At 48.8% G+C, this 122025-nt stretch overlaps 2 protein-coding genes across 3 annotated transcripts; one reads left to right on the top strand and one right to left on the bottom strand.

Annotated features, from left to right (window-relative positions):
- The first annotated feature begins 19150 nt into the window (after positions 1 to 19150).
- Positions 19151 to 90205, top strand: Adamts14 (ADAM metallopeptidase with thrombospondin type 1 motif 14). Of its 2 annotated transcripts, none has more exons than XM_035453196.1 (22): positions 19151 to 19232; positions 20854 to 21254; positions 40466 to 40622; positions 45791 to 45981; positions 61140 to 61223; positions 61748 to 61928; positions 64436 to 64541; positions 65079 to 65222; positions 66184 to 66316; positions 67487 to 67600; positions 68279 to 68427; positions 71067 to 71242; positions 74658 to 74791; positions 75143 to 75266; positions 76399 to 76479; positions 80156 to 80319; positions 82181 to 82349; positions 82746 to 82878; positions 84603 to 84810; positions 86121 to 86250; positions 86978 to 87088; positions 88590 to 90205. In XM_035453196.1, exons 1-22 carry the CDS (start codon positions 19151 to 19153, stop codon positions 89063 to 89065), a joined length of 3648 nt encoding a protein of 1215 aa, XP_035309087.1. In that variant the 3' UTR covers positions 89066 to 90205. The 2 variants fall into 2 exon arrangements, with proteins under 2 accessions (XP_035309087.1, XP_027244094.1); XM_027388293.2 differs by having other exon boundaries at positions 61748 to 61895.
- Positions 90206 to 96870: 6665 nt separating this feature from the next.
- Positions 96871 to 108685, bottom strand: Tbata (thymus, brain and testes associated). The gene is made up of 9 exons (XM_027388232.2): positions 108549 to 108685; positions 107015 to 107250; positions 104353 to 104508; positions 103466 to 103545; positions 101871 to 102050; positions 100069 to 100150; positions 99178 to 99322; positions 97838 to 97890; positions 96871 to 96956 (listed from the first exon to the last, which is right to left on the bottom strand). Exons 1-9 carry the CDS (start codon positions 108593 to 108595, stop codon positions 96871 to 96873), a joined length of 1065 nt encoding a protein of 354 aa, XP_027244033.1. The 5' UTR covers positions 108596 to 108685.
- Between the last annotated feature and the right edge of the window lie 13340 nt (positions 108686 to 122025).

The following is a 122025-nucleotide window of genomic DNA, read 5'->3' on the forward strand; positions in this document are numbered from 1 at the left end:
TCCTCTGCATCTGGATTTCAGCTCAGTTCAAGATTTAGCTGTGGGTGTCTGCTTCACCCACAGCTGCTGGATGAAGGCTCTAGGATGGCATATGAATTAGTCATCAATCTCATTATCAGGAGAGGGCATTTAAGGTAGCCTCTCCTTTGTTACTTAGATTGTTAGTTGCTGTCATGAGAATTATTCTTTCAATGTCTGTGAAGAATTGTGCTGGGATTTTGATGGGCATTGCATTGAATCTGTACATTGCTTTTGGCAAGAGGATCCTACCTATCCAAGAACATGGGAGATCCTTCCATTTTCTGGTGTCTTCTTTAAATTCTTTCTTTCTTTCTTTCTTTCTTTCTTTCTTTCTTTCTTTCTTTTCTTTTTTTTTCCGAGACAGGGTTTCTCTGTGTAGCTTTGGAGCCTATCCTGGCACACGCTCTGGAGAACAGGCTGGCCTTGAACTCACAGAGATCTGCCTGCCTCTGCCTCCCGAGTTCTGGGATTAAAGGCATGTGCCTCCAACGCCCGGCTTTAATTTCTTTCTTTAAAGACTCAAAATTCTTATGAAACAGGTCTTTCACTTTCTTGGTTAGCGTTATCCCAAGGTATTTTATGTTGTTTGTGGCAATTGTAAAGGGTGATGTTTCTCTGATTTCTTTCTCCACCAATGTGTCATTGGTATATAGTAGGGCTACTGATTTTTCTTGAGTTAATCTTGTATCCTGCCACTTTGCTGAAGGTGCTTATCAGCTGTAGGAGTTCTCTGGTAGAGTTTTTCGGGTCACTTATGTAGACTATCATATCATCTGCAAGTAGTGAAAGTTTGATTTCTTCCTTTCCAATTTTTATCCCCTTGATCTCCTTTTGTTGTCTTATTGTTCTAGCTAGAACTTCAAGGACAATATTGAAGAGGTATGGAAAGAGTGCACAGCCTTGTCTTGTACCCGATCTTAGAGGAATAGCCTTAAGTTTCTCTCCATTTAGTTTGATGTTGGCTGTTGGTTTACTGTATATTGCCTTTATTATGTTGAGGTATGTTCCTGTTATCCCTGATCTCTCCAAGGCCTTCATTGTGAATGGGTGTTGGATTTTGTCAAAGGCTTTTTCAGCATCTAGTGAAATAATCATGTGGTTTTTCTTTTTCAGTCTGTTTATGTGGTGGATTACATTGATGGATTTTCATATGTTGAACCATCCTTGCATCCCTGGGATGAAGCCTACTTGATCATGGTGGATGATTTCTCTGATGTGTTCTTGGATTCGATTTGCCAGTTTTGTTTTTTGTTTTTTGGTTTTTTTTTGGTTTTTCGAGACAGAGTTTTGCTTTGGAGCCTATCCTGGCAGTCTCTCTGGAGACCAGGCTGGCCTCAAACTCACAGAGACCCGCCTGCCTCTGCCTCCCGAGTGCTGGGATTAAAGGCGTGCACCACCAATGCCTGGCGATTTGCCAGTATTTTATTGAGTATTTTTGCATCAATGTTCATGAAGGATATTGGTCTGTAGTTCTCTTTCTTAGTGTGTCTTTGTGTGGCTTTGGTACCAAGGTTATTGTAACCTTGTAAAAAGAGTTTGGCAATGACCCTTCTGCTTCTATTGTGTGGAATACTTTGAGGAAAATTGGTATTAGCTGTTCCTTGAATTTCTGGTAGAATTCTGCATTGAAGCCATCTGGCCCTGGGCTTTTTTTGGTTGGAAGACTTTTGATGACTACTTCTATTTCATTAGGGTTATAGGTCTATTTAAATTGCTTATTAGTTCTTGATTTAATTTTGGTAAGTGAAATCTATCCAGAAAATTGTCCATTTCCTTTAGATTTTCAAATTTTGAGGAATACAGGTTTTCAAAGTATGACCTGATGATTCTCTGGATGTCCTCAGTGTCTGTTGTTATGTCCCCCTTTTCATTTCTGATTTTATTAATTTGCATGTTCACTCTCTGCTGTTTGCTAAGTTTGGATAAAGGTTTGTCTATCTTGTTGATTTTCTCGAAGAACAAACTCTTCGTTATATTAATTCTTTGTATTGTTTTCCTAGTTTCTATGTTACTGTTTTCAGCCCTCAATTTGATTATTTCCTGGCATCTACTTCTCTAGGGTGCATTGGCTTCTTTGTGTTCCAGAGCTTTCAGTTGTTCTGTCAATTCTTTGGTGTGACTATTCTCCAGTTTCTTCATGTGAGCATTTAGTGCTATGAACTTTCCTCTTAGCACTGCTTTCCAAGTGTCCCATAAGTTTGGGTATGTTGTGTCCTCATTCTCATTGAATTCTAGGAAATCTTTAATTTCTTTTTTATTTCCTCCTCAACCCAGGAATGGTGCAATTGGGCATTATTCAATTTCCATGAGTTTGTAGGTTTTCTACAATTTGTGTTGTTGAATTCTAACTTTAAAGCATTGTGGTCTAATAAGATACAGGGTGTTATTTTAATTTTTTTTGTACCTGTTGAGGTTTGCAATGTTGCTAAGTATGTGTTCCATTTTAGGGAAGGTTCCACATGGCGCTGAGAAGAAGATCTATTCTTTTGTGTTTGGATGGAATGTTCTATAGATGTCTGTTAAACCCAATTGGGCCATAACTTCTATTAGTTCCTTTGTTTCTTTGTTAAGTTTCTGTCTGGTGTTTCTGTCTAGTGGTGAGAGTAGGGTGTTGAAGTCTCCCACTATAAGTGTGTGAGGTTTTATGTGTGATTTGAGCTTTAGTAGTGTTTTTTTTTTTTTTTAATGAACGTGGATGCCATTGTTTTTGGGCCATAGATGTTCAGAATTGAGACTTTATCTTGATTGATTTCTCCTGTGATGAGTAGGAAGTGACCTCCTTCATCTCTTTTGATTGATTTCAGTTTCAAGTCTATTTTGTTAGATATTAAGATTGCTACCCCTGCTTGTTTCTTGGGTCCACCTGATTGGAAAATCTTTTCCCAACCCTTTACTCTGAGGTACCATCTATCTTTGAAGTTGAGGTGTGTTTCTTGTATGCAACAGAAGGATGGATTCTGTCTTCTTATTCATTCCTGTGTCTTTTTATAGGCGAGTTAAGACTGTTAATATTGAGGGATATTAATGACCATTGATTGTTCATTCTTGTTTGGTGGTGGTGGTGGTGGTTGTGTGTGGATTTCCACCCCATTTTTCTTTTGGCTGTTGGTAAAGTGGGATTATCTATTGCCTATGTTTTTCTGGTTATAGTTAATTTCCTTGGGTTGGAGTTTTCCTTCCAACATTTTCTGTAGGGCTGGACTGGTGGATATGTGTTGTTTAAATCTGGTTTTGTCATGGAATATCTTGTTTTCTCCATCTATATTGATTGAAAGCTTTGCTGGGTATAGTAATCTGGGCTGTCGTCCGTGGTCTCTTAGTGTAAGTATAATATCTATCCAGGACCTTCTGGCTTTCAGAGTTTCCATAGAAAAGTCATGTGTAATTCTGATAGGTTTGCCTTTATATGTTACTTGACCTTTTTCCTTTGCTGCTTTTAATATTCTTTCTTTATTCTGTATGTTTGGGGTTTTGATTATTATGTGGCAAGGAGACCTTTTTTTGTGGTCCACTCTACTTGGTGTTCTGTAGGCTTCTTCTACTTTCATTGGCATGTCTTTCTTTAGGTTGGGAAAGTTTTCTTCTATGATTTTGTTGAATATGTTTTCTGCACCTTTGAGTTGGGTTTCATCACCTTCTTCCATACCTATTATTCTTAGATTTGGTCTTTTCACAATGGGTGTTAGGGATTTGTTGGATTTAAGATTTTCTTTGGTTGATGAGTCTATTTCTCCTTGTGTATCTTCAACTCCCGAGATTCTCCCTTTCATCTCTTGTATTCTGTTGGTTATGCTTACGTCTGTAGTTCCTGATCATTTACCAAGCTTTTCCATTTACAGCATTCACTCAGATTGTGCTTTCTTTATTGTCTCTATTTCAGTTTTCAGGTCTTGAACTGTCTGAATTGTTTCCTTCAACTATTTGATTGTATTTTCTTGGCTTTCCTTAAGAGATTTGTTGATTTCTAGTATTTTTTTTCTTCAATTTCTTTAAGGGGTTTTCTCATATCCTCTTTGAGGCCCTCTATCATTTTCATAAAGATGTTTTTAAGGTCAGTCTCTTCTGTTTTATCTGCGTTGTGATGTTCAGGTCTTGCTGCTGTAGGGTCCCTAGACTCCGGTGGTATCATATTGGTTTTTCTGTTGTTGAATGTGTTTTTATATTGTCTTCTTCCCATTGCTTCTTCTGGTGGATGTAGAGGGAATCTCTTCCTCTCCTGGTGGGTACTGGACCAAGGGTCCCTTCTGGTAGGTGCAAACAGATCCAATACTCAGATGTCTCTCCTCTTCCTAGTCCCGTGGATGGAGGCAGGACTGGTATGGGGCTTTGACAGTTTCTGGATGTGCTGGATCCTGCCAAATGGGATCCGCCGTCATTAGCAATCCCCCAGCCTCCTCTTATCTTTTTTTTCATTCAGTTAAGAGATGTGTGTGTACTTTTGCATGGCTCATGGGATCTATCTATCTACCTATCTATCTATCTATCTATCTATCTATCTATCTATCTATCTATTGGAAAACTGCCTTTCAAATACTCTGCCCAGTTTTGAACTTTATTATTGAGTTGTGAAAACTCTTTATATATTTGGATTCTAGACCCTTCAGAGATACACCATTGGCCAGAACCAGCCGGTCATTCTTCAGTGACAGGTTCCTGAGAGGAAGGACCAGGGGATCAGAAAATAAAGGTAGCAGAGTTGGGGCCAGGAGGTCTTGTCCAAGCTTTGTCTGATGCCAAGCAAGTTTATTAAAAGCACAACATCTTTTATATGGTTTGCAGGAGGAAAATGGGCAGGGTCAGCATAAAGCTATTGTACAATGGGGTGAAGTCAGCAGGAAGCTAACCAAGCAATGTTGCACAAAGGAACACGGGGTATCGAAAGTGCATCACAGTCAGCACACGGTATGTATGGGTGTTTTGCCTGCATGTGTCTGTGGCCATTTGCATGCAATGACTGTGGAGGCCAGAAGATGGTGTCAGGTCCCCTGGGACTGGAGTTACAGACAGTTGGGAGCTGCCATGTGGGTGCTGGGAATTGAACCTGGGCCCTCTGGGAGAGAGGGCTCTTAGTTGCTGAGCCATCTCTCCAGCTCCTAAACTGGCTTTGAATTCATATTATAGCTTAGGCAAGCCTTGACTTTACAATCCTCCTGCCACAGATTAATGATTATCTGGGATTACAGTTCTGCACCCTCAGGACCATTTTCTTTTTGCTTTCTTTCTTTTCTTGTTTGTTTATTTTCCAGGCAGGGTTTCTCTGTGTAACAGTCCTGGCTGTCCTGGAACTCCCTCTGTAGACCAGGCTGGCCTTGAACTCAGAGAGATCAACCTGCCTCTTCCTTCCAAGTGCTGGGATTAAAGGTGTGGGCCACACCTTTAATTGTATGGGTGTTTTGCCTGCATGTATGTATGTGTACCACATATGTGCCTGGTGCCCACGGAGACCCAAAGAGAACATCAGATTCCCTGCAGCAGGCGTTACAGACAGTTGTGAGCTTCTGGGTGCTGGTAAGTTGTGGGTACTGGGACTGAACCCAGATCATTAGAAAAGCAGCTAATGCTATTAGCTGTTGAGCCATCTCTCAAGCCCTGCTATCATAATTCTTAGAAACTGCATCTCTTGAGTTTTTTTTTTTTTAGATTTATTTATTTATTATGTATACAACATTCTGCTTCCATGTATATCTGCACACCAGAAGAGGGCACCAGATCTCATAATGGATGGCTGTGAGCCACCATGTGGTTGCTGGGAATTGAACTCAGGACCTCTGGAAGAGCAGTCGGTGCTCTTAACCTCTGAGCCATCTTTCCAGCCCCTGTCTCTTGAGTTTTTGAGTGTGGGTCTTTTCATTATGGCCTTGATGGCTTTCTGTCTCTGTCTGTCTGTCTGTCTGTCTGTCTGTCTGTCTGTCTGTCTCTCTCTCTCTCACACACACACACACACACACACACACACAAACATAATTTAAAAAGAATATGTAGGAGCAAAGATGGAGCAGAGAATTTACACCACTAAACATGAAGACTTATTATAGTACTGCAGCAACTGGGGTGTCAACATCAGGAGAAAAAACGACCTGTCACCAGAACTCTGTCTAATATGTTGCTGAGATATAATGGCAAACGGAAAGACCATGGATCTTAAATTCACCATACTGGAAAATTTTACTGAAAACATAGAGACAAACATGTTTCCAGAAGATAACATAACACATTCTCTACACACACACACACACACACACACACACACACACACACACACACACAGTGTCTGTGGAGGCCAGAAGAGGTCTCAGAAAACCAAGAAATGTTTTTTGAGACCCCCGAGGGTGACTCAACCAGCCTCTAAACCAGGCTTAAACTGGGAACTAAGACAATAGAAATAGTACCTCGAGGGCAAGTTTAAAATCCCACCATGTACCCGGGTGGTGTTGGTGTACACCTTTAATCCCAGCGCTCATGAGGCTGAGGCAGAGGCAGAGGCAGAGGCAGAGGCAGAGGCAGAGAGGCAGAGGCAGAGGCAGAGGCAGAGGCAGAGGCAGGCAGATCTCTGTGAGTTTAAGGCCAACCTGGTCTACTGAGCTAGCTCCAGGACAGCCTCCAAAGCTAATGAGAAACCCTGTCTCAACAAAAACCAAGAAAAAAAAAAGAAAGAAAGAAAAAAAAGAAAACATCCCACCATGTGAGATCAAACAGTATTAGGTCTCTAGGTTACATCTTGGCTGGCATTGCAGAATACAGGATTACAGGGTCATAGAGGCTTGCACCAGGATTCCAGAAAGCCAGTGAAGCTGGGTGATGTGTATCACGCTCAGATTCCTCGCATGGATCTCATGAGTAGGCTGTGTGTAAAACCGTGAACAGGAAGCCCAAGTTGCAATGGAAATTCCAGGTATCTTAGTTACGGTTTCTATTGCTGTGAAGAGACACCATGACCGTGACAACTCTTATAAAGGAAAACATTTTTGAGAGGGTGGTTTACAGTTTCAGAGGTTTAGTCCATTATCATCATGGTGGGACATGGTGGTGTCCAGGAAGACATGGTGCTGGAGAAGAAGCTGAGAGTTCTACATCTTCCAGGCAACAGGAAGTAGTCTGAGACACTGGGTAGTAAGTATCTTGAGCGTATATGAGACCTCCAATCCTGCCCACACTGTGACACACTTCCTCCAGCAAGATAGCATCTACTCCAATAAGGCCACACCTCCTAATAGTGCCACTCTCTTTGGGGGCCATTTTCTTTCAAACCACCACACCAGTATATTGTAGGAGGTGGTGCATCTGCCAAGGAAAGCCGCAGGTATGGGGTAGAACCAGTCTAAGACAAAGCTTTTGGAGACCAGGGACAGAATGTCATAGATTAAATGTATAATTTCCATAAGCTCATGTGTTTGAATGCTTAGTCCCTAGCTGGTGGCATTGTTGCAAGAGGCTGCTGCATCTCCTGGGCATAGGCCCTAGCTGGCAGACACAGGACTGTAGGATGATGCAACCTCATTCTGCCTGTCACGATGTGAGGTGCTCTATCCACATACCTGCTGCCGTGTAGCCACCCCAGCCATGCCTTCCTGGGCCACATGGACAGTAACCACTCAAACTAGAGCCAAAAGAAATCCTTTCTCCCTTAATACACTGTTCCTGGATCTGCCGTCTGTGTCCTGGGCGGCCCTCCTTTGTCTGCCACAGCCTGTCACACAGCCCCCTGTGTGCTCAGACCCACCCATTAAACACAACCCACCCCTGTTCAGCCACTGCTTGTGATTCCCATTTGTCTTAAGGAAATGGGAGTGAGGAGCAGCAAGACCCAGGCATCTAAAGTCTCCTTGGGGGATGATGGAAAAAAGGAAGCAGAGTTGGCCAGTAGTGAGAAGTTAGGAGTAAGGGTCCCTCACAGCTAATGAAGCAGGAGTTGGGATGGAGATCACCTGCTTAAATGTCACCCCTCCCGGATATTTTTGCAGATGGGGCGCGGGCGGGGGGGGGGGGCTCACTGTGTAGCTCTGGCTAGCTTGGAATTTTCAGAGATCCACCTGTCTCAGCCTCCTGAGTGCTGGGATTAAAGGGGTGCACCACTACACAGAGCCACTTTTTCTGCTCTTTACCTTCTTGCAAGCAGACCCAAGGGCTGTGGAAGTGAACTCGGCAGGCTTACGTCTTAGTGAGTGCAAATCTGAAAAGCCCATTGAGGAGTTAAAAGGATGAGGGCAGGTTTATCACTTGCAGAAAGTGAGGAGTGTCCTGAGTTATTCACAGAGCAATGCCCTCTGGGAGAAAAAGGAAACACCAGAAATTCTATACATATCCACAAAAGAAAGCCAATGCAGGGGCAGGCATACTCCTGAGCATGCTCAGTTTAAAGTCCTAGAAAGCCACATTCCAACAGGAAAGATGGCTGACACATTCCTGAGCATGCTCGGTTGCAAGTCCTAGACCATGTGTTCAAGAAGGAAATATGGCAGATATGAATGCCACTGGGCATGCTCAGTTCAGTATTGTAACCAGCCAAGTTTATTTTGGGTTGTCTAAAAGGAATGAGTCATAGTGACGTAATGACCTTAGATGTTCCTTGTAAGTTTTTCCTAAGAGTTTTTAGCTGAAACGAAAAGGATGACTTTGGAAATAAGTTCACAGTCATTTAAAGAGTAGCAGATTCTCCCCTCAAGTCAGTGTAGGAGTTCGCCTAACTCAGCAGCAAACATCAGAGCTGATGGAGAGCTCAGGACAGTCCAGACTGAGCCCAGGTGGTCAGAGAGCTGCTGGAACCCAAAGCAGGGTGGGACCCCTCCCACAGATAGCCCTCAATCACTGGCATTTCTTCCTGAGACCCTAAACCCAAGCTGGGTCTGTGTGTTTTGAACACTGATAATATGTGCCTTTCACTACAAAAGCCAATGTCCAGGTCCGCTTTCTTTGCCTGGTCAGTTTGCAGGGTGAGGTCATAGGGGGCTCGGCCTGTAGGAAGGACATGTCTCTAGCTGCTCTCTGGACAGTGGGGCTGGATGTCCTACCTATTTATTTTGGAAAACTCAGTTGAGGTCAGCTTCCCTGAGCCAGAGGAAGCTCCCCTTGGCCAGCTGCAGTGGGCTGTAGGACAGCGTAGGTCAGGGGCGCTGGTTTTGCGTCTTGTAACATACAATCTAGAGGTCATTTTTAGCTCCATCCAGATTTGGGTCTTCTCTCTGTGTTTTAATTCACCGTGCACTTACTTTGCTCTCTGGAGACTTCCTCTTTCTGTGGCTCTGTGCAGAGCTCCACCTAAGGCAGAAGCTCAGCTCTCCTGGCCCTAAAGCAGCCAGCTGGTGACTGAGTCAGGGGCCCTGAGAGGAACTTCTGACCCGGTTCCCACCCTACCACCTCCCAGCTTCCCAACTATGACTTGGCTAACTAAGCTGGAGATCTTGCCAAAAACAGCCCTGAGGCCTGGGAGCCAAACACTGGGGCTGCTGGAGGGCCCAGCTGGGTTCAGCTGTTTCTGACTTAAAAAAAAAAAAAAAAAGGCAACAGCATCATGGCCAGTGGGTGACTAATAGTGGCTGCTCCGTGTCATGTCAGCTGTCAGGGAAGATGATGGAGCACTTACCCTGAGTTCTCAAGACTCCTCCCTGGAGGCTGACAGCCTCGCTCACCTTCCACTGCTAACTTTACCATCAGTCCAGGATTTCCCTGAAATCCACCTGCAGTGTGGCCAAGTTCAGGTATGGCGGTAGAACATGCACTCTAAGGATAAACTTCTCTCCCTGCAGGGAGGAGAAGCCACTAGTTTGACAAGAAATGACAGGTTGAATGCTTGCAAACCTGATAAGAGCATGGAGACTGATGTCTTTGGAGTCTGGAGAGTTGCCTCCAAGTCCCAACTAGCTGTGTGCCCTTACATGGGGTATGTAAGCTTCTCCGACCTCAGGTGGCCTTCTTTCTGAAATGAGGACATTATCTTTGCCACCAGGGCTACATGGAAAAGTTAGCAACCTCATTTTTAACCCAACTTCGGACACGTTATCTTTGGCTGACTCACACACAGCATGTCCTGTCTGCTAGATGCTGGTCTGTGTAGAATGGACTTTTGTGAGAAAAATAAACAAATAATAAATAACAAATGATACATTTACTTTCTTTCTTTTCTTTTTTCTTTCTTTTTTTTTGAGATTTCTTTTTTCCTTCCTTCCTTTCGGTTTTTGTTTGTTTGTTTGTTTGTTTTGTTTTGTTTTGAGATAGGCTCTTGTTAGAAGCCCAGGTTAACCTTGAACTCGAAGTCCTCCTGCCTGTTTCTCAAGTGCTGGGACAAAGGCCTGCTAAGAAGCAACTCCCAGGAGGAAGGCTTTATTGGCTCACAGTTGAGGAAGGTGTTCATCATTATAGGGGAAGCAATGGAGGCAGGTGCAGCTCGAGGCTCAGGTAACAGGAATATGAGGTTCCTTGCTCATATCTCTGGGGACCAGGAAGTAGAGACAAGACAGGCAGTGATCAGGGCTATAGACCTCATAGTCTATAGTTCCAGAGAGATCCTTTTTCTGCACCTAGACTCCAAACACGTGGACCTGCAAAGGACGTTTTACATTTCAGTCATAGCCCATTTCTCTCCTAGGGATCTTTTTTCTCAAGGGGGTCACCAGCAGTGACGATGGTGACTTTCTTGGACATACTGTTAGGTAGCCCTGCCACGGGCCTGGCCTGCAGGGCCCCATCCTAGTACACATAGAGATATTTTCTGTCCTAATCTAATTCATTTCCACAGCCATGTAGCAGTGAGTTCCAACTCTCTGGGAATTTCCCAGCCCCCTGGAGAGCCTGCTGAGGGGGCGGGAAGCTTTAATATTATCTGATTGGCTACACATTTATTGAGATCCTTTTGTGTGCCAAGGCCTGATGAAACTAAATGTGAGCAAAGAATAGGCTTTGCCCTTAAGAAATGTATAGGAGATGGGGTGGTGAGATGGCTCAGTGGGCAAAGGAGCTTGCTGCCAAGACTGAGAACCTGAGTTCCATCTCCAGGACCCACACTGTGAAAGGAGGGAACTGACTTCTGTAAACTTGTCCTCTATGTATGAACTGTGGCACCTCTCCCGTACACAAAGAACTGTAAAATAATGAAATAAAAATAATGTGTAGGAGAGGAGGGGGCGGGGGGGAGTGGGGCTGGGGATGGCACAGTGTTTGCCTACTGTTCGCAAAGCTCAGGGTACTTTCTGCCTGGCTAAAGGTAAAAATGGATTAAAGAAGCATATACCAATGAAACCGCAGCCACAAAATAAAACAGAAATGTGTGAGAGGTGGGTGTGGTGTTGCTCTGCTTGCAGTCCCAGCTTCTTGGGAAGCTGAGGCGGGAGTCTGCAAGCCAGCCTAGAAAAGAAGGGAAGAGGAAAGAAAAGCATAAGAAATTCTTTAAACTAGGTGTGTTTTGCAAGCCTGTAATCCCAAGCTGAGCTAGCAAGATCTTAATAAACTCAAGGCCAACCCGGGCTACACAGGAAGAGGAGACTCTGTCTCAAAAACAGACAAACCCAAAAGACTTCAACAAGAAGTGTATGTCTCTCCAGATCATAATAGGAAGCTCCGAACATTCAGTGAGTTTATGAAACAATGTAGCAATCGTCCAGACACATCAAACATTTGGAAAGCCTCTGTAGGGTTCAGCTTTAAAGACAGGGCACAGACGTGAAATGAGACAGCTGGTTTGCATGTATTAAGCTGATGTAGAGTTCAGTACAAGAAGGGGCTGTAGTGACGGCTCAGGTGTTAAAATGCACTGGTTGCTCTTCCAAAGGACTCAGGTTTGAGTGCTAGCACCCTCATGGTGGCTTACAAATGTCTGTAATTCTAGTCCCAGGAGATCCAATGCCCTCTTCTACCCTCACCAGGCATTGCACATATGTGTACAAAACATACAAGCAGGCAAAACACCCATGCGTGTAAGATAAAAAGGAAAAAAAAATTAGTAGTTTGGTACAGGAAGCCCAAGCTAACAGCTTTGAAGGAACATGGAATGACATGCGGTGTGTGTGTGTGGGGGGGTAGTAGGGTGGTCTGTTCCTGGGAGGACTGCCTAGGATATGAACCTGTGAAAGAGGTCCCTAGGCATGGGCAAAGGCATCCTCAGGCTGAAGGAAGGCCCAGAGACTGCATCATGAGTTTAAACTGAGAGGCACTGCAGATGTGACATTACTCACCCACTGGTGTCCCCAATGAAGCTGGGATGCAGAGGCTGGAGAGTCAGCCCAACAGTGCCTAGCTGCCCCATCACTACCTAACTGTTTAGAAGGAGCTTTGACTGGAACTGTAGCATCCTTGTCTAGCAGGACTTTTCCTTGTAGGGAAAATGTTAGGTGTCATAAGGCTATCTGTCTCTTGCTAGGTCCCAAGCAGGTGCCCTTCAAGCCCTTAGAACCACCTTCCTACTATGTAAAGTGGGAAGAACTAATATATACTGGGGACCCTACAGTACTTTACAAGGTGCCAGGCACATAGTAGATGCTCAGTAAACATCTCTGTCCTCTAAAATGGCGGGATGTTGGGTAGAAGTGCTTGCCTCTGAAAGGACACTTGGGTGACAACTTGGGACCGCTAACATTTGAGATGAGGTTTGCGAAAGCTCTGACCAAAGTGAAAGCAAGAATTTCCAGGTATCTGCGTGACTCAGTGTGACAGGGCAGTTTGTCCTGGAAATGACCGAATGTCACCTCCAGCCAGATTGCCCCTGAGTGGTTGCCACAAAGAGGGCTTCTCAGTCATTCAGGGCTTTCAGTTTCTAAAAGGAAGCTGAGACCCCATTGTTATTCCATCTGATGGCTTCTGTTCCTTGTTTCTCACAGAGCTTCTGGACTGACAGCTGGTGGGACTCTGTCCAACCACCCCTGCCCCTAATCTCTCTCTTCTCTTCTTTTAAAAATGTATTTATTTTTTCACAAGATCTTAGTGTGTAGCCCTCACCAGCCTAGTCTATATAGCAAGTTCCTGGCCTTGAACTCACAGAGACCAGCCTTCCTCTGCTCCCCAAGCATTGATATTAAATGTGTATGCTACCACATCTGGCCTCTGTCCTTTCTTTACAGCAGGTGGCATTTCTACTCTCATCTCCACAAAGCTCTGGGTTCCATGCCAAGCACCTCATAAAATGGCCGTGGTGGTACACTCCTATAATCCTGTATTTGAGAGATGGAGGCAGGAGGATCAGAAGTTCAAAGTCATCCTTGGCCAAATAATGAGTTCAATGCTAGCCTGGGCTGTGTGAGACCCTATCTCAAACAAAACCAAAGAAAACAATACTTTAGGTCAAGGTCTGAGGCTATAGCTTCTGATATGAATGCTTACCTAGCATCCATGAGGCCTGGGTTCAAACTCCACACTGCAAAATCAAGACAAGTGGATTTTTCATGCTAACTGGGAAAGTGTGAACAATGACTTTTAAAGAATTGTTTGGGTGCACCAAACTCATGGTGTTTTGTGCTTTGTTTTGCTATTGTGTCTTGAAATTTTTATTTGTGTATATATGTGTTCATGTGTGCCCATGTGGAGGCCAGCAGTCAACCTCCGGTGTTGTTCATGAAGAGCCATTCACCATGTTTTTTGACATAGACTCTTTCACTGGTACCTGGGGCTTGCTGATTCGGCCAGGATGGCCACTCAGGGAACTTCCTGTCTCTGCTTCTTCAACCTCGGAAGTGATTTACAAGTGATCACTACTGTGCCCAGCCTGTTCACATGGGTACTGTTGGTCAAAATCAGGTTCTTATGCTTGTGTGGCAAGCATTTTCCCAGTTGAGCCATTTCCTGGCTCTGATTTCATTTTTTTTTGTTTTTGTTTTTTGTTTGTTTTTTGTTTGTTTGTTTTTTTGAGACAGGGTTTCACTGTGTAGCTTTGGAGCCTATCCTGGCACTCCTTCCAGAGACCAGGCTGGCCTCGAACTCACAGATACCCACCTGCCTCTGCCTCCCGAGTGTTGGGATTAAAGGTGTGGATCACCAACACCCGGCCCTGATTTTATTTTTAAAGGAGCTAGAGGTGTTGTCTGTTAGCTGTGGATGCTGAATGAGAGATGATGTGTGGGTTTGCTTTAAATAACTTGGGTGTGGAGAGAGGGCTAGAACTGATGTAATACTGGCCATGTGCTCATAATGATTAGAGCTGGGTAATGAGAAAATAGAGGGGGTGTCTTCATGCTATTCCACCTTCATTTGCACAACTGAGTAATAATGTAAAGCATCCCCTCTCCCACTGAGCCTGGTCACTACTGCATCTGGTGCAGTGAAGTCATTTTGTGACTAAGAGTGGACAAACCTGTCCACTAAGATGACACTAAGCACCAAGTATGGCAGTGTAGAAGGAGAGCTTAAAAATATAACAAGTAGGGGGCTGGAGACATGGCTCAGCGGTTAAGAGCACTGACTGTTCTTCCAGAGGTCCTGAGTCCAATTCCCAGCAACCACATGGTGGCTCATAACCACCTTGAATGAGATCTGGTGCCCTCTGCTGGCATGTAGGCAGAAGACTGTATAAATAATAAAATCTTTAAAAAATATATAACAAGTAAGTGGTTTAATGCATCTACATGAAATCTAGGATCAACAATTGAGGGGACATTTGGCATTTGTCCTTCTGAGTCCCTTTTTATGGTGATCTCTAGTTCCTTCAGTTTTCCCACAAATGATATAAACACATTCTTCTTCATGGCTGAATGAACCTCCACAGTGTACATGGACTACATTTTTTTTCCCCACTAATCTGCTGATGGACATGAAGGCTAATTCCACAATTCGTGGAATCATTTTTAGGTGGCAAATTCATCAGGTCAAGAACAGGCTTGCTTTTAGATCTTTCTTTTTTTTTAGTTTGTTGATTTGTTTGTTTATGTAGTGCGTGTGTGTGTGTGTGTGTGTGTGTGTGTGTGTGTGTGTGTGCGTGTGTGTTGGTTCATGTGCGGGTACACTGGGGACAACTTTCCACCTTCTGCCATGGGGATTCTGGGATTTGAACTCAGGTTGTCAGGATTGGGGGCAAGTCCCTTCACCTGGCGAGTCATCTTACTACCCTGGGATTCCTTTTTATGAGATGCTATTTAACATAAAAAAAACAACAAAATCGGCTACAGGTACCCTAATTGCTCTAGAAAAAGGAGCAATATGGAGGCCTGACTGTTCTTAGCTGCGGGGTACCACCACGGCATCTGAAAGGGCACCAGGGCTGCAAGAAAAACTTGTGGGAAACAGACAGATTTTCTGAGGTCTCCAGGAAGCACCAGAAGGCTCTGGTTTTTTGCTTTATTGCTGTCCACTGGCCTCCAGGGAGGAGGGTGCCTACATCCCAAGCACAGACCTTACAGTTTCTGAGGCAGAAATCACAGAACCAGAGCTGGGAAGGACAGCTGTCTTTCTGGCCTCCTGCCCACAGGGACAAGGAGACTTCCTTTCTCGGAGCCCCCCAACATGGAGCAATCACGCCATGCAACGGTTACACATAGGGTGCAAACAGCGTTGTTTCTAACTGACCTCATGGACCAGCTGCTCTCGGGGGATGTCCTCCGTTCTGTAATACAAGACAAGTCACTGTGGTTAGCTGAACCCAGCCGGGTCTCCTAGATACGGACATTAGACAGTTGCCAAAAATGTGCGGAGGAAACGCTGGGGAGAACAAGGAGGAGGATGTGGAAAAAGGCCACGAGGCACGGATCTCTCCCTGTCCTCTGGATGCTCACAGCGTTCTTCCTAGGGCTGCTGGGGCTCAGCTGTGCTCCAGGCCAGGCCTTGGAGATTGGGATGGCTGAGGTCCGGTAGCCAGGATGAATGGCAGGTCACAAGACTTCGTTTATTCTTTGTCCTAATTGGCCCCAATTTTTAAGGCCTTATTTAGTAGAGCTGTAACCCTTAAAGTTGATCAAACATCAGAATCTCCCATAGGGCACTAGCTAGGCTGGAGGGCTATGAGACAGGAGGATGGGGAACAAAGGGTTTGGCCTCTATCATAAGCCTGATGAAGGCTTTGGAGGTCTGGCTAGCAGAAAGCCGCACGTTGTGAGGGGCTATCTCTTCTGGATATAGCTGGAGGGATCAGAGAGGAGATCTGTTAGAAACACATTGTGGTACTGTTCAGGAGAAGCGTGTCGTGTTCTGGGTGTTGTGGGTATGAGTGTGTCTTAATAAGAGGATGCTGAATTTGGGAGCTCTTTGGAGTCTGCTCTGAATTCAGAGGTGACCTGGGATAGTGGTGGTTTGCACTGAACTCTGGTGGGACTCTCTTCCTCTATTGAGAACCTCAGAGCCACTGGTTGTATCAAGGGTCCTAAGATGAGAACCCTCTTTCTGTGTTTGGGGGTTTTCACCTCCTCTGAGTGGTAATCAGACATGCCATTGTCTGTAATAGCAGCTGATACTCAACAAACCACAGCCACCGGCTGAACCTATTCTGAGACAACACTGCCTCTAGTCACATATTCTGTGACAACATTTGTCTGAAACTCACACCCTGGGGAGGGGGCATTGAGAACTCCCTAAGGTAAAGACATGTTGTGTCTCAACCTTGAGCCAGCTAATCTTCACCCTGTACCACCAGAAAGAGGGAAGGAAGTGGGCTTGCTCCTTGGAGGCTCTTTTTCCACAGAGGAGGCAGTGGGGGAGGAGGGAATCAATTGGGGGTGTGTCCCCCCAACTGAATGAGTTGTGTGACCTCAGTTGTCTAGCGGTAAAATAAAGGGGAATTATTGAGCTGGAGACTGGCCCCTGTTAGTGTAGATACTAACCTCTGGGATTTGGGGTTCTCAGAAGAGTGGAGGTTGGGCACATCTTCAGTCCCCTCAATGGATCCTCCTCACACTGCCGTCTCTCAGTAGTACACTGCCCCCCCCCTCCCCCCCGCTTCTGGGTGACTGGATCATGGTGTCTAGCTAATACTGCCTTTTCTTCTGTGTGGGACACTCACTCCAGGCAGGCTGGTCCACCTCCTCCCTCCCAGCCAGGCTTCCCTATCTTCTCCAGGCTCCTCCTCCTCCTCGACATCCCCTTGTCCTTGCTAGCCACCCTGCTCCTCTATCCATTGGCATTCCTCCAGTCTTCTTTCACCTGGTGCAAAGCTTATTGGAATATGAGCCTTCTCTGGTCCCTGGTGACAAACGTGACAAATGACACCTTCTAGCATCTTCCTCCCTGGAACCTTGCACTGAGCATTGGATCAGTGTGGGAAGGCTATTGTCCAGAGTGTAGAGTGTGCCACCCACCCTCCCCACCAAACCACTGTCCCCTGCACAAAGTCCCAAGGCATCAGCTTGAGGAACCCAGAACTTGCCTTCCTAGGAGGGTCTCCAGGCTAGAGCAGTGGGTTTCTTCACACGGCCCTGTTCACATCTACAAGCAGGGCTACCCAGCCCCTTCCTTACCTTTGTCCCCATCGCCCTCACCCTAACAAAGCCTTTCTCAGTAGAAAAGGGCCTGGATACATAATCCTTGGCCAACACAAGCAACCATTGTAGCCTTGGGGAAAGGAGGTGGGGGCAGAGAAATAGGATGAGGTTTTGATTTCTCTTTGCCAAGGCTGGCTCCAGGGAAGGCCCCAGCCCACAGCTCATGACTCAGACTCTGGGGCGGCAGCTGTAGTTTGTGCTCCACTGGGGGGCAGGAAGAGGAGGTGGAGTTGGGTCAGGGTGCCTGGGCCTTCTAGAGGGGTCTTCTGAGATGACTTGTGAGCTATCCTTATGTCACTTTGTCACATCTGTTTCCACTTTACAGCTTGGAAGACTGAGGCCCTGGGAAGGCAAGCCATTATCTTAGAATCATATCTTAGATATGCAGAGTTCTGGAGCTGAACCTTTGTACCCTACAGCCTGGTCATCTCCTTGTCCCTTCTTCAACACTGGCCCACTTCCTGCCCCTATCAACTTCACACATAGCCCCCCTGCCTTGTCTTGACCTCACTGGTCTTAACGAGAAAGAAACACTGCACATTCGATTCGTTTGGTGGTTGGTGCCATTTATAACTGAGTGCTTTGATGTCACTTGGGATAGAATGGGTATCAGCTCTCTGAGCTGATTCGGAAATGAGCTGGCCTCCCCAAACCTCAGTGTTATTTCACAGCCATAGCCACAGTTAAACACAACAAGAGAACAATAAAAATAGCAAAGCCAACCCGACCCTCCTTTCTCTAAGTCTCCACCTGTGAGTAGTTTGGGTTATAGTCTAATTTCAAATTATTAAGAACATCCTTGTAAAGTGAAACAAGAACATGGGGTTTTCTGATGGGCTGTGGGCCCTGACAGTGGAACTTGTCTCAAATCGCCAAGCCAGCATCTGTTGTGCCTGTGAGATGCTCTCTCTGTTCTTTTCATTGCAGGCTACAGTGTGCGGTCCTGTGCCAGAGGTGGACATGCTGGGCGTTCATCGTTTATTGTGTGTCTTTTGTGCGCTGTGGTTAACAGCTATGCCACAGATGAGGAAACAGGCTCAGCGCTCGATTTCCATTTGGGCAGTTGGGCTGTATATGGCCCTGCAGGGCTCCTCTCTTTACCTTCCTGTGCCCTGCTTTTGATCAGGACACAGAAGAGTGGAAGTACCCTAAGATCCATGGCGCTGTCATCTACAAAGTGGGCAGATCCTAGGGGTCAAGAGCTAGAATGGCATCCCGGGGAGGGGGGAGATCCCCATCCTCTCCTTCAAAACCTTGCGGGATACCCCTAAGAGCCATGGCTCTGGAGTAGCCACAGAGCCGGCAAAGGGGGCGGAGCGGCCATGGGAAGCCGTTCAGGCCCGTCGCTCTGCTCCGGAAAGCTCTGGCGTCTGAAGGGACGATCGCCCCGTGCTCCAGGAGCCCCCGCGCGAGCTCCGCGTGGCACTTCCGATCCGGGCCGCACGCTGTGGCTCGCCAGGCCCGCCCCCGCCCGGGCGCCCGCGCCCCCGCCCGAGCCGCGCGGCCCGCCCTGCCCGTGTACCCGCCCCGCGCCCCTAGCGGGTCTCGCCGAGTCCGGGCTGCTCGGGACAGCGCGGGCGGGCGGACAGAGTGGCTGCAGCTGGAGCCAGCAGTGCGGGCGCCTTGCCGTGGGGGCCGGGAGCGGGCCGGCAGGAGGCGGAGGCTGCCTGCTGGTCTGCGATCCGGGCAGTCCGGGGACTCGGGCGCCTGCCCGTCCCCGTCCCCGTCCCCGTGCGCGCGGCCACATGGCTCGGCTCTGCGCGCTGCTGCCCTGCCTGCTGCCCTGGTACTGCACGCTCTGCGCCGCCGCGGGCAGTCAGACCCCAGGTGCGTGCGGGCCGGTCGCGCGGGGACGTGGGGTCTCAGGGGTGCTAGCGGTCAGAGTGGCCCCAGGATGCAGGAGCCAGCCTGGCAAGGTTCGAGGGAGGTGGAAGATTGTGTGCCTAGTACAGGCTAAGTTGCTTCATTTTGGCTGCTTTTAGCGATTTCTGCCCCTTTCTGCCACTGGAGAAGTGACCTGCAGGAGGGGATTGGGAGCAGGAGTCTTTTCCTGTGAGAAAAAGTCAGTGAGCCCATCCTCCCCCTTTCTTCCCCTACTTCTCTTGATCTTTTAATGCCTTGTCTCCAACTCGGGTGGCACTTGTGGAATTGGGTGCACGTACATGTCTGAGTGTGCCTGTCTAGTTGTCCCACACGGAATCAGGCTAGCAGGTGATGGCTTCCCATAGCAGAACACCGTGGGCACTGTTGCTTCTGACCAGAAAAGAGGTCCATTCCCAATTTCCCTCCAAGCCCCCCACATGGCATGCTCAGACACCGTAGGTCATCTCCCAGGCATAGACCAGAGACATAACTACATGCATCTTATAGCACCTTCGGGTGCTTTTGGGCATAAGAAAAGGTTCCGTCATTTCTGGGCAGGGTTCATGTGCCCAAGTGGGCCCCATTTTGCACAGTCTTGGGTTCCTTTGCTGTCCCAAGCTAAAAGATAAAGGAATGCCACCCCCCCATTTACAATCACCCCAGGGGGTATTGAAGGCTCATCCTTCTTCTGTGTGTGTTTTTATCAGTGCTGTGAGTTGGGGAGGCGAGGATAGGACTATGGAGAAGTGGAAATTCCTTCCAACTTGTATCCATGAATCACCAGGCCTGGGAGCCAGTGAGCTGTCATCCCTGCCTGGCTGTGCACAGGGAGGGAGAGAGCTGTGTGAGGATGGGGCCCACTGCCTGGCAAATGGCCTACAGTATGGGGCCATGACCTCACACTTCAGTCAGCCCAAGTGGGCAGGTCACCCCCCTGTGTCTCTTTTTATTTTTGAAGCTCTATATTTATCCTGCTTGGGGCTGGGCAGTGCAGAAGTCTCAGCCATTGCATTACTTTAAAAAGTTTCCTGTCTAACCTCGGAAAAATATATAACGGTGCATTCCCTTGCTCTCTTCTCCAGCCCCTCCTTTCTCTGTGCCAAGGGCTAGGGTCCCCTGGGTTTCTAGGTGTGTTTGTTTTGGCAGCTGCATTCTTGGGAGCTTGGCGAGGCCCCTATCCCAGGCTGGTGACCTCAGTACACTGGGGGAGTTGAGGCAGATCTGGAATTTCAGCCCTTTCTAGGCAGTGCTCAAGGTTGGAAGGCTTGTTGCTATGGTGATGGGACTCTGTTTGACATCATTTATTTACTTCTGCTAAATATAAAAGAAAGACTGGACAGCTACAGTGAGAATGTACATTCACAAATTTATGTCTACCTGAATGCCGTTCAACAAAGTACAGGGTGACTATGTAGGCTCAGGAAGTAATGGGGAGAAAAAGAATGAACTTAGGCTAAGGGATCTATGATAATAAGTGATGCTCAGGGCTGCCTGTCCATCTACCCCCCTCCCCACAGGGGTTTTCCAGATTCATCTTACCTTTGTACAGTGTACAGTGAAGTGACTCTGTGTTTACCTCCAACAGACCTGCACCTCTCAGGGAAACTCCGTGACTATGTTGTGACTGTGCCCTGCAGCACGGATTTTCGGGGGCGCTTCTTGTCCCATGTGGTTTCTGCCCCCACAATAGCCTCTTCACATAGCCACCTCCGGGTGGCTCGCAGCCCTTTGAGACTGGAAAAAGAGACTCTGAGGCCTGGTGGTGCAAGGCACCGCTTCCTCTACTTCAATGTGACTGTCTTTGGGAAGCTGCTTCACTTGAGCCTGCAGCCCAACCGGAGGTTGGTGGCACCTGGAGCCCCGGTGGAATGGCAAGAGGACTTCCAGGAACTCTTCCGACAACCCCTGCAGCACGAGTGTGTGTACACTGGAGGTGTCACTGGAATGCCTGGGGCAGCTGTTGCCATCAGCAACTGTGATGGATTGGTAAGGGACAAGACTTCTTCTCCTGTTGAGCATCAAGATCTTTTCATAGCCCTCAGTGCCTCCAGCCCCAGGTTTGAGATTCCCAAGGGCACAGTACACAATGTCACCTTCATGCTCTTACTGGCTTCTAGGCTCTGCCAGGTGTAAGGTGGCCGTAGTGGGATAGTACCTTTCTAAATGCTTTTAATCACCAGGAAAATGCCAATAAGCTACCTACTGGCACTTCTGGGCCCAGACTAAAACAGGGCTGAGGAAGGCATAGTCTAGGATAGCAGTTTTCAACCTGTGGGTCATGACCCTCTTTGGGGATCAAATGATGCTTTCACAGAGGTGGCCTAAAACCATCTGCATATCAGATATTTACTTTATGATTGATAACAGTAGCAAAATCACAATTGTGAAGTAGCAACAAAAATAATTTTATGGCTGGGGGTTACCACAACATGAGGAACTGTATCAAACGGTCACAGCACTAGGAAGGTTGAGAAGCACTGTTGTAGGGTGTGCTAGTGGCAGATTTGGATGAGCTAGTCTTACTATGCTTCCTTCCCTCGGGCTTAAAACGGAGACTTACTCATTTATTTATGTATTGAGACAAGATCTTGCCAGGTAGCCCTCCAACTTGAGATCTCCCTGCCTCTGCCTCTTAGTGCTGAGATTATAGGCTCAGGTCCCTACACCCCAGCAGGATTTGTTTATCCACTCTGCATGTGGTTACTATTCTAGATGCTGGGGATGCAACCCGGCCCCTGTGCCTTACAAAACTGGTGTGATACTAATACCATGTGGCCTAGCTTCCCAGCCAGGGTCACATGATGGTAGTCACACTGTGGCTGTCACAGGTCACATCTTTTTCTCTTCTCCACATCTCCTCTCTAAGCTCTCTGCTTTGCACTGATTGCTCCACCTGGTCCCTCATCCCTCAGATGGTGGGAATACTCTTACTGTTCATCTCTCTCTTTCAAAACACACACATGCACCCATACGTGTGCACAGACATGCAGACACACACACACATGCACACACACATGCACACACCCACATGCACACACACATGAGATATGCATGCAGTGTGTGTGTGGTGAATGCCTGTGTGTGTACATGCACCAGTGTGTGGCAGTCAGAGGTCAGCCTCTCTCCTCTTTTCCTTATTCTCTAGGATAGTCTCTCACTGAAGCTGGAGCTTGCTGGTTTGAGTGCCCTGCCAGAGGTGTAATGTCTCTCTCTCTCTTCAGGGTGGGCCCCAGGATCTGTATTGTCGACCAGACTCTCCAAGTGATCTGGGGCAAGGTTATTCATAGGTAGATATTGAGAAACCCTGATTTTGGGGTCAGTGGGAGACGTAGGAGCTTACCCAGATAACGGTGAGCACTGAGTCTGTTTGTATGCCCACAAACAGGCATGGGAAGATGCTTTGTCTGTGCATCTTGGACCTCAACTAAGGTATGAAGGGGGTGAGCAGCACCACTCAGACCTCCTCAAGAACTGTCCTTGTCATTGAACCGGTTTGTCATTCTCCTGACAAGTGGCTAACTGCTGGATGCTACAGGGACCAGGGCCATATGTGACCCTGAGTAGTACCCAGTGAGTGTACCTTACATGGCCACATAGTGCAGTGTGCTTGATGACACTTACGCCTGGTGGTTGGGGCTGGTGGGTGGTAGAGTTGATGGATGGGCCTGGAGCTGGACATGCCTGGGGTGGTGTTGCTGATTGCTGTGGCCTCTGTGTAAATGTTCCCCTTAGCTACGTCACCTTGGATAACTCATTTCCCATCTCTAGGATTTGCACTTGAATTTTTTATTACATTTATTTATTTGCCGTGTCCATCCCCAATGATACCAGTGTATGATATAGTGTATCCCAGGTGCTCACTGGGCCAGATGGTAGAGTGAGGTAGAGCGAGATGAGGGTCACTGCCTCTGGTGCAGGTCACAGTTCAAATGAGGATGAAGCCCCTGCCTAGTCTTTTCACAAAACAATGAAGTTGGCTGTGGGTCTGTGCACACATGGCTGTTCTTGTAACAAAAGGACTGTTAGATCTGGAGGGTCAAACTTGGGATGGATCTTGCTGTTCTCTGAATAGTCCAGCCCAGGCCTTGCACATTTCTGGTCTTGCGCTCCAATTAAGGGTGAGGAGGGATCTGCTATGGGTTTCCAGAGTCTGGCTTTGAACACCCCAGTCTGGGTCATGAAACAGTAATGCTGAGCTGAACAGGGCTCAGGGGAGGAGGTACCATTGCCTCAGAACTGCCCAAACATCACCAACAGGAGTGCATGTGCTGGGCTCTTGACAGCAGAGTGAAGGACTGACTCAGGAAGGCCTGAGAGTGTTTAGGTAGCAAACAAGGGATGTAGAAGGCTCTCCTTGCTTCTCCCCCTCTCCTGGGAAGTGCATCCTCAGGAACCGATAGCCTGGGACACTTTCAGGCCCAAGGGTCAAAATTGGGAATGCGTCCAGGTGACTGCAAGTAGCCCAATGTGTTGCTCATCATGGCTACCAATGTTCTGTATCTGAAGTAACATGGGGTTTGGGTAGAGGACAATTCTCTATGGGTGCCGGAGGGGCTGCAGGGTTTGGAATGGGGTCTCTGCTTTTTGGTCAGGGCTGTCTCCTCACTGGGTCTGCCCAGAGCACAGACTCTCAGCTGAGTCTATCTCCCTGGGTCCTGGGCCTCAAGGCCATGTGCAGAGCTTATGAGGGGATTGGCTGCACAGTGCTCTCCCTCTGCCTTTGGTGCCTCCGTGAGTCAAGGTCTGGTGCGGAAGTGACGGTTTGTCACATCTGGTTCTGTTTTCCCACTCTGCAAATGCTGCACTTTTAGTGGCTTAGGATGGGGTTGGGGAGGGACCCTAAAGGCAGGATCCAGCCCTCCTTTTTCTCCCACTGCTAGGTTCCAGCAACCTCTGAACTAGAGTCCTTTCACCCTCAAAACGGGGCTGCAGTGGGCTGGGGAGAGGGCTTGGTCTTTGGTTAGGGGTTTTTGCTGGACAAACATTGAGGACCTGAGTTTGGATCCTTAGTCTCCATAAAAAGCTAGGTGTAGAGCACACCTGTAATCCTAGTGCCAGGATGTCGAGACAGGAGACTCTGAAGTGATGAGCAGGCTTAGTGAGTGGAAAGAGGGTGGAGAACAATTAAAAAAGACGCCAGTCTTCATATGTACCTATGACACATGCTACACACACACACATACACACACACACACACACACACACACACACACACACACACACACACACACACTGCTGCAGTGGCAAGCACCTTGGGGAGAAGAAAGGACTGGGAAATGAATGCTGTGGGCACATAACTGTGCCCATGTGCCTATCTGAAGAAGCAGTAAGTCATGAAAGCTGTACCTTTCATGGGGCTCTGCACACGCGTGAACTGTATTTTAATCAAGTCATTATGAAAAGTGCCTGGCCTGGAAAGGACTGGAAAGGTCTTGCTAGTTGTCACCGTGAGATAGGAGGAGTAGTCTTTGCAACTCTGGTGTTGACTGGCTGTGCGACCTGGGCCTTTAGGAAGTTTCTAATGGTCTCTGGATTTAAGGCTCTCATCATGTGAGTTTATGGCCTTGAAAAGTGGGGCCCAGTCCAGTGGTTTATTTTAGTGGCCACCTAGGCCACCTGGCCCCTCAGGCTGGCTAGGCCATCCACTCATCCAGACAATGTTAGCTTCGTGTATGTGTGCACACTTGTGCACTATGGTTGCCCAGATCAAGGGATTATGACACCACTCAGACACTGTCCCAGGCAAGGAAGCATTCCAAGGTGCATCACTCTTAACAGTTTAGGGCCTTGCACAGAGCCAGGCTTTGGCCAGGTTCTGGGGCTGGGCTTCAGAGTTGATGTTAGATCTGCTACACTATTTAAAATAAATTGCGCTCAACCCCAGGAACTGCACTGGGAAGGAGCGGGGTAGTGGTACAGGGGTGCAAGGGGTTGGAACACATTTCAAAGGATGATTTGCAGGCATTGCACAAGGAAAAGAGAGATGGGAAGGAAAGGGGGCTCCATCCTCATGACTTAATATATAACTAAAGGCCCCACCTTTTAGAAAGTCACATTTGTGAGCAGATTTCAATACTCAGGTACTGAAGGGTACATTTGCCCCACACTAGTATGCTGTGCAGTGTGTATTGGGGATAAGGAACTGGTCTTCTTAGGGTGAACTTCCAGCTCTGCCTTGTAAATGCAGTGTGACCCTAGCCAACTCCCTAACCTATCTGTTTCTTGGTTTTCTTATCCTGAAAACAGGTTCTTATTGCCATTAATTCCTAGACTTGTCAGTGTGCAAAGGGCCCTTACAGACCTGTCAGCCATGACCGTCTGCTGATGTATCTTTGTCCTTTGTTGCCTTCGTTTCCTAGTCTGAGATGGTAGCAGGCAGGAGGAGGAAGTCAAGGGCATCTTATTTTGTCTGAAGGCTACCCTGGCCCACTGGGGGTGGGGTGTCTCTGGGCTTCATCTGGTATTCAGAGCCCACGCTGGTCTAGCCTCACCCAGGCCCCCTCCTGGTAGTCCTTATTCTGATTGTCTCCTGGGCCTTCTCTTGAGGCTACTCTCAGTGGCTGGGTGGGCTGGCTGGAAGGTCCCCTCTGGCCTCATCCTCATGCCAGTGTGGTGCTGGCTATGAGTTAGATGGCCTGAGTTCTCCCCCTGTGGCCTCTCTTTCTCCAGCAGACAGCTTGGCTTTTCCCCCACAGTCTCCAGGCAGCATTCCAAGATGGGGAAGGCAGAAGCCATATGGCCTCTTAAGGTCCAGCCTTGGAAGCTTTCAGATGTTCTTTGTACTGGCCAAGCCACACTATAAGGCCAGAGGAGATTTTCCCAGGTAAGGACACCGACTCTGTCTCTCAGGGATGAGTGGCAACGTCTCACTGCAAAGGGATAAGATTGCCATCTTTGCAAACGTTCTCCCTACCGAGGTACTGGACTCTGAGTCCATTTATGTACCCATAAAGTCATGTCCTTACCTATAAAGTGATGTCCTTCCTTCTTATTTTTTTCTTTTCTTTTCGAGGCAGTCTTATGTAGTCCGGGCTAGCTTCAAACTTGCTATATAGCTTAAGATGATCTTGAACTTTGGGTTCTCCTGCCTCTACCTCTTGGGAATTGGGATTACAGGTGTGCACCGCCATGCCCTGTATGTGGTGCTAGAGAAGGAAACCAGGGCTTCACACTTGCCTAGCAAGCATTCTACCAACAGAGTCATGGACATCCCCAACTCCTTTGTAGTTTTGTTGATTGGAAATGATGCACTTGGAGCTTAAAAGCTCTTGCTGCTCCTCCAGGACCTTAGCTGGGTTCCCAGCACCCACATTGTGGCTCTCACCTGCCTGTGACTCCAGCCCCAGGGAATTTGGTGCTCTCTTCTGGCCTCCTTGGGTATCTACACACACACACACACATACACACGCGCACGCACGCACGCACGCATGCACGCACGCACGCACAGGCACATGCACAGGCACACATACATGCACACTCGCAGGTGCACACACACAATTACACACACAATCTTTTTAAATGCTGCAGTTAAGATGTTGTTCAAAGTTGGGGACAATGAATGGGAACTTAAGTGAGCAAGGATAGAGTGGCAGGCTGTGCAGTAGGTTCACTTGTGGACCCTGGACTTCCTGTCTGCTCCAGGTCCTACCCTCTTGCTCCTGGGAGAGCTCCTCCCCTGTTGCTCCTGCCTTTTGTGCTGCCTGGTCTGTGTGAGTGGAGCAGCTTGGCTTCTGGGACTTTCTAAACCTTGAGACAATCAATATCACAGTCTTGCTTCCCTGCCTCCCCACAGCCCTGCCTTGCTGTCAGCCCTGGGTTAATAACCTGTTTATGATATGAAATAAAAGCCAGACATCACCTCACTGCTGCTGTTCTGCAGCAGAGACCTCCCCTTCCAGTGAGGGTTGGTTTGATTTTCCTTCCTCAGCCTCGTCTCCAGGCTGTGGTGGAATGAGGGCGACTGAGGCTTGTGGAAGGCTGGGCTGCCTTTCCATCTACCTCCTGGTCTCCATGGGAGAGACCCGGGTGGGCTCCCAGTGAGTACCCACAGGAGTTCCCCCAGCTCTGCAATGGAAAATTCATAAGTTCCTGCCAGTTCCCTGGCACCGTGTTTCCAGCATGTGGGCATTGCCCTGCCTTCAAAGCCCTAAACCAACCACCAATGTCCACATACCATCTCATTCCTGGTAGGTCAGGAGTGTCAGTGACAACTACCCATGTGTCTGAAGATGGCCCTATTACAAATATTCCTATAGTAGGTCTCAGCTCAGAATAGTCTCTGCCCTCTCTCTGTCCTTGGAGAAGCTTTGTCTGGAAGAGGCTCTGGGGCCTCAATGTCTGTCTTTATTTCCCAGATAAGAAAGCCGAGATCCAGAGTACAAATACTTAAGTGAATGTCCTCTCAGGGTGGGTGGGGGGTACCAAGGTCAGCCTCTGCTGACTCAATGGAAAAGGATAGAGTTCACATGAGTGGTGATTCAAGGCCAGTGATGGCCAGTCAGATGGTAGCCATGGCAACAGCACCAGGATGCTGGATACTGAAAGCCAGAGGGCTGTTCTGAGGACTCCTGGGCTTGGCTTGGCTTGGTGCTAAGTGAGGTGTTTTTAAGGCTCCTGATCCAAGGGATGGACTTGCTGACCTTCTGCATAGCATTGTGTTCCTTAGAAATCGGGAAAATGACACATCAGTGTTGTGAGTGGCCTTTAGCTCCAGTGAAACTTTCTGGTTTCTTAGCCTCAAGTCACGTGGATACTCTTCCATCCATTTTCAGATCTCAGAGTGGGCATGCTCACTGCATGCCACAGAATATGACAAGCCTTGTGGTCTGCTTAGCTTTCAGTGACATGGTGACAGGAGCTGTAGATAGGTTGGTTTGAGAGAGAGAGGTCTGCAGGTGCAAGCATCCATCAGGACACAAACTGCTTCCAGAGGCTATTGGCCTGGAGGTGTGGGGCTACTGAGTCCCCAGTAGTTCCTGCTGGTTCCATACCCATAGCCACTGTTGTGGGATCGATTATTATTATTTGAAATTTAATTTTATGTGTATGAGTGTTCTTTCTTCATGCATGCCTGTGTACCACGTGTGTGCCTGAGGAGGTCAGAAGAGGGTGTCTGATCCTTAGGAACCAGAGTTATAGATGCTTGTGGATCACCATATGGTTCAGTGCTGGGAACTGAACCGGGTCCCTCCACAAGAGCTCTCAACCATGGAGTCATCTCTCCAGCCTCAAAAGCAGACCTCTTATAAGGGCCATAGTCTAACCTCGGTGGGCTTGGTGGCACACGCCTGTAATCTCAGCTACCTGGGAAGTTCAACCAGGAGGATTGCTACAAGTGTGATGCCAGCCTGAATTATATAATGAGTTTCAGGCTACCTGAAGGATATGATAGACTAATTATGTCCCCCAAGAAAATGAATGTTATTTGCACAAATAAAATAAAGTGGCTATCAGACCCTGTTTCAGTTAAAAAGAAACAAATAAAAGCCTGCCCGAGTTCAAGGCCAGCCTAGGTTACTTAGTGAGAACCTGTTCTGAAATTTAAATAAACCACAAAAGAGCTAGAGACATAGCTCAGTGATCTTGCCTAGCGTACACAAGGCTCCAGGTTCAATTTGCAGGGCCACAAATAAGATTCTAGTCTCCAGTGGCCTTAATATTTGCTTCATATCATTTATTACTGTCCCCTTTGGGACACTATAGTTCTATGGGTGTGTTTGTTGTCTGTTTCCATCTCAGTGAAATAGTAGCTCAATGGGAAGATTGTGTGTGTGTGTGTGTGTGTGTGTGTGTGTGTGTGTGTGTGTGTGTGTGTGTGTATGCACAAATGGAGATAGGAGGAGGATGTCAGGTGGCCTCCTCTATCATTTGTTTGAGACACAGCCTCTCACTGAACCTGGAGATTATTGTTTTCAAGTAGGCTGACTGGCTTGCCAGCAAACCTAGCAATCCCCCTGTCTGTCTCCAAAGCACAGCTACTCTTAGCTCTTTATATGGATACTGGGTATCTGACAGTAGGTCCTCATGTGTGTGCAACTGCTCTCACCCACTGGACCATTTACCCAGGTCATAAAGACATTTTTTTAATTGTATTGAGAGTATTTAGGATGGACCCTCTCTGATGAATGATAGTGGATGGATGGATGGATGGATGGATGGATGGATGGATGGATGGGTGGATAAGTAAGTGAGCGAATGAATGGATGATGCTGCAGGTGAAGAGGCCTTGTGGCTGCAGCATGGAAATTTGCTGCTGGTAACTGATAGACACAGGGGTGAGGAGTCAGAAGTCTGGGAATAGGGGACATTCTAGTGGTGCAGTCCCCAAGGAGGATTTATCTGTATTTTGTCTGCTCTTGTACCTCTGTAGAGGAAACTGATGGTTCCCAGGGGGTCAGTGTGTGGGTAGTGCCACTGCAGCTGGAGCCTGTTGACATGGGATTTGGGGGTCTGGTGTGCCCCACTTCCTACTCTCCTGTGCTTCCCTGCCTTGCACAGGAACTTTCTCCTAGGCTGCCACAGAGCTCATCCGTCACTTGCCACAGACTAACTCTGTATCAGAGTCTGAGATAGACATTTACACTTGTGATCTAATGTGAGAGAGATGTGACTCACGGCCAAGGAAGGAACTTCTGGGCGCTCTCTTGGCTGGCTCCCCCATGCTGAGGGGGCTGTCTGTACCCTTTCCCTGGAGCTGCCCCAAGTGTTCTGGTTGGCATCTGAGCCACGGGGTACACACAGCAGGGCCAACGTGCAGGGAGCTGTTCCTCAGTTCAAGGCTTGGCAGCTGAGATGCCTTCTGGCACTCAAGGCCTGCTTCCTGTCTCCTCGTCCTGAAGCCACAGTTGCTGCCAGGACTGGGAGCCAAACAAGGGGCCAGGCAGAGCTCCCAGCCCGATCGTGGTGGGCTGTGGGCAATGGTGGAGAAGGATAGGGGAGCCTTGGAGCCATGTGGCTTCTGGGCATAGGGAAATGGAAACATGGGTGGCTTCAGCCTGACTCAGAACAGATTGCAGGGCATGGTTTGCAGAGGAAGGGGAGGCTCAGGACACCTGTAGGTGTGAGCCCTGCCCTGCCACCTATATCAGGACCCCTCCCTCTGGAGATGGGATGGGGTAGAACTAAAACAGTCACCCCTCCTTTAAGTGTATTTATACCAAGCTGTTATTGATATGAGCCAGCTTCTGGTTGGCAATAGAGGACAATTAATTATCACCACTTATGTCATTGTCATCATTATCATCATCACCATCAAAACCACAGAGGGACTTGGGCTTATCTGCACTGTGGACTTTACCACCTTGGGTAGCCACTGACTTGCCATTGGCTATCTGCAGTTCACAACCCCTCAGCCATTTCCTGGACCTCAAGACCCTCATTGTTTTTTGAGGACAGTTTTACAAGTTTTTTCCTTTTTGGGTTTTCAAGACAGGGTTTCTCTGTGTAGCCTTGGCTGTCCTAGAACTTGCTCTATAGACCAGGCTGGCCTCGAACTCACAGAGATCCTTCTGCCTCTGCCTCCCAAGTGCTGGGATTAAAGGTTTGAGCCACCACTGCCTTGCTTAGCCAGTTATTTTTCACTCAGAGGCATTGTCTTTGTGGGGAGGAGGTAGAGAGGTCCTGAGATGGCATGAGGCACAGATAGAGTGATCTCGAGAATCCTCGGTCACTCCCTACATGGGCGGGGATGCTCCCAATGCCAGAGGCATGCAGAACCACCCTGCCTTGGCTTAACCCCATTCAGGGCATGCACAGATGGTCCACTGGAGTTTCTATTTCCTGTCCATTTTATGCATTTCTTTCTGGTAACCCCCATGTTGACCTGTCCATCTTGTGACAAGGACCTGGAAGTCCTTAATCATCCCTTTGAGTGCCGTTCTGTGGTCCAGAAGCTTTCAGTTCCGGTGTGTGGTTCTTGGCCCTGACTGTATGTAGGAATCACCTGGGTAGCTTTGAGAGCATACCGATGTCCAAGCCCCTCCAATGGAGCTATGATGTCATGGACCTGGGGTGTGGCCTGGGTGGCAATAGATCTGCAAATTCCTCAGATGTTTGAAATGAGCATCCAGGCAGGAGGACAGCTGTCATAGCCATGTATTTGACAGAGAAGTGAGGGGCAGCTCATGGGGGATCAGGAAGGATGGGCCCAGGAAGGAAAGAAAGTGGAAAACCCCACCCTCCCTGGTGTCAGACCCCAGGGAGGCATTCTCCTGCCCCTCCTTTATTTTGCCCTCCCAACCCTTTGGTTTCAGATGTGGGAATTGAGGCTTGGAGAGGACCCGTGCTGACCCATGCCACCTAGCTCTGGTAGGGTCTCAGATGTGTCACTGACCCATGAGTTTTACCACTACTTGGCAGGAAAGTCCCATGGCAGAGAAGGAGGAGTTTGTTTTATTGCTGCTATGGTCAGAATCTAGAATGTTCCTCCAAAGGCTCTTGTGTTAAAGTCTGGTCACCAACTTGTGCTGCTACTGGGAAGTAGAGGATCGTTTGGGAGCTGCAGACTAATGGAAGTTAGGTCATTGAAGGCAACCCCTTGAAGGACATATGGGGACCCCAACTGCTTCCTGGCTACCATGAGATAAGCAACTTTGTTTTGCCATGTGTCCTCTGCCATGCTGCCCTATGCCACCACAGACTCAAAAGTAGAAGCTCCAAACCACCATGGATTGAAACCATGAGCCAAATATACTTCCCTTCTTTTAAACTTGATTTTCTCAGACATTTTGTCATAGTCATGAAAAGCTGATGAACATAGTTTTCCTTTTCAAACTGCTTTAGGGGAAGGGAGTTACAGACTTCTGTGTAGAACAGGGTTGCCTTTTAAGATAAGGAAACCATGGGAAATTCAGACAACACAGCATTTTAAAGAGAGAAATCACACCTGATTAAGGTTACCCTCTGCCAGTCTCCTATTCTTGGTAGGGACTTTTCCTACCCATTGGGATTTTTCCTCCTCTTCTTAGGAATGTCTTCCCGTTTACAGGCAGAGCATCTAGGCAGGTAAAAGCCAGGTTGTGGCAGAGCCAGGAGACAGGGGCAAACCTTTTTGGAGTTTAAGAATTGTGCTCCCATCTCTGGGCCTGCCATCCCTTTTCTGAGACCCAGGCTCTAAAATATTGGTTCTCAACCTATGGCTTGTGACCCTTTGAGGGAGTCAAGGGCTCTTTTACAGGGATCACCTAAGACCATCAGAAAACAGGTATTTATGTTACAGTTTATAATAGTAGCAGATTACAGTTATGAGATAGCAACAAAAATAATTTTAAGGCTGGGGTGATCACAATATGTAGAACTGTATTAAAGGGTCACAGTGTTAGGGTGTTGAAAACCACTGCTCTAAGTTTTTAGTGATGTTAATGACAACAACAGAAAATAAATATCAGACATTTGTCACTGGAAGGCAGAACTGATGTCTGGCACATGTCTTGCCTCTTTAACAGATATATGCACAGAATGTCACCTTAGCCATGATTATCTGAATGAGGTGCAGAGCCAGGATTTGAATTGGGGACTCTGCATTTCCCTACACCACCCACAATATCACTGCAGATGGGCTAGGTTTAGCCCCTCCCAGAGCCTGCAGAGGTCATGGCCCTGGAAACTGCGACTCAGTGGTCATCCCATCCCAGACAATAGCCCCAGCTGGATTCCTGATGTTTCTTCCAGCCTTTGTCCTGTCCTGGGAGTCCTCATGCTGCTGGGTTGGGGGATAGCACAGCACACCCATTGAGGACAAGTCTGGCCTTTTCAGCCCCATCCTGTAAGGGCTCCATGGTTCTGCTTATCGTCAAGGCTGCAGCTCCGTCTCAATCAGCCTGCAGACTTTCCTGGGCTCAGGCCGAGGCCTTGGCTGCCCTTGCCTCTAGCAGATCTCCCGCAGCAGTCAGGCCCTCACATCAGGTTTGAGTTTGTAACATCCCTGGGCTTTCATCTGAGCCATGCTGACTCACACTTCTGAGGAAGTGTGAGTAGGCAGCTTGGGTGCTGTCCTGTGTCTCCTCTTGTGTCTTAGTCTCCCTAGTACTTGGCTGCCTTACTGAGATGTGATTCATGCACCATACAGTTTACCTGTTCAAAGCACACAGTTCAATGGGTTTTCTTTTTCCTTTCTTTCTTTCTTTCTTTCTTTCTTTCTTTCTTTCTTTCTTTCTTTCTTTCTTTCCCTTCCTTCCTTCCTTCCTTCCTTCCTTCCTTCCTCCTCCCTCCTCCTTCCTTCCTTCCTTCCTTCCTTCCTTCCTTTTTCCAAGACAGGGTTTCTCTGTGCAGCCCTAGCTGCCCTGGAGCTCATTCTGTAGATCAGACTTAGAGATTTGTTTGCTCGAGCCTTCTGAGTGCTGGGTCTAAAGTGTGCCACCACACCTGGCTTTCAGTGAGTTTTCTTTAGGCAGGGATGCACAACTGTCTCCATAGCTGACACAAAGTTTTCATCCGCTTGTAGAGAAATGGGTGTCCCTTATTTCTTGCCCCCAATCAAATCTATCCCCCCCCAAGCCACTCATCTACTTTGTCCACACATTTTCCTATTCCCTTTCCTGTAAAGGCACTCATAGAAATCATCATCTTTTGTGTCTGGTTTCTTTCCCTTGGCACAGTGTTTTCAGGCTCATCTGCTCTGTGGCTTGCATTGGGACTTTATTCATTTTTTTATGGGCAGATAATACTGTATTGTGCAGATATGTCATATGTTGATGGTCGGCATCTGGGCTACTTGTGCTTGTTGATGACCATGAACAATGCTTCTATAAGTGCTGGTAGTCAGTGCTTTTCTGGTTGCTATGACAAAATGTCTGACAGGGTTTAAGAAGAGGTACAGTCAGTCCATCATGGTGAGGAGGCGTGGTGGCGGGAGTGTGAGTCGGCTGGCCACACTGCATCTTTGTTCAGGCAGCAGAGGCGAATGCTGCTACTCAGCTTGCATTTTTTACTTTTTTCTTTTTACTGGGGCCATGGGACAATGCTGCTCACATTCAGGGTGGGTCTCCCTTCCTCAGTTAAACCTATCTGGAAATGCCTTCCCAGACCAGTCAAGAAGTATGTCTCCTAGGTGGTTCTGAACCAACCAAGTTGACAATGAAGGTTAACAGTCCATTGACAAGTTTTTTTTTTATGTGGACATATTTTTATTTGTCTTGGGTCTATACCTAGGAGGGGACTTTCTGGACACTGCATTAAAGCTGTTTAATAGTATAAGGCGCTGCCAGACTGCTTTCAAGTGGCTGTACAGTCTACATTCCCACCAGCAGTGTATAACGGCTCCAGTTTCTCCTCATTCTTGCCAACACTTGCTATTATCTTACTTTGATTCTAGCCAGCCTAGTGGGTGTGAGGCTGCATTTCATTGTGGTTTGGATTTGAGTTCCCCCACTGACTAATGACACCGGGCACCTTTTCATTGGCCATTTAAATATATTCCTTGGAGAAATGGCTACTCAGATCCTTTGCCTATTTTTAAATTGGGTTGTTTGTCTTAATTATCAATTTGTAAAAGTTATATCATCCAGATATAAGTTCGTTAAGATTAGTAGAGACTTGTCTGGTTTTTTCCCCCTTCACTGCTCCTGTGCACAGAGGAGCCCTGACAGGAACCCTGTCCTACAGTGGTGGATGGATGACACTTCTCTCATGTCACGTCTCAGAGACAATAGTCCAGCATGGCCACTCAGGATCTGGGCCCTGAAGGACCTTTGCTTGCTTGCATGTAGTTGAATTGGCTGCAGGGTTAGGGTACCAGAAGTTGCAGGTCTGGTCCTGGCCTACCTTGATTTTTTCCCCCAGAAGTGGGTAAAACAAAGAAAGGAAAGCAGATCTGGACACAAGCCTAGAGTTCTCTGAAGTTTGCCTGGCTGGTCTCTATCCAGGGGGTTGTTGGGTAAACATGAAAGGAATATGTATATGTATGAGGAGTTCTGAAAAGGGTAATTGGGAATTATCTGCCAGCATTAGGTCTTTTAAGCCAGGATCAGGAATAAGTTTAGGGAGAACATGTGATTAGAGGAGACCAGGCCCCGCCAAAGAAGTGAGAACCAGCTTTGGCCACAGGGTAGTCACAGGTGAGCAGCACTTTTCAGGAAGTGGTGGTTCCAGAAGCCCATTTGCAGTGGTTAGAGGGAGACAGGGGATGATGGTAAGACACGAGGCAGTGAGTATAGACAGCTCTTTCCCATGAGAAAGGAGCAACAGCTGAGTAGGAAGGGGAGATACTAGAATGTTGAGGGCAATGGTCTAGCAGAGGAGTGTGTGATGAGACCAGAGAAACAGCCATGCTTGCAGGTGCCGAATCTGGCCCATTGCTAAGCTTGGATTTCCATTTCATTTGAGAACACATTTCCCAGGCCTTCCTGTGACCACCCTGGAGGTTTATTTGCTGTCTCAGTAACCCCTGACTTCTAGATCTCCATGCACAAACATGTTTATGCATGCAAAGGCACACTTATGAACAAATTTCAAAATAGTTTGGCTTCTGTTATCTACTAAATATCTGGGAGTTTGTCCTAATGGTAGACATGTAGCAATCATGAACTGGGCTTGCTCAGTTAGATCCATAGCAGGTCACAAGGTGATTTCTTTCTTTCTTCTTTCCTTTCTTTCTTTCTTTCTTTCTTTCTTTCTTTCTTTCTTTCTTTTCTTCTTTCTTTCCTTCCTTCTTTCCTTCCTTCCTTCTCTCTCTCTCTCTTTCTTTCTTTTTTCCTTACCCCCCCTCTCTCTGGTTTCTCAGGACAGGATCTCTCTGTGTATGTAACAGCTCTGGCTGTCCTGAAACTCGCTTTGTCCCAGGCTGGTCTCTCTGCCTCCCCCAGTGAGGGTTTTAAAGGCGTGTGCCACCACCACAGGACTTTACACAGGTGATTTTCTAAGCCTCACTCCCCTCCTCAGTTGTCATGGGACTGATTCTTCAGTTGTCCTGGGATTTCATACTGAAATTGGGAGTTCTTCCCCACCTGGGCAACTGGGAAAAACCTCAGTGTGGCCTGGAGGCCTCTGGGTATACACAAAGAAAAAGCTGTTGCCTTTGCCATTAAGTGATATTACTAAACGGCACATTGGAAAAATCCAACTAGAACCTCTGCCCCCATTAGCTGTATACCTCCCAGGAAGAACACTTCAGAAACAGCCACATTAAAGGGAGATCAGTGCAAGACTAGGGTGACCAGGCCTTCCCCTGAGAGTTTCCATCCCGAGTGACTGGCTGAGGGCCCACCTGGTATCTGGCTTTGGTAGACGTAACCAAGGATTCATTCTTTGTTTTGTTTTTGTTGTGTGAGGAGTCTTTTTAGTGTATATTTCCTACTTATGTACTGTCTGTGAAAGAATAAGCAATGAGTAGAAATAGATAGAGCCGACATTGATTTTCCAACCTTCTACAAATAATTTCCCCCCTTTTCCTTGAAGTTTCATCCAGAAATTTGATTTGATTTTAGTACTTTAAAATTAGCTACCACTTTTCAGAAATATAAACATCTCATAAATTGAGAGACGAAGTGATTTAGTGAGGAGGCAGAGAGCCAGGAGGCTCTGCTTGCCAGGCTGTCTGCCTTGCATGGTGCCTGGCTGCCTGGCCAGGGCAGGCATTCAAGGGAACTTGTGCCAAACCTCTCTGTGTGTAAAGGAGGAGAGCAAAGCTGGTGGGGAAGGGTCAGGGTTTGTGCTGTCATGGTCAGACCTAGAGGTCTCCATGAAGGTTAGGAATAGTTGGAGCTAGGAGTCAGGGCCAGGCTTGTCTTCTCACCCTTTCTCCAAGACAAGGGTCTCTGAGGCCTAGGCCCAGGCCTCAGCATCATGCCCCAGATGGGATAAGAACAGTCTTTGGAGAGGCTTTGCTCTTGGTCTCTGGGAACCAATGGGATCCATAGTCACAAAGTATGCCCCTAGTTGCTGGGTCCAGCTCTTTTGCCATACTTAGTAAATTGTTTTGGGTGATGTTCTTCAACTGTGCCCTGGGGCAAGGACAGGATGCTGAGCAGACAGGACTGAAGAGTCCAAGCTATAGGTGTACAGTGTGGTAGGAAGATTAGTGTGGGCTCTGGATCCTTTCTGGTTGAGAGATGGGAAGTCCCCTGGGGAGTGGGAGGGCACTCTTCCCTTTTGTGCTTTGGGTCTCCTCCGTTGTCACACTCATAGTGGGAGGTGTCCATGGGAACAGCTGGCCAGAGGTGATTAAACATTCTTGTTCTGAACAGCCAGATTTCAACTGAAGCCAATAGAGCTTCAGGTGGGACTAGGAAAGGACCCCAAGGGCAGGTCTCAGCCCAGATGAGCCAAGGTGGCACGGTGTATCAGTTAAGAACCACACAGACCTGGGCTTCTGTTCAATGCTGCCCCTTACTGGGTGATTTGAGCAAGCTGTTTTACTTTTTGAACCACTAAAACTTAATTATGAAATGGGTCTAGTATTAGTGCCTCTCTCATAGGGCTGTGAAGGTGAAATGGTAGAAGACAACATAAGTTGTAGGGACTATTTTTTTTCCCATTTTTTTGTGATGGGGTTTCTCTGTGTCCTAGCTATCCTGGAACTTCCTTTGTAGATGAGGTTGGCCTCAAACTCACAGAGCTCTGCCTGCCTCTGTCTCCCATGTACTGAGATTAAAGGCATGTGTCACCATGCCCAGCTGTCTTAGTTAGAGTTTCTATTGCTGTGAAGAGATGCCATGGCCACGGAAACTCTTATAAAGGAAAACATTTAATGGGTGGCTTATAGTTTCAGAGGTTTAGTCCATTATTGTCATGGTGGGACATGGTGGCATGCAGGCAGGCATGGTGCTGGAGCTAAGAGTCCTTACATCTTGACTTGTAGGCAACAGGAAGTAATCTAAGACACTAGGCTGTATCTTGAGCATAGGAGACCTCAAAGCCCACCCCCACAGTGATGCACTTCCTCCAAAAAGGCCACACCTTCAACAAGACCACACCTCTCATTAGTCCACTCCCTTTGGGGGCCATTCTCTTTCACACCATCACAGCCATTATTTCTTGTCCTTGCTCAACTTCTGCCTCTCTGGACTATGGCAGAGTCTATGCCTCCATATGCTGCCCAAGGTCCCCCTCTGCCTAACATTCATGCCCTTTCCATCTTAGGTGGCTTTCTCTGACTACCCTACCACTTTCTCCCTTCCTCTCCTGCAATCATGCTGTGGGTCTAGCCCAGTCTGTCAGTCTCAAGGTGCCTGTTTGATGCCTGGGTTCACCACAGCTCTCCTCTCCTCAGACTGTACACAGGCATTTGAGGGAGGTCTTGTTGTTGTCTGGTGGCAGAGTGGAGATGTGCTGTCAACATAGGAGAGAGAATGAAGCCATTGCCAGGACATTTGAGCCCCCTGCTTCTAGTCTGTATTCTTGCTAGTATTTCCACGGGGCCAACACAGGCCCCTTTGGGCAGGGGTGTCAGGTTGTTTTTAGCTCTTGTAACTAGTGCTTGGTGCACACCCATCCCTCAGGGCCACACCTGCCCTAGTGCTGGGCATGGTAGGACACTCCTTATCCTTGGCTCCTTCCCAGAGCCAGAGGCTGAGTCTTATACCTATTTTCCAGAGAGCATGGGGTAGGTGCTGAGTTTTTTGAAGGAATGCTAATGCTGACATTGCATGGCGCGCGCGCGCGCGCGCGTGTGTGTGTGTGTGTGTGTGTGTGTGTGTGTGTGTGTGTGTGTGTTGTGTGGTGCAAGCATGTGCATGCAGTCATACATGAGCTTCAGTGTGCATGCAATCAAAGAACAAGCTTGGGTCCAGTCCTCTTCTTCCACCTTGATTTAAACAGGGTCTCTTGTTCATAGTGCTTATGCCAGGCTGGCTGAAGCTTCCCTGCCTCAGCCTCCAGTCCCTACCCAGGCATGCTGAGACTATGGGGGTAGCCTGTGCTACTGTGTCTAGCTTTTATGTGGGTTCTGAGAATCTGAATGGAGGTCGTCAGGCTTCTATAGCAAGTGTTTTGTACTCTGTCTTCCCAGACCATCATATTACCTGACATGGTGTGTGTGTGATGCCACACACCATCACAATGCCACCATTTTTCTCTGGAGCATTTCTTGGCCTCCTGAATGGGTCCATAATGAGGTGTAAAGGTGATCATCTTGGTCCTGACCATCTTGGTTTTCTGCTTCACTAACGAATGAAAAGGGCCCGATGCTGCAGGGGCAGGTGCACTGGGACCTTGGGAGGACTTCTCTGAGACACAATCCCAAACAGGCCGGGCTAGGGAGGTGTGGGGAGTTGAATGGTGTGCTGTGACTGCTTTAAGAAGGGGAGTTCCGGTTCAAATGGAGAAGTCTCGTCAGCTTATAAAAATGTGCCTCTGAGCACGGCTCTGTGTTCACAGCTGGGGCCTGGTGTCTGGGATGCTGAAGGCTTTCAGTGGGTATCTGAGCAAGTGAATGAATTCAACAAATATTTATTTGTTAAACATCTGCTATTTTCCGCGTGCCGTGGTAGGTGGGCTGGCCTTCTGCTTTATAGAGATGACGTGTGTGTGTGTGTGTGTGTGTGTGTGTGTGTGTGTGTGTGTGTGTGTCTATATACATTTGCAAGCATATGCATACCAACACACATCTCTTTATATGCCTTATTGGCCTCTTTCATTATGGTCTTGGTTGGTGGCTAATAACACATTTTCTGGGTTTGGCCAAGGTTAGATTTTCATGTTTTGATTTCCAAGACCAGTTCTTGATTTTATTTTTTTGGGAGGGAATATTTTGACGTGGACAGAATATGAGATTGAAAGCAGAGCCTGCGCCCTTGGTGCACCCTCTTGGCTAGGTTCCTGTGGGGCCCGTAGCCCCTGCTGTACCATGCACGTGTGCTTCAAGTCTGAAACAATAACCCTTTGTACTGCAGCAGGCTCCACACCTATCCCAGGGCTGATTTCCCTTTTTGTTCTGGGGTTTTCCCTCTTGCCTTCAGAGGGAGTAGGATACTGTCAGAATGCTGCTGTGCCTGGCTGTGTGTGTCCCACTTACCTTGAAAAGTAATAATAGAAGTCTTTGTTCATATGAAGCCTCAAATGGCTAGTACAAGCAATGCAGGTCATGCTGTGCTTAAAATGGGGGCCTCCCCCTCCCACAATCAGCCTTCCCAACTTCCCTGTGCTTCCCAGGCACAGGACTCCCTGGCTCTGCAGGAAATGCTCATGCATGTGTCTGCTTTGTGTTCCGCATGGTTCTCACCTCTTCTGTCTCTTGCCTTGCTCCTGCTCTCCCTGGCCCGCAGGCTGGCCTCATCCGCACAGACAGCTCCGACTACTTCATCGAGCCTCTGGAGAGAGGGCAGCAGGAGGAGGAGGCTGGCGGGAGGACACACGTGGTATACCGCCGGGAAGCTGTCCAGCAGGAGTGGGCAGAGCCTCATGGGGACCTTCACAATGAAGGTAGGCTATGGGCAGGGGCCCCAGGAGTGACCTGTGTCCCTATCTCTGGGGTCATTTCCGGTTTAAGCTTTCAGTACACTCCCTCAGTCTTCTCATTTGTGAAATGGGCCTGGGTCATAACTAGTGGCCAAGCCAGGAGAGAAGCCCCAGTGGATTGAAGGGGCTGCTGGAACTGGCCAAAACCTGGTGTTAGAGAGAGCCATTTGGGTCTCAAACAGGGCTCCTCAGGATTCCAGTATCTTTGAGGATGCTCAGTGTTGCTGATGAAGGCTGTGGCTAGGCAGAAGCAGAAGGTTTAATGGCCATTGGTTCTTTCCCCCCTCTAAAAACCAACTCTGCTGTGTGGGAGCCACAAGAAGATCCTTAAGGTCCTTGCTGGTCAGTTCCTGGTGTTAGAGCGGCAGGGACAGCTTTGTGTCCAGTGTGCCTTTTTGGATTCTTGCTCTGTGATTCTAGGCAAGTGATTTAACATCTGGGAGCCTCATTGTCCAAATGAATGAGGCGAAAATGATCAATGCTACCTGCTAAGGCTGTTGTATGTATTGGTGAGTGTATACCAAAGTGTGTACAAAGCCTAAACAGCAGGTCCTTGATGAATGGTGGGTCTCACTGTGATCATTGGAGCAGCCGTCGGCATGCTCAGGTAGGAGCCCCTTAGAAGCAGGCACAACTTGTTCCCTGGTGAACAGTACTTGGGCACCATTGTTGAGAGAAGGATGTAGGGAATGTGATAGGTACTGCTCCAGGCCCTGTGGCCAACTTCACAGTGAGTCTTAGCTTTGTCATGGAGTTCCTTTGACTGAGAAGTAATGATGAGGGCTGGATGGAATCTGGTCTTGAGTGGCCACACCCTCATGCCAGGGTCCCGTGGGGTGGGACCTCGTGTGAAGAAATGCCCAGAGACCAGTTGTTCCATATGGGGTGACTTCTGTGAAGCTCCAGCTGTTGTCCAAGTGTCAGTTGTAAGAGTTGCAGGCCAGCAGGTGGGAACAAGGGGTTGGGTGGACACTCTGACCAGTGTGAGCGAGGCTGGAGATGGGCACAGTACCTCCTTTCTAAGGAGAACACTAAGTCTTACTTGGGATTTTTTTCCCAATTCTGAAGCGAAGGGCCATAGCTCTACCTTTGAAGAGAGACTTGGGGAAGCCTAGCTCCTCTCTATTAGCCTGACCCCAGCCTCCTTAGTAGCCACACAGATGGTGGCCCCAAGGCTTAGCATGCAGAGTTGAGGTATCGGCCCAGGGAACTGTGCCTAGTGTTCTGAACCTCAAGCTACTTGGGTGAAACCCCTGTCTATCAGCCAATGGTCAGGGCCTGGCCACCCAAGGTCTTTTGTCTAAGTGGCAAAGGATGGTTGAGTGCTTTATGGGCAACTGTGACTCTGAAGTACTCTGGTAGGAACACTTTCTGTGAGAAGATCCCGGATGTGCCTGTCCCCTTGTGATGGGCAAGCCGAAGGAAGGTTTCTCTTAGACCTGATTTCTGCCTGGCCTGTGGGGAGCCACCTCTGAGCCTGGCAGAGGAGCCCCAGGTTTGGGCCACTCCATATCTGCCTGTCCTTATTCTGTGAGCATGTCCCTCTCCTAGTCCCTCAGAATCTGCATTGCTTCCCATTGTTCTATCTTCTGCAGACCCTGGGGTTTCTGAGGGAAAGACCCCAAGGGTTCCTCACCTTTGTGTGCCCCCCATGGACTCTTGTCTCTGTGTGTGTTGGGGGTGTCCAGCTGTCCTGGAAGGAGACAGACGGGAGGACTGAGGGACTTTATATGGGGGGTCTGTTACTCAAGCTGCCTCTGGAGAAGACCACCTTCAGGCTTCTTTGTTAAGGGTTACAGTGTTCACCCATGAACTTGGGGTAGAGGGGACTATTCTTCTAAGGCCTCAGGATGTGGCCTTGGCTGCAGCTTCTTGAAGAAGGTATACATGCAGCATTCACATACCTGTGCACCTACACACTGTTACTGTATACATACACAAACATGTACACACACACACACATACACACACACACACACACACACACACACACATGTATTCCCATTCTTACATCTATACACACACACATTCTTGCACACTAGAATACCCACCAGAGTAACATCTCCCCTTATGAACCCCCGAATATTCATATTTACAAATGCAAACACCTCCTCGACTCTCAAGCCATGCACCCACACAAGTGTATGCAATGCACAGATCCCCAAACTTTTGCTCTCTGACACCTGAGACTTGGGCCCCCAAAGAATTGCTAAGCGATGCTCTCTTCTAGGGTGTGGTCAAGCATGCCATGGCCTGACTTCGGTGTTATGGTGTTGAAAACCAACAGCCATCACCGAGATGTTGCAAAGTAAAAAATTTAATAACAGCCGGACCATATTTTCAGTCTCCCACAGTAGGAGAATGGAAATGGCCCATGTTAAAGGCAGAGTGGCCTCTTTACATCAATGAGCAAGTGATTAAAAGTAAAAATTTGAAGTTATGTTATTTTTATTTATTTATTATTTATATTATTATATTATATTAATATTAATTAATATTAATATTATATTATTTCTATATTTATTTATTAAATTTATTTATATTTTATTTTTTATTCATGTTACATACCAACCACAGCTCCCCCTCCCTCTCCTCCTTCTCCTTCCCCACCTCCCCCTAAAATGTTGTAGTTACTTTTATGATCACAGGAAAGGTACATGTTAGGGGTTTATGGTCAGACAGTTATCATACCACGAAACATCTTATGGTCAGTCATTTCTCAGAACAGTGGAAATGGTTTATGATGTGTAATTCACAAGATTATTGAAGAACCAGTCAAAAAAGTTGACTTCTGGCTAGGGACATGGTCAAAGTCTAACATTGTTTGACTAAAAAGAAAATGGAGCCAGCTGTCCCTTGACATTCAGGAGTCTGAACCCCTGGGGCCAGGCTGTTGGGGAATGTCCCTATACTTGGGCTGTCCCTATGCCAAGCTCCCTGTCTGTCACCTCATACTTCCATCTTCTTCAGCCCTGGCCTGCCCTGTGCCTCTTTCCTTCCTCCTACATCCTTCGTGAGAGGCAGCTGAATGTTAACCACCACAGACTCCTATGGCAGAGCCTGGGCCTCGGCCATAAGCATATGTATGTGTGGTGTATGCCCACGTGTGTTCGTGTGCATGCTCTGCTTGTGTGTCCATGAGTGGGTACTTGTGCGAGTGCGTGCATGTGACTGTCATCCTCCAATGTTCTTTACCTTATATATGGAGGCAGGCTCTTTCACTTGGAGCTGGAGCTCAAGGATTTGGGTAGTCTAGCTAGCTAGCTTACTCCGAGGACTCTGCCTCTGCCTCTGCCTCTTGCATGTTAAGACTACAAGCAGGCAGCCACACATCCTCAGCATTTATCTAGGGGGTCAAGGATCCAACTTTGGGCTACACACTTGTGTAGAAGCCCTTTACCGGCTGAGCCATCTCCTTGCCCCCAACCCCAAACTCACCATTTTAAAATACATCATTGTGTGGCTTCACAGTGTGTGCAACCAAGACCCTTGTTTAATTCCAAAACATTCCTGTCACTCTCTTTAAATCCTTCAGTCTTCCCCACAATGAGTGTTGATTCCTGTGAACACAGGCATACCGTCCAAGGCTTGTTTGGTGTCTTCATGTTAGCATTCAAGGCTTCACATTGCAGTGGTCTTAACACATCACTCCTTTTCATGACACAGTGGTTTTCCCCCTTGTGACTGTACTCCTCTGTCCACACACCTTGGGAACTGCTGTGACAGGGCTGGCCCAAACATATGCATGTACTTTTCTGTGAATACAGCTGGCTTTGGGTGTGGTCTGGGAATGGAATCTGTGGGTCCCTCTAGGTTTCAGGGGTTGGAGATTAATGATGGTTTTGGGAAGCTGTACATTTTCCATTTACTTGGGGCTTCTTGGGTGGGCTCCCTCATAGCTCTCAGCTCTGGCTCACTGTGCCTGGAGGGTCATGGAGAAGAGAGTATGACTGAGTACCTATGACACCCCAGTTGACACAAGACTCCCCTTTTCTCATTTGCTGAGAGGGAAATCTGGGTGGTCCTAGCCTATGTGTGGTAATGAGACTCAGGTTTACAGTCTGGGCTCCTGCCACTAATTTGCTGTGTGACCTAGGGTGAGTAAGGTAACCTTTCTGAGCATCCTTTTAGTAGACATGGAGGGAAGGGCACCAGGGTTGCTGAATATCTGAGTGTTGCTCACATGCTGGGTTGGCTGTTGCTCCTCTCTCATGGAGAGAATCCTTGCTCCCCCCCCCCCCGGGGGGGTTCTTCCCTGCTTCCTCCCAATGATCTGTCTGAGCTACTGGAATCATCATTGGGCTGCTGGGAACCTTTATCATTTTGGATTTTGGAGCATTTCCAGTTTGGGAGTTTTGAATCAGGGCTGCTCAGCTGCCCTGGTGTATGTGAGTTCCAAGATCTAAAAGTGCTGAAATATTTTGGAGAAGAATCCCTCATCCTGGATGTTGGCCTCATCCCATTTCTGTCACTCGATCTAAACTGTAGGCTCAAGTGCAGCCCTCTCCCCATTAACACCCAACTGCCATTTGTCCATCTACCCATCTGCTAGCTGCTAGGAATCCAATTGTGGGATCTTTATACCCCCAGCTCAGGGCTCAATCTAGTGGGTAATTTTAGGTAAGTGGATTCTTGAGTGTTTTGAGGAGCAGTTCAAGGGACTGGGGATATATATGGTTCCATTAGGAGAGAGATTGCCTCACGGTCAGGAAGTCCTGGGTTCACTCAACTGCATCTCATGAAATGGGTGTGATGACACATGCTTGTCATCCCAGAACTCAGGAAGTGGAGGTGAGAGAATCAGAAGTTCAAGGTCATCTTCAGCTATATAGTAAGTTCAAGACTAGTCTGGGCTACAGGAGACCCTGTCTGAAAAAGAAAGAAAGGGTCGGATGGTTGAGGTGAAAGCCTTTAATCCCAGCACTCATGAGGCGGAGGTGGAGGCAGGAGGCAGGAGGCAGGAGGCAGAGGCGTCTCTGAAATTGGGACCAGCCTCGTCTATGGAGTGAGTTCCAGGATGGCAAGGGCTACAGATTTAGAGACACCTTGTCTCAAAAAACCCAAAAAGAAAAAAAGAGAAGAATTGATTCAACATGTGTCACAGTCTTCCACTCTTTCTATCCCTGTCCTAGCCTTTGGCCTTGGTGACCTTCCCAACGTGTTGGACCTGGTTGGAGACCAGCTGGGTGACACAGAGCGGAAGCGACGACATGCCAAGCCTGGCAGTTACAGCATCGAGGTGCTCCTGGCAGTGGATGACTCGGTGGTTCGATTCCATGGCAAGGAGCACACACAGAACTATGTCCTCACACTCATGAACATCGTGAGTACCCCTGGGTGGCGTGGGCGGGTGGGTGGCTGAGCAGCCACCAGGACTGATGTCTCTGGCCTGGAACTCCTCAGAGAGGGTTTGGGAGAGTGACAGCTTGTAACAGTGCAGGGAAGTGTGAGTGCTACAAGTCTGGCTGGCCACCTACATGTGGCTTCTTCTAGCCTGGTAGGTAGCTTGGGACACATAAAAGAATTCCAGGAAGAGGAAGTGAGGATGGCCATGGATATGGACACACCTACTTCCTTGGAGTAATGACTGCTCAGCCCAAGAATAGAAATTCAGGTCCAGCTTGGACCACACAGCCGGGTGTAATAGTGTTTCAAGAGGCTGGGGACCAGCTGGAACTTGCTGGTCTCTTGTGGGGTGGGATCTAAGTGCTACTGTGTCCACTCAAAGCCTGGACTCTAATGGTGGCCTTATGCCAGGTGGTGTTCATGACTGGTAACCCAGGTATGTGTGTGTGTGGGAGGGGGCTAGGAATGGGAGAGGATGTCTTCTCTCTCTCCTTATATCCAGTGTCTGAGACAGATTAGCAAGAGGAAGTAGTTTACCAGATCCTCAGGTGTGGGGTATGGGTGTTGTTTGGGTAACTTAGATGAGTTACTCAGAGCAGTGTCCTAAACTGGAAATTTGACTTAGGTCAAACAGATTCTTTTAAAATTATATTGTGCGTGCGTGTGCGTGTGCGTGTGCGTGTGCGTGTGCGTGTGCGTGTGCGTGTGCGTGTGCGTGTGCGTGTGTGTGTGTGTGTGTGTGTGTGTGTGTGTGTGTGTGTTACAGAGTACCAGTGAGGGTCAGAGGACAATCTGTGTGGGGAGTTGGTTTTTCTCCCACCACCACGCAGGTTCCAGGAATCGATCTCAGATCTTCATGCTTGGCAGCAAGCTCCTTTGCCTGCTGAGCCATCCCTCAAACCCTCAAATGGGCTCTTGAAGAAAGGAGAGAGCAAATGGAGAGGAGGAAGTCTGTGGTTGTTGCTTAGTCAGGCCCTAGGGCTCTGTCTTTATGGTGTGAAGCTTTTCAATGGGGATTTTCTGTGTCCTCATTTTCTGGAAATTGCTGCTGTTTCAGTAAGGGAAGTTCTGGAGGTTTCTTGCTGTGTCTGTTCAACTAGAGATATTTTCATCTTAAAGTATTCTGACCACTCTGGGGTTCCAGGTGAGTCCCCATAGTCCAAGAGCTGCCCCAAGAACATGCATGCATGTATGTCGTGGAGGGGCCTTCACCCTCTGCTGGGTCACTGAGTCATTGCTTAGGGTGGTACCCATGTGTGTGGGTTCTTGGATGTGAGAGATGGGCTCAAGTGACCAGGGGTTGGAAACTGGGAGGTTTAGGGTTGATGGGTGATAGGAGGATGAGAGGATGGACAGGAACTTGGCACCAGCCAGATATGGGGCTTCCCTTGGCCACAGGAAGGGGTCATGCCTTTTTGTTGTTGTTTTAAATGTATTTATTTTCTTTTATGTGTCTGGGCATTTTGCCTGCATGTGTGTCTGTGTACCACATGTGTGCCCAATGCCCTAGAAGTTCAGAAGAGGGTACTGGATCCTCTGGAACTGGAGTTATAGATAGTCGTGAGCTACCAACTCAGTGGGTGCTGGGAACTGAACCTGGATCCTCTGTAGGAGAAACAAATATTCTTAACCTCTAAGCCATCCCTCCAGCCCTGTTTGTTTGTTTTGTATTTTGAGACAGGGCTTGTCTTTGTAACAGCCCTGGCTGTCCTGGTGCTCGCTCTGTAGACCAGGCTGCATGCCCAGCTTAGCCCCTATTTTTTTGAGAGCAGACCTTGCTAAATAGCTCCAGCTGGAGTTTCTTTTCTTTCTTTTCCTTTTTGTTGTCCTGGGGAATTGAACCTAGAGCTTGGTACAGAGCTCTGACCCTACCTCCTTGCTTTTTTATTCTTTATTTTGAGACAGGGTCTTGCTAAGTTTCCCAGGCTGCCCTGGAGCTCACTCCTGAGTGCTGGGATTAGAGCCTGGGCCATCACAGCTCATCCAAGGTGAGGAAGAGATCTTTGAATGAATCATGAAGAGACCGCTGCTTTCTAAGGCAGAGCACTTCTGAAGCTAGCTCAGGGAGATGTGGTCTGGCAAACCCCTCAGGTTTCAGAAGGATCTGGGAAGCCCCTCAGATTGGGAGCTGTAAGATAATGTCATCTGAGTGGTTCAGAAGGGCTGAGAAGTTCTTTCTCAGACCTGGTGGTTAGGTGTGTGGAGGTCAATGTCACTCTACTCTCCTTTCCTTCTGCACTTCCCCATATTTTACTGTTGGACAAAGAATGCCTGTGGCCCACCCTGGCTCTCCTGGCACGTCCAATTACTGTGTTCTGATTTTTGACCCCTGACCCCTAACCTATGGCTTATACCCTTGTCCAGGAATCATTGCTAACTTCCCCTAAAGACAAGGCTCTGAGGGACTTCTTTGGCAACTGCTATGTGGATATCCTAGGTTTATTCTTCCTTCCTTCTCTCTCTTTTCTTCCTTCCCCCTTCCTCCTTTTATTCCCCCTCCTATCTTTTTGCTTCTTTATTTTTGAGACGGTGTCTTCCTGTGTATCCTTGAGCTTAGTATGTAGTCCAGGCTGATCTTCAACATTTTAAAAATATAATTTATTTATTTTATGTGCATTGGTGTTTTGCCTACATATATGTCTGTATGAGGGTGCCAGATCCTCCTGAAGTGGAGTTATAAACAATTGTGAGCTGCCATATGGGTGCTGGAAATTAACCTAGGTCCTCTGGAAGAGCGGTCAGCTCTCTGAACCTCTAAGCCTTCTCTCCGGCCTGGCCTTGAACTCTTGATCTTCCTGCCACTCTCTCCCAAATGCTGGGATTACAGGAATGCACCGCTGTGTCCAATTTGGATTCAACACCATAGGTTGGGTTGCTTGCTCACTGCTGCCTTGCCATATGGATAGGAAACACAGGGCCTGGGATGTTGTGGCTGAGGCCATGCTTCGCATGGAACCCAGCTTCCAGAGCACAGATACTCATGGTACACACAGGCTATGGCTTAAGGGATTGCTATACATACCTGCCACTGCCATCAGGCGGCAAGCCATTTATTTGTGTGAGGCTGTGACTTCACTCAACAGAGGATGGCCAGCCAGACTTCCTGCCCCAGGAGGTGAGCATATGGGCAGCAGACAGCCTCATCCTCCCATGGGACTCACAGCTCATCCTCTTCATTGTGTGAAGCTTTTATTTAGTTGGGATGCCGGAAACACAGACACCCCTGGGGAGACTTCATGAATCCAGGTACACAGGTGTCACTTTACTTTTACCTTGAAGCTCTGCCTACCTGAGCAGCTTTGTCTCTGCCAAGGCAGGCCTGGCGGGATCATGGATGATATCTGGTTGCCAGGATGGATTCTCTTATTGTGCTAGTGTGTGGGGGTTGGGATGGGATGGGGAGGAGTCAGAGCAGATTCCAAGGGTGAGGCAGTCACCATCATCCAAGAAAATCCTGTCCCCAGAGTGGTCAGGGCTGCACAGAGAGTGGCAGGGCTTTCATGCCAAGCCTGCTTTTGGGTTCATTCTGCACTCACTTGGGTTGTTAGAAAGATCCATAGCTACAGATGATGGGCAGGGACTCCCTCTTTGTTTTCTTCTCGTCTTTCTCTGTGCCTTAGTTTACCCATTTCCCTGGTTCCTTTCCTTAAGGCTTCTTCAGATCTCAGTGCTAAGGAACCCTTTGATCCACTGAAACATAATGAGTAGTTATTTTCAGGGTGTATCATGAACCTGCTGGGAACCTGACAGCTGACAGACTGTCATTCTCAAAGTTTCAGTGGGGCTGCACGGAAAAGCCTTGGTCCTCTGGGATAATCAGAGACTCATTGAGGACAGTGCAGAAGGGATTTAGAACCAGCAGAGGCCCAAGACACAGGATCACCTGTCCTATGCAGGCAATATTTTACAGCTGGTTTGTCGGGCCCCCTACCCATCCATTGGCTTGTTGACCCCCTACTTATCCCTCCTTAAGAGGCCACATTCATTACCTCCAGGGCCTGGAGGGGTTGAACAACCAGCTCAGAATCTATACAGCAACTAAATGGCAGAGCCAGGCTTTAAACAGAGTTCTGCCTGGTTCCAAAGTTTGTTTCCTATCTACCACTGCTACTGTTGCAGAACTTGCCAGGCAGGTGTGGACAGGGGAGAAGGAAGATCCTGGACTCCCAGCCTGATGTGCAGGGGGTGTGGATCACCACACACACACACACACACACACACACACACACACACACCACTGCCTTGAAATGGGTTTGCTTTTAACTTTTATCAAAAAAAAATCAAAAAAAAATAACAGTGGGCTTTGGGAGAGATAAAGGAAAGTGACCAAGGAGACGGAACAGGCAGCTTCAGGCTGTTATTTCTCTGTTATAACAACTGAGGGAGGTGGGATCTCATGAGTAGAGACCAGGGAGTCCCCTGAGTATTTTACAGTGCACGAGGCAGCTCCTCCACCAATGTCAAATTGTCCACAGTGGCAGGTGAAGCTCCTGCTCTAACGTCTATGTCCCCATAGCCGCACAAAGGTATGGACATTTTCCAAGTCTTCCCACCCTGAGGGGAAACAGCTCTCACTCCAATAGAAAGCACAGAACAGATGCTCTCCCCACCCCCAGCACAAGACTCATGCTAGCAATGAGTGAAGAGGGCGCTACTGTCCCCAGAGTACTTTGACACATAGCATTCCACTTTGTCGACCACAGAGAGTACTCCTGACATTCTGTTTCTGGGGTGATGTAATGGGCTCCCAAAGTAGAAGGTTGTTTTAAACCAACAGATGCCATTGACTAAGCCCAGGCTCCCAAACTGGACATTTGTCCCCCTTCGTGCTCCACACCATAGAGATGCACACTGAGCTCCAAAAGCTGTGTCCAGGAGGCAGGAAGTGTTGCGCTCCAGGCATGCCAGGCCTCCTCGTGCCTCTGTTTATCTGCAGACGGCCTGCGGGAATAAATGCTGAGCGTTGTGGACTGATGAAAAGGACTCTGTTAGGCTGGGTGTGTCTGTCCCTGTGCTCTCGGAGCCACCCTGCACAAACAACCTGGATCTGAGGTGGGCCAAATAAGCCCGATCCCAGGGGAGCTACTCAGGCCAGCCCTTGGGCTCTGGGGAACCTTGGAGACACCACTTCCCTTAGTGTGTGGTGATTGGCAGCTGGGAGACCACTCACTGGGAGCCTACACCCTTTGAAATATAAGGTCATGGCCATGAGGTTGGGCCAGGGGACAAATTAGGAGACTCAGCATCCTCCTTTCACCTCGTTGATGTTGACTGGAGGTAGGGCTTGTTGAGGTGATACCTGAGGAAGATGGCACCTTGGCAAGGTGTGCTCTGAAGGACAAGATTTTGGCTCCAGGCCTGGCAACTGTGTGGGTCAGACTGAGCACCAGGGAGACAGACTGATCCTGGGGAATCCTGTGTTAAAATCTGGCCGGGACTACCTAGTGAAACCCTGTCCCTTCCCTCGTTATACAAAAGTGAAAGAAAAGGGAAAGCTATATCTGGTACACCCAGATTGGTAGATGATCTCTAAAGTGCTTTAGTTCTCCACGAAATCATTGAAGCCACTAAAAGCCAGGAAGGGCTAAGAAACTGTGGTAGATGTGTGACCTGATGGGTTATTGTATCCTAGATGAGGTTCCTCCCAGCAAAAATAGGGTGTTAGGGGGAAACTGGAGGGCCAAACTTAATAATTGCCTGCCAGTGTAGGTTGGCTCACCCTGACAACGTTAACCACGCTTATGCAAGATGCCGGTAAGGGGAACAGTTGGGTACAGGGTGCTTGAGATGTCCCTACTAGCCTACCAAACCTAAAGCTTCTCTATAAGGAGAGGTTCCTTACGAGTTGAGTATCTCCTCTCTGAAACGCTTGGGACCAGAGCGTTTGGAGTTTGGAATGTTTGCATGTCAGAGCCAGCAGCAATCTTGGGGAGAGGACTCAAGTTGGGACATGAAGTCCACATGTGTTTCATGTTCACCTTAGATACACAACCCGAAGGTAATTTTACATGTTATTTTTAGTGCACCTGAATTTTTGACAGTGACCCATCGCCAGCCCAGGTGTGGGATTTTCCACTTGATAGTGCTACTCTGGCACTCAAAAAAAAAAAAATGTCTGGAAATTAGAGCCCATTTTCAGATTTAGGATGTTCAACCTGGAATTCAAAAGAAAATGGGGCTGATGTCACCTGCACAGCTCTTGGCCATGACAGACCTGGGATGCTCTCAACCCTAGTTAGAGAAGATCCTTTTGCCATGTGTGGTGGTCGGTGGGGAGATGCTAACTGGGTCACAGTGCTGACGATATACCACCAAGTGCTCAGCCCTGAACAGGACATCCTTATCAACCCCACGGCCAACATCCCAGAAGGGGAGGCAGAGGGAGATGTCAGATGGAGGATGGGGACGGAGTGCTGTGAAATTCTGTCTTCTGGGCATGACCTACTGCAGCTGTGGTGACTCGCACAAGATCTGTACAAGAACAAGCCAGTCAAAAATCCCTACATAGGTAGGGCGGGCCAGTGATCTTCAGGGTAATGGCAGCGGGTGGTCACAGGGGAATGGAGAATTATTCCTTATTGAAGATGTGTCCACTGGCAAGTTTCCCATGCTCCAGCAGATGGCCCATGCACATGTGGACAGTACTAACATATATATATATATATATATATATATATATATATATATATATATATATATAGAGAGAGAGAGAGAGAGAGAGAGAGAGAGATGAAGTTGGGAGGGGATATGTTTTTGAAGGCATGAAGAGAGTCGAAGGAGGGACATGGGGAATAGATATGGTCATATTTCATTATTGTACGTACATGGATTTCTTAAAAAGCAAGCAAGCAAGGAGGCAAGAAGTGCTTCCTCTTCTGTCTGGGAGGATTGCTGGGACTCAGGAGGGAGGTGGCGCAGGAAGGACCCTCGTAGGCTGAGTCAGCACTTAGTGGCAGTTGGTGCCTTTGCCTCTGTGAACACAGGTGGCTGCAGACTCCAGAGTCTTGGCTCTTGGCACTGTCCCTACTCTGTATCTTGTCCTGAATCCTGCCCGAGCCCTCTGATATAGTGGGGCAGTCTACTCTATGGTTCCTCTTAGCATCGTCCCTCAGGAGACAGGCAGTGCAGATTGCTGGACACTGTGCTCTCTGCTCTAGCTCTGCCAAGGACAGGCTGGTCTGGGTGTGGAACTCGAGGAAAGACTGCCCACAGCCCCATCATGTTCTTCTGGGGACCTGGTTTACCCCTCCAGCCACAGACTGAATGACACTCAGAGTCTGAAAAAGTATAGTTCTCATGCCGCAGGACTGTGGGGGCCTGACACCGCCAGAGTTACAGGGTGATGGGGAGGGGACTCTCTCTGCTACTGCTTGGGTGGCTGTGTTGTTGTCCATTGGGCTGGGAAACCCCCTTTTGCAACCTGGGAAATCTTCTGTGATCTAGAAGTTAGGCTGTGTGTTTTGGGAAGCAGGGGTTGTTTGGGAGAAGGTTCCAGAAAGCTCGGAGGCATAGAGTCTTGACTCAGTGTCCCCTTCCCTACTATACTCTAGTTCATTCCTCCCAGTCACAGAGGATGCTTTTTCTCCATCTCTGTCCCTCTGAAGGCTGCTGTGTTCGGGGCTCAGGTGCACGGCACTTCTGTGGCGTCCCCCTTACATCTCCGTGTGCCCCCCACATCTTCCAGCAGTGCAGCTCCTGTCAGTGGGCCTGTCAATCATTGGGCAACAGGGTTTCCCCATGAACCTACCCTCCCAGGAGCCATATTTCTGAAAGCAGGCCCGAGGAGACAAACTCGAGGTGCGGTGTACTACTGGCACACCTGAAACCTGGCCAGGAGGAGTTCAGCTTTGTCTGTTTCCTCCTGGTGCTACCCTCCACTAGCTCAGGGCTTCAGTGCCAGGAAAAGGCTGACGTTGTCCTCTGAGCTCTCTTCTTTTGTACTGGGCTGTGAGAAGCCTACTCACTGTCACCCAGAAACTGTCTGAACAGCCATGAGTGTAAACGGGGGCCACAGAGTCACAGAGATCTGCTTAAATCCAGCTTCCTACTTCCCAAATGGGGGGCCTTGGGCAGTTAATCAGCCTCACAGAACTTGCATTTCCCCTCCCTCCCTCCCTTCTCCCTCCCTTCCCTTCCCTCTTTTCCCTCCTTCCACAAGATCTTATGACATAGCTAAGGATGACCTTGAACTCCTGATCTTCCTGCCTCTACCTCCTGAGAGCTGGGATCACCAGTGTGCACTCTACACCCTGTTTACTCAGGTCTAGTGCATATTCTGCGAGCACTGTACCACCTAAGCTACATCCCCAGCCTCCAGGAAGCTTCATGGGGTATGGGAAATGGCTCAGTGGGTAAGAATGCTTGCTGTTACAAGTGTCTCAGTTACAGGTTTCTTTTGCTGTGATAAAACACTGACCGAAAGAGGCTCCCAGGTTAAGAGCTGCTCTTCCAGAGGTCCTGAGTTCAAGTCCCAGCAACCACAATCATCTGAAATGAGATCTGGTGCCCTCTTCCAGTGTGCAGGCATATGTGCAGGCAGAACACTGTATACATAATAAATAAATCTTAAAAAAAACAAAAAACATTGACTGAAAGCATCTTACAGAGGATTAGGGTTTATTTCATCTTACACTTACACAACATAGACTGTCTTCAAAGTCAGTCAGGGCCCTAACCTGGAGGCAGGAACTGAAGTAAAAGCCACCGAAGAATACCTTTTACTGGCTTGTTCTCCATTGCTTGCTTAGCCTGTTTATATACCGTAGGACCACTTGCCTAGGGCTGGCACCATGCACAATGGGCTGGGCTCTCCCACATCAATCAATAATTAAGAAAATGTCCTCATAGGTTTGCCTACAGGCCAATCTGGTTGGGGCATTTTCTCAGTTGAGGTTCTCTCTTCCCAAATGACCCTAGCCCATGTCAAGTTGACATAAACAACAGCCATTACAGTTAGCATGAGGACCTAAGTTCAAATCCCTGGTACCCACATAAAAAGCTGGGGCATGACTTTTAACCTCTGCACTATGGGAATCAGAGACAGGAGGATCACTGGGCCTTGCTGGCTGCCAGCCTATGTTCAGGTACAGTGAGAAATCCTGTCTCAAGGGAATAAGGTGGAGAGCGACAGAGCTGGACACCCAGTGTCTTCTTCTGGCGTGAACATGTACATTTGCCCATGGGGCACACATACTGGCACACACACACACACACACACACACACACACACACACACACACACACACAGAGAGAGAGAGAGAGAGAGAGAGAGAGAGAGAGAAGAAAAGAAATAATGAATGAATGAAAGAGAATCTTATTTTCTTGCTTACAAGATCAGAATAGTTCTATTCTCAGAGGTGATGAACAAAGCCTGGCATGGTGCCCAGCACACACTAGTTATTCTGGGGGCAACCGCTCACCCCTCCAGCCCCAGTGCTCACCACCTGTCCTCTCCCTTCTACTGTTTTGTCTCTCTTTGGCCAGCGCCTTGACCTTTGCTTGTTTTTCTGGTACACACCCAGTGGCTCTCCCAGGCCAATAGGTGGTGTCAAACCCTAACCTAGGAGTGGCCACCTTGAACTTGGCTTAGAGGTGAGAAGCAAGGGAGCCGGATGTGTTGTTCTTTCTGCACTGTGGGTGTGTCTTGTGGCCATTCTGTGTCCAACCACCGGCAGCAATTTCTGCCTGTTCCCTGACTACCTTTCCCCACAGCCATGGAGGCTGAGGGTGCTGGGCCAGGCCCTGGGTGTGCAGCCAAGGTGGAGTTTGTCTGTGGGCCCCTGTGAATGTGTCCTAGGGAGGATAGGTTCCTGGGCCTGCCAGGTAGCCACACCCCCCTGGCTGTGGCACCATGTGTAGGGGCAGTTTCTGCCAATATGGTGGCTCTATCCAGTCACTTCTCTGGCCCATCTAAAGCCCTGCGGTAGTTCCAACTCCAGGGCCAGGACTGGCAGGGGTATTTGAAATGAACATGCCAGGGCCCAGAGGACAGCAGCAGGGAGCTTGGGAGGGCAGGGCCAATATAGCCTGCCAATGACCTAGGCTGGATGGCAGTTGGAACAAGGGCCATTGAAAGCATTGATGAGGGAGCTGGAGAGATGGTCCAGAGGTTAAGAGCACTGGCTGTTCTTCTAGAAGACCTGGGTTCAATTCCCGGCACCTACAACTCTGTAATTCCAGTTCCAGGGATTTGACACTTTCATACCAATGCACATAAAGTTAAGTAAATTTTATTTTTAAAAAAGCCTTAATGAGTAGATTTGGTCTGTTGAGCAAGTGACTGAAATGAATATGGTTGTCTCTCTGTCCTAATGGAATCCGTTCTAAGACCCAACCCCGAGTCCCCAAATCTGTAGATGCTCAAATCTCCTTTGTAACTGACTGCCACCCTCCCTCCTTCTGTCTCTTTTGTTCTGACTCTCCCTCTCCCCCTCCCTTCTCTCTCATCTCTCCCCTCTCCTCCTTCTGGATTTTTGGCCTGGTTAAGATTTTATCAACTTTGCTGGGCATCGGTGGCACACGCCTTTAATCCCAGCACTGGGGAGGCAGAGGCAGGCGGATCTCTGTGAATTCGAGACCAGCCTGGTCTCCAGCGAGAGTGCCAGGTCAGGCTCCAAAGCTACACAGAGAAACCCTGTCTTGAAAAAACAAAACAAAAACAAACAAACAAACAAGATTTTATCAACTTAATACAAACTCCAGTTATTTGGGAAGTGTAACCCCAACTGAGAAAATGCCTCCGTCAGATTGACTGTAAGCAAATGTGTAGGACATTTTCTTGATTAATTATTGATGTGGGAGGGCCCAGCCCATGTGGGAGGGGCCGCCCCAGGTGGTCCTGGGTCCTATAAGAAAGCAGGCTAAGGGAATGAGGGGCAAGTGGTAAGCGGTGTCCCTCCAGGGCTTCTACTTCAGTTCCTGTCTTGACTTCCTGTCATGATGACCTGTGGTTGGGCTTGTAACTGGAAATAAATCCTTTCCTCCCAAGTTACTTTAGTTCATGTTTGTTTTTTTTATCACAGCAGTAGAAAGCAAACCAGGACAGGATTGAACCAGGTCCTTCTATGTGCTTGGCAAGCATTCCACCCCTGAGCTGCAGAACACTCATCTGTGTGATTAACAGCATCTCCAGATGACTTTGATTGAATTTTTATTTAAGATTTACTTTTATGTCATGTTTATAGGTGTTTTGCGTACGTGTCTGTGAGCTACATACATGCAGTACCCATGGTGACCGCAAGAGGGAGTCAGATCCCTGGAACTGGAGTTACAGATCGTTGTTTTTTTGTTTTTTGTTTTTGTTTTTGCTTTTTTTTTTTTTTTTTTTCCCGAGCTGCTATGTGGATGCTGGGAATTGAATCCAGGTTCTTTGGATGAGCAGCCACTGAGTCATCTCTTCAGCCCTCTAGATGACTTTGAAAAATGGATGCTATTTAAGCACTGTGCAAATAGCTGCTACTCTGTATTGGTTAGGAGTCATGGCAAAGAAAAACAAAAACATGTGTTTCATATAAACAGTTTTTCCTAAGATTTTCAGTGAACAGTTGGTTAAATATGAAGGTGCAAAGCCTTCCGACACAAAGGGCTGGCTGCCACATGCAGGATTCAGACAGTATTTTCAACAACCCATATACTAGAGGGCACATGGAAGAAGATGGTGACTCAGGAGTTCCTCCAGATGCCCAGAACCAGTACCTATCCCCACTTAAATGTCCCAGTTGCCTCTTTCACCTCTTTGTCCTTGGACAAGGTGTGGAGTGTGTGTCGCTGATATGGTTGAGTAGTTTGTGCCTCTCCTGTCTCCCTTGGGTCATCTTAGACTCCACACACTGTGCTACTCCAGCCCCGTGTAGAAGAGAGGCTATGTCCTGGTGCTGGAGGGGCTGAAAGGTCAGGTTGAGAGTTGCTTCTCATGGGGCTGCAGAGGTGGCTGCTCTTCCGGAGGACCTGGGTTTGATTTCCAGCACCCACATGACAGCTCACAGCTGTCTGTCACCCCAGTCCCGGAGGACACAGTGCTCTCTTTTGCCTTCTGTGTGCAATAGATATGCATTTGGTATGCAGACATACATACATGCAGGCTCATACATACAAAAAAGGTCACTTCCCTGCAGGTGGCTGCCAGGTATCAGTATTGTCCCGAGGTTGGCATTCTGTGTGTGTGTGGGGGGGGTGGGAGGGTCTGGGAGATGCTGCAATCCTCCTAGGATAAGTCTCAGGCATGTGGGTTGAGGAAGCTGCCCTCATTATACATGAAACACACTTTCTTTCAATGAAGTCTTTGCTCTGGAAGATGGGAGGAAACCCTGTGCCCTGTGCCTCTCCATCATGTCTCACGGTGGGGATTGGCAGGGTCTGTTTGTCCACAGCAGGCACTGGGCTTTGGTCTCAGCACTCAGTTGGATCTAGTGCTAGACTTTGGTCTCAGTACTCAGTTGGATTCAGACACAGGCGCCAGGAAAGCCGATGGCGGAAGCCCAGTGTTGGCTGCTGCTGGCTGCTCATGTACACGGGCCACTGCCAGCTCTGGGCACTGGAAGGATGGGCTGGGGCTGGGATCTGTGGTGTAGGCAGCTTCTAATTCATGGCTGTGGGCCCACAGCCCGGTTCCATCCTTTGCTGGCCCACCAGGTCTCCAGTCTCCGTCCTGAGTTTTCCTCCTTGTAGGACTCCCATGTGTGGAATTAGGATGATTCCTCTCTGTTTAGTGGCCACCCACCCCTTCACAGCCCGTAGATTAGTTACTGCCCATATACTTTCCATATGGTGATAAAGGGCACAGGAGACTGAGATGATGAGGCAAGAGCAGCCGTGAAACCATCCAGCTCCCAGGAAGCCATGTGGCAGGAGTCAGAGGTCACCACTGTGTGTCACTGATGGTGCCTCTGGGCTTGTGTCTCACTTGTGGTTTCCAGACATTTATACAGGGCAGCCCTCTGATAGCCATTGCTATTTTCATTTTGCAGAAAAAGAAAAGGGAACTTCAAGCTGTGCCCCAAGCCAGCTAGGGGATTACAACCAAACAGAACTGATGGGGCTGGAGCGATGCTCAGCAGTTAAAAGCACTGAGGGCCAGGGTTCAACTCCCAGCACAGGCATCTTACAACCATTTGTCACTCCAGTTCCAGGGGATCCGACATCGTCTTCTGGCCTCTGTGGGAACTGCATGCCCTTGGTACACAGACATACATGACAGGCAAAACACTCATTATATAAAATTAAAAATTAGAAGAAAAAAACAGAGTCAGGATTTGACCCCCAAGACTCCAAGTAGCTGCTTTATTATTGGCTACACTGACTGGCTGAGGGAGCCATTTCTTCCTAAGACTCTCAACTACTATCTGGGATGTTATCAGTGACATGTTTTTATGCAGACACCAGAAGTCACAGATAAAGATACAGAACATTTTCCATGAAGCCAGCAAAACACCAATGGTATGTTCAGTGTAAACTAGCACACAGGCGTGCACATGTGACAGGAAGTTTGTTAACTGTGGTTATTATATAGTTGGTTGCTAAGTGATTTAATCTTTTCTTTTGTATGTTTGTGTGTATGTGTGTGCTTAGAGTCAAATATTTTGCTTGGTTTTATGCCTTTAAAAAAGCCTTTGTGTGTGAATATGTGGTGTGGTTTGAGTGAGTGAGTGAGTGTGTGTGTGTTTGTGTGTGTGTGCGCGCACGTGTGCTCGGGTGCGGGTGTGCTCGGGCGCGGGTGTGTAGGTGTGTGCATGGCACAGTTTACGTGTGGAGATCAGACAGTAATTTGGGGTGTCGGTTTCTATCTTACTTGAGTCCTTTTCATCATTCATCATTCACTGCTGCAAACACCAGGCTGGCTGGTCCGCAAGCTTGTGGGGATTCTTCTGTCTCCATCTCCCATCTCCCTATAGGAACACCGGGATTACCAAGGTGTGCACTGCTTTTACTCAGGTCTCCAGCCCCTAAAAAGGCCAGGTTCTAACATACAGCACTGGTTCACCCCTCCATGACCTTATCCAGCACCTTAAAGAAAGCAGGTGTGAGCTGGGTGTTGGTGGCACACACCTTTAATCCCAGCACTCGGGAGGCAGAGGCAGGCTGATCTCTGTGAGTTCGAGGCCAGCCTGGTCTACAAGAGCCAGTTCCAGGACAACCTCCAAAGCAATACAGAGAAACCCTGTCTCAAGAAAGAAAGAAAGAAAGAAAGAAAGAAAGAAAGAAAGAAAGAAAGAAAGAAAGGAAAGAAAGAAAGAAAGAAAGAAAGAAAGCAGGCATGTCTAACCCAGTGTCCTGGGTTAACTCCGGAGGTGGACATCCTCAGGAGAGGGTGAATGTCCCATCCTTGGAAGTAGACAAACAGCAGCCGACTCCCTCTCTATCCAGACTTCCTGGCAGGGGAGTGCCTAGGACTGGGTTTCTGGATGCCATCTGTGGGGAACTCCTCAGTGTTCCAGGCCCTGGTAGACAAAGGGATTGTGCTGAGCTAAGCTCCTTCCTTAGTTAGAGTCTAACTAAGCATGTCCAGGCACCTTGTTCACATGCAGATCTGACTGGGGCTCAGGGTAGGAAGACTGTTTCTAACATGCTCCTGGGTGATGCTGTCACTGTCCATCAAGCACTCTTACTTTGGAGATTTACCTTGGAGTAGGGTCCACAGCTGGGACTGCACTGTGCGGGTACCACCTAGTAATGCCATCCCAGCGATAATCAGAAAGTACTTATATATGTTACAACAACAGTGAGCTTCAAAGGGGGACTCTTGTGTCAGGTGACCTCTCTGGAAGAGACACTTCAGAGGGGGACCGTTGAGCATCTTGTTGAGCATCTTGGTCTGTCACTGCGTGAAGCCAACCCTCTCCCCATAGACTTGGGCTCTGTGGAAAGAGCTCAAGGTTGGGAACAGTGTCTGAGATTGGAATTCCAGCCATGTGTCCCTGGGCAAGTCATCACCTCCCTTAGACTCAGTTTCTTTTCTTGGTAAAGTAGGGAGGAAAAGGCCTGCTGGATAAGGTCATGGAGGGGTGAACTGGTGCTGGATAAGGTCATGGAGGGGTGAACCAGTGCTGTATGTTAGAACCTGGCCTGATATGTGACATGAACTAGCCCCTCCCCGCCCCCAGGGAAATGTCCTAGCTTCACTTGGTGCTTTTCTTGTAGGTGGATGAGATTTACCATGATGAATCACTGGGGGCCCACGTGAACATCGCCCTTGTCCGCTTGATCATGGTCGGCTACCGACAGGTGAGCTCCTGCTGACTGGAGGGAGGCAGGGTGGATGACAGGCAAGAGACTTGCCTACCAAACTCGTCTCCTTGAGGAATCTGTAGGACAAAGAGGCTTTCGGGTGGGGCAGTGATCGAGACAAGTCCCGTCATTGTTGAACTTAGGGACCCTGATCTCTGCAGCACTAAACCAGGCTAATGGGGGTGGAAGTCACACTTTCCTCACAAGCTACCATAGAGACCAGATGAGGCAGTAAGTGTTCAGTATGGGGAAATGCTCAACACAGTTGACGCCTTGCAGGTTAAGGAGAATGGAAAGAGTATGCATTGAGTCTCCAGTGGGTATATGTAACAATGCTTAGTAAGCACTAGTGTGTTTGTGTGTGTGTGGCGGGGGACCATGTGCCAGCATCAGCCAGGTGTGGACAGCTGGCGATCTCTAGGAGAGGTGCTGCTGTCCCCTGGGCCTCAGTGTTCTCCCTCTAAGGAGAGCTCCTGTGTTGTCTGAGGTCTTTAACGTTTCCACCCTTCCGGTCCCTGCAGTCCCTAAGCCTGATCGAGCGAGGGAACCCAGCACGCAGCCTGGAGCAAGTATGTCGCTGGGCACACTCCCAGCAGCGCCAGGACCCTAGCCACACTGAACACCATGACCACGTCATCTTCCTCACCCGCCAGAACTTCGGTCCCTCAGGTATGCAAGGGACTGTACTTACCATGGCCAGGTGTGAGCAGCCTGCAGGGCAGAGTGGGAATTCAAGGCTGGACCTGGAGAGCAATGTTCTGCCTGTGGGGCCCACCCCAGGCAAGAAGAGGGGACAGGACCTAGACGGGCAGAGGGGTAGGCCTTGGAACTTAGGGACTGTGGCCAGGGAATGTACCACACTTTGGTGGTCACTGCCTCAGTCCTACCTGGAGCTGCTGTTTGAAGACCCCCAGCTGCTTGAAGACCTCAGAGACCTTAGCCATGCTTCTGCTCACTCCAGACTGTGAGCACCTGGGGAGATTGTATGGCTGTAGGAAAGGAAGCCATGCCCCATGCCACCCCACGATCCAGGAGCTCTTCAGCTTCTGGATTCTTCCAAGTTGCAAATGGGGGAAAGTATAATATTGACTGTCCTCCATCTGCCAGCTGCTCACTGGATAGAGGGTAGAGAGGCTGCACAGAAGCCCACGGCAGTATTGACAACCGTAAGCACCTATATTCATGCAGTGTTGATCACAGTTCCCATATGGGGAAACCGAGGCATAGTGTGGTGAAGAGACACACCGAGGCCACACTGGTTCTCTACATCTCACATTGAGGGCCTTTTAGGTGTTTTACTAGTTTGATGGTGGAAATGAGTCAGCTAGCCTGCCTACCCAAAGGCTGCTCTGTCTGAACCACCGGCTTCCAAATGTATATAAGTGCATATGTGTGCATACACATGCATAGACATGCACACACACAGTGACACTGTACACAGGTGTATGGTTACATTCAGACACCCAGACATATGTACACAAGTGGACAAGACACAGACAGGCACATGTGTGTGGAACTGTATGGTGTGTAGTGCTAACCCCAGAGCCACCAGCTGAGAGGCTCCATGACCTTTTTGCTGCACCATTGCACTGTGTCTCCCAAGCCCTGTCAAGATGGGAAGGTGGAGTCAGTACAACTGTAAGTCACGGAGAGCTCTCTCTAGTTAGTTACTGCAGGCCTGGGTGAGGAGCCCTTCCTGTCCACACCTCCATCTCCAGATTGTCCCAGCCTGCACTCCTGCTGCGTTGTTTTTGCCTGGGGTGGACTGCACGGTGCCTGGCAAGCTCAGCTTAGTCTTAACCCCTGAGCCCCAGCCCTCAGTCCTAGAGGTGTTACTGAAGGCAGACCCTTGGCTCAGTGGTGCCTACTAACAGCATGGCTGCTTGCTCTGTTTCCTGCATCATCTCCTCAAACTCGGGAGAGTTTATCTTGCCTGTTCTCTAGCTTGGCCCTCAGAAGTCACTCCTTTGGCTTCTTCCTCTGGGCCCGTCAAACTTTCCATGGGGACCACTCCATTCCTTTCCTTCACCTCTCCCTAGAACTCTCGATCGTTGAACTGTGGTCCTTAGGCACACCTGTACTCAATTCCCATCCCCCGGCTGAGTTAGACCCTCCTTAATGATGGGATGTGTTGAGTGTAGAAAGGTGTGGTCTTCTTCTCTGTTTCCCCCATGGTAGCTACAGAATTCTTCTTCTTCTTCTTCTTCTTCTTCTTCTTCTTCTTTCCTTTTTTAAATTTTAATTAGAAAGAAAATTATTTTACATGTCAATCCCAGGTCCCTTTCCCTCCCCTCCTCCCCTACCTCCCCACCACTAATGCCCTACCCACCCCATACCCTTTCTGTTCCCAAGTGAGGGTGAGGCCTTCCATGGGGGGGGGGCTTCAGAGTCTGTCTTATTCTTTGGGATAGGGCCTAGGCCAACCCCCTTGTGTCTAGACTCAGGGAGTATCCCTCCATGTGGGGATGGGTTCCCAAAGTCCATCCCTATGCTAGAGGATAAGTACTGATCCACTACAAGAGGTCCCATAGATTTCCAAGGTCTCCTCACTGACACCCACATTCAGGGGGTCTGGATCATTCCCATGCTGTCTTCTTCTCTTTCTCTTCCTCATGCTCTTTCTCCTCATCATCTTCCTCCTTCCTCCTCCTCCCCCTCCTTCCTTCTCTCTCCTCTCTACCCCCTTTCCCAACTCCTCCTCCTCTTCTCCCTCCCCTACTTTGTTGCAGTTGTTAGGTGTGTCTCTCTGTCTTGTCCAGGCTGGTCTGAAACTCCTATACTCATGTGGCCTTCCTTCCTTGGTCTCAAGAACAGCAGGGCCTATGGGCAGGTGCCTCTGAACCTGGCTGCCCACTGTACCCAACACAGGGCCACCCCTGACTTCCATAGAGAAAGTGTTCTGAGCTTGTTTGTTGTGTGACTTACAGAATTAGAGTATGTGGAGCCTTGGGTCTCCCCTGGATGTTCCACTTGTTCAAAGGAGTTGCTTCTAGAACGAGGAAAACTATAGGCCAAGAGCAAGTCCTAATGCTGGGGAGTGGTGGCAACAGGCCCATGTTTGTTCTCTGGGAAGAGATTTTTGAGACCCTTTCTTCTCAGGAACCTCCAGCACCCACCAGGTTGGGATGTCTCTGTGTGGTTCAGGCTGGGCACACAGGTCAGCACACCCCACCTCATCTGCCTAAGATCTCTCTCCTTTTCCCTGACAGGGTATGCCCCTGTCACTGGTATGTGCCACCCCCTAAGAAGCTGCGCCCTCAACCACGAGGATGGCTTCTCTTCAGCTTTTGTGGTGGCGCACGAGACTGGCCATGTGTAAGTAGCTCTGGGAGGGTGGGAGAGTGAGTGGCTCTAAGGTTATGGGCCTAGTATTGAGCTCAGAGGGAGCCTTTACTCCCAGGCTTTTGTCAGGCTGGTGGCAAAATACCTGTCATAGGTGAGACCTGCTGTCTGTATGGCCTCTGTCCTTGCTGTTTCTCCACTCTCTGTCTTTATCCCAGTATCCTTTAGAGACCAGTTCCAGCTCACCCTGGCTTGTGCCCTCTGAGGGCCTGGCCCAAGCCCACCATAAACAGGCACACTTTGAGCCCAGGCCATAAGCCAGTTGGGGCTGGCAGCCGGTTCTGTGGACTCGGACGCTGTTTAGAACACATTCATTCACTCCCTTGCCAGTATTTGGGTCTGAGGGAGGGGTGAGTCTCCAGAGGGGAGGAGAGGAGCAGAGGCATGGGCTGGGAGCTGAGGCTAGTAGGCCCACTCTGAATTCCTGGTCAAGGCAGTGTCTGCTGCTTGGGGTCCATCTGTCTGTTCACAGGGTCAGTACCCACAGCATGACTTTCCCTTGCCCTCTAGGCTTGGCATGGAGCACGATGGCCAGGGAAATGGCTGCGACGATGAGACCAGCCTGGGCAGTGTCATGGCGCCCTTGGTGCAGGCTGCTTTCCACCGTTTCCATTGGTCCCGCTGCAGCAAGTTGGAGCTCAGCCGCTACCTCCCGTAGGTTGCCTCCGCCTCAGGGGAGGGATGGGTGGGCAAGCCCAGGCTATACAGCCTGAACTCTGTCCTGCCCTCACTCCACCTGCCTGGCCTGGTCTTTCTGTGTCTCTTTTGCCCCCATTCCCTCACCTGGCCTGAAATTCCCACATTAGCAGACAGGTGGGTTAGTGAGCCTCTCACCTCAGTGTGACAAAGGGACCAGAGTCGTGGAAGTACTATTACAAGCCAGGGTTCCCTACCTACCCAGGGTCTAACTAACTAACTAGCTTCTCTGTGGGCTACACCTGGGAATCTGTGTTCACTAAGTGTGCAGGAGACACCGTGCTGCAGATGGAGCTAGGGTAGCTTCAGTTCCCCAGGGTCCCAGAGACAAGGATGTAGGAAAGGCATGAGGAGGTGAAGGACAGGTATTCCAAGCAGACAGAGACAGGGACACTGAGCACTGACCTTCCATAGCAGTTGGCTGGCACTGTCTACCCAGCATGCCTCTTGTATGGTGGATACACTTTGACTCAGGCAGTGTGCCTTCAAATTGTCTGTTAGTCCATTCCTAATCTTATCCAGAGTGCATCCTTTTATGTGTGCAAACCAACACCACAAGCCAGCTGTATCTATGAGGCTGTATCTATGAGGCCATAGTCACCAGGAAACATAATCCTGGCCCTACCCTGAAGGACAAGGCAAGGGATGACCCTTGACTCTAGAGGTCAGTTTGATCCACCCTGAGTTCTTTCTCCAGGCCTTGATACCCTTGCCCCTGGAATCCTCCTGCTAGTCAGTCACAGAGGAAGAGAGATTCTGTGACAGCCCATCCTCCTTGTCAGAGACAGCTGGGGCCCAGGACAGTGGGCACAAGTTCCTGTAGACCTTCCTTGCTAGTTAAAGGTCCCAACCTGGAGAGGGAAGGCTTGGGATTTCTAGCCCTCCAGCTGGCTGCTAACTTCCCTTGTTCCCACTGCAGTTCCTATGACTGCCTCCTTGATGACCCCTTTGAGCGCACCTGGCCCCAGCCCCCGGAACTGCCTGGGATCGACTACTCCATGGATGAGCAGTGCCGTTTTGACTTCGGCACTGGGTACCACACCTGTTTGGCTGTGAGTAGGCTGGGTGCCAGGCTAGTATGACCCAGGCTGTTGCTTTACAGGATACTTTCAACCCTGCCAGCAGTGGGCCTAGAGATGGGCTTGCAGCCTTGGTTCCAGCATAGTTGGAAGAGATGAGGGGCAGGGTATATACTCCATCCAGTCCTACCTTCAAGCTGCATGGATAAAGAGGCCTGGGCACAGAGGCAAGGAGGGCCAGCAGCCATTGATGCCCGGGCCGGTCTGGTCCCTTGAGGAGTTTACCTGTGAGGTAGACCAGGTGTCAGGCCAGGGGTTGGGCCTGTGTTAGAAGAGTTACCACCTCTGGACATTGTGGTAGGGCATGGTGGTCTATCTCCTTAGCCCTGTGTCTGCAAGTTACCTCTCCATGGGGTCACACCCATGTCTTCATCCTCCTGCTGGAGGCCATAGGTACCAAAGAGCACAATCCTGCTCCATCTCTCCAGGACAGGGCAAGGGGTGACCCTCAAGTCTGGGGGTCAGCTTGATCTGCCCTGAAGAGATTCACACAAGAGGACATTTCAGCGTAGGGACATCTAAAGAATAGGCTCTGTGGCCCTAGGACTTTGTATCTATACCCTAAGAATGAAGATTCCCTCCCCTCTTTTACCCTCTCCTCTGCAGGGTAGGGTGCTCTGTTTGGTAGCAGGGAACCCTTGTGTGGTTATTTTTCCCACAGTGGGACATGTGCCTTGACACAATACTGCTTTGGGGCTAAAGAACAGTGTAGACTCCAGTACTCAAATGCTGTACTTGTGGGGTGCCTGTCTGCCTTAGGAGAGATGCTAAGAAAGTAATAATGAAATTGGGGGCACCCTTCCAGTCTGGAGCACAAGGTGACTGACCTCTGACCTCACTGGGTGTCCATATTAGAAGAAGATGGAGGAGTCTCTACTTCATGTGAGATCCTTCATATGCCCAAGGATCAGGGCCCAAGTGGCTGTGTAAAGGCTTAGGAGAGGACAGAGTATGAGCCCTGGGAAGAGTCCCTTCTCCAACTGCAGGAGGGGCACAGAGGAGGCCCAGGAGCTGTTGGCATTTAGGGTTGAGTGGAGTTTGGTAGTACACAAGGTTCTGACTACCTTGTAGTGTCTCGGATCCCAGCAACCACCATGCCTTCCCTTCTCTCTGTCACTACTTACCTCATTCCCTGCCTCACAGTTCAGGACCTTTGAGCCCTGCAAGCAGCTGTGGTGCAGCCATCCCGACAACCCATACTTCTGCAAGACCAAGAAGGGGCCTCCGCTGGACGGGACGGAGTGCGCACCAGGCAAGGTACTTGTGTGAGGCTGTGGAGGAAGTGGCCCTCCTAAGGTGTAGACCATCCATCCCTGGCATGGGTGTAGGTGCTAAGGGTCCAGCTTCTATGTGGCATGGATCGTACACATGCTTAGACCCCATACTTCCACAATGCTCTTTGCCCCTCCCTTGGCCTCTATGGTTGGCCTGGTTTAGTGTTTGGCTATAGGCAACAGACTTGGCTCCTACATGTCTATGGTCCCTAGGGAGGCATTTCAGGGTTACAGGTAAGCTTCTGACAGGGTGAGACGATTGTCTTTCCTTTCTTCTCAGCCCTGCCCACACCAGACAGGGCGATGCATGAAATAGTGGTCCATTCATCCTCATCACTAATCTCATTGAGTAATGAATGCTGGCTGTTTCTGGTGAGCCGTGTGTGCTGCTGTTGACTGCGGTGCTGTTACCAGCACTTCACTGGAGAAAGATGGCTACACCGGTGACAGCAAGCCTTTGGTTTGAGGTGGCTCAGCTACCTATATTCCAGTAGGGCTGGCATCCTGTCCAGTTCATTCCCTAGCCTAATTTCTTAATGGCTCTCTCTTTCTGGGTTTGCCATGGTATCCATCAGCTATGCTGTGTGCCCCAAAGAACACCCTTGTTGCAGGCTCCACTATGGTGGCCCAAGGTGACCACATGCCCTCTGCTCTACCCCAGTGGTGCTTCAAAGGTCACTGTATCTGGAAGTCACCGGAGCAAACTTATGGCCAGGATGGAGGCTGGAGTTCCTGGACCAAATTTGGCTCATGTTCTCGGTCATGCGGAGGTGGAGTGCGATCCAGAAGCAGGAGCTGCGACAACCCTCCGTGAGTGTGGTGGCCTGAGTTGAGGTGGGCAGGGCAGAGGACACCACTTACCCAGAAGAGAGACACTCAGAGGGGAAGGCAGTGGACAGGGCACATGAAAGTGACTCCTACAGATAGATAGTCACTTGTTTCCTGGATAAGAACCCAGAGCGTTGGAGCAAGGAAGGTCTCTCCTACCTGCATTTGCTAGTGAGCCATTGGGGCTGGCTTCCAGAAATGTGCCTGAGATAGCATTTCAAGTGCTCATAGCCAGAGGGGTCCCCAGAGAGGCTGGATGGGCCCAGGACTCTGTCAGATATTCAAGACTTCCCACCAACCCAATTTTTGGCCACATAAACTTTCATGTTTTCAAACTTCTGTCTAACGCCAATGCGGAATGGGTAAATGAGGGTGAAGCTCCCACGAGTCCACTGGCCTGGGACTTGCACAGGGTGTGGCCCAGGCCCTCCTTACACCAAGTGGCATAATGAACATTCACAATAACAGGTCACAGGGCCACAGTAGATCCAGACCTTTAGGAACAGTAGTCATTTGGGGCTCAGTGGATAAAGTACTTGTCATGCAAGCTAGACCAGAGTTTAGATTCCCTGGAATCTATGTAGAAGTTGGGCAAGAGTGATGGCTGCTCATAATCCTAGCACTTGAAATATTGGGGATGCAGGATTCCTCAGGGAAAACTGGCTGGGAAGACTAGCCAGAACCAGCAAGCACCAGTTTCAACATGAGATCCTGCTGCCATAAATAAAGTGGAAAATGAGGATAGCCAATGTCAACTTTGGACCACCACACACATGCACACATGTATACATCCATATACATGTAAACATGCATGCACACCACATACTCATGCCCATGCAGAAAGAGAAACAAAAAGAAATAGTGGTTATTGGTGGTGCACTGTTTACCTGCAAGGATTGGTGGCTCACTGCCACCAGAGCAACCGGTGTCTTTGTTAGCCGTGTTATGCAATGACAATCAACATGGACTAACTTGTAGTTTTCCTATGATGGAGCCACCACAGCCAAGGTTGTAGTAAGGCATAGCGGTGCCTACTCTGATAAACCACTTTGCATTTGCCAGCAAGTTATCCCCTGTAGTAATAGCTTTTCATTTTATGTGGCTTAAATGAAAGAATGCGTGTGCTCAGCACTGGAGTGTGGGTTAAATACTCCAGAGGCAATAGCTGCTGTTATTTGGAAGTGTTCTGAACACTGTGTGCAGGATGTTATGTGCTCAAGTGATAAGCCTGGAGTTCTCCTAGTGCTCTGAGGAAGGCATTGCTACCTCCTATACATGCATACTTTATACTGATAGGTTGCCTTTTTTTGTTTTGTTTTGTTTTGTTTTGTTTTGTTTTGTTTGAGGCAGGATCTCACTAGGTAGCTTTGGCTGGCCTAGAGCTCAATGTGTAGACCAGGCTGGCCTCAAACTCATAAGGATTCATCTGCCTCTGTCTCCCAAGTGCTGGGGATTAAAGGTGTGTGCCACCACACCCAGCTTCATAGTCTTTTTAAAGAAGGTTTATTTCTATTTTATGTGTTTTGCCTACATGTATGTATGTGTACTGTGTGTTTGCAGTGCCTGAAGAGGCCAGAAGAGGGCATCAGATATCTGGGAACTGGAGTTACAGACAGCTGTAAGCCACCATGTGGGTGCTGGAAACTGAACCTGCAGGAGTAGCCAGTGTTCTCAACTGTTGAGTCATCTCACCAGTTGCCGTATTGATAGTCTTTTCTAATCCTCTCGACTAATGGGGATGAGTGTCTGGTTGCTCTACCCTATTATATTTTGTCGAAACAGAAGTTGAGTTATGGTGGTTCCATGTTTCAAGGTGGAAATCAAGGTGCAGCAAAGCCAAGTGACTGACCCAAGGCCACATGGTCAGGACTGGGATGTCAGCTCTTTTGGTTCAAAATCCAAGTCTCTTTGGCTGCTCCTTAGTTTATTATGCTATGAAACAGAAGTGGATGTGGAGAACTTCTTGCCCTTGACTGTCTACACACAGTCTTCAGTGAGGACTGGAGGGATTTAAAGAATAAGCAAGACTGATAACCAACTGATGGAGAGGGCTAGCCAGTCCCTGTCTCTGTCTGTCATTCTTTCCTGTCCTCCCCGCTCACACACAGGGTGATAGGAGCTAGTTTTCCTCCTGCAGGTGAAAGTCAGGGAGGAAGAGGGTCTGGAGAGGCTGGGGTTGCATCATATACATTGGGTATGATGGCCAACACCTATAATCCTGATATTCGGGAGGTGGAGGCCAGAAGACCAAAGCCATCCTCAGCTACATAGTCAAAAGTCAACCTGACTCTGTATCGGAAAGAAAAAAGAAATAAAGAAAGAAAGAGAGAAGGAAGGAAAGAAAGAAAAAGAAAAAAGAGAGAGGGAAGGAAAGAAAGAAAAAAAGGAAGGAAGGAAGGAAGGAAGGAAGGAAGGAAGGAAGGAAGGAAGGAAGGAGGAAGTCAGTTCAGAAGGGTCTGAGTTCAGCAGATCCAACACTGTAGGTCACTACTGAGTGGATAAGTCAGTGGAGGTCTCTGGCCGCTACTATAGGACTGAGTCGTCCCAGGTCTCATGTAGGAAGCTCCCCTCTTCCCAGGCTTCCCAGCCAGCCAGGTCACCTGGTCTCTCTGCCACTGCAGTCCAGCCTATGGAGGCCGCCCTTGCACAGGGCCCATGTTTGAGTACCAGATCTGCAACAGCGAGGATTGTCCTGGGCCCTACGAGGACTTCCGGGCCCAGCAGTGTGCCAAGCGCAACTCCTACTACATCCACCAGAATGCCAAGCACAGCTGGCTCCCCTACGAGCCTGACGATGGTGAGTGGCCCTGCTCTGCCCAGCTCTTGAGCATGCGCCCATTTCTGTTCTCCCACCTATCGAGGCACAAGGACCCGAGGGTGCCGCAGGGAGCCGGTGGGCAGACTCACCCAAGTCCTTTGGGTGTGCCTGTGTATCTCGTGTGTACTTCTGGAGCCACCACCACCACTGAGGCCATCCCTGGTCTGCATGCTTATAAGCAGCTTGCAGAGGGGCCTGCTCTCCGGAGATGCTGATAGATGGGTGTCTGTCAGATATTTTCCATTACCTGTATAAAAAGGTGTTGCCCTAGAAAAGTGACTACAGAGAACATTTAAGAAAAAGCTAGTCAGATGTGGTGGTGCACACCTTTAATCCCAGCACTCAGGAGGCAGAGGCTGAGGTAGGCAGATCTCTGTGAGTTGAATGCCAGCCTGGTTTATATAGTGAGTTCTAAGCCAGTCAGAGATACATAGTGAGACACTGTCTCAAAAAACAGGAGAGAGGGAGGGAGGGAAGGAGGGAGGGAGGGAGGGAGGGAGGAGGGAGGGAGGGAAGGAGGGAGGAAGGGAGGAAGAAAGAAGGGAAAAGACATAGTTCACTTCCTGGAGTCTGTCTCAAAGTCCTGGGGAAAGCCCACTGTGCAAACTCTGGGCTTGTAGCACTCCCCAGGAGTATAGTACCCTATCCAGAAGAGCTTCAACCCACTGCAGGCCAGGCTTCTAGGTGTCAATGGGTGACATCAGTTGCTGAAGGTCATTTGAAAGGCAGGAGGGTGGGAACCTCAGGGATCCTCATGTTCCCTCACTCCAGGCTGCCCTAGGATAGACACAGGCCTTAGGACTTGGACGGTCTGATAACCCAGTCTTTTCAAGTATACCCAGTGAGAGCCCCTGCTGCAGCATTAGAGCAGGAATGGCCGGGATGCCTGGCTCTTCAGGCCTGAGGCTGGAAGGGCTTTGCTGGTGTGGTGATTCCCGCCTCTTGGATCCTAGGCAGCTCCTTTGAGAATAGTGGCTTCCCAAGCTGGAGTTGACCTCAGCACCCTGAGCTCACTGGTTCAGGCTTATGGCAGATTCCTCAGGTTGCAAGGGACTTCAGAGCCCCAGACTTCTCAGCTGTGCCCTTGCAGGAGCTGGTAGAAGCTTCCTTCTGCTTGGATTCCTCCCACTCTGGGGAGCTCATCACTCCTTTGCCTCTTTTGTTTTGTCCAAACACCTGCCTGCTGGGTCCACTGGAAGTACCCTGCTCTCATCTGAAGGTAAAGCTGTCAGACTCAGACCCCATCAGAAATCTGACTCTCAAGCAGGTTCTCCAAAGTGGTCTTAGATGTTGTGACTCCATACTGAGTCCTGTGTGAGGGAAGCAAGAAGTGACCTGGTGTTTTGGGATCTTGGAGAGAGGAACAGACATTGACTGGGCTCCTTAGGATGGGCTTTGAATGTCTTGCAGGTCCACTGGGAAGACAACTAAGCAGAGAGGCCTGGGCAGGCAGGGCAAGGAGGTCGAGGGACAGCTGGACCTCAGGCTTTCCCAGGACTTTAGACCAATTCCAGGAAGTGAGCTAAGCCCCCAACCTCACTTTTTCTAAGAAACACAGCAAGTGTTTATATGTTCTCTGCAACTTCCTTTTTAGGACATTATCAGCGGGAGAGAGAAGGGAACATTTCATTTTGGGACATACAGTTCTCCTCCTAGTGTACCCAGCGAGGTTGCAGAGCCAAAGCAAGACCCAAGTGACTTTGCAGTTAGAAGCTTGGCTGAGCCACTCCATGTGTGTGGCCTTAAGCAAATTACTTAGCCTCTGGTCCCCTGTTTCCTCTGTGGTGGTAGAACCTGGCTTGGGGTGTTGCTCAGTGGTGGAGCACTTGCCTAGCATGCATGAGACCCTAGTTTGATTCCCAGTACCACTCAGAGGGGGGAAAAGGATCTGAGAAGGTAGTTTTATTGGTAAAGTGTTTGTCTTGTGAGTATGTGAAGTTGAGTGACTCCACATTAAAAAGATAAGTCTGGGCTGGAGAGATGGCACAGAGGTTAAGAACACCAACTGCTCTTCCAGAGGACTCAGGTTTGATACCCAGCACCACATGGGGACTAACATCAGTCCGTAACTCCAATTCCAAGGGGATCTGATGCCCCCTTTTGGCCTCCATGGGCACTGCACACACATGGTGCACAGACACACATGCAGGCAGAGATTACCCATATACATAAAAATTTAAAAAGATAAATCTAGGCATATGCTTGTTATCCCAACATGAGGGAGATAGAGAAAGTTGAGTTCCTGGAGTTTACTAGCCAGCTAGCCTAGACTGAATGGCACATTCCAGATCCCATGAGAGGCCCTGTCTCAGAAAACAAGGTAGGGACTAGGAAGGGACGTAGTAAATAAAGAGCTCACTACATAATAGGACCCCCAGGACCCACATAAAAGCTGGGCACAGTGGCACACCTCTATTATCCCAGTACTGGTCAGGATGGGCAGGGAGAGACTGGTCCCAGCCAAATCAGGGAACTCTGGATTCAGTGAGAGACTCTGCCTCAAAATATTAGATGGCGAGTGACTGAGGAAGATACCTGATGTCCATCTCTGCCCTCTACATGGCTTATACATGTGTGCATATATATTCAACACACATACATACAAACCCGAAGTGGATGGCTCCTGAGCTAACACTAAGATTGTCTTCTAGTGGGGAGCAGGTGTGGCAACTGTAGGTTACCCCTCACCAATGTTCATGCAAGTGACCTTAATTAAACTCATTGGGTCACTAAAAAAGTAATTGTATGTCCTATAGTGCTAGAACCGTCCTCACTCGGATGTTGAAATTAGATGAACCAAGTCATCATGACAAGCATTTACTATTGTTTCTCAAAGGTACAAAAGGGCTTTGGGAGGATCTGGTATCCAGTGAGCATCTGCTAGGCCGATATATTTTTGTGTGTGCACACACTCGTGAGAGCAAATGTGCTTGCAGGTATCCACAGAGGCCAGAAGATGTCCTGGAACTGGAGTTAGGTTGGTTGTTAGCAGCCCATCCTGGATGCTGAGAATTGAACTCAGGTCTGCTGGAAGAGCAGCAAGCGTTCTGAACCACTGAGCTGTTTCTCCAGCTCTAGGTGTTGGCTTATTGTCGGTAGTTTGTCAATAGATTTTTCTCAGTAAACTGACAATATAGTTTACTGATCGGAGATGATGAAGATAAGGGAACTGAGGCTCAAAAAGTCTCAAGACGTTTGCCTCGGGTCACAAGACCAATCCTTGGATGGCACAGCAAGGCTCTTAAACCCATCTTCAAGACAGAGCTCCTATCGTACCACGGCCCCAGAGCTGGCAGGGGACTTCTTGGCTAGGCCACATTGAGATGGCGTCTTGAATCATCCGTCTGACTTTCTGTCAACCCTGTGGGGCTTAGTCATTTCTCTCTCCTCACAGATGCCCAGAAGTGCGAGCTCATTTGCCAGTCTGCAGACACTGGAGATGTGGTATTTATGAATCAAGTGGTCCATGATGGGACGCGCTGCAGCTATCGAGACCCTTACAGTGTCTGTGCACGCGGCGAGTGTGTGGTGGGTACCCCTGCAAGCTGGTTATACTCTGCTGGCTCACGGGGCCTGGAGGGCTACCCTGCCGCCTTTTGCTTCGATGATAGGCATTGCTCACCTGCCACACCTAAGGACAGCTAGGGCTACTGCGGGGGTGGGGGGGAGGGTCCCTTTCTGCCCTACACCATTAAGAAGAACATCCTTAGCTACCACACTGGGTTAAGACTTCACCTGGGTCACAGGGTGAATTTCCAGGCGTTCTCATGTGCCAGGGTTCCCTATTTGGCCAGGGCCAGGAGTCTGAGGAGGGAGCCAGGGGACTTAAGAGGTGGAGTCAGGGCAGCCTCCTTCTACTAACCTCATCTCTTCCCCCAGCCCTTTGGTTGTGACAAAGAAGTGGGATCCATGAAGGCAGATGACAAGTGCGGTGTCTGCGGTGGGGACAACTCTCACTGCAGGACTGTGAAAGGGACACTGGGGAAGGCCACCAAGCAGGCAGGTAAGCACAGCTGGGGTCTGTGGGGGGATATGTTTCTCCTTGACCAATGCTGGGGTGGGGAGGGTTCTGGAATCTGTCTGCTGACCTTCTCAGGCTGCCTGGGATTGCTCCCTCCTCTTCCTGGCATGCTAGCATAGACCAAGAGCCCAGGAGCTCAACAAGCTTTTTGTTTTGTTTTGTTTTTTGTTTTTGTTTAGGTAACATGGGAGGACATGTGCCCAGCCACCTCTTTGACCTTGGGCCTGTGGTAGGAATGAGGGGTTGGACAGTATTAATGGCATGGCCATGACTAGACTGCTCATTTTTATTCTCATTTTAAAAACAAAGTCTGGACATTTTCTGGGACAATTTCTCGTACCTTGAGTTCTTTAGTTTCCACCTCCATCCTTACCAAACCCTGTATAGATGAGGACCAGTACCCTTTACACTCCTGTGTGGAGTAAGTCTGGTCCTCTTGGAGGACGGTACAGCCGTGCCTCACTCTTTGAAGCAGGGGAAGGTTGGTGATCAAGAAAGGCTTGTTTCTGCGAGGCATTGGTGGCACATGCCTTTAATCCCAGCACTCGAGAGGCAGAGGCAGGTGGATCTCTGTGAGTTCGAGGCCAGCCTGGTCTCCAGAGTGAGTTCCAGGATAAGCTCCAAAGCTACACAGAGAAACCCTGTTTCAAAAACCAAAAACCAAAACCAAAACAAAACAAAAAAGGGCTTGTTTCCAAGTTTTGGATTGGCCCTAGAGAGCCATGTGGGATCTTCATGGCTGATTTCATCTAAATCCCTACAGTAGCTTAGGAAGGAGAGAAGGGGAGGGAAGGTCAGAGGAGTGAAAAAGAAAAGAAAGCAGAAAAGCAGACCAAGGACGGGAAATCAAAGCAACTTATATGTGTGAACATTAGTACACGAGGGAGTGACCCGTAGGGGGCATTCGGAGACTCAGCATCTCATGTGCCCTCCTGTCCTTGTCAGGATGGTCCCAGCCCTGGTTTCCATCCAAGGATGTTTCCTTGTTCTGAAAGGTCCTATGACTGAGAAGTTGTTATGTTCCTGGTGGTGTGGGGTGAGGTGGGTGGGGTGCTGAGCAGGGAGCCACCCTCTCAGGACTCTCTTTGCTTTTCTGAATGCCCCCGGTTGGCAGCTGCTCTCAAACAGGTGCAGATCCCGGCAGGTGCCAGGCACATTCAGATTGAGTTGCTGGAGAAGGCGCCCCACCGCATTGGTGAGTGCTGTGTGGGGGAGGATAGGGTGGATCCCAGAGAGCAGGTGGGACCTCACAGGATTAGGTAATGGCAGACAATCCTTTTTAATTCTTTAATTTATGCTCAATGGGTGCACTGTTCCATAGCTCAAATTTCTGAAGGTCTAATGGGGAATGCAGTAGACACACCCATTCTTTGGGACTGGTCTCTTCCCACTAGGAACAACTACTGTTCGAATTTCTCATGTGAGCTTCCAAAGAAAAGTCATTTTTCCAGAAGAGCTCAGGCAGCTCTTGCTGCATGGCACATCACCCAGAAGATAAGGGTGGGAAGCAACAGTTGTTACAGGATCTCAGTTCTGTGGCCATTGTCATAGCCGGCTCAGCTGGGTGGCTCTTCTAACAGGCAAACACTGGCAGCTAGTGGATTGGTTGGGAGCTACTTGGTCTAGGAAGTGTGGAGATGGTATTGGCATTCGGCCGAGCCATGACAGATCCCAACAAGCAAATCTGGGAATAGTCACTGGGTGTCTGTCCCATGCCATCTGCAGTAGCAAGGGAAGTTGGGGACCCAGAGTGAAAGCACTGGGCAAGCCTCCACATTGTTTCCTAACATTTCATTGACCCAACTCATGTGGCCAAAGTCCTTCAGTGGTTAGAAGCACACTTCTTCGTGTTTCCTCATGGAAGAAGTAGTAAAATCACAGGGCTAGGAGGAGTGGTCAGCCATTTCTACAGTCCACCATATGGACCTTATATCCCTATTACAATGCTACTTAAGCAGTTACTAAATAAGGTGTAATGGTTATGAAGCCAAGACAGAATGAAAATTAGGTCTCCAGAGGCTGGAGCAGAGTGTTTACCATGTAAGCATGAGGCCCTGGGCTTCGCTCCCCAGAACCCATGTAAAAGTCAGCATAGCTGTGTGTGTCTGTAATTGAAGCACTCCAGCAGTGGTTGCAAAAGATCCTCAGAGCTGGGCTGGAGGGATGGCTCAGTGGTTAAGAGCACTGGCCGCTCTTTCAAAGGTCCTGAGTTCAATTCCCAGCAACCACATGGAGGCTCACAGCCATCCATAATGAGTTCTGGTGCCCTTTTCTGGCCTGCAGATATACATGCAGGCAGAACACTGTATACATAATAATAAACAAAAAAAAAAAAAAAAAAGATTCTTGGAGCTGGACCCAGCTGAATTTCTGAGCCTCGTGTTCATCTAGAGTCCCCGTCTCAAAAATAAGTAAATAGATAAATAAGGAAGAGTACTGAGGAAAACTGTGACAAAGATCCCCGACCTCCATATTACACCATACACAAACATGTACATATATGAAAAATGTGTACACACACAAATACATACACACACCACACACATACATAAAATGTACATATATGAAAAATGTGTGTATACACACACACACACACACACACACACACACACACACACACACACACACGCACGCATTAGAACTCCCAAACAGATTAAACTTAAAAAGTCAAGGCCAGATGTAGTGGTTGGTAGTGGGGCACACCTTTTATCCCAAAACCCAGAAGACAGAACAGACGATCTCTGTGAGTTCAAGGCTAGCCTGGTCTACAAAGCAAATTCCAGGCTAGCCAGGGGTACATAGTGAAACCCTATCTCAAAATAAAACATTCAAGTTAAGAGCCATCAAGAGGGCTCCACAGGTAAAGTCTCTTGCCACACAAGCTGGGTGACCACAGTTTGATCACTGAAAACCACAAAGCTAGAAGAAAACTGACCTCACAAAGTTGTCCTTGACCCCCACACATAGGCCATGGCATATGCTCCCTTCACCGATAATAATAAATAAGCATTTTTTTTTCAATTTTAAAAGTTCATGTTAAGACATTAATGCAAAATGAAAGATGTTTTTATTGTTTGGTTTGGTTTTTACTGAAACCAAATTGGCAGTCGAAAAAACAAAAAAGCATGCCCGAAAGAGATTCCTTTAAGAGACACCACATAGATCTGTGGTTGTGGGCCTGATATGTGCTGGGGTTCTCTTAGGGTGGTAAAGTACTCTAGGATTACACAGCGATGGTGATCGAATGTGGTAAAGAATCACTGGGCTGCACACTTTAGTAGGGTGAATTACAAGGTGTGGATTGCATCTCGGTTACAAACTCAAGAGCACAGTTTGGAACCCCTCCTGGCAGCTGTGGGCAGTGGCTGCTTCTGCTATGTCAGTCTGTGCTCAGACCCCCTTGTGAGGGTATGTAGACTACAATATCACGGTGGCATGTCACAGAGGCCTTTCTAGCCTGTTAGGCTACCAAGTCCTGCCACTTCCCATTTATGCATCACAAACACTAACATGAAATGTGGTGTTTCTTGACAAGCACAGTTATCAAGAAAATGTTCCCAATCATCGTTTTAGATTATTATCAGTAACATGAGAAGCTTCCTGGAGCTGTGTCTCTTTCTAAAGCAGCTGCGGCTGTTCCCACTCTTCGGCTTTGAGAGCACCTCAAAAGCCATACTATGTCCACACAGTAGCCATGGGGAAACTGAGGCCTGGGGTCAATCCATGGCCTCCTCTGGGTTCTGAGTCACCCATGGAGGATGAGGCAGAACTATCCTGGGTCCTGGTCTCCCAGCACCAGTGCCATGGCATTGTCAGTTCTATGGCTACAGTGGCAGCAACTGGTGTACATCACAGGTTGCTGAGGCTGTTAACATACATGAGTTCCTTCCATAGCCTGGGAGGGGTGTGTGTGTGTGTGTGTGTGTGTGTGTGTGTGTGTTGGGGGTTAGGGAGGTTATTCTACCTGGGCAAGCAACCCTGTATGCTGGCTACAGCAATCAGTCTCACTTTATAAAAGGTAAAACTGAGGCTGCACAGGGGCAAAGTAACTTCCCGGCGATTAGCATGTTCTCCTGTGTTCTGCGCTTTGCAATAGATCCTACAGGGACTGGGCTTTTAGCAGAAGGTTAAACTGAGTCCTAACTACAGGGGACCATTAGTCAGTGTGGAAGAATAGAGGGAGTGATGCCGGATCACTGGTGTACATCAGGGCCCAGAGGCAGAACAGGTATTTATATGGAGGGCTCCTGGGTAGCCCTGATGGGAGAACTCAGGGGGATAAGTAGGCAAGGAGCCGAGGAGGGGCATCTTGGGAAAGTCGCGAGTGTCAGAGTCACTGGCCTCTGTAGAGGGCAATAGAAAACTCTGCCCCTCGTCCAGACCAGGCTGGTGAAACCCACAGAAACAGCTGACCTGAACATTGGGGAGCTCTTGCTCCCCAGACTGATAGCTGGGATACCAGCATGGGACTGATCCAGACACCAGGAACGTGGGATTTCATTGAGGAAACCTCGGAAATCTACGGGACCTCCTGTAGTAGTTCAGTACTTATCCCTAGCATAGGAGTGGACTTTGGGAGCCCATTCTACATAGAGGGATACTCCCTGGGCCAAGACACACGGGGTGGGCCTAGGCCCTATCCCAAAGGATAGGATAGACTCTGATGACACCCTATGGAAGGCCTCACCACCCAGGGGGAGCAGAAAGGATATGTGATAGGTAGGGTTTTAGTTGGGGGGGGGTGGTAGGAGAGGATGAGAGGGAGAAGGGAACTGGGATTGTCATGTAATCTTGTTTCTAATTCAAATAAAAAAACAACAACAACAAAAAATAAAGAAAGAAAGAAAACTCTGCCCCTCTCCCTTGGCTAGCCGTGAAGAACCAGGTGACTGGAAGCTTCATTCTCAACCCCAAGGGCAAAGAAGCCTCTAGCAGGACCTTCACTGCACTGGGCCTGGAGTGGGAGCATGCAGCAGAGGACACCAAGGACAACCTTAAGACCAGTGGGCCCCTGCCTGAAGCCATCACTGTCCTGGTGAGCATCCTTGCCCACAGTGACCTTTCCTATCTTTTGTGCCCACTTTCTGGTCAGTGCATTTTAAAAATGGCCTTTCCCAGGAGGCCAAATATAGCAGTTATATGCTCCCTGGCATGGCGTGAGAAACTGGAAGGGCAACCCTGTGAAGCTGGGGCTAGTTCCCGTGTCCTCACAGCATCCTCGTGCATTGTGGCAGGGTAAAATGTGTGAGACCTAATGTGGTTTTGGGCCTTTAAGGAAACTGGCCTGAAGAGACCATGGCAGTGCCAGCTTCTGAGAAAGGGACAGGGCCATTATCCTAACTGAGGTCCATTGCCACCTATGCTCCCTTTTCTATTCCTAGGCCAGGGCTCATGGAGCAGGAGTTGGTAATTCAGCAGATTGGCCTATAAGAGTTTTGTCCCCCATGTCACCAGCCTGAGCTGACAACAAGGGGCCTTGGATAGACTTTATTCCTGGTGTTGCCCTCAGTGGTTGGTGTTCTGGAAGGCAAATTCTGAGGCTGTTGGTATAAGACCGCCATCTGACACACACTTTCCATTCACCTTGTGTGTGTGGACACCGTATGTCTCGAGCCAGCTGATGTTTGCTCAGGGTACCATGAGACAAATAGTCTCAACAAAGGATGCTGAGACAATGCACTATTCACATGTAAAAGGCAGAAGTCAGACCTCTACCTCATGCCGAATACAAATAACTCAAAATAGACCAAAGACCTGAATGTAAGAGAGGTAGCCTGTAACTCTTAGAAGGAAATGGGCAAGTTTTCGAGACCTTCTGTTTTTCAGTAATGAGATAAGCCAACAAAAGGAATAGATGTAATACGTTAGACTTCGTCACCCTGGAGACATCTGTGCATTAAAGGACACTGTAAGAAGGGAGGCCATCAAGATGGTTCCTGCTGCAAGGTACTTGGTGCCAATGCCAAACTTGATGGCCTAAACTCAGTGTCCAGAGTTCACATGATGGAGGGAGAGAACCCACTTACTCAGCTTGTTCTCTGACCTCCATACTCAACCATGGCATTCACCCCTTCCCCTGTCCTGACCCAAATAGTAAGTATAATTTAAAAGAAATGGTAAGAGGTAAAAATAGGCGTACACCTATAGGCATACACCTTTGTCTTTAAAAAAAAAAAAGAGAAAAGAGAGAGGAAGATGGGGGTAGTAACTCAGTTGGTAGAATGCTTGCTTAGAGTGCATGAAGCCCAAGGCTCAGTCCCCAGTACGGTATACCAGGCATGGAGGTTCACTCCTGTGATCAGAAGTTCAAAGTCATCCTGGTCTACATAGTGAGTTCAAGGCCAATGTGGGCAATGTGACACCCAAGAAGAAAGAGTAGAGAGAAGGAGTAGGAAAGAGGGAAGGTTAAAAAGGTTGCTCACTGGTTAAGCCTGGTTAAGTCAGACAGTTTGGATGTCAAACACTTGGGCCTCCTTAGGATGTAGGTCTGTAGGAGAGAGAGCAGCTCATGGTCCTGGTCCTGGTCCTGGTCGCTCTTGGGTTTGGTACATAGCAGGTGCTTATTCTGGGGAGTGGGAGTTTGTGACAGTCCCTCCTGCCCCAGCCAGGTACTGAGCAATCACTGGGTTGCACATTTTAATAGGGTGAATCACAAGTCCAAGAGTGTGCTTTGGGACTTGGTGGCTATGGGCCGTGGCTGTTTCTGCTTTAGGTGGTGGCTGTGTTCTCCCAAGTCTGTGATCAGACTCCCTCTGGAGGGTTTGTAGGCTACAATGTCACCATGGCATATCACAGGCGCTCTGCCTAGTCCCCAGTGTAGTTCTGACCCCCCCTGCAACCCATTGGCCCTGCTTCTGTCTCTGGCCTTGTGCTGCCTTCTTCTTGTCTCCCCTCAGGTGCTACCCCCAGCTGAGGGTAAACCCCGAAGAAGCCTGGCCTACAAGTATGTCATCCACGAGGACCTGCTGCCCCTCATCGGGAGCAATAATGTGCTCCTAGAAGAGACAGACACCTATGAGTGGGCTCTCAAGAGCTGGTCTCCTTGCAGCAAGGCCTGTGGAGGAGGTATCAGCTGTTGTGGTCCTATGGTTCCTTGTGGGGAGTAGTGGGGGTAGGATTCTGGGTGGAAATCAGGAAGCAGTGTCTCTATTTGATGTGTCACTGCTCTTGTCTCAGTTTCTCCTTGACGATCTCCCATGCCTGGAAGCCATTCTGAGCAGGGCATTGGGTTGATCTGGGGCTTGCAAGAGCAGCCTGCATTCAGGGCAGGTTGTCTGTTCAGCTGTCCCAAGCCACATCTCCCTCCACCAGGGCTGACAGAGGGAAGTGTCCTACAGGAAGTTACTTGTGTAGGTCAGAGTGTTGGGGCAAGGAGGGAAAGTCCCCCTGAGGACAAGAACAGGGCAGGAGGCCTGGAGCAGAGAGGCCTTGAGCTGGCACACAGCAGCGCAACCTTTGCAGGAATCCAGTTCACCAAATATGGCTGCCGGCGCCGCCGGGACCACCACATGGTGCAGCGGCACCTGTGTGACCACCAAAAGAGGCCCAAGCCTATTCGACGGCGTTGTAACCAGCACCCGTGTCCCCAGCCCACGTGAGTGTTCCAGGGGAGCAAAGTCTGGCCCCTTCTTCTCGCCACCCTGGCCCATAAGGAAGGTAGCTAAAGTTGCTACCCTGGCACTTCCTCATGCAGGAAGCCTGCAGCCAGGTCCTTGGGGGACACACAGCAGCCCACAGCAGGCACTGTGGCCACTCTCCATGGCCAACCATACCTGTTGGGTTTCTTCATTTTCAATCTACAATGCCAGAAAAAGGATGTCACCACCTGGTTTGCCCCAACTAGCATTCTTACACTGATAGGCCCGGGTTTTCTGTTGGTGAGGCAGGACCTTATTTAGATCTCCAAGCAAGAATACTATCTACTGCCTTCTCCCTACTTGGTCACTGGGAGTCCAGCCCCCAGCAATTCTAATCCCTGGTTAAGATTCCCTAGTCTGAGGAACAGGCTGTTTGGAGCCCAAGGTTGTGTTTTTTAGGATTATTCAAGAGTTTGAAGGGAAGTACTTGAACTGGGCTTAAGAACTCCAGGTTGGTCCCCTTAGTTTGTAGCAGTGCTGCCTGGGGATTCCCAGAGGGGTGGGGGTAGCTGCTTGCTAGGAAACTGCTTGGGAATGGCCCTTGGCTGGGGACAAGGGAACCCTGAAGCTTGGGGGATCTCCAGGGCTGGACATGTGATTTGGGGCTGGGGTGGGAATTAATAGTCAGCACTAGTCCACTGTGATTCCCCTAGTGCACAACCAGGCAAGGACATAGTGTCATCCCCTCTGTCTGCCGTCCCCTTCCCCCCTCACCCCATTAGCTTATGCTGACATTCATAGGACTTCCTACAACTGGGATCATGAGGCATGCATGCCGGACTAACTCTAAGATTCTGGGTGGGTTATTCCCCAACCAATCTTAGGGGTTTTGGGGGATTTTCTTTCTTCTCCTTTTCTCCCTCCCCTTCCCCACTCATCCCCGCTTTTCTTCATCTTCTTCCCCTATCTCTGGTGTGTGTGTGTGTGTGTGTGTGTGTGTGTGTGTGTGTGAGAGAGAGAGAGAGAGAGAGAGAGAGAGAGAGAGAGAGAGACTACAACCCTAGGCAAGCTTCCAACTCTCAGCCATCCTCCTGATTCAGCCTCCCAAGTGCTGAGATTACAGGCATATGCCACCTGTCACGATTCGTTCTTTAAAAAAAAAAGGGTTGACTTTGAGAATGTCCCTCCCACTCCAGTCAGCTAAAAGACAAGGAGTTGGGGCCCCTTTCCTCTACCCCTGGAATGCCTAGGCTGTTGCCTGACATCCCTGGCCCTGCTGCTGAGAAGTTTGCAGACCCCCACTAGAGAGCTGCAGGTGCTGAAGTCCTGTGGGTGCTGAGAGCAATCTAATAGCACTCTTGTCCCCACCAGAGGGAACATCCATAAAGAAGTGTGGCTTTGGTGTTTGGGGGCACCCTTGAGTCTCAGTGTCCAGCACAGTTCCTTCCGATGGTAGCTCTGAACTCTTTATGGGGTACTAAAGCAATCCTGATGAAAATGTGGGGAAACTGAGCCTGGTGGAGTTAATAGCTAGTTGCCCAAGAACACTTGAGGGGCCAGGATTTAAATAGGTACCTTTCCCTTACCGAGGGAGACTGCAGGAAAGACTAGCGACTTCTCAGAGGCCACCTAACCAGGCAGCAGCAAGCTGAAGAACATGCCTTTTTTGGTGGGATGCAGCCCCAAGGGGAAGTGTCCCTATGGTCCCACCTCCCTCCATCTCTGTCCTGTCTGTCTCCAGGTGGGTGGCAGAAGAGTGGGGTGCCTGCAGCCGGAGCTGTGGGAAGCTGGGGCTGCAGACCCGGGGGGTGCAGTGCCTACTGCCCCTCTCCAACGGCACCCGCAAGGCCATGCCAGCCAAGGCTTGCCTAGGTAACCGGCCAGAGGCCAAGAGGCCATGCCTCCGTGTACCCTGCCCAGCCCAGTGGCGGACAGGAGCCTGGTCCCAGGTGAGTGGATGGGAAGCTTATAGGGCAGAAATGGGTGTGGCTAGGGGAGGAGTCCTCTGAGTTCTGTGTATGCATGGGCAGAGTTCCTGGACCCATGGTTGATGTGACATTTCTCAGAAGGAAGGAGAGCAGCCCTCAGGCACGCCATGCATGATAGTTCTCCATGGAGACTCCTGCTTCTGTTTTCACCTCCTCTAAGTGTCATGCCCCCATGTCATAGAGGAGCAAATTAAGGCACATTCTTATGTTTCAGAAATATTTACTGAGCAATAACTGTATGCCAGATGTTGTTCAAGGAAGGCTGGGAGCCTAGTGTACTGGTCAGGCAGGCCACTCACCCTCACGGAGCTTTAAGACCAGTGAAGGAACAAGGCAGACAAACAAGCCAGTGGCAGATGTTACACACCACAGCTGGACTTGCTAGGCTTACAGGGGATGTGACAGGCACAAGGGAGGAGGAGACATGCGGTCCCTGACTCCCTTTGGTTCTTCTGTGACATTTGTATCTTGATTGGAGGTCACGTGCCTCAGTACAAGTTCTTCCCCGTCCTGCTAAGAGAGGCTGTAGGTAGGCAGTGCCTAGAAGTGACCCAGTCACGGTGAGTGATAGGGCTTTCCCAGGGACTCTGGCCCGTCACAGCAGTGCCCCCCTCCAGTCCATTTATCACTGTCAGGAGTGTGTCAAATACAAGGAAGGTGTGTGAGTGGCATCAATGGCCTTGTACACAGAGATCAGTTTGCCTTCTGTCCTCGAGTGATGCTTTTCCTGGGAAAAAGACCCTGTGGACACACCCTTGTGAATCAGTGTTGGGTAGAAGGAGCCCCAACATTACTGAAGGTCTGGCCCCCAGCTCTCCTAGTTTACAGAGTTAGAAACAGCCAGTGTGGCAGCAAGTGCCACAGTCCAGGCTCCTGCAAGCCCCAGGTCATGTCATGGGCTAAGGCAGAACAGAGGAGCCTGCCAGAGTGAAACATAAAAGAGTTGAGAATTGGGCATAGCCTGGAGGCTGTGAACACAGGTCGCAGTCGATGGAATGGGGTCCCAGAAGCCCTCTCCTGAGACATGTTCACAGTTTAAATTGTGGAAAGATCTAGGGAGTTCCGCTTGGGTAGCTGTCTTCATACTGGCTCAGGAGAACCTGGCAGTGGCAGGGTCTTGGTGAGGCTATAGGCTTTGCATGCCCATCTGCTCGAGTGAAGGCACAGCAGCCTTCTTGGTACTTTCTGTTGCAGTTAACTGTCCCCTCTTCTCTCTGTCTCATATCCATGTGCCTGGCATTGTGGTTCTTGGCCCTCCTGTTCCTATACAGTGCTCTGCCACCTGTGGAGAAGGCATCCAGCAACGGCAGGTGGTGTGCCGGAACATCTCCAATACCCTTGGGCAGTGTGAGGGGGTCAAGCCAGATACGGTGCAAGTCTGCAGCCTGCCAGCCTGTGGAGGTAAACAGATGGGATGGAGAGGCCCAGCCCAATCCTCTGGCCCTGACCGTGCAGCAGCACGTATCCTGGCCCTTTGAAAGTCCAAAGACAGGTTGAGCATCCTTAATCCAAAATCTAAATTGCTTCCCGACCTAGAACTTTTGGAGTGCAAGCATGCTGTCACGGATGGAAGATTCCATTCCTGACTGCACAGGAGATGGGATCAAAATATAATGCCCAGATAGCCAGCATCCTTGAGGGGAAAAAAAAAGACCTTCCCAGTCCCTTCCACTTTTGATGTACAAACCTCATTTCACTTCCCAAATCATTTAAAACATTGTACAAAATCACCTTCACACTTTATGTGTAAGAAACAAATGGGGTCCTCAAGACGGCTTAGTGGATAAGGGCACTCGCTGCCAAACCTGATGACCTAAGTTCAGTCTCCTTGGAGATTCTATCTTCACACAGTGGAAGTAGAGAACTGACTTCTTTAAGCTCCCCTTTGACCTCTGCACATGCTCCAGGGCACACATACTCATGCTTGTAAACACACAACAAAATAGAAATAAATGACATAAAAAAAGAAACAGATGCACCCATGTTTAGACTTGGGTCTCATTAAGTCTTTGCAAATATTCCAAATTTCAGGAGAAATAATTCAAATTGGAATGCTTCTGGTCCCAGGCACTCTAGATAAGGGGTGCCCATCTGTGTGTGCATACTAAAGCTCCGTCTCTGTTCACAGGAGATCTCCAGAACTCTACAGTGAAGGCCGAGGTCCAGTACCCTGTGACCAAAGTGGGACACTGGGAACCCCAATCCAGGCTCCTGACTCCCACAAACAGGATTTCAACAAGTAAGCCTCTGTCCCCCCCGCAACCTTTCAGGCACCCCAGGGTTTGGAGCATGACAAAGGAATGGACCTAGAGCCTACCTGCTTGGGTGGCCTCAGAGAGTATAAATGATGCCATTCTGGTCCATGTCCTCTTCCATGATTCCCTCTAACCCTGAGAGCTTTGCTTCTAAGTTTGGTGTTATTCCTATGGTGGCCAAATCTGATCTGGTCTAAAAAGAAATCACATAGGCTTCTGCTGCAGAGACATTGCCATGCTTGGTGACAAGGTACTGTCCCACTGTTGTGAGGGTGTCCTGTTTTATAAATCCATAGATCATGCCCCAGAGTTCTGAATTCTGAATCCTGTCTGCTTCTACACTTCTGAGGTCTGCCTTCCCAGGGCAGCTGGGAGAATGAACCATGGGAGAGAGCATCCTCTGCTACTTCAGTGAGCTCTTCACAGGGGTAGCAATTAATTCATCCTGTGGTCTCTCAGTTATGTCTCTATGAACAAAGACTTGCCCGGCACCCGCTATGCTACGCTCCCTTCCTAGGTTACCAGAGTCCCTCTCTACTCCCTGCGACTGGGGTCTGGCAAGATGAGTTGCAGAAAGATCAGGACCCAATTCTAGTTAAGGAATGTGACGTTATGCAACCCTTTGACCTCTCTGCCACCTGCCCCCCAAAAGGCTGGGCAAATCCCTCAAAGCAGAAGCTGCCTTTCTGATTCTGGCTCTGGAGCTTTGGCGCCATCTACTGGTTGCTGGTTTCCATTACTTCGACTCCTGATCCCAGCAGTCCTAAGCACCAATTAGTTACAAAGCTGAGCTCTTGCCATCACATTCTTTCTAAAGAGCTGTGCCTGGACCAATCATAGCAACAATTTAGAACACTTCAACCTCAATGGTTTTGGTTGAGATTTAGTGGTAGAGTGTGAATGCTCCACCTGTACCCCAACAAGCGGCTGGATGCCAATCTGCTGGTTACAGGTGAGCTCACGGGACCTTCCCCTGACCACTGGCTGCAGGGATCATTGGGTGGCTATGAGAGGCAGGGGCTCTGGCTTCCTCCTAGAGCAGTGTTCTCACACTTGAATCTAGACTTTCAGGCCCCAGCTCAGACTCCCCAGACAGAGCTTCCTGATGAAGACCGTGCATAGCCGAATATATGGTTGAACCAGACAGAGCCATAGTCCTTGGGTTTTCCCATGCACTGGGAGATGTTAGAGAATTCATTAAAACAGTGCTGCCCTACCCCAGAGGTTTTGGTGCAGTAGGTCTGCATAGAACCCGACAATTAGCCTCACCGCCAAGGTTCCAGAATGTTGATACTGGGGGGCGGGTGCACTTTAGTGTCTCTTCCCTGTGGAAGGGTTCTATCCTCTTGGGTGGAACTATGGCCTCTCTGAATAGGCTATGTAGTGATTCCCGCTAGGGTAGAAAAAGGAGGAAGGACTGCTGGTGGAACAAGTCATGGTGTCCCCCTTCCTGATGGGCGTCCTTCTGCCTTGGTGTATGTACAGTGGAGCCCTGTGTGGGAGACAGGTCCATCTTCTGCCGGATGAAAGTACTGGACCGCTACTGCACCATCCCTGGCTATCACCGGCTGTGTTGTGAGTCTTGCACCAAGAAGACCTCAGGTCCCAGTGCCAGCCCGGCCTCACTAGCCACCTTCTCCACTCCTGGGAGTCCCTTGCCAGAACCCAAGGCCACCCAGGAGGATATGAAGTCTACAAGGGGGCCGACCAGAGTGGAAGACCGTCGGCAAAGCCATCCCACACAGCTACCAGGGCTGGCGGACAGGATCTCCTCGGGGACTCAGCATCCCTTCACCCCCCAGATGCAAAGCCCTAGCACATTTGAGGGTAATTCTCCTGCCACCCCACCACCTTCAGGCTGGACCCAAACAGCTGTGCCAGACTCTGCGGGCCAAGGACAGTCCAAGGAGGAACCGGGACATGGAGGCACCAGCCTTCCTGCTACCTCCCCAGTGACTTGAACCCATCCCTCTGGTCATGTTTACACTCTGCCTGTGGTCCCAGTGACCCTCGCTCAGAGAACTCAAACGCAGGGGACAGGAAGTAGCACACGTTTCTTTTTAAATTATTTGCCCTCTTGTTCTGTTTGGGGCTGTGACACTTTTGACCCCATGATAGGGTTGGGGGAAGAGAGAGATCAGGGATTGCCCTAACCAGAAATACCTCAGACAGCAGGACTCAGGCTCCACTTCCAAGTGGCTCCTGAGATCCGTTCCTCCAGGCTCAGTAAAGCTCCTTCCTATAGCCAAGCTATGGGGTGGGGGTGTGAAGCTCATGCAGGGGCCTGTCAGAGATGCTTGCTTGTTCCTGACTTCTGACTACCAGGGAGACCTGCACAGCCCCCTCCCCACAAAGGCAAAGCAGAGTGGGGTGCTGGGTGAGATGGGGCTACTCAAAGGCAGACTGGGGAAGGGGGCTGGGATGGAAGCAGTGGTGATGTTTCCCTTATGCAGGGTTGGACAGAGGAGAGGAATCTTCACAGGCCTAGCTCCTGTCAGCTGAGGGCTGCTAATAACTCTGTGACAGAGACCAGTTCACCTTTGCTGGCTGTGGGGTCACTTTTGTGACTCACTCTGTTTTTTGTAGATATCACTGCTGGTGATTTCAAGTTATAGACTGACATCCCAAGATATTTTTTTTAAGACAGGGTTTCACTGTGTAGCCCTATCTGTCCTGGAACTCTGTAGACCAGGCTGGCCTAGAACTCACAGGGATCCATCTGCCTCTATCCACCTGTCTCTGACCTCCCAATCTTGCATCCAAGCCACCAGAAAAGGAAGCCTGGATACATAGTTTCAACATCCAGGAGTTTCCAAGCTGGGGCTTGACCCCTGGTTGGACCTGGAACAGCAACTTTACTAGGCCTTGAAGGAGGCCCATCCTGAAAGGTGACCACCAGGTACCAGAGAGATGTCACTTCCCAGACTGTACCCCTCTGTTGTCACTCTCTGCTGAGGACTGCCTCTGATGGAGTTGGAGGTCTTCCCTTCTGGATCTATCTGGGACAGAATGTGTGATGCTCAGATGGTCAGGCAGATGGGAGTCACAAGGCCAAGGACTAGAGTCCACTCATCTTGACCCTGTGGATGGCCTGGGCAGGATGCCAGCTGCTGCTCCTGGTTAGGGTAAGGAGGATGTGTGGAGCCAAGCTCATCTTCCATGCCCTCTGGCTCTCAGGAAATAGCTTAGATCCTCCTTTTCAGGGTCAGTGGCAGGGGTGCTTATCTGTCTACCTTCCTCAGATGGAGGAAGGAAAGCCTTAGACTTCCGGCCTGTGAGCTCCATGGGGAGAAGGGATGCTGGGGACTCTGCATGCTTTTCCCATTACTGCTCTCCCCTTGGCAGGTGGCTGGAGCTACTCTGAGTCAGTCCTGTGTGGACCAGTCTGAGATTCTGATTTTTAAAATGTTACCTATTTATTAACATTGCCCTGGGTGTTTTGTTTTGGACTCCAAAAGTGGTGCGTTCTCTCTCTCTCTCTCTCTCTCTCTCTCTCTCTCTCTCTCTCTCTCTCTCTCTCTGTGTGTGTGTGTGTGTGTGTGTGTGTGTTTCTTGTTTTGGAGAATGGGGACAATGAAGCTCACCATGCGATTTTAAAGTACCAGCTCATTGGGTTGGATACAGCTCAGTTGGTAGAGTGTTTGCCTGACATGTAAGAGTCCCTGGTTCCCCAGCCCTGCAGAGGTAGGGGAGGGGGAGAGAGAGCCAGTCTGTGCCTCACCTCCTCAACAGGAGTAGGTTGAGTGCTTGTCTTGTATGCCTGAGACCCTGGGTTTAATCCCCAGCACTGCCAAGAGAGAGGGGCTAGGTGGGGCTGGGGGGCCAGGGATGATGGAAGAATCAATCCATGTTTTGCTTTGTGTCTGTCAGACATCAATAATCTATCACTATACTGGCTCTTCCCTGACATTTGTGGGAGCCTGGCCAAGACTACATAGACACCCACCACCCCCCAACCTAGAGCACCTGCCTCTTTTCTTCCCACAGGGCAGGCTTCACAGCCAAGCTCCATCTCTACCACTTGACAGAATGCCTGCTTCTGAGAGCTACCTCTCTGTGAACAGCCACATGGGCCTGGGACTGCATATCTCAGAGGCCCGACCTATGGAGATGGTGTTAGAGCCCCAACTCTGGCGATGGCCTGGCTTATTGAACAGGGCAGAGAGACATGTAGAACACACCGTGTGTCCCCAGCTTGTGCTCACAAAAGACATTACCAGTCCATCACTGCACTTTTACCCTGAATTGCTTTGGGCAGTGGCCAGTGGGTCTGTCTAAATGTTATACAACAGGAGAAACCTTGGCTCCATCAGCATCTAGATTTCAATGTCCCCAGCAAGGAAGAGGGACCCAGAAACCAGCCCAAGGGACCTCTGGGGTGCCACACATCCTTGGGGCCCACAGGGTGCTGGTTAGGTATGAGGCCTTGCCAAGGAGTCCTCAGGTCTAGCATTCCTGGGGTCCCTGAGCCCGTCTGTACACAAGAGCAAGGGAGTGGGTTAGGGGTATAGCTCGGATGGTAGAGAGCTTGCCTAACATGCTGGCAAGGTTCTGTCGACTCGACACAAACCTAGACTTGTCTGGGCAAAGGGAATCTGGGTTGACAAATTGTTGCCATCAGATTGGCCCATAGGCGTGTCTGTGGGGTCACTTTCTTGATTAATGATAGGAGAGGGCCCAGCCCACTGTGGACAGTTCCACCCCAGGGCAGGTGATTCTGGGTGGTGTAAGCAAGCTGAATAAGACAGGAAAATACTTTCCTCCATGGTATTCTCCATGCCTCTGCTTTTACTTGAGTTCTTGCCCTGACTTCTCCCGGATGACTGACTGTGATCAGGGCATGTAAGCCCAATAAACCCTTTCATCCCCAAGTTGCTTTTGGTCAGTGTTTTATAAGAGTAACAGAAAAGCAAACTAATCCATCTAGCATGCAGGAAGCCGTGTGTTCCTTCTCCAACATCACATAATCCAGATGTGGTAGTGCATGCCTGTAATCCCAACACTTTGGGAAGTAGAATCAGGAGGATCCCAAATTTAAAGTCCGATGCTACATAGTTCAAGGCCAGCCTGGGATACTTGAGATCCTGCCTCAGAAAGAGATGGAGTGGGGGTGGGTAGGGGGTGAGGGAGGCACACTTTTATCTTGACTACCTTGAAAACAGCATGACTGAAAAATGGGCCTATGATAAAGGCCTAACAGGGGTGTCACTGAGCTTTCTACTGTGTAACTGTGGGAATAGCTTCCCTTCCTGGGGGCTTGGCTACTACGCAATTGGCTACTACTAGGCAATTGAGCTAAAGACTCACCACTGGGCAATGGTGCAGCCAAAAGACATGGAAAGCACCTGGGAGCTTCTTCCAGCCTGGAAGCTGCTGGTGCATGACACCCCATTGAGCATGGGGTGTCAGAGGGCTGAGTATTCCAGAGTGGGCAGCCAGGGCCTGCAGCAGAGCTGAGTGGGGCTCTCGAACTCCAGGCAAACCATGAAAACAAGCGTGTATTGCCTGAGAGCTTTAGTCAAGAACAAGAACTGGGTGTTCCCATGTGTCCAGAGCAGACTCAGCCCTGGTGTTAAATGTTCAAAACAAGTACTTCAGCCTTCTCTGGACCTTAATTGTTTTTCAATTTGTGTGCGGATTAGAAGCATGGACCACTAATGCCTTTTAAATACAGCATCCTACCCAGCATGTTCTATGGATTATCTCTTTGAGTACTCATGGTGAGGTCACTGCTGTAATTATGCCCATGTACATGGGGTCCAAGACAACCTCAAGTGTCAGGCCTAGCCTTCCACCTTGTTTGAGACAGAGTCCCTTGCTGTCTACCACTTTGTGTAGAAGGATAGCTGGCCCACAAGCTTCCAAAGAATCTCCTGTCTCTCTCACCCATAGAAGTGCTGGGATTAGAGATGTACACTGCCATGTCTAGCTTTTCTGAGTATCCAAACCCAGGTCATTCAGCCATCTCCCAAGCCCACAAATTGTTTCTTTAAGTGCCTTATCTAATTGCAACGAGAGTACCTACCTTCTAAAAGTTCTACGTAGATTAAAGATTTAAGAATTGGAGATGAAACCAGGCTTGGTGGTGCATGCCTGTAGTCCCAGCACATGGGAAGTAGAAGGATCAAGAGTTCAAGGCCATGCTCCCGTACTTACTGAGTTCGAAGCCAGACTATGGGACAGACATGCCTGCCATTGATGAAAATGTTTCTCTGTCCCTTTGAAGTGGAACAGGGAGGGCCTGATTGTTGAGTAAGCAGACTGGGTGTGAGAAGCAGGAACTGGAACATTCCTATGTATGTCCACAGAGCTGTCTTCGTGGTAACACTATTTCACCATCTATTCCAGCCAACACTCTCCAAGGTGTGGCCAGAATGTTCTGTTAGTAGCAGAATAGAAGAACTTAGGTGATGAAGAGAAACATTTATTTAGAGTAAGTAGGACTTTTTAATTTATATTATTCATATTCTTCCCTTCCCCGAAGTCCTTCCAGATCCTCTTCCTCCCCTCCATACCCAATGTATCTTATTGTTTAAAGCTTTTATTACAAGAGAGAGAGAGAGGAGAGAGAGAGAGAGAGAGAGAGAGAGAGAGAGAGAGAGAGAGAGTGTGTGTGTGTTTGGGGACACTTGCTATGACACAGTTGTGGGAGCCAGAGAACTTGGAAGGAGTATGTTTTTCCTTCTACCATGTAGGCCCCGAGGAATCTAACTCAGGTCATTAGACTTAGCAGCAAGTGCCTTTACCCACAGAGCCATCTTGCCAGCCCCAGAATTTATTTTCATGTACAGGAGAAACTTTTACAAACAATACACCAAAACCATGATGTGGAGGACTATTGCTTGGAATGGAATTACATCCAGGAATATAATGGATACATTTAAAAAAAGAATAGGAATTGAATAGGTGATCAGCACTTGTAACAAAATTCGTGGTGGGAAGGTGGGCATAGTTCATATTTAGGAATGAAGGGTTCATCGGGAACTGAGAACAGGCCTCTGATGATAAAGATTCGAATTCTAGAGCCTTCTCTCTAGTGACCTACCTTTAGGTTAATTCTGGGCTCTTTAGTTGGCATGTGATGTAGAAATCTATTGTTATACTTGTGATACTTATCCCCAGAGAACCATAGGCAACAGGCAAAAGTGGGACCCACCAAACACCATGCATCAAAGGAATAGCTACAGCAACAGTATGACCTAGGGTGGGGATGTAACTCAGTGCTAGAGTGCACCAGGCTTTTTCTTTTGGGCCACCAACCAGCTCCCACATCATGACACAGAGACTTTTATTAGTTTTGAATGCTCAGCCTAGCTTAGGCTTGTTTCTGGCTAGCTCTTTTAACTTAAATTAACCTGTTTCTCTATCTACCTTTTGCCTTGGGGCTTTTTACTTTTCTTTCCTTCAGTATGTTTTACTTTTACTGCTTCTTGTGTCTGGCTGACTTGACACTTCTGAGCTGTGCTCTTAAACATGTCAAAGACGGTAAAGTTTAATGAAAAAAAAAAAGCATAAAAGTTAACAATTGGTTGTTTTTGGTTTTCAAGACAGGATTTCTCTGGGTAGCTTTGGCTATCCTGGAACTCGGAGACCAGGCTGGCCTTGAACTCAGAGATTCACTTGCCTCTGCCTCCCACATGCTGGGATTAAAGGCCCGTACCACAACCATCCGACAGCACTTGGTATTTTAATGTCTCAAATATGGGAGCGAATGTGGGAGAATCAGGGACATAGAATGGGGTGTGTCTAGCGCTTTCCCTCCATGGAATGGTGATGACCACTGATAGACAGCATTGTGTTCAGGGGCCAGCACAAAGTCTTCCCAAGGTCAGCTTGTGCTTAGCTCAGTGCTTATTTTCCCCATTAGTCAGTACTGTGCCAAAGGACCGACCAGGCTCTAGTTGGACAGAACTCAGCTTTCTGCAAACCTTGGAAGAGGAGGAGTAGACATCCCAGGTTGTCACTGCCCCCACCCTGCAAATGGCTAAACCCATCCAACTCTGAGTAAATTACTTACAAGGGGCTCCTACCTCAAGGATAACCTATTGTTGGATTCCAGTTGTTGGGGGGGTGATGGGGGAACTTTGGGAGTTGGATGGGAACTTGAGGACTAGCTGGACAGTGGCACCCATGGAGGGGGCATGTCCTCAGAGGCTATATCTATTCTCCCTGCTTCTTGGCTGCAATGAGCACCTGCCTCTACCCTGTATTTCCAACACACCATGGCATTTTGTTGTCATGACTCTGCTTCTCAGGACTGTAGCAGGGTAGCCACTGACCAGGGACTGAAACCATGAACCACATTAAATGAGAATCCATAAGTATTCACCCCATAGTAATACACCTTGAGAAATGAAGGAAGGGCCTACATAGGGCCAGGAGTTTTGTGCCAACTATGGTTTATTTTTGAAGCAAATGCAGAGTCTCACTTCTGCAAGATGGAACAGCTTCAAAGATGGATGAAGTGATGGTCCCACAATGGAGGGACCACTACCCTTCTGTCTTAGTCAGTGTTCTGTTGCTGTGAAGAGACACCGTGACCACAGCAACTCTTATAAAAGAAAGCATTTAGTTGGGGCTGGCTTACAGTTTCAGATGTTTAGTCCATTGTCATGGCAGGAGGCATGGCAGCACTCAGACATACATGGTGCTGGAGAGGTAGCTGAGAGTTCTAAATCTGGATCCACAGGAAGGAGAGAGAGAGAGAGAGAGAGAGAGAGAGAGAGAGAGAGAGAGAGAGAGAGAGAGAGAGAGAAGAGAAGAGAGAGTGGGAGGGAGGGAGGGAGGGAGGGGAGGGAGGGAGGGAGGGAGAGAGAGGAAGGAGGGAGAGAGAGACTGGGCCTGGCATGGGCTTTTGAAACCTTAAAGTCCATCCCCAGTGACACACTTCCTCCAAGGTCACACCTCCTAATCCATTCAAATAGTGCCACTCCCTAAGCATCTAAATATATGAGCCTATGGGGGCCATTCTTATTCAAACCTCCACACCTTCTGGGTGGCTAAGATGGTAACTTGCCTGTTATATTTGACTACATTTTCCAAAAATGGATGAGGTAAATGTGGGAGCAACTAGTGGCAAAGTGACGATAAAGCCAGAGAGGCACAGTTGTCACTTACACTGCCACTGGGGGAAAAAAAATAAAGCCACGGGCTGGCTAAGGGCTTTAATATTGAAAAGCTGGAGCCAGGCATGGTGACTGGGATGGCTCATGTTGGTCGTCAGTTTGACAGGGTCTAGCACAGCAGTTCTCAACCTTCCTACTGCTGTGACCCCTTAATGCCTTTCCTCACATCGTGGTGGCCTCCAACCATAAAATTATTTTCACTGGTATTTCATCACTGTGATTTTGCTACTGCTACAAATTGTCGTATACATATTTGATATGTGCCCCTCCCCCAGAGGAGTTGTGACCCACAGGTTGAGAATCTCTGATCTAGAATCATCTACAAGACAGACCTCTGAGCGTGCCCATGTGAGATTGTCTTGATTACATTAATTGATGGGAAGATCCTTGCTAACTAGGAGTGGTACCCTGGGCTTTCTCCATGGGAGGGCACTCTTCTTCTAGAGGAAACCATCCAAACGCAGACAGTACTGTTGGAGGGTTGAATTGCCCCGATTCAGGGAAGGCAGCCTTTTATTTAGTAGAGTGTGATTGGAGACCAGGGGCTGGTGTTGATGCAGCAGGACAGGAACCCCCCTCTTCCCAAGCTTAGAAGCTGCCTCTGAACCATGAAGAAATCTCTGTGCTCTGGGCTGTGCTTCTCAGCTCTCGGTCTTTGGCTTGGTTGTTTTCTCCTCTGGGTCCTCGCTGGGATGCACACGGAGCACTTGGCCTTTGCCCATGGTCTCTGGAGGATGGGAGAGGCAGTGGCAAGAGAGGAAAGAGCAGACAGGGAGGTAGGCCAACTTCAAGACCAGCTTTGCCTTCAGTTCACTGGGGGGAGGGACCTGGGACAAGCTGGCTCACTTCTGTGAGCCATAACACTCCCCAGCCCTTTCTTATCTGGATACCAAACATGAGTCAAGTAGCTACTGCATGCCAGACACTTTGCTGGGCCCTTGGGATGCTACATAGTCTGGCAAGGGAGAATCACGTCCACTGTTGACAAGCATTCTCTCCCCTCCAGCTGCCACCCTGCCCCTACACTCTCTGGTCTAAGATACTATGTCCATTGCAAGGGCATCCTCTCTGGGCTCTCTTGTCCAATCTTGTCATCACCACCCCTATCCATGCCTTGCACAGTGACCATGGGGACATACTACATCCTGCTCATAACCTCCAGAGTGTCCTATGCTCTTCAAAAGGCTGGCTCTGTCTTGTCTTACCTCTTACTGCTGCCCCCGCCCCAAGATGGCTCAGATACCCTGGCCAGCTTGTTCTTCCATCAGTATACAGGGCAGGAGCGAGCTCTACCAGAAGGCTCTCCCTGGGCATTCCCAAATGGACGCTTTTGTGGTCCATTAAGCATAGGGAGCCTCCTCCCCAATTAACCTGCTGTCCTCCTGGAGGTTCTTCCCTTTGCACACTCCCTCTCTAAGATGTCAGCCCCAATGACATAGGAACTTGTCCCAGTTCTTCCCTCGTAACTCCCCAGAACCTGGCACATAGTAAATACACAATAAAGGTTTGCTGCCTGAAGAAGTGACCCAATTTCCTTGGGCAGGAATCCATCCAAAGCTGGCCTCCAGTGTGCCTCCAGAATAATTAACTCCCTTTGAGGGCTCTTACCTGGTTTTTCTGTCTTGGATAAAGGTAGTGTCTTTGTCGTCTTCAGGGATGGACTATAACCAAATACAAAAGACAGGCTTGGGGGGCTGAGTCTACAGATGGCAGGTTGACTGGGAGTTGGGAGGTGGCATAGGTGGCACCAGCTCCCAGAAGAGGCAAGACACCCCTCCTGAAGAGGTGGTGCAGGACTGTGCGTAGATGGACCCAGATAGCCTCCTGCACCTCCAAAGCAGGAACCAGACAGCTGTGATTCTGTGTCTGCTGCAGCCATGGGGAACCAAGGTCGCCTTATCTGGGATAGCCCTAACCCTAACCCTAACCCTTTCCCTTGCCTGCCAAGCTGGTTCTGGACAAACAACTAATGTTCCTCTACCTTGTGTGAGCTGTAAACTACTATTAGCCTTCACACACCCACTTCATTTTCCCTCCAACTCTGGTAAGAGGCTTTAGAGAGAGGTGAAGAGGCCGACTTGGGGGTCTCTCTCGTCCAAGCACAGTAAGTCTTCCCCGTCGTGCTCTTCTTCTATTGACATATTTACTATGTTGCAGCACTAGAATTGAACCCAGGGCCTACCCAGGGCCTGTCCAACTGTCTGCCAATGAATCCCCAGCCCATGATCTTCCTTTATTCTCTCAGATAGAAAAAGAAAATCAATTCTAGGGCCTGAGCGAGAACCTATGCCCTAGGGTTGAGGTTATAGCTCAGGTTGTAAGAGTGCTTGCCTGACATGTGTGAAGCCTTGGGTTCCATCCCCAGCACTCTTTTAAAAAGATATGGTGGCACATACCTGTAATTCCAGCACTTAGGAGGCAGAGGCAGGAGGGCTGAGTTTAAGGTCATCTTCAGATACAAAGTAGGTTCCAAGCCAGCCTGATCCACAAAATAACCACCCACCAAAATATGCCTCCCCCAAGCCTAAGCCATTTTCTCAACCATGTCCCAGCACCCCAACAATTAGCCCCTGCAGTCTGCCAGAGCCAGAGCACCTCCCACCTCCTGAGATGGGCTTTTCCCAGCCTCTCAATTTTGCAATTTCCAATCCTCAGTGTTTGGCTGGGGAGATGGCTAAGCCATAAGGCGCTTGCTGTGTGAGCATGTGAGGACCAGAGATTCTGTGCCCGCATGGATGTTCTCCATCCTGCTCCTTGAGGCAGAGTCTCTGCACTGCGTCCAAAGCACCCTGATCCATCTAGTCTGGCTTTTCTCAAGGATCCTGCCTTTGTTTCCCACTGCTACAGTTCTGGAATTACAGTTGGGTCACTAAGCCAGAGAGGGTGGATGCTGATGGCCAGGGTGTGGTTCTGGGAACAGGAGGACAGGTAAAGGGCCCTGAGCCCACCTGTAGGTTGCCTGTTGTGTCTCTTGAGGAGGTTTTTGAAGCTCTTGGAGTTGGTTCAAGAGCTGCTCTGCTGGAAGACAGGGGGAAGGCTGAGAGATGAGCTGAGCCACCGCTGTCTGCAGAAGTCCCAATGCCAGGTCTTTTTCTGAAAACAGCATAGGGCAGGGTCCTCAGCCCTACTCCTTTCCTATCTCATCCAGCTAGTCCCCACCCTGGGGAAGGACAGTGTCCTCTAATCATTCTACAAACTTCCTCATTGGTTCTCTGCTCCCAAGGAGGGTCCCCACAATGCTTGTAGCTCTGTGCAGAGCCCTCAGCCCTATATCACCCTCTCCTACCACAAAAACCCATATGCACTTTGGTTTTGGCCCCTTCCACCCAATCCCATCTCCCTCTCTACTCCAGGACCACATTCGGAAGTCTGCTGGGTTTTACCTCCCCCCTACCCCCATGCCTCCTTTCTCCCATCCCTTCCTCCAATGAGCTTTTAAGCTCCTTCCCTGGGGATTCACCCCTCTCTCCTTTCCTCACTGTTCCAAAGCAGAAGTGTATCTGCGGGCTCAGTGTACAGGCCTATGTGTTCTGGTGTTTGCACCTGTGTTTCCTGCAGTGGCCGGGAGGGGCCGGGTCTACTAGGAACTATCTTTGGCTCTTTCCCCACTCCCAGACACCTATGCCTGAAGTCAGCACTAAAAATGGGGTTCCCTCCAAGGAACCGGGCCACCAAAACGCTGCTGAGAAGTAGGGGAGGAGGGAAGACTGATGCTGGGAAGCCTTTGGGACTCCCAAAGAGAAAAGAGAGAAGGCCAAGTGACATCTGCAGGATCAGGAACAAGGGCAAGGTCTTGGCAGTCCCTGATATAGAGGGAGGGCCACCCATGGTGTCCTTACCCTTTGGTGGAGCATAGAGGAGCCAGAACTGGATAGCACTTAGAGAATCCGTTTGTAGAATCTGACAAAGAAGCTCCAAAATCTGTGTGAAAGATGACATGGTATGGTCACGGGTAGCCCCTGTCATACTCTAGCCAGGGAACAGCAGCCTCCTCCCCTTGACATGGGGTCCTTGGGCCATATGCTCAGCTAAAGTGGTTCCCCCTAAAGGTTCCTCCATGTGACCTAGCACTTTGAGGAGGGGGTCTTTTTCTCACAATTGTCCTTAGGATCCCTGCTGGCAGGTAAAGAATATGAGGCCTCAAGCAAGGAAGGCATCAGGTGGGGATGTTAGAACAGAATCAAGCCTCAGATATTGGAGAGATGAGACCTCTCAGCCCCATAGTCTCCACTGGGCTGGTTGGAACCTTGGGCCCCTCACTGAGACAGCAAAATCAGAGCTGGCCAGTCACCTCCTCAGAGACACACCGAGTCCTACATGCTGGTATCTTTTGGGTGGTGATTTGGGGTACCCCAAGGGCCTCCCCACCCAGGAGCTCAAAGAATCTGGAGATGTTTGCCAGGAGGTGGGGGACTTGCTGTAGGCAGCCTGCTGGCCAGAGTGGGCTGTTTTGGCCAAGTGCCTAGTGAGGGGTTCCATCCAGTAAAGTAGCCGGGACTCTTGGCTCCTAGCTGCCTCCTCAGCCAGTGGCTTCCCCTTTCTCCTCCAGTCAAGTAGCCGCTGTGTATGGTCCAGCTGTGTCCTGGATGTGCTCTGGGGACTTCCTAGGCCATGTTGCAGGTGGCAGCTGTAGCTATGGAGGGCTGGAGGGGGGACCCGCCATGGGAGTTGGTTCTTTGGGAATCCTAGGAAAGTAGGGTTCCCTTAGCACTGTCCAGGCAGCCTTCCCAAGGCCATGGAGGGTCTATCAAACCCTGGCAGGCCCACCTTATCCTTGGTGGAGTAGGAACTGGCTTGGGCTTCTCCCTCAGGCCTGTAGCCCATCCTAGCCTCCCCCACCCAGCACCCAATTGGCAGTTCCCACCCTGAACTGCCCTTTGGCCCTTCCCCATTCTCATCCTCCTTACCTGCCCTGGGCTCCCTCCCTACGAGAACTGAGAACCTAACTCCAGGTGCGGTGAGGCCGCCCTATGGTGGAGAAAGTACTAGTTCTAGCCTGGCTATGCTGGTCATCCGTTGGGGGACCTTGCCACAGAACATCACCCCAAAGAACCTAAACCTCTTTTTCTGTTGAGTGGGGAATCCTGAGATCTGTCTGATCTACCCATGTTGCTAAGCCCAAAAGCACTGCTGTTCAGTGAGAGGTGGCAACACTTTGGCTCTGGGGGGCACTCATGTACTCTCACAGGGTTCGCCAATGCCCTCATCCACTGTCACACAGTGGTGGTGGTGGTGGGGCTAGCCTTGCAGGCTGTAAATTGACAATGCTCTGGGGGTAGGCCCTTCCCTCCTAGGTTCTCAGTTCCCTGCAGCTTTCTCGAGAACAGTGGATGTTGACACTGGGAAGGTGCCTCAGTGGTAATGCTGGGCTAACATACACATGCTCCCAATTTAGCCAATGACCCATGAGAGAGGAGGACTTACACAGAGAGGGTCAGGATGATGGTAGGCTGTCTAGAGGCAGTGGAGCTCAGAGCCCAGGATGAGGACTCCTGGGGCATTGTCTTTCTGGTCTTACAGTCTTAGGGGGCAGTGCCTCTGGAGAAGCCACCCTAAGGCAGGCCAGAAATGTGCTGGCTGGAAAGCCTGGAAACCTGGAGGCTGAGACCATTGCAGTCTCTGCCTCCAGAATGGTACTTACCAGCAGTTCCTGATCCTGTAGAATGGAGGGTTGGGCTCCTCCATCTTTGCCAGAAGAGTGGCTCCGCTGGCCCTGGTGGTTGCGGCGGCGGCTGAGGGCCTGGCTGGAAGCTGGGATAAGCCTACCCGTCTCAGCTGAGTACTTTGCCCCCTGTTCCCTCAGAGGAGGCTCTTCCTTCAGCTGGAAGGAAAGTGACAAGAGACTATAGGAACTGGTGAGAGTGGGAGAAGGCAGGGGGAAAAGATAAAGAAGAGGCCAGGCAGCAGGGGTGTAGGATGCTATCAAACCATCTGCACCCTGTCCCAGGTCCTCTTTCATTGGCCCTGGCTCCTCCTGCATCCTAACTCAGCATCCCAGGGTTGAATGAAGATGCCCCTGGTGGTCTTTGTTCTCCCCCAGAGGCAGGTCCTCTTCCAAACATCAGAGGTATGGGAGGTAGTGTCCTGTGCCCCTGTGTCAATTCTGATTCTTAGCTCTACTGCTCCTATGTCTGAGGTCTGTTCCTCACAGTGTAACACAGTGAGTTTTGAGGACTGAACTTGGGTCTTCATGCTTATAAGGTAAGTGTTTTGTTTTTGAGATGGGGTCTCTCTACATAGACTCGACTATGTTAGAACTCACTGTGTAGACCAGGCTGGTCTCAAACTCACAGACTTACAGATTCAAGTACCTCTACCTCCTGAGGTGTTAAGTGCATGCTGCACCATGCACCTAAGGTAAGTGCTTGTCTTTCTTTCTTTCTTTGGCAAGTGCTTTTGGAATGAACTGCCTTCCCAGCCCTGGACACCCTTTTCCTGCCCTGGGAAATCTCTGGGTATAGGGCAGGCTTAGAGCCTCCTGTCAGAGTAATTCCAGCTAAAGCATGTACTTTCTCCCATTGTTTTTTTGTTTGTTTGTTTGTTTGTTTTTGCTTTGTTTTTATTTGGTTTGAGACAAAACCTCAGTAAGTAGCACTGACAGGCCTGGAACTTGCTATGTAAAGCAGGCTAGCCATAAACTTGCAGTCATCTTCCTGCCTCTGTCTTCCTAATGCTGAGATTAGAGATGTGATTGCCACAGCCATTTTCCTGCACATTTTAAAGCAAATAAGACCTGGACACTTAGCTGATTTATCCTGAGCACCCTAATGAGTTAGTTGCAAGCAGGGACAAGAAGCCATGTCCCCACCTCTGCAGATGGGTTACTCAGAACACTCCATTACAAAGGGCCAGGTCTGTCCCAAGACCATCTGCCTTTACTACTTTGTCCCTGAAGGGCACCTGTAAGATCATCCCCACTCTGTCTGAAAACCTCCAACGATTCTCCACTCCTGATAAGAGTGGATGCTAACCTGTGCGGGGAAGTTAAGAAGAAATTCTTCCTCCCCAATCAAAATCTGCCTCCTCTCACATCTCCGTCACCACCTGCTTCTACCCTGTGCTCCAGCCTCTGTTCTCTAAAGATGTCCCCAACTGGGCCAGGGGGCCTTTGCTCAGAAGTCACCTTCACTGTCACCATCCTTCGTCAGGAGTGCCCCCTCCCATGCCAGCAGCAGAGCTTTGGAAGCGACTCACAAAGGCATTATTTCCAGGCTCACTTCTTTGTTCAGCACCAACCTCATTGGTCCTTGTCTCAATTTCCTTAGTAAAGATAGCCACTCGGGAAGCTAGGTCCTTTAGATTCTTCTTCCAGGCGTCTGAAAGGTCAGGACAAGGTCTTGGGGGACCCTGTTTTCCCTCCCTGTGTCATCAGGACTGGGATGGAGAGGAAAGGTTCTAGGCAGAAGTGCCTGTCCCCAATTTTGCAAGCCTTTCTGCTCTGGAGGGAGAAGCATTAAAACTGCCATGGAACAAGGGTTGCTAATGTTGACAGTCTCCCTGAGTCCTCTCTGGGGGCTGTTGGAGGACATCAGGCTTCTGTGTCTAAATGTAAGTGGTTTGATCTGACTTCTCTTCCCTTTTTAGATGCCTGGGGCCAACACTGAGATTCGGGAAAGATGCCATGCCTGTTGTTAAGACATTGAACCACTCTCTAGACAGGTAGAGTGTTCTGCAGCCAGCCCTCAAACGTCTCTGCCCTGTTCTGGCTGTCCCCCTGCTCCACAGGATTTCTACCACACCCTACCCTCCTGACTTTCCCACACCTACCAGCAGAAAAGTATGGCTTGGCCTCCAAAGTCCTTCCAACACTGTAGCTGGAGGTCCTGATAAACTACTGCCTGAGTGTACATGTCACTAAATATTACAAGTGTCACTTCATCTCTAGCTCCAAGTCACATGACTATATCCAAAATCAGCTTTTTGTTACTCCTCAAATACCTCAAATCCAAGCAGATGCGCTTTTTGAGGGTTAGAGCCTGGGGAATAACAAATGAAATTGGCCCAGGAAAGGGGGAACCCCAATTGAAGAGCAATGACCTTTTCCTTCTCAAAGCCCCTGCCCAGCTACACACTTTGGGAGAATTATGAGGCCCCAGGTAGACAGGTGTAGCCAAAATACCCACCAGAAGGAAGCTGAGGGTTCCGATTGGACTGTGGGTCCCCAATAGGGGCAGAGATGGTAGGCATCCCCATCAGACAGCTGGATAAGAGTGCAGATTGAGTCAAAGGTGCCAAAGAGAACTTGTCCCTGACCATACAGACAGGCTTCCCCGTGAAACCTGTAGAGAAGATAGGATATGTGAATTGGGGGGCCTAGTAGACCCCCAGGACCTTCTGAGGGCTAGAAAGAGGTGGTGAGGGGCAGGGAGCCCTTCAGGTCTTCCTCTTCCTGTAACCACAAGTTCATGTCATCAGAGCCAAAAATCTAGACCAGCAGCCACCATGTTCATGGGCACAAGAACAGGAAGGACCTGCTCAGGGTCACCTGTGAGTTGGGCAGAGGCAAGACAGAGTCAAGCTTTTGTGGTGCCTCCGGAGGTACTTCTGGCTTCCTGTGACAGGTCAATAAATTGTATATGGCTTAAAGATGAAGACTCTGGGGGCCAGGGAGTCAGTTCAGTTGGTAAGTGCTTGTCTTGAAAATGAGAGGATTTGAGTTTAATGCCCAGACTTATGGTTTGTTTGTTTGTTTTTTAAGGGGCTGGGAAGATGGCTTAGTGAGTAAAATCACTTGCCATGCAAACCGAGAGGATCTGAGTTTGAATCCCCAGAACCCATGTGTAAATGCCAGATGCATAGTGTGTGAGCATCTGTAATCTAGTGTTCCTATGGGGAGATGAGGGGGAAGAGAGAAAATATCAAGGAGGCTTGCTGGCCAGCTAGCCCGGCATATACAGGGAAAAACAATGATATTCTGTATCAGACAAGGTTGAAGGCAAGGATTGGCCCCTGAGGCTGCCCACTGACCTCCACACACATACCTTGACATAGGTACACACGCACATTCATTAAGTGTGAATGTGTATACACAAACATATACACACAAAGTCAAGCCACGAGTGTGCATGTGTGTGTGTGTTCGTGTGTGTGTGTGTGTGTGTGTGTGTGTGTGTGTGTGTGTGTGTGTGTGTGTACACAAACATACCCATGCATGTTCATGTGTGTGAAGATGAAGGCCAGACAACAGCCTTGGGTGTTGTTCCACAGGCACCATCTACCTTCTTTTATTTGAAATAGTCTCTCTCATTGGCCAGCAGCTCACCCATTTAGCTGGGATGGCTGGCGCCATGAGCACTAGGGATCCTCCTGTTTCCACCTCCCCAGCTCTCGGATTGCAAGCTTAGGCCGTCATGCTTGGCTAGGCCTTGGCTGCTTTGGTTCCAGGATCTGCTGGCTTCTCCAGGCTCTTTGGCTTCTCCTTGTCATCTCTCATGTCTCCTTATCTCAATCTCTTAATCCAAAGCTCTGCTGTCTTGTGTCTTCACAATGCATTGTTTCTTCACAAATGGCTCTCACAGTTGTATCTCCCTAGCCTGCTGTTTCTGGCCGGTTCCTCCATCCATGGCTCCTCCCCACTTCTATCCCCTCCTCCACTGACCCTTGATGGCATCTGGTATTTGTGTACTCTGGTTCTCTAGTTTCTCAGGGTGACCATTAAGGAATGACGGTGATGCCTCTCGGCCCTATACGTCACCTTCAGTCATTGGTCAAATCCTGGGGGCTTTCCCTTCTGTACCTCTAGACTAGAGCTGTGGAATCTTCCATGGCTTGATGGTTCAGCTTCCATCAAGGCCAGCGCGACCTTGTTCTGTACTGTCACCCTCCCAATGGCCCCACTTGATTCAGTGAAGTGATTGTTATGAATTTTAGACAGACTGTCACTAGGTGGCTCAGGCTAGGCAGGACCACTTATGTAGGTGGCCTTAAACTTGTAGTGATCCTTCTGCCTCTGCATTTCAAATGCCATGGTTATAGGAGTACATACCATGTCAAGCTGGGGTGGCTTAAGACAGCGCCGATGGGCTGCAGGGTCCACCTGCCTGATCTCGCTCCAATGCCTCTCTGAAACTGTCTATTCCCTTCCCCTTCTGACTCTGCTTCAGACACCCAAGGGGCTCTCCTGCTGTACCTCCAACAGAGCCAGGACCATTGTGTCCCTCTGCACATTCTAGTGCTTGATTGATTCATGCTCCCACCCTTAATTCCTTTAGCCTTCCTCAATATCATGTCATTGACTAGGTCTCTTGTGACAACCTTTTGAGAGTGGCCATCACCCCTCTGGAACCTGACAGTGACATCTAGTCTATGTCTCATCCTTCCCAGCTGGATGTCAGCTCCAGGACAGCAGTGACAATAGTCTGTTCTGCCTATTGTCATGTCCTTGGAGTCCAGACAAGTGTCATCTGTAGTTCACACTCCGTAAATACTGCAGATGAATGGGTGGATGGATGAGTGGATAGAAGGATGGCCAAAAGGATGAAGCAGCATGAGTCCAAAGTCAGAGCATAGTTCTGGGGTGGGACATCCCTTTCTCTGACTCGGGGGAGGGAAATTCTGTAGGGGACCTCCAATATGCCCTTGCAGCCTTCACTTTCCCCCCCCCATCCCCCAAGGCAGTTCTGACTTGGTCACTGGGCAGCCTCGGGACTCCGGTCAGGCCCCATGCTCTCTAGGCTCTGCCTGGAAATGGGTATGAATACATGCCTTTATACCAGATCTCATGTCCAATTAGTGATACCCACTTCTGCATGGCCCTATAGCCAGATCCTGCCCACTTGGCCATACCTTGGATGTGTGTCGTACGATGTGGTTGGGGGTGGTGCCTGGAGAAGAAGGAATGGTGGCTGAGGCGTCCAAAGCGATAGGCACTTGGTGCTTGGGGCTTATAGGTCTTCAGCTCCTCTTGGATCACCTCAAAATCCACAATGCCTGGGACCACAGGCTCTTTCTGGAACCCAACATCCCCGTGGCTCTTTGGAAGGTGCTCTGGCTTCTTCTCAGTCTCTGGACCTGCCTTTGGACTGAAAGGGATAGTTAAAGAGAGACAAATGGTGTTTCCTCTGGCTCATCAGGTCTCAGGACTCAAGTGCCTATCATGAAGGCCAAGTCCCAGAGGCTGAAATCTGCCTTCAAGGTACCCCCACCCTATAGTCCCCAAAGCTTGGTTCCCCCAGAATCCTTTCCCAGTGATGCCATCCGGTCCCAGTGAGCCTCTGTCTTCCTAAGATGCCTTGGTAGGGAGCTGGAGCCCATCTGTCAGAGAGCAGATGGAACCTCCCAGGATCCCTGCTTTCTTCCTGAGACCAGATCTAAAACCAGAAAGAGAAGCCTCAGACCCACCTAGTCACCACACCCCTAGGATGCACCAAAAAGCCCCATATATATATATATTATATATATATATATATATATTATATATATATATATTCTCTGGGAACAGAGGCTAGCCTCATTAGAGGCCTCTCCCCAAACCAAAAATTTGGCAACTCCAAGAAGCCAGCTGTAGGCTGTCACTCTCCCATGTGCCATTCTTATCTTAGACTCAGCACCCAGGGGTCAGAACTAGAGCCAAGGCCAGGGAAGTCCCAGAGCCCTTTCCCCACGTGGTCCCTCCCAGAAGACGCGGACCTGACACCAAAGATGCAAGGAGGGAAGCAGCATCTAGCTCCTGTCTTGTTGAGCTAGGCTGGAGACCAGCTGTCTCAGGTTCCCAGCACCCTGCCCCACCCCCAGGACCAGAGGACAATTTGCCTCTGTCCCTGAAGGAAGAAGAGGTCAGTCTAGATTCAAAGGTATCCCAGGAGGGCCTGCGGTACCACCTGCCTGGTGGCTTTCTGCACTTCCCTCTCCTGCTGGCCCTGGCTGCAGGGAGGTCCCTTGGTGGAGTGTTGGTGCACTGGGAATATGCTAAGCAAGGCGTGCCTCCCCTGATTCCTGGGAGGCTGTCGCTGGGCGGCCCCCTGAGTATCCTGTTCCATTCTCCTTTCAGATCTAAGCAATCTGGCACTTAAAGAAATAAAGCAAACTTCTCTGAAGTGGCAGTTAGTAGCCTCCTCTACCCCCAAATAAGAGGAAGTCACTGGAAACTCTGGAGCACCTTTGCTCCAGCCCTGCCTCCTAGCTTGTATTTCAGAGGCCTGTGTCAACTCAGGTACCCAGACCCTGGTGCATGGCATTCCAAGGTGAGGGAGGGCCTTTTCTGGAACTCGGACCCCAGTTTACCAAGTTCCTCCAAGGCTACCTTTGTCTCCCATCCTGCCTCATCTCCCTTTTGGTCCCCGCACATTCCTTTCTGACCTGTGTGCATTTAGGTCCTCACCTTGCTAATGGATGCTCAGCCAACTGGGTTTTCACCTTCACAGTCATCACAGGGTTTGCAGTGAGAGATGTAAAGACTAGAATCCTAATGCCAGTGTTCTCGATGGATGGCACAGCTCTGGTGGACTGGTGGTGGGTGTACAACTGGAACAGACAATGTGATGGGGAGAAGGGGACAGTATGTGGTAACACTGAACACTGTATCGCCCAGTAGTTTCTCTCCAGGACATAGGAAAAAACTCCTACAGCTGTGCAACATGCTTTGTCTGTGAGAGCAGTGCTATTCAGAGGGCCCAACGCAGCAAAAAAAAAAAAAAAAACAAAAAACAAAAAACAAAACCAATGACATCACAGGTATCTGAAAACATAAGTAAGCCTGGGCTACATTCAGACCATGGAGCTTTTAGGTTGCTGTGAGAAACAGTGAACCATGGTGACAGCCATGGCATGGAAAAATTTCCCATAGTGCTTAGCATGATTTAGAAAACCATATAGGGTAATGGTTCTCAACCTGTGAGTCACAACTCTCAAATGACCCCTTCACAGGGGTTGTATATCAGATATGTACGTTACAATCCATAACAGTAGAAAAATTACAATTATGAAGTAGCAACAAAATATCTTTATGGTTGGGGTCCCCACAACATGAGGGTCTGTATAAAGGGGTTGCAGCGTTAGGAAGGTTGAGAACCACTGATCCAGGGTCTCACTATATAGCCCTAGTCGGCCTAGAACTTGATATGTAGACCATCCCAGCCTTCCCCTCAAACTCACAGAGATTCATCTGCCTCTGACTCCAGAGTGCTGGGATGAAAGGTGCCCTCACTGTACCCAGCTTGGAAATACTTTTTTTAAGTAAAAGTTCACAGGGTGAGCAAGATGGCTCAACACCTTGCCACCACGCCTGAGATTAATCCCTGCAACCCACATGACTGTAAGAGAAAACTCCTGCATGTAGAGGAGGCTGCTAAATGTCTACATACCACATACACACACACACACACACACACACACACACACACACACACACACCTATACACAAATTTCTCGGGCAAACAGAATTATCACGAACATGAGGGCAGACAATAAAACAAGTAAGGACATTCTCCTAGTGAATTATTAAGAAGAGCACACAGGAGATGTATTAGTGGCAATGCCATGGTTCTTTACAGGTGGTACATTTATGACAATCCAGTGCACTATTAAGTAAACCAGCTAAAGGAAATGTATGAAAGGTGATAGATGGCAAACCAAGAATTATGATTAAATCTATAGACCCGATGCAAGTGCAAGGGTCAGGACTGAGTGCCATTCTGAGAAAGGCCCCCTGGGTCACAGATCTGCAAGGCTCTCTGAGAGGCCTCAGTGCCACCTCTGTCCAGTTAGCAAATGATGGGTTTGCTCATTTGAGGCTGCACAAGCAAGGACCAGCATCCCGCATCTGACTCACAGGCTCCTGATCTTTTGCCTAAAAATAGTGAGCAGGGATCCCTCTTCAGGAAGCTTCAGGCAGATATCAACGATGGCAGGGGCTGAGTGCTCTCTTGAGTGCTTGGATGCTTCATGCTTGAAGACGGGGCATTTGGAAGTCCCTCATCTGCCCGCCTACAGGAAAAGATGCTCTTTAGAATACAACTCTCAAATGCTTTTGATCATCACAACAGCAAGAAATCCATTTTTCCCAGGTCCCAACTCACATACATGTTAGTGTGTGTGTGTGTGTGTGTGTGTGAGAGAGAGAGAGAGAGAGAGAGAGAGAGAGAGAGACAGAGACAGAGACAGAGACAGAGACAGAGAATGTATGTATGTATGTATGTATGTATGTATGTATGTATGTATGTGCAACCAACATGGGAGTACTCTGAAGTAGCATCTACACATGTGTTGTACATGGATACTCTGTCTTGTGTTTTTTTGTTATGTTTTTTGTTTTCTTTTTTTTGGCTTTATGACCATTAAACTGCTTCAATGAGCTTATGAGTCGACACCCACACTAGAGATGTCAGTGGGCACCTAGCAGGAGAGACAGATGAGGTTACTCTAGGCCATCCCTGCCCTCCCCTGCCTCTTGACTCTGGGCTCCTTGACAGTCAGGTACAAGAGATCTGAAGGTAGTCACCAATCTAACCACAGAATGCCCTCTTATCCACCATTCCTTTGGTCTTTGTCCTCACCAGAGCCTATTTCATTTCCTGCCCTCCAGAGAGGTCCAGGAACTTACCAGGAAGATGTCCAATATAGCATATGAGCAAGAAGCCCCTGGTACTTGACCAGGATAGATAAGAAGACTAATCAAGGGTAAGACTTTGTCGGAACTATGGGCAAACCTATTGCTTTGTGACTGCTGAGCTCAGTGGTTGCTAGGTTACCCCCTTCCCACAACTCCAGAACAGAGCCCCAGCACCTTTCTCTCCCCCCTCCCCCATCCCCGTGTGGTTGGTCTTTCCCCTTCATGGGGGGTGGACAGCTGGACTTTCTCTTGTCCCACGAAACTCCTCCTCCACTTCCCATCCAAGCACTTCCAATGGGGACCCAGACAAGAAGGCTGACTAACCTGGTCCCAACAGCCAGCAGCAGACTGAGAGAGAAAATCTGGCCAAGGATTCTGGTTAGGCCGTATTCTGGGCTTGCCAGCTTGATACAGCCGGATGCTGCTGTGTGCAGTCTGCCTCTGTGAGCTTTGGTTGGCTACCTCTTAGGACCTGAAGGGTCCCAGTGAGTTCACCTGGAGAGGTGGCAGTGAGGAAGGATTAGGGTTTTCAGTTAGTAAACTGCCTGCATTGCCCGGGATGTGGAGTGCTAAGTACCCTCTGTTCAAATCCCCTTCTGCCATTTACTGTGAGGTGATTTCAATTTACCCAATGGCTTTGAACCTCAGTCCCCATAGCTCTGAAATAGAGATGGGATTCCCATTTACTATTCCGCGTTAACACACACGGTAGTGTTTAGCACCATAGGTGGTATCAAAGCTAATGTCTTACTATTGCTGTCTAGTCTAGGGGTATGGAATGAATGCACCTGCCAATTTCTGGGCTTGTCTTGAAGAATAAATGAACTGATGAGAGTGACGTGCCCAGTTATCTGCATGCTGGAGATGCTCAAAAGTGTGTGTGTGGGGGGGGGTGGGGGGGTGGCTTAGTGTGCAAAGGGTTCACCTTGCAAGCTTGAGGACTTGCGAGCTCAACACACAGAACCCACATGTTGCGAAGGGGGGTGGGGTGGAAAGAGGGCTCAGGGGTTAAGAGCAGTTGCTGCTCTTCCAGAGGACATGGGTTCAATTCCCAGCACCCACTTGGTCTGTAACTCTTATTCCAGGGGATCTGACACCCTCACACAGACATACATGCAGGCAAAACATTAATGCACATAAAATACAAATAAATTATTTAAAAAGGAAAAAATGAGCAGTGGTGGCACACATCTTTAATCTTAGCTGCGGGGGGGGGGGGGGAAGGGGGGAAGCTAGAGGCAGACAGATCTCTCTACAGAGCAAGTTCCAAGACAGCCAGGGCTACTCAAAATAAATAAATAAATAAATAAAATAAAAATAAAAAACCACCCCCCCCCAAAAAAAGCTGGGCCATAGTGTCACATTTGCAATTCCAGCACCAGGCAGACAGATTTAGGTGGCTTCCTAACATTCCTGGGCCATAAGCATAATATGCTGGGTAGTTTTATGTCAATTTGACACAAGACAGAGTCATCAGAGAGGAGGGAGCCTCAATTGCCTAAGACTGAGCTGTAGGCAAGCCTGTAAGGCATTTTCTTAATTAGTGATTGATGGGGGAGGGCCCAGCCCATGGTGGGTGGGGTCATCCCTGGGCTGGTGGTCCTGGGTTCTACAAGGAAGCAGGCTGAGCAGTCAGCAGCAACCCTCTGCATCAACTCCTGCCTCCAGATTCCTGTCCTGTTTGAGTTCCTGTCCTGACTTCCTTCACTGATGATAGTGAAGTGGAGGTGTGAACCCTTTCCCCCTCAAGTGGCTTTGGTTGTGGTGCTTCGTCACAGCAGCATAACCCAGCTGGGACACCTCCGGGTTAGTGAGAGAACCTGTCCCCAAGATTAAAAAATGTGGATGATGCCAGAGAAATGTATTTAAGGTTTCTTTCTTTCTTTCACGTGCATACATGTGTTCACCTGTACCTGCACACACACTCGAGCACATACAAAACAGATGTTCAGAAGGATCCTGATGACTGCCTTTAGTGGTCACTAAGTAGAAGCAGGATCTACAGTAGGGTGACTGCTTTGTCCAAAACTCCCTGTCGTGATCAATTCACTGTATTTCTCTGAAGTTCAACCTCCTTACTGTAAAGTGGCAGCAAGGTCAATCCTCGGTCCTGGGGCTATTATGGGCTGGGAGGCCTGAGTATAGGCTCTGTAAGCCAAGAAGGCTTGAGAAAGCTGCTGGAAGGTGGCCTAAGGAATAAGCTGATCTCGAAAACTGGTGGCATAGTTTTATGTCAGGGTTGGCTCTTATCAGTGTCCCGAGGCATCTGTGGGTAAACCCTGGGGACCAAGGGGGTTGAGATGGATAGCTGTGGGCAAACCTAAGCTCTTCCAACGCTCTGCCCCTCCCTGCTGGAGGGGGACTCCAGCCACTGCAGAGGAGGGCGACTTTGCCCTTGCTTCAAAAGCTTCTCCACTCCCATGATGTGGGGAACATTCTTTCCCTGAGAAGGGACTTTGCCTGGGCCTGTCTCTTCAGGGTTCAGGTGGCCCTTGGGAACCAGCTCGAAAGCCCCTCTTGCATGACCTACTGTGTTAAAAAAAAAAAAAAAGAGGGCGTTCTTCCCATGGCCAGCCCCCTCCATGCAGCTTCCAGCAAGTCTGCTGACACAGCTAAGAGGAAACTCCCCTCCCAACCTCCCTACGAGTGCCCTTTAAAGCTTCTATTGTGTATAGAGCTGCAACAGGGTCTGTGTGCAGAGTGCAGTTGGGGTGAGGAAGGCAAGGGATAGCTTAAATGTCTTAAGGACCAGTTTTCAGAGGAGCTGGAGAACCCTCAGACCTTTCCCCAAGTGGTGTCAGAGAGAGGAGCCAGTGGGGTTGCATTTGGAAACTGAGATAGGAGGATTACCTCTAGTTCCAGTCCAGCCTGGGCTAAACAGAAAGATCCTATCTAGAATAAATAAGAAAGAAAGAAAGAAAGAAAGAAAGAAAGAAAGAAAGAAAGAAAGAAAGAAAGAGAAGGAAAGAAAGAAAGGAAGGAAGGAATGAAAGGAAGGAAGGAATGAAAGAAGGAAGAGAGTGACATTTCAAGAGGTTAACCACTCAGTTCCTGTCCTAGTCAAATAGTTATGAATTCATATTGAAACATAGCAGAGGGGTTAGTGCATCCTACCAATTTAAAGAATTATTGATTTTGCCAGTGAGTAGATGTCTTCTTGACAATAGTTTCACAATAAGCTCCCCTACCATGAAAAACTTTGGCAGGCCTCCTGTGTGTCAAGCACTGTGACAGCCCTTTTAGATGTTATATCTCATTTAAACCTGGAGCCAAGGAAGCTCATGACCAGGGAGATCTACATGTTGTAAACGTCTCTCTGATCAGGGCTTGTTCTAGCTCTAATTTATTGATTTTTCTGCTTTTCCCATCCCTTGATGGGGATTGAACTTAGGGCCCTGAGCTACCTCTGCAGCCTTTCTAGAGAAAAGGTCTCCCTAAGTAGCTTAGGTTGGTCTTGAACTTAAGAGTCTCCAGTCTTGGCTTCTGAGTGTTGACACTGAAAGCATACATTGCCACACCAGCTCTAACATAATCTTCTGATAAAGATAAACTTTGCCATAGTCCAATTATCAATTTTATCATTAATAGTTTGCCTACCTGAGGCTATGAAGATATTCTCCATATTATTTTCTAGAACATTGCTCGGTTTATCTTTGAAATTTGAATCTATGGTCAACTGGGGACACACTTTGTGTCTGGCATAGGAGAGTGGTAAAGATACGTTTTCCAAATAAATACTTACTTGATCTGGGCATGAGGCTTCATGCCCGAAATTGTAGCATTTAGGAGGCTTCGGTAAGATTGCTTTGAGTTCAAGGTTAGCCTGGGCTACAGAGTAAGACTCTTTCAAGAAGAACAAAGCTGGCAAGATGGTCCAGTGGGTGATGTTGCTTGCCACCAAACCTGATGATCTGATTTCAATCTCCAGGACCTACAGGGTTAAGGAGAGAACTGACTCCTGCAAGTTATCCTCTGATCTAGACACACACACACACTCACACATACATACACACACTGTCACACATACATACTCTTACACACACACACACATACACACATATACTCTCACATACACACACACACACACTGTCACGCATATACACTCTTACACACATATACACACTCACACACAATATACACTCTCACACATACATACACACATGCACACATACATACACACATATGTACACTCACACACATACACACATACATACACATATTCTCACATATACACACATACATCCATACACACACTCACACATATATGCACACATACACACACACATATATACACACACAGTCCCACACACACACACACACACTCATACATATACCTTCACACACATGTACACTCACACATATACACACTCTTTGACACACAAATGAAAACGTAATAAAAATTTAAAAGCAACAACAACAAAATATCCTTACTTATGAATCTGCCTCTGAACTTCCTGTTTGTTGATTTGTTACACCAAGGCTGCTCTTTCTTAATTACTTCCACTTTACATGGTCTTTCCCTCCCTCCTTCCTTGTCTTCCTTTCTCCTCTCCTCTCTTTTGCTCTTTCATTTCTTCCAGTTTTTTGGGGGTGCTGGTCAAGTGCTGTCTCACTAGACTACATTTGAAACCCTTGCTCTACTTTGTATTTTAAGATAAGGTCTTGTTACTTTGTACAGACTGGTCTTGGACTTTCTACCCTCTGCCGCAGGCTGGGATTAGAGGCTTGCAGCCCCAAGCCCAGGTCAAAGCCATTTTGATAGGTAGTAGTCTAAGATTTCCAGCTCTGAGTTTTTGTTGTTTTCTTTTGAAGATAGATTTATTTATTTTTATTTAAGTATAAGGTGTAAGGGTGTTTTGTCTGTATGCATGTCTGTATATCACATGTGTGCCTGGTGCCCACAGAGGTCAGATGAGGGCACAGGATCCCCAAAAACTGGAATTTCAGCCAGTTGTGATGTGAGCCACCACATGTATGAGTCTGGGGAATTGAACCTGGCTCTCCTGAAAGAGCAAGTACTCTTAACCACTGATCCACCTTGGCTGTTCTTATTGTTTTGTCTTTTCTGTATCAATTAGCATACTCTTCTCATCACTGTCTACAAAATTTCTCTGAGATTTAGTAGGAACCAATCCCTGGCGTCTGAGGAGAACTGAAATCTTCAATGTGTTGAGTCTTTCAGTCCTCGAAGACACCAATGCCTATCCATCTGTTGGTTGGTTGGTGTTGGATGTTTGTTTGTTAGTTTGTGTGTGTGTGTGTTTAGACAGGTTGTCACTGTGTAGCTCTGGCTGACCTCAGCTCAAGAAAGCAGAGAGTGATGAATGCTGCTGCTCAGCCTGGTTTCCCCTTTCTACATGGAAAGGCACAGCAGAGAGATGAAGTTTATTTCATGACTCCAAATATATACTCGTAGATGACCGTTTAAAATAATTATTTGGGGGTGGGGGGTAGGGAGATGGCTCAGTGGACCCAAGTGTGATTCCCAGCACCCCAGGCTGCTCACACTTGCCTGTAGCTCCAGCCATCGAGGGAATCCTCATTCACATGCACACACTCATTCTCCACACGCATAATAAAAATTTTTAATAAATACTAAAAATGGATCCTTTTTAAGTACACAGTACAGAGACTAAGGAATTAGAAATAGTTCAGTTTACCATTGTGTTTGGCCTGTAAACAAGATCAAGTGCTTGTCTTCATGAGGGAGACTTATCTAGAAACTCAGGAACCTGCTACTACCAGTGACCTCTGTGAAGGAGTTTGCACAAGACACCACTTTAAAGAACTTCCTGGTTTCTTTTTTTTCAAACTGGACTTCCCCTGGTAGTCATCTCCTGCATCTCTGCCATGGTGGTCTGAGTTGCCTGTGGATAACCCATGAACCATCTTGTCACAGTGGAGAAGGTAGCGTGAGCAGAAGCAATGGGATTCAGACAGAACACACTGCAAGGCGCCCATGTTGTACAATGTCAGGGTTTCCCAGGAGGGACATGGGCCCTTATGTTGTGCTTTCAAGGACACTCTCTCCCCTCTTTTTTTTTTTTTTTTTTTTTTTTTTTGAGTTAGAGCGTTTCTGTGTAGCCCTGGTTGTCCTGAAATTTGCTCTGTAGACCAGGCTGGCTTCGCACTCACAGGGGATCACCTGCCTCTGCTTCCCAAGTGCTGGATTAAAGGTGTAAATCAGGCTTCAAGTGCAAGAGTCTAACCTATGTTTTTAGTTTTCCTGGCTCTCTTATGGATTTTATTTATTTATTTATTCCTCCATATCCTTCTCTTTCTTTGCCTATTTCTTGTTGGTCCTCTTTTGGTTTGTTTGTGTTTTTTGAGACAAGTTCTTGCCTTGTAGTCTAGATTGACCACAAACTCATGACTTTCCTACATCATATTTCTGAGAAGGAGGAAAGTAGATATGTGCCACCATGTTGAGCTGTTGGCCTTCTTAGTTACCCACATCATCCTGCTCTCCTTAGATTTATATTTCTTGTTCTTATAGTTTGTTGAGATGACTAAATTATTAATAATTGTTATTGGTATTTAGTTGATTTTTAAATATTTCATCTCTTTAGGGCCGTCATAGCCTCATCACATAAAAAAATCTGACCAATTTACTGGAAACAAATGCTACCTAAGCATAGCTTTACTTTGCCCTATTCAATGCATAAAACTAAGTATATTTTCATATGGTTGAGGGCTGTATTTTTGTGACTGTTGTCATATCTTTCTGACAACCTCTCTGTGATATGAAAAAGCTTTCTTCTTTGTATATCTTCTTGCTCTGTTCCTTCTGTAACTCATAGTTTAATTTCTTCCCTGACTACACTGTACACTGGTGAGGGCTTATCTGTTTTCAGAACTCGCAGAGGGCAGCTCACTTTGACTTACTATGCTTTAGTGGGCCCTCATCTAACTCTATGAGAGGGTCCACAGGACAGATATGAAACCCAGCTCCCCAGACACTTGGGTCACCGTTCTGTACCTATGTGACTATGGATACACTTGGGCAGCTTCTACAAAACAGGGACAATGATTCTGCTCATTCCGTGGGGTTGTTTGGTGATTGTTTAACACCTATATGATCAGCCAGCACAAGGCCTAGCCTATTGAAGCAGATATTTTGAAAATGGATGCTGTATTTTGATGTTATTCTCTGAGTGTGTGGGAAGAACTCTTACACCCACATGCCCTTGTCTCGTAGGCTGTGTGCTTTCTGCTTTGTCTGGATTCTGGCCGGTGTCACTGGGTTGCTCTGATGAGGGCTGGCTGCTCTGAGGCTTGAGCCTGTGTCCGATGCTTGGCACCTGCCCTGGCATTACCTGTGTCCTCTCACCCTGAGTCTGTGATAGCCTTTCAGTGGAGTTGGGAAGAAAGAGGGGGTGTGGCTGCAGCCCACCTGTCTTGTCTGGGCGCATCAGCTTGGTGACCTGTCATCTGAGCAGGACTCCCAGCTCTGGGGCTGACATGTTTGGGCTAGTCTAAGCCAACATGGAGAAGAGTCAGTGAACCGGAAGAGCAGGCACAGGAGACAGAGGCACCTGAGCTCTCTAGGGAGTCCACAGCCAGGTGCAAACAAGCTGTCTATAGGCAGCCCTTTTCAACGAAACAGCTTTTTTCTGTCTGTCACCCTAGTCACCCTAGATCTCTGCTCGAATTTTCTTTAGTGCCCAGTGGCCCTTGTAAGTATATGCAAGTGTATAAACTCCAGGAAGTGAAAGGCTTCCTTTCCTTTGTCTTGTTTGTCCCCCAGTATGATATGTGTGGTAGCTACGTGGGTGTGTTTGTTCTGTGCTCGTCTTTCAAGTTCCTGCCACAGCACCTGGTGCTCAGTATCATCAAATAATGAATGAATGAATGAATGAATTTCAGGTATTTATTCATCCATTTATCTACTTCTTGCCTACATCCCTGCTTTTCTCGATGATCTCATATAGTCTTCAGTAATTCTGTACTGCCCAAGCTTGCCTTGAAGTTTGTGGTATAGTTCTGTTGACTGGAAAGGTTTTTCGGTTTTTTTTTTTTTTTTAAGATTTATTTATGTATTATGTATAAAGTGTTCTGCACGTATGCCTGCAGGCCAGAAGAGGGTGTCAGATTTCATTATAGATGGTTGTGATCCAGCATATGGTTGCTAGGAATTGAACTCAGAACTTCTGGAAGAACAGCCAGTGCTCTTAACCGTTGAGCCATCTCTCCAGCTCTGGAAAGTTCTTAATACTAACTGAAATATGTTTTTCTGGAGACTTCCAGGTAATCTTGTCACACAATGTATAAGACTTTTTTTTTTTCTGTGATCAACCTCTCCACGATAGTCTGAGTCACTTAGGAGATATATCATGAAATAGGCTAAACAGTTTACAAAGGTGAAGGAATCAGAGGGCCAGAGAGATAGCTCAGCGGTTAAGAGCACTATGTACTTTTGCAGAGAACCTGGGTTGGGTTTCTATCACCCACATGGCAGTTCACAACTGTCTGTACCTCCAGTTCCACAAGCACTGCACATAATGATACACAGACATACGTGCAGGAGTGCAGTCTGAGGGTGAGGACGACAGAGGAGAGAAGGTAAATCAAGCTAGAAGCTGATTATAAGGGGCCTTCAATACCAGGTCCAAGAACAGCTCCAGTTAACCAGCCTCTGGATTGTGTCTTTATCTTTGATGTCTTCTCCAGATATGGTAGTCTTCACTGGCAGACCCGTTCCACCCTCTGACAGATAACTACTGCCCTAGCTTACCATGTGCTTCGTTCTTACCATCCAAGAGCTTTCCACATGGCCTGGGGGAAGGCCCAGGCCACCTCTGTTGACCTTCACTGATGCATGTCCTGGGACTGATTCTCTGCCAGCAAACCTTGGGTTTTGGTTTGTTTTTGTGTTTGTGATATTGCATCCAGGGACATTGGGCAATCCCCACTGGGCCTTCTATTCTCAACCAGAAACTCTGTAAGACTTCCCTGGGGTCAGCAGGGAGGACTTGTTGCTGTGAACAAGGACTTGTTTGAAAGGACTTGTGTGATTTTGTGTGGGAGAGACTAGTATAACTTCATTATAACTAGTATAACTTTACATTGTCTGTAATACGGTGTAATAGTGAGGAGTGATAGATGTCTGCACAGACAGCCTGTGGACATTACACACGTTTGAAATGCTTGAATGAATGGTAGATGGTAAGAGTGAACCTTCAAAATATGTCTGAGCAAGTAGTTTCTTCTGAGTGCCCCTTGCAACACTGGTTCCTGTTTACACTCAATAGTTGAGAATAGCAGTTCCTTCAAGCTGATCCACAAAAGCCAGCTTCAGGTTGCTTCTCCACCAGGAAGCAGGTTGGCAGTGGCTACAGCAGGGCTCTGGACACCTCCCAATCCAGTGTCCCCACTGATATTCAGAGGGAACAAGAAGCTATTTTGTATGGAGAATGACCCTGGCACTTGTCCTATCTCCTTTGCCAGCCTATCAGGGCTTTCGGTTCTTGTTGTCCCATGTCCTGCTTTGACAGTACCCCCACAGGCTGGGAAACTTATTGGCTTGTGATGCTGGAGGCTGGAAGTCCAAGGCCCAGAGGCTGGCATCTACTGAGGTACCTTCTGACTCTGCCATACCTCAGTGGAAGGACGAAGAGACAGAGAGAGCAAGGGGAGGCAGAACTTGATGATACTGACATTAGGAATTCATTCAAGAGCTCAGAACTTCTTAATAATCCCAACCCCCACATCCTTGCATTGAGGACCTTTAAAACACCCGATCTTTGGGGAGCGACGGGGGTGGGGGGTGGGGGTGGAGCGTGCATATGCAAACATGCAAGGCATGTTTATTTAGCTGGACAACCTGAAAATCTAGGTCTATTCATTTGCTAAGTAGAATGTTGAGATAAAATACGGCTGTGAATAACAAACTTATTGTCTCACAGCTGTTGAGGCTAGACAGGTCTGAGGTCAAGGTGCACGGAAAGGTAGGTGCTTTGGAAGGCTGGGGAGAAAGGTGTCTCCTGTCTCTTTCTTACCTCCTGTTGATTTGCTGGTGATCTGATGCTCTTGCCTTAAAGTCATCACCTACATTCTACATCTGTTCAAATTTCTCCGTTTTAAAATGTACTTAAAAAGAAAAAAAAAAAACATTATTTCCTGGCATGGTGGCGCACACCTTTCATCCCAGCACTTGGGAGGCAGAGGCAGGTGGATCTCTATGAGTTCGAGGCCAGACTGGTTTACCCAGGGAGTTCCAGGACAGCCAGAGCTACACAGAGAAAACCTGTCTCAAGAATGAAGGGACCAGCTCCCCATTTCGGCAGCCATAACAGCCGAACACGCCCTAGCCTGACCTTGTCTTGGTCACTAAGGTCAGATGCCTGTCCCTTTCGGTAACCATAACAGCCGAACACGTGCTTGTCTGACCTTGTCTTAGTCACTAGGAGGTTAGATGCCCACCTTGTGGCAAGGAACCAATCAGAAGTTAGCTGGTGGTGCTATGGTTTACGGCTCTGGGTGTGCTTTACAGACAAGTGCACAGCAATGACGCACAGAGCATAGCAACCACCCTGGGAAGGCCTATGGGCCATCACAACCAGTTGACCAATCAATACATGGCAAATCCTCCAAGCCTGGAGCCACACCAATCCTGAGCCTGTGCTTACCCCTAGACACTCCCCTTACGCTGCCCTATAAGATCTCTATGCAGACGCTTCGAGCTGTCTTTTCCTAGCCATCTGCCATGGCCGGTGGATGAAGGACCCTAGCTAACATGGGGTTAGCTCGTTAAACAACTATAATAAAGTCTCATGCAGTTTGCATCAAGCTTTCGACTCAGCCTGGTGACCGAGGTCCTGGGCTGAGATCCTGGAGGCCTGAGCTTCCGAGGGTCTTACATTGAGGCCAGACTGGTTTACCCAGTGAGTTCCAGGACAGCCAGAGCTACACAGAGAAAACCTGTCTCAAGAAACCACACACACACCATGCATGTGCATACACAATAATCCTCACAATAATCCTGTGTGTGTGTGTGTGTGTGTGTGTGTGTGTGTGTGTGTGTGTGTGTGTGTTAGAGGATGGGGTACATGCAGTCAGAGGACAATTTTAAAAGAGTCGGTTCTCTCCTTCTACCTTTATGTGAACTCTGAGATAGCGAACTCAGTCCATCAGGCTTGAGTAACAAGTGTCTTCATCCACTGAGCCATCTTGCTGTGTTAAGTTACCCCTTTCTAAGGATACCAGTCATTTGGGGATAGGCACCCAGTCTGTACTGGAACTACAACTA

The sequence above is a fragment of the Cricetulus griseus genome, assembly GCF_003668045.3.
Source record: "Cricetulus griseus strain 17A/GY chromosome 1 unlocalized genomic scaffold, alternate assembly CriGri-PICRH-1.0 chr1_1, whole genome shotgun sequence".
Classification (NCBI taxonomy): domain Eukaryota; kingdom Metazoa; phylum Chordata; class Mammalia; order Rodentia; family Cricetidae; genus Cricetulus; species Cricetulus griseus.

What these genes read in the sequence shown, in the direction of transcription:
- Adamts14 (XM_035453196.1), top strand. Translation starts at nt 19,151, where the DNA reads ATGGCTCGGCTCTGCGCGCTGCTGCCCTGCCTGCTGCCCTGGTACTGC. An exon ending in GAAGGCGCCCCACCGCATTG is followed by an intron (nt 76,480 to 80,155) that starts GTGAGTGCTGTG and finishes TCCCTTGGCTAG; the next exon opens with CCGTGAAGAACCAGGTGACT. An exon ending in CAGCAAGGCCTGTGGAGGAG is followed by an intron (nt 82,350 to 82,745) that starts GTATCAGCTGTT and finishes CAACCTTTGCAG; the next exon opens with GAATCCAGTTCACCAAATAT.
- Tbata (XM_027388232.2), bottom strand. Translation starts at nt 108,595, where the DNA reads ATGACTGTGAAGGTGAAAACCCAGTTGGCTGAGCATCCATTAGCAAG. An exon ending in GAACCCTCAGCTTCCTTCTG is followed by an intron (nt 103,546 to 104,352) that starts GTGGGTATTTTG and finishes CTGACCTTTCAG; the next exon opens with ACGCCTGGAAGAAGAATCTA. An exon ending in CCTCTATGCTCCACCAAAGG is followed by an intron (nt 99,323 to 100,068) that starts GTAAGGACACCA and finishes TGCTGTTTTCAG; the next exon opens with AAAAAGACCTGGCATTGGGA.